This window comes from Ruditapes philippinarum, unplaced genomic scaffold (assembly GCF_026571515.1).
Source record: "Ruditapes philippinarum isolate M1 unplaced genomic scaffold, ASM2657151v2 ctg3742_1_1_1_1, whole genome shotgun sequence".
In the NCBI taxonomy this organism is placed as follows: Eukaryota; Metazoa; Mollusca; class Bivalvia; order Venerida; family Veneridae; genus Ruditapes; species Ruditapes philippinarum.
Window position 1 is genome coordinate 55,408 of NW_026860983.1, and position 129,593 is coordinate 185,000.

At 31.2% G+C, this 129,593-nt stretch overlaps 1 protein-coding gene and 1 long non-coding RNA gene across 18 annotated transcripts; one reads left to right on the top strand and one right to left on the bottom strand.

Annotated features, from left to right (window-relative positions):
* Positions 1 to 22,201: 22,201 nt before the first annotated feature.
* On the top strand, positions 22,202 to 121,102 carry LOC132714124 (protein couch potato-like). Of its 17 annotated transcripts, none has more exons than XM_060696892.1 (15): positions 44,935 to 45,020; positions 45,324 to 45,434; positions 96,606 to 96,683; positions 97,931 to 97,987; positions 100,317 to 100,379; positions 102,772 to 102,907; positions 105,426 to 105,574; positions 106,336 to 106,422; positions 109,826 to 109,879; positions 110,903 to 111,010; positions 111,982 to 112,002; positions 114,809 to 114,948; positions 115,657 to 115,726; positions 116,079 to 116,219; positions 120,135 to 121,102. In XM_060696892.1, the coding sequence occupies exons 3-14, from the start codon at positions 96,636 to 96,638 to the stop codon at positions 116,199 to 116,201; spliced, it is 1,056 nt and encodes a 351-aa protein (XP_060552875.1). In that variant the 5' UTR covers positions 44,935 to 45,020; positions 45,324 to 45,434; positions 96,606 to 96,635; the 3' UTR covers positions 116,202 to 116,219; positions 120,135 to 121,102. The 17 variants fall into 17 exon arrangements, with proteins under 17 accessions (XP_060552859.1, XP_060552860.1, XP_060552861.1 ...); XM_060696893.1 differs by lacking the exon at positions 97,931 to 97,987 and adding an exon at positions 98,866 to 98,919 and having other exon boundaries at positions 44,938 to 45,020; XM_060696876.1 differs by lacking the exons at positions 44,935 to 45,020; positions 45,324 to 45,434 and adding an exon at positions 22,202 to 23,759.
* Positions 64,015 to 66,240, bottom strand: LOC132714125 (uncharacterized). The gene is made up of 3 exons (XR_009623524.1): positions 65,561 to 66,240; positions 64,727 to 64,810; positions 64,015 to 64,433 (listed from the first exon to the last, which is right to left on the bottom strand). It is a non-coding gene; the product is annotated as an uncharacterized LOC132714125 (long non-coding RNA).
* Positions 121,103 to 129,593: the final 8,491 nt, after the last annotated feature.

Below are 129,593 nucleotides of genomic sequence, written 5' to 3' on the forward strand. Positions count from 1 at the left end.
TGAATCAATAAGTCGATATGTAACACTGAATCAATAAGCCTATATGTAACACTGAATCAATAAGCCGATATGTAACACTGAATCAATAAGTCGATAGGTAACACTGAATTAATAAGTCGATATGTAACACTGAATCAATAAGCCGATATGTAACACTGAATCAATAAGTCGATATGTAACACTGAATCAATAAGTCGATAGGTATCACTGAATTAATAAGTCGATATGTAACACTGAATCAATAAGTCGATATGTAACACTGAATCAATAAGTCGATATGTAACACTGAATCAATAAGTCGATATGTAACACTGAATTAATAAGTCGATATGTAACACTGAATCAATAAGTCGATAGGTATCACTGAATTAATAAGTCGATATGTAACACTGAATCAATAAGTCGATATGTAACACTGAATCAATAAGTCGATATGTAACACTGAATCAATAAGTCGATATGTAACACTGAATTAATAAGTCGATATGTAACACTGAATTAATAAGTCGATATGTATCACTGAATTAATAAGTCGATATGTAACACTGAATCAATAAGTCGATATGTAACACTGAATCAATTAGTCGATATGTAACACTGAATCAATAAGTCGATATGTAACACTGAATCAATAAGTCGATATGTAACACTGAATCAATTAGTCGATATGTAACACTGAATCAATAGGTCGATATGTAACACTGAATCAATAAGCCTATAGGTACCACTGAATCAAATAGCCGATAGGTACCACTGAATCAATTAGTAGATAGGTACCACTAAATTAATAAGTCGATAGGTATAGGTAACACTGAATCAATTAGCCGATAGATAACACTGAATCAATAAGCCAATTGATATCAGTGAATCAATTAGCCGATAGGTATCAATTTATCAATTAGCCGATAGGTACCACTGAATCAATTAGCCGATAGGTACCACTGAATCAATTAGCCGATAGGTACCACTGAATCAATTAGCCGATAGGTACCACTGAATCAATTAGCCGATAGGTACCACTGAATCAATTAGCCGATATGTACCACTGAATAAATAAGCCGACAATAAAGATCAAAAAGACAAAGCAACGTTCACAGAATGCAGCCCCCCCCCCACAAACTCCTCCGACAGAAGTCCAGTCACACAAGTAGGGCACCTAGAAGTTACAGAACCAAAATTGGAAGAAGACACAAGGTCGGCGAAAGGAGGAGGATATGTAATAAGTAAAAAGATAAGGACTAAATATGGCAAATACGGTTATATAATAGGGGCACATGGTGTAAGGAGAAAATGAGGGGTGGGGGAGGGGCACAAAACATGATAAGAGGGGTAATATGAAGAATATACTTACCTATAACGACAATATAGGAGATCACAAAACATGCAAACATTCGAAACATTTAACAATACACAAAACATGCATGTGAAAGAACACAGAGGGGCACCGCTATGGAACGGTCAGTGGTAATAACACCACTGGGGAGTGTGGATTTGGTTAGGGATGGGGACATTAAATACATATATATAGTATAGGCAAATTTGAGAGCAAAGTGTTCGAAACAATAATGACTACACGATGGTTTAACTTATAATTACAATTTGATTTTTCGCCCATTCTCAATAAAATAAAGCATTTGAGGTTGAAAAATATTAAAAAAAAATTTATCGCTGAAGTAAAAGTTAAGGGTATTTTGCAAGTTTGCCAGAAATATTTTGAACAAGAAACTACAGTCAAACGTGTATTAAGCGACCGGGCAAGGGAAACACCCAAAACGGTCGCTTAATGAAACGGTCTCTTAAGACAGTCAGCGTGATATAAAAGTCAAAATTTATAAATGACATCTTTTTTTTAATCGGTGGGATTGTTTTTCAACTTCATTTTTATATAAATGTTGAAACAAGTACGCTCCGATAATCTAAATGGATGCAAATGTAAAAAATAACTTTCTGATATTTATTGACAAAACAGTTTCAAGATCCATTACGTACATGTTTGACATTTTTTCCAGAATTTTTTAACTTCTCCGTTGTTTTTCCTTGTCTCCAACACGAAAACCCTATTAGTGAAGACGTTTTCTGTTGTGCATTTTTTTTTCATTTGAAATAAACAAACTACATCTATTTGTTACGATTAATTTAATGGCTGATCAAGTTCAAGGTCAATTCAATGCAGTTTAAATGTCAACAAGCGAAGCGTATACACCATCTCAGTATGGGCGGAGCGTTGCATTGTTTATCCGATATTATTGGATAATACACGTCACGCGTATACTTAACTTCATTTGCATACGCTTAAACGGTATGGGAAATACCAAAGTTTTTCACACGTTTATTGTTGTGTTTTGTTTGTTGACACTTGTGACTTAACGAGGTGGCGTTCTCTAAAAACACAATTACTTGACAGGTAAAAGTGGTCGTTTAATGAAAAGATTGATGTCAATTAGGTGACTAATTAGCGGTCGCTGGTCGCGTTGAGCAAAAGTCGCTTAATACATTAAAGATATAGAGAAAAATGATCGGGGGGAATTTAAAGTGGTCGTTTAAGACAAAAGTCGCTTAATACACGTGGTCGCATGGGCAAGTTAGACTTGTATGATATTACAGGATGGCATTTATTTCGGTAATGACACTGTATTTCTTCGGTAACGTAGATTTCAGATCTAATAATGTAACATATTGGCTGCATATTAATAACAAATGTCTGTAAAATAGATCAAAATCTGTAAATTCTCTATCTAGAGGGACTTTCTAACCCAGGAAAATTCAAGGAAGTTGGGTACCTTGCTAATTTTCAGTCAAATTCTTCAAAGTTAAATATTCGTAGAAAGCAAAAATAGTCAATTTTGGAAATGATTATTTGATGTCTTCATTCAAAGGATATATATCATATATAATATATGAGAGGTTGAATGCATACACAAATGTTGTATTAGCAATTTTTTTTCAAAACATTCAACTTTCCACTTTCTTAATATTTGGAAAAAATATTGCTAAGCAGTTCTATATTTATCCCAATATAGGATGTCACGTATGTTGGAGGAGTTGGGTTTTTTATCAGAGATGCTTTGTTATTAGAATTTGATATTTCTATTGTTGATAATTCTACAGAAGGAATACTTTTACTTAAACTTTCAAATAAGTCATGTAATTTTTCATTATTGCCTTGTGTGTGTTATCTTTAGTGATGGAAATCGGTTGAAATTTGTCCCAATCGATCATCGGTTCAGTTGGATGGGACATAATCGATAATTTTTCGAATAAAGTCGCTTTAAAAGGAAATAGGGAAGTAACATTTCTTACCGAGGTACTTGATTATATTCAGTAACATGAACTTCATTTTCCACTTTTCAACACAGTTTTAACCTTATATAGTCATAATTTTACGAAATAGGTTTTATTTTTCAATGGATGTCAAATAATAACATTCAAATCACATTATATTACTATTGTTTACATCACTTATTGACCCTGTTCAACTCCAAATTGTCTCTGAGATGATTTTTTGCGATCAGCTAGTTGTTCCTTAAAGAAAATTAACGTCAGAATAAATTCCCCTTGTTACCTTAAACATTTTCGACGATGTCGCGGAACAAATTTTTGTGAATCGATTATTGTCGCTTAACATAACAGTAACTGATTATCGGCGATTTGCGACAATCGGAACATCACTAGTTATCTTCCACCTGAAAATTCTTCGAGGTCATTTGATGTTAATAATTTTTATGAATCATTATTGTCATTGATCTATCAGTATAAAAATGATGGTAATATGTATATATGTGGAGATTTTAATAGTAGATGTGGCGATGGAGAGGATTTCATTATAGGTGTTGATAATGTAATAGAGCGTGAAGTTATTGATTTTACTTGTAATGCCTATGGAGAATTATTACTGGACTTTTTGATCAATGTTAATATGTGTATGTTGAATGGTAGAAATAATGTATGTAATGATTTTACTTCTGTTTCTACGAATGGTAAATCTGTGGTAGACTACTGCTTTGTAAATCATTGTATGTTACATAATTTTGTCGATTTTGAAGTTATCAAAGTTTCTACTCTAGTTAATAACAGTAGAGCTATTGGTGAAATTGTTCCTACTGCTATGCCAGATCATTCACTACTAAAATGGTCTTTAATTGTTCAATGTGACATGAAAATTTACTCTGAGGGTGATGGTTCTAATTCATCGTCTACTAAATTTGATGTTAAGAATATACCAGATGATTTTATGTTGAACCAAGACACTATAAACGATATAAATATCACTATATCTAAACTTGAAAGTAGTTTTAGAAACCAAGCTGATATTGATAACGTATATGATGATTGGTGTGATATTGTTCAAAAGTCTATGTATAACCATTTGACTTTTAAACACGTTTCCTCTGGTAACCACAATAAAAGACGACGCCCAGGTAAACCATGGTGGTCAGAAAAGTTAACTGATTTATGGAATCGAGTATGTTCTGCTGAAATATCCTGGTTGTCTTGTAACATAAGGAGCTCTAAAATTACATTGAAATCTGAGTTTGTAAGCATCCGTAAAGTGTTTGACCGAGAGGTTCAGAGAGCTAAACGTCTTTACTGGTATTCTCTGCAGGATCAGTTGTTAGATGAATGTCGCGTCGATACAACTAAATTTTGGAAATCCATCGGAAAAATCGGAGTAAATTGCTCTAAAAGTAACACTATCCCAATGGAAGTTCTTCTAAATGATGGTTCGATTTCGTCTAGGGTTGATGATGTATTGGCTAGATGGAAGACAGATTTTAGCTCTCTGTTCCATTCTGTCACTCATACGGATAGTGAATTATATACTTTTGTTGACACTTCACACTCAGAAAATATTTCCTTTAATGATCATATTTCCGTCATAGAGGTTCATAAAGCATTGGCTAATGCCAAGAAAGGTAAATCTTGTGGAATTGATAACATTCCAGTTGAGGTGCTTACCAATGATTCTGCTCTTTCTTTTTTGCATGTTTTATTTAACATTTGCTTTGATAAAGGTATAGTTCCTACTTTATGGAGTAAATCTGTAATTTGCCCGATACCAAAATCATCTACCTTAGATAAACGAGACCCTTTATCATATAGAGGCATATCACTTGCACCTTCAATGTATAAACTGTATTGTTATATTTTAAATAATCGATTGAATCTTTGGACGGAATCAAATGTAAAATTGTCAGATGAACAGAATGGATTCAGAAAAGGTCGTAGTACCATAGATCATATTTTGTCTCTTAATAACATTATTGATACAAGAAAGAAAAATAAATTGTCAACATTTTGTGCCTTCATCGATTTTAAGAAAGCTTATGATACTATAAATAGAAATATACTTTGGAAAAGATTGTATGATATTGGTGTATGTGGTAAGATGTTATCTGCTGTTCAATCTTTGTATGTATCTGTGATGTCATGTGTTCGAGTTAATTCATTTAAAACAGAGTGGTTTGACGTGAAATGTGGTTTACGTCAAGGATGCATTTTATCTCCCTTGCTTTTTAATTTATTCATCAATGATTTAACATTATTTATTAAATCTTTTGATCTGGGTATAAATATTGGTAATGAAAAACTTTGTATCATGTTATACGCTTATGATATCGTTATACTAGCTGATAATGCTCAAGATCTACAGATATTGTTAAATGCCTTAAATGACTGGTGTTCGTTGAATGATATGACCGTTAACCCTATAAAAAGTAATGTAATTCACTTCCGCCCGAAAGCTGTTCAACGTACGAGTGTTGCCTTTAATTGTGGTAATAATGTATTGAACATAGTTGATAGATATACTTATTTAGGTGTCATATTACACGAGCATCTCGATTATTCAGTAACTGTTAAAGCTGTTGCTCAGAGTGCTAGTCGCGCATTGGGTCTTTTAATTGCAAAATGCAAATGCTTAGGTGGTGTTCCATTTGAAGTTTATTCTAAATTGTATGACTCTGTTGTTTGGCCTGTAATAAGTTATAGTGCACCTCTATGGGGTTCTCGGTCTTATTCGTGTATTAATGCGGTTCACAACAGAGCTCAACGCTTTTTTCTAGGTGTAGGAAAGTACACTCCTAACGATGGTGTTTCAGGTGACATGGGTTGGATTCCTCCGTCAGTTAGGCAGTGGAAATCAGTTTCTCTGTATTGGTCACGCTTATCTCATATGAACACAGAGAGAGTCAATAAACGAATAGCACTCTGGGTAGCGTCAAAGCCCAATCGTTTGTGAAGAAATTGGCCATTTTTGATTAAGCAATTTTTCGATGACAATCATTTGAACACGTATGATAATATCTTACAGCCCTTGCCAACATCTTTTGTACAGAGAGTCAGTAGTATTGTCTATAATAAGTACATTACCAACTGGAAAGACAGAATTAATAGAAATACGGGTCCTTCTAGACGAGGCGGTAATAAACTCCGGTTGTATAAATGCGTTAAATATGAATATGTCACTGAGCAATATTGCAAATTGATTCTTCCGCCAAGACACAGGTCCGCATTTTGTAAGTTCCGGTGTGGGGTTGCTCCCATTAGAATTGAAACTGGCAGATACGAAGGTTTGCCAATTAATGAAAGAATTTGTCCATTTTGTGAAACTACAGAAAATGAATATCATGTATTGTTTCACTGTCCAGTGTACTGTGATATAAGAGAAAAATTGTTTAATCGTGCAATAGATCATAATGACTTATTTTTAACACTATCTGATGCCAATAAATTTGATTTTTTGTTTTCCAACCCAGATATGATAAGAATCTGTGCCAAAACCTGCTATCTTATATTACAAAGACGGGTAGTTTTAATTTGTAAATAATCTTTCTTAATTAGATTGTATGTATAATTGCATATACTTTTCCTACTTAAACTGATTCTAATGTGTCTTCGCTTATGCGTTTATTTTTTATTTATTTATTTATTTTAATTATTATTATTAATTTTTATAAATTCATTTAGCCTAGTCCTTTAGTTCATTTAGTTTTTATAATTTATTGTTGTGTTCCTTTCAAATGATTTCATATAATGTGTATATGATGTTTGTACAGTCTCTTATAACTCCACTATGGAGTGGCAATATACTTTTTATTATGACTGTATATATATATATTGATTGTAACTTGTATGAATGTATATTGATGAGACTTTAATAAATAATAATAACTATGTTTCATTTTATTCAAATGCAAGTAAAGGTTGAGAAAGCAATTTTATTTTTTTGTAAAATAATTTATATTTATGGATATTATTTTAACATTATTATATATAGAATGAAATACAGCCAGTAAGCTCTTTGCGGAAACGAATTAGTTGTTGCTGAGAACATCGATATCTTGTAATATATTTTTAACATTTCTGCTGGTACATCAACATATTATTAACATATCCTTCCTTTGTAAAAACAATTTTGTATCTTCTTACATCTAATACAAGGCAACCGTTACTAATAGGCATGCTAATCCCAACTGTATCTTTAATTTTCAAAAATTGTTGAATTGTAAGTTGGAGTAACGTATATTTCACACCCGCTTATTTATGAACTTTATCACGGAATTGAAACTTACATGTAAAATCGACCTTTTTTATTTAGGAATCAAATGTACATCATTTTATTGTCAAAAAAAATGCGATTTTTTGTTTTTATATATGCATGTGTAAACAATATAAAGTCTTTTTGATAAAAGTAACGTTTGTTTCACTGTTGTTACTTAAACAAGTTAAAACTCAACCAAAGTTAACAAAATTTACTTATTTGAAAACAATCATGTCCGCTTTCTGGCAAAAACTGGTTATTGAGTTATGTTAGTGTGACCACAGTGTGGTTCGGATCAACGACCCCGGACTTGAAAAGCAGAAACCTTAACCACTAGGCCACTTAATAAAGGCTTTTCCAACCTTCCTGGTGTGTGATGAAATAGAGGAGTACACTAATTAAGAGTAAATGTTAAAGTGCAAAGTAAATAAAAATAAATAAAATTTGGATACTTTTCGAGATAAATATACAATGATAGAAAAATGTAAAATTATCTCCTCTATGAAATGCTAAATATATATATATCTTGATTTGATATTTCTGTGTGATGAAATACATGTTCATAAATAAAGATTTATACACAATTTAAGAGAAAATGTTAATCATCTTTCCTTTTAAAGGCAAAGTATAAATTTTTTTAATAAATGTGAATGATTTTTATAGAATAAGGTAATAAAATAGGTTCAAACTTTATGATTGTTGGCCAATGGCAATAATATCTTCGCTAATATCTTAATCGATGCTTTTAAAAATATTGACGCTAAATAGCTGTAAATGAAGGAAAGAACTGCTTTTTCTGTAAAACTTTCTTTACATAACCTTTGTTACACACAAGTGAAAATATTTAATAATTCTTAATAAATTACATTGGGAAACAAAGCAAGTGTTATAAAAATCACATAAGATAACTAAGGCGACCAACAGGTCCCTTTGTATTCTCTATGTCAGTAAATGAAATTAAGCAACCTCCTTAGAAGCATTCAAATATATGAAAGTCCAAAGTCTGTCAGTTATCTAAATACTCTAGCAACACGGCGGCCATTGTGTGCGAAATGAAAAAAACAACATCACTTGTATAAAGATATTTGGAATTATTCTTAAAATCATTTACGAAAGAAATGCTCACTCAAGTTTAATGAGTACGGTAACGTATTATTTTGAAAATGAATGCAGTCATAATAATTACACGGGAAACGTTTGTGTGATAAAAAGGTAAGAAAACAAGTCAAGTCCAGTGATAAATGCTAGGTCTGCATGAGACTACAAATCAAAGATTTTCTAAATTATTTTAAAGGTTCCTATTTGATTCTACACTTGCTTGTTCAACTTTTAAGATATGGGTTATACATGTTTTATTTTAGCGATTCATATTTAGCGTGAAATGTGCTATTACATTTATACAGGGGAGGTAATAAGTACTGGTAAAATAAATTCGTTTTTGTAAGAGTTTCCTCCCTTCAAGTAATAAAATTCGGGCAATTTCTAAGGAAATTTATTTTAAATAATCAAAGTTTTCAAAATAGTGATGTAAAGATGATTTCACATTTTGAAGGATAACTTATTTATTGAAGTTACATAATGCTAATTTATTTACTGTCAAGCTGAGATAAATTAGTTGTATGTTAAAAATTGACTGTTAAAGCAGCATGCCTCCAGATTCATGATATTTTCTTGAAAATTTTGAAAACGTACTTAAAACATAATATTGTGAAGTAACTAAAATGAATCAATTAACTCATTTTCAATGGCACTTGCAACCAATGTAAATTACCAAAAAGAGGTTACAATAGGCACAAGTATTGTTATAAATACTGAATAATTAGTCATTAATCGCACAAAACATGTAAATTATTACTTGAATCTTGAATCGTTTTACTTTTTCTAACATATTAGTACATTTTTCTCAACTTTGATTTTATTGACATACTTTGGCTCATCTGGAGGCATGCTGCTTTATGGCGATTGAACAATAATCAATAAACACATACATTTAGGAAAATAGAAAAACTGCCTAATATATATATAAGACTTCCCCTCTCTTTTTTATAATATTTTTCCTTAAAGGGGAAAAAGATCTGATTAAGCTTTGATATGGTGGCTGATTTGGTACACTGCGCGTTGCGTTGTTGATAGCCACAACACAACCTGTATCGTTATCGCCATTTCGTCTTGTCGCTAGCGAAATGCGCCAAACGGCGTGTTGTCGTGCGACGCGTTGTTGCGATGTCGCCTTGTGGCTTGGCACATAAGCCAATCCTTCGATTTGAGCCGAGCGACAATATGACATCGCGACAACACGCCGCGCGACAATGCGCCGTTTTGCGTGCATCGTTTGCGACATGACGGCAAGACGAAAGTCCGAAAACGCGCCGTTTGGCGGTTTGTCGTCCTGTCGCTAGCGACAACAAGACGCACAAAAGCGTTCTAAATCAGTCACCATACCTTGAACCACTGACGTTTTACCAGCTAGTTGGATAGCTTCCTCACATGAAAGAATCCAATGGCCATAGCGGGAATCCAACCCCAAAGCGGTGAGGGGCATGTTGTTTGAAGACAACGACCAAAACCACTCCACCGCGGACTCCCCAGTCAATGTGGTCACACCTAAGACTATATTGTCATTGTAGTCACACCTACACTGTAAGGTCACTTGGTGACTTTCAGTTATCACACTGGTACTACCACTCACGGTTATGTCACGTATAATATACTGTATTGACCATATGGGGAAATTTTATATATTGTCCAACAATAGTGACCAGGCACTTCATTAACATTCGTAAAGGTCACTGAATAAACATTTACATCTAACGAATATATCGATGCATTTGTTAACTTCACACGTGTATTGGTATAGATGCCGGGATAATTCTTGTAAATTATACAAGGGAGGCTATACGTACTGAGAAAACCGAATCGTTTTGTAAGAGTTTTTTCCCCTTATCATAAACTGGCCGATTTCCGGGGGCATTTTAAATAGGATATATAGAGTATGTTCATAAATGAATTTATATTTTGTTGTTGTTGTTGTTGTTGTTGTTGATGATGATGTTGTTTTTGTTATTTTATCTAGTGGAAGGTATAGTGTGACGTAAATTCTTTTCGAGTGTAATCATAAATGTGATGATGATGACTTTGATGATGATGATGATTATTGTCATAGTGATGACGATAATGATTATGATGATGATGATGATGACGATGACGACAACGATTATAGTGATCATGGTGATGATGATGATTATTAACGACGATTATGATGATAATGGTTGTGGTGATGATGATAATTATGTTGATGATGACAACGATGATGGCGGCGGCTATAATGGTGACGAGGAAGAAGACAATCATTGATTCCACATTTACAGGTGGAGTGCCCATCCGTGGCATTCAATGTCTCTTGTTAGATTCGATCCCACAATAGTCAGGGGGAGGTTATTCTAGAAAAACTCTTGTCTGGTTTGTATATCATCCCGTACCATGTATATATAATGTATAACTGTATCTGGAACAATACGAACGCACAGAAACGTATACATATATGGTGATTAAGCACGTCCTGTTCATTTCTATAGTCCCGCTGCGACTGGTGTAGACAATAAGATCTGCCAGGCAAAACAATCCCACCATAAGTAAAAATATAAATGTACTCACGATTCTCATGAAAAAGTCACATTACAGCAAACAGATCACATGCGCGTGCATATGGGACTCCTTACAATGTCACATGATCGCATGATCTAATTAACTTTTCGTTAATTGATTTCTTTCACACAATAATTAAGTTGGCCCTGGCTGTTCAATAATTGATGAGCGTTCAGGCGATCTTGACGATGTCTCTCATTGCGAAATGCGAAACGAGAAATACATAGTTCAATAGAAGAATGGAACTATTGTCATGTTTTTTCTTTGAGCTTTGTTTACTGTTAAGCGTCGTATATTAGTACATAATGTATAATTTCTCCGTATGTTTTATTCTGTTTTCTCTGCAGCAGAACAAATAAAGATCATATTTATGTTTAAAATTATTAAAGACAACGGCTATTTAGATGATGATTTATGTGAAACAAATCGTGCTTCAAACGTGAATACACATTAAAATGAAAATTGTATCGGCATAAAATACTTCTATAGTACATGCATGTACACTAATGTCCCGAACTACCAGTTCTTCGTTTACCTGACGTTGTTAACGTCAGATCAGAACCCATTGACCAGGTCACATTATCATGATTATTGGGTAACAACTATTGGCACTTGAACACAAGCCAGGCATGCAGTGCCGATAGTTTTGCAAATTGTTGTATTATAATTATTTTGTGAACAAAAACAATCGTTACAAATTCTTGTTTCATGACAGAAAATGCTATTGTCCAATCTAAAACATATACATGTATAATTATACATGTAGTCACAACTATAAGGTCATAGATCACACCGTCCCAACAAAATACAGATATGATTTTCCAGTAGCATGTGTTTAGTAACAGGTCATCTTCAGGCAGACAAATCTTAGAGTATTTTTATAGACTTTTTAAAGCTACATGCCTTTGGATGAGCAAAAATATTTCAAGAAAATCAAACATGAGAAAAATGTACCAAGACTTTAAGAAAAGTAAAAAATTCCAAGATTCAAGTAATAATTTACATGTTATGTGAATAATGACTGATTTGCAGTATTTATCGCCATATTTCTAATGCGTGACTAACGTAGTAAGGGCTATATTTTGCATATTTTGACCTCTTTGGTAATTTGCATTGAATATTAACGCAATTTGAAATGTGTAAATTACTTTCTTTGTTTACTTCATAATATTTAATTTACTTTTAAACGAAAATAAGCGTGCATTCTTTTGTGTTTGTATAATAATGCAACAAATTTAAAAGTTGATATTTCCTTGCAACACTTCCACCATAACACTATTATTTGTTAGTCAAAACTAAAGGAAAAGTGATAGAATGTCTGTTTTGTCCAAGTTTGATGAGATCCGATATGTACGATAAGGTAGTCTTACTGTAATGATTTCCCGCAAAAAAATTCTAACATCGGCAGATGTCGTAGCAAATCAGTTATTTCCGGAACGTTATTTTTTTCAAAAACTTTATTTTGATACGATTATTTACTGTCACTCATCCTTTATTGCAATATACTTAATTCCGGTTATAAACTAGTAAAAAAACTGAATACCGGAGATTGTGAAAAATAACGTTAAAGAGTTATTATGGAAGCACAAATTAGTGACCATTTAACTCCTAGCAATATCAACTAAGTATTTTATAGCCAAAAATAAGAATTTTGAGCCATAATAGGTCACTCAGCCGCAATGAGCACCTAAACATACAGTCACCTTGGACAATAACGAAAGAGGTAATCCTGATAAAGGCTGTTGATGCCAAACAAAGGGCGTCAATAAGAACTAGGGGCTCCCCAACCTAAGAACTTTTCCTCATCGTCCCTGCCAACTCTGTAGGGTCGAACCCCTCGTCATCAGCAACTGGTTCACCTAAATATGAAATACAAATTGTGAAGTCAATAGGTTGTCCTTCATAGAATACCCAATGACAAAAAGAGAAAAGATTTCAATTAATATGTATACTAGATCCAAATGTATCCTGTCGGCGGAGCTTTTTTTCAAATATTCCGCCTCACAACGACGTGCACGTACGAGACAAAAAAAGTGCTAGAATAAAAAAGAAATATCATTTTTGCGAATCATTGAGACGTTGTTTTCTACACGCTCGTTCGTTATCGTAAAGATGTATGTTGTTATTATGTCAACACAGGGGCTTATAAGCCGTATATGAGCCTGTCTTTATCACATTTAACAATTTTTCACTTTCTTTGATTCATTCTATAATCTTATTAGGAATTAATCGAGTATTTTTCAAGCTCGTATTCTGTATAATCTATACGGAAGAGTCTAGCATGAGATGCGATGATCAATTTTTGCGTAGACTTCACTCGATAAACTTGATTACAATGCTTTATCAGTTTAATTACCCTACAATTTTGTGCGGAATTCTTGAATTATGTATGTTGTTTTAAGAAAACGTTACTCCTAATGATTTCCCAGGAGACTAACGGAAATAAAAGACTTAAACATGAACACTGACTCTGCCCATTGTCGTAGAAAATCATCGTCGTTTTATCTTAACTGTATTTTAACTCGAGATGTTAAAAGACTGAGGAAAATGGATTTTTATGTCTTGGGGTTTAAGTCACACCGACACTGCCGTCGTTATATGGCGACTTTCCAGCTTTTTGAACCTGCGTTTTTAGTCACGAGCGGGAACCTGCGTTTTGAGTCACGAGCGGGCACCTGCGTTTTGAGTCACGAGCGGGAGTTTGGTAAGCTAGTTGGACAGTTTTCTCAAATTCAAGAAATGTATGGCCCAAAACAAATCGCGTTAGAAAATCAGGCCAAAGTTGAAGTCAGTGTATATTTATATGAATTCATCACCGGCTGCATAAAGAAATCCTTCAATATACAGATCATGACTCACTAGTTTTATATGTTTATTTCTGTTAGATATTTTCTTAATGTTTGAAGAGCTCAATACGTCCCTGTACTTCATACATCTTAAACTATTCAGGTTTCACAAAAGAGGGGAAAATTAAATTTTCAATCTATTTGAATGATGTACACTAAAGGAAATAAAGGGCAATACAAAATTATTTATATCAATTACTTTACATTAAAAATAATGTCTTTATATTGGATTTTGACTCAAAAGGTGTTAAATTTATTTACTTAATATATTTTCTAAGGGCTTTTATAACAAACATTAAAAATGGCCATCAATTTTATATAGAACAACTGTGTGATTTCTTTTTTCAACCGTTATAATTAAGCATACTATTATATAGAACTTATACTAGCTTAAACAAGCTTTTTGACCTAGCCTCGCAAATTGTCGGATTCTACATGTGAGAAAGGGAAGACGGACAAAACCCCACCAGTTAAAACCCCACCACTCAAAATTTTATAGAGTGGACAAAACCCCACCACTAAATTTTATAGAGTGGACAAAACCCCACCACTAAATTTCACAGAGTGGACAAAACCCCACCACTTCTTGGGCAAGATATGATGAATTATAATATATATAATATACACATTTTTTTTTTACATTTTATTTTTTAATTTCAATATAACATTTGTGAAATATAAGAATGAACAATTCTATTAACAATGCATGTACATCTTGCATGTGCAATATGCAAAAAAGGTGTTACAAACTGTTCACAAAAAAACTTAATCCTAATCCCTGAAGAACAAAACAGATTATTTACTGATGTTTTGATTGCAAAAAGGTGTTACAAACTGTAACTCCTTATTGATGAGTTGTTCACACATTATTTTGAGTTTCTGCTGATGCACAATTGTTTGTTTTTTAACATGTTTACAAGAAAGTTTTGTCCACTCTATAAAACTGAAGTGGTGGGGTTTTGTCCACTCTGTAAAATTTAGTGGTGGGGTTTTATCCACTCTATGAAATGTAGTGGTGGGGTTTTGTCCACTCTGTAAAATTTTGAGTGATTGGGTTTTAACTGGTGGGGTTTTGTCCTACATTCGTGAGAAAGCTATCCGGCTTGCTTACGGAACGTCGGCGGTTATACTCAGGTGCCTGTTTGTGCCCGAAATAATGTAGAGAAAGGCAACTGAGGTCTTCCTCCACCAGTTAAGCTGGAAAAGTCGCCAGATGACCTATACTGTGTTGGCGCGACGTATAACCCAACAAACAAAACAACAGACAAGCTTTTGATTTCGGCGGCTTACAGTCTAGCCATACTCTCTCTCACTCTCCCGAGATGAACAAAGCGGAAATAAGATTTACTTGTACAATACTTGTAGTCATCTAGGTTCTATGTAGTACAAGACCCGGATATTGGATAAATGCGCCGGTCTCGAGTTTGCAAGTTCGAGTCTCGTTTTGCAACACGGTCTTACATGATCTTACATCACGCATGCCAGGCGCCTCCACTCGTATGTAAAATAATATATAGAGAAGAAGTTGTCAGAAAATCACGTTGATATTGCAGTAGAACCGTGCAGCATTGGCCACGTGCACCTGTAATAGAATGTGGTATATTGGTATTATTATAATACAAGTATTATCTCACTTTTGTTAAAGACAATGTTTATAGTGAGTTGGGTCCTTATATGCATGGTGTGCTTTATCTAACTTCACACATATAATTTAATGTAACAATTGTGATAACCGGTCAAGACCTTACAATAACAAACAGGTGGTCATACCGGGCTGTTATATACAGGACACGTATCAACATTATCAAATTATATATTATAATTATTGTTTACACATTTCTTTGATTTCATTAATAGGTGATAATTAAATAAGATTGACAGACCCCGAGTTTACGAGTTCGAGTGGTGTTGATACGAATTAGCCATGTGTTGACGTTGTTGAAATTATATGAGCATGGATCCTGATCAGACTGCGCGGATGCGCAGGCTGGTCTGGATCCATGCTGGTCGCAATCCCACTATGTTGGTTTTGTCGTGACGCGGCTCATATAATTTTTATATGTATTTACTTCTTAAATAATGAAACTGACGTTAATTATACATGTAAATAAAAGCACGATTAAATCGTCTGTCGTAATGGTGTAAAAAAAACAGTCAGGAAAATTACACCATCTTTGCCCTAAGATTTAAAACTTTTCTCAGTAGAAGTGTGTGTCACCTCGCTTCACAAATACAAGTTGCCTTACCCAATGTCCAATGTCCAAAACCACGTGAAACGCGTACCTTATGTTAGGAGAAAATTGTCACAACTTTGTAACTATAAATATATAAATAACTTTTTCCACCATCTTTTTTTGTATTATTTACCACTGGTAGATACAATTGATGACAGACTAGTGCTATGGTAGTGTTGGCATGTTTTATTTATGACGTCATTCAAAATGGCGAACCTGGTTTTATTGTTGTATGACACTTAATTGATCAAACTAGTCGGAAATAAAATAATGCACATTTAAAATGTAACACTGTGCAGATTTTCAAATAAACAAATCTATTTTCTTATGGAATTAATTTATAACAATATAAATGGCAATGAAAACTGAGCCAAACGGTGCACACGAAATTATGACCACTATTAGTCGACTAGTGTGCCATTGGTGCTATTTGCTCACCTCTGACGCCATTTTACATTACATTACATTGCCAATGACACAAACATGATCAAATTCGATCAGAGAAAATTGTCAAGCAGGTGCAAAACAATGGTACTAGTGGTATTTTAGTATTGGTACCACCCACCGGGAATAATCTTACCCCCCCCCCATGTGTGGTTGGTGCCGAAGGACACTTTACTATCTTACCAATTGTAACAACTCGGCAATCTCCATCAAGTTCTTGAAGTCGCCCGAGGTGTTCCGATTGCTATCTTACGTTTACAGACTTGTCGTTCGCTGATTTGATTCTGGAAGAAAACAACAATTTTTTCACCATTCTGCATGGAGACAAATCAAGACATTGATGTAATGCATGTATCTATATATATGCACATCAGCAGACTATCCCACTGAAATAAACGTCATCGTGTAACCATCTTGGAAAAGGAAGAGCTAAATCCTCGTGACAGGTATGGGGAATGCGAAGTTACACACACTACTGTGACGGACTTTAATACAGCTTGGTAAGATAAAAAACGTCTAAGATGGTCTATTCCGGGCAAAACCTGACCAAAAAAAGTCTGTAGAAGTCTCTGAAGATATCAACCTTTGCATACATTAGATATATGTGTGACTTAGATAATATGTCAAATCAAAGAACCGGAGAAAAGCTGGTAGAACTGGTCTGGGGGCTTTGGTAATGTCATGACCGAGGGCTACGTGAATTCTTCTCTAAAGATATATAAAGAAAGATTAATATCTCTAAATCTCATTGCTGTTGTTTTTTAATCCTCAAGATGAGAGAAGCCGTGAGACAATAAATGCAGACATTAAAGACACACGTTATATGTCACGTGTACTTTAACGCGTATTGATATCATTACAGACCGAGCGTTGTGTTTTGTCATTAAAAATAATCTACGCCATCGTTTACTTGGGACGTCACATATGGTAGAAAATTCTCACTTATAGATAAATATGTAGAAACGTAATTATTTACCCACAGCTATAATATTGAGGGACCTATTTTTTCTGGCGTAGACTAATCTATCTGGATGTAAAGAGGTGTTTGACGTCACGAAAGATCCCCCCCCCTCCCCCTTTCCCCTCTACATTAACTTGAAGGCAATCACTGCCCATTGCGGGAAAGGGCTTTTTATTTAGACTTTGTTTATGTCTACCTTAATGTCATTTTTCACTAGAAATACAAATTGATATTTATATAATTTCTTGAACGTTTTGAATTAATTATGGTACTCTGAAAGTTTAAAAAAATACATGTATTAAAAATATATGAAAGTAATGAAATTTTACCAAACATCTTTTTAGAATTACATAAAGTTTTAGCAGCAGTCTAAATACGGAAAACTGCCATAGAGTAATGAAGAATGCCGAGGAAAGCCGAAAAGAGCGCAAAATACCGAAATCTATCGGAACATAACGTTTTTAATGCCGAAAATACAGTAAAGTAACGAAGAACCGAGGAAAAAAATAACAAAGCGGCTTAATTTGCTCATAAATTACAGAAATTAAACACATCATTACGTTTTTAAATGCGATGTTTACCTACATTGCATAATTACTGCGTTTACTAGTATATTTTTGCTATTCCGTATGTCGTCAGATGTTCTAGTTTACTTTGAAGAAAAATAATTACACAAGCGAAAAGTCTGAGCAATTGTTGTTTAATTTACTTTCTCCAAATCGTGCCATTTGTCTTCTGTAACCTTCTCAAGACTCGGGGCTGTCTGTCTGTTATTGAACGTCAGGCGCCCTTACTAAGGTAAGAACCGTATGTATCAACTTTATTCTAGTGTTGCGCAGTAAAATTCCGACTAATCTTATTAGGACGTCTTTTCGGTTAACAATTACATTATTTCAGCGTGCATTCCGTGTTAGGAATTCATCTATAATTCACAGACTCCGAAATGAAATTTTCTTTTTACCGCGTTTTCATACAGTGAGGCTATGAATAATTTATTGACGAACGTCCGTGCTGATATCGTTATAGTCTATGTTAAAAGTTGTATGTTAGATAATTTATTCTTTCAGTTGTTTGAACTTAAGTTAAACAAAATAAAACCTTCATCACGATCCGAACATCAGTTTTATTGATAAACAGAAAGAAAACAGTAAGATTTCCTTGCTGAATATTTCATGTAATTCTTTATAATGCCTCTATGACGTGAGATAAGAATCAAAGACGATCAGACATTGACATAAACTTTGAGCAAAGTAACAGATTTATTTCCATGCCACTTGAATATTTACGCTCACTTCTGATTTAACATATGGGTGAATTTAATTTTTTGTTCCTCACTCACCGAAAATATGTCAATATTATTTTTTTTAGAATCAGATAAAACACAGAGGCTCTTAAAGATAATAAGTTATTTTGTTTTTTTTTTCACTTTCACGTTTTTAAGAAATTTATCGTCAGGTTTTCGAGCTTTCTGCTTTCTTAACACTTCAACATCTGTCTTGTGTCGTGTATATATAAAGACCAATTAAGTCTAATTTCCACAATCAATTGTTATATAATTATCGACGCTCTGTCAAGAAAGTCATCTTTGTTTATATAAAAGAGTGCGGCAAGCTTTGATGATAACTTTGTTAAATTTTGAATGTATTTAGCCATACGTATGATTAAATTAGTGTAAATAATTAATGAAAATAAAAGCTATGATTTAGCAACGGTATGACACCTCGTGGTTTAAATTAATAACATGAAAGCTATTGAATTATCTCCCTTCCGATGACGGCGGTTACAACATTATTAAAGATCCTTTAACACATTTTTTTATGGTTTTATATCATAAATATGATACTCATATTAAGATTTATCTATTTTGTAAGTTCGAAAAAGCATAATTTATAAAGATATTACCGAAATGGATTCTGCGCCATTCTCTAATTATCTAAAATGCGCTATATATTCTTACTTTTCTAGTATTTTTTTTATGAAAATATAAAAGTCGAGGTAACGTGGAATGGTGACGAACTTGTTGTTTATTCATTAAAATAGTATTTTTTTCTCTTGGAATGAAATATATTTTTTTATTCATTTCATTTAAAATTATATACATGTATACGAAAAGTATATGACCAAAAAAAGAGAAAAATTTCGTTGGTATGATGGTATGATTAGATCTTATTGTATGTGATAAAATATCCCATTCATTTATTTATTGACAGAATAGCGTATAGAAGAATTAATCACCGTAGGTATAAACATTTCATTTCACATTGAAGACTACCCCGGTGCACAAAACAGTTAACAAAATGCTCCATTCAACTAACATTGTGTATGTGGCTCTTACATTTATCTCATTGTCCACCATTGTGTTATACGAAATGTAGGGCCAATAAATTTCAATGAAATTCAATTGTCGATAATAAATAGTCTCTCTTTTTATAAACATCTTTTTTTCGCATCTCATTTTTTTTCTTTGATACCCGCTTTATTTATTCTTTCAAATATATTTTTTGTATTGAACGTATGATAAAAAGAACTTGTCACGACACGTTTGCTATATTTCCATGGGTAAAAGTTTTTTTCAACAAATGAAGGCTAGATTAAAGTGATGATGTGTGAATTCGTGTTTTATATTATAACCAAACGACATCTTTTAAAAAAATGTATTTTAATATTTTCTTCATTTTACCAATTATCAATTTGTTTCTATTTAATTCTTAATTGGCCAAAATGCAGTGTATCAGTGAATGTTATGTCATTTCCGGTTCTCGTGCATGGAACAGTGAATTTTATGTCATTTCCGGTTGCTGTTCAGGCTATAGTGAGTTTTATGTCATTTCCGGTTCCTTTGCAGGAAATACAATCTCCAACGCAGTGATCTCCCCTTAATCAGTACATAGATCTCTGCCACCAGACACATTTTTAACAATATTTTGGAGTAGTCGACATTTCTAAATATTGTGTCATTCTTTGTTGTTGCTGATGTTTTTGCTGTTGTTGTTTTATTCCATAATGTTGTCAAAACATGTATTGTTTCTAATTTTACCAACTATATGTATACTTTGAGGACAAATGAAGAGTCATGGCCATTAGATTAACCCTTACAATAAAGTTGTTGTAAAGTGCAGTATTGCATATCCTGAATAATGTTCAGAATGTTCAAAATAAAATAAGGTAGTTTAATTGTATTTAAATGTGTCATCAAAAATCTAATACTAGTATCGGTAGTACTATCTATACTTAAGTTAAACAAAGTTAAAATGTCTCGAATTTACATAATATACGTTAATGATGTGGTTGGCATGTAAAAACTCGTGCTTGATATTATAATAAATACATAAACATAAAATAAGTGTAAAAAGATTTAATTAAGTATGTAATGATGTTCATCATCTCAACCTAATCATGTGACCAATCTTTCACCCTCCCTCCCACGTCATGTGACCTTACTCATTATAATTCATTATAAACATTCAATATATAGAAATTTATACATCTTATGGAGATATTATATATTCTAAAATGCTCCAAACTACCAATCGCAACTTTTCGGCCCTTTCCGACAGTCTCCGGATGAGGTTATTATGAATAATAGTCGAGTTGTTTCTACTGCCAAACTACTGGTGGGTTTGGGTGCCAAGGGAGACAACTTTGTTAGTTATGTGAAAGGTTATACCATCGGATATTACAACATTGCCAAATGAAACATTGGTATTTTAATATCATACCAAGATTGTCAACGACATTTAACTTTATTCGATATGTCACCATCAACCCTGCATTTCTTATATAAAAAGAATTTTCTAATAAAATTTAAATCAGTTTTAATCGGAATTATCTCCTCTTTTTTCATTAAAAAAAAGCAGAATATGCACTGCAAGCATGTTGTCAAATATTCGGGTGGATCGGCATTAAAGAGAGATAACAAAAAATATGTGTCAGTTTTCGAACACTTACGAAACACTATGTTTGCTATACTATAATTAAATTTGTGTAAAACATATCTTAATTAGATTTATTTTAGAAGTTTTTTTTCTGTTTGTTTTAATATTGATTTAATACCTGTTGATCATTATTTCAGTTGTCTTTTAGTGGACTGTACCTAACAAGTGTTTCTCCACTAATATCTTCCAACTTCTTCTAACACATAGTTTAAGTTTAACGACAAATTATCAAAAAGATAATTGCCGTTTACTAAACTGTCATGAAAACAACTTAAGCACGAGGTCACAAGAGCTTTGACTTCGTACCAATTTGCCGTCAATTCCAATTTATATTTTCCGTTTTTTAGACCGGAGAAACTCGTATATTTATTTGTCCGGCCTTTTACATGAGGTACGTCAAACGTAAAAGATAGATATATACATTGAACACGATGATTTAAACTACCGTTAGAAGGCGACAAAGAAAAGTGTAAAACAGTTTTTATTGCTTTCAAACTTGACGTTCCGCATTATTGAATATTTTATTTAGTTTTCCCCCATTTACTTTACACATAAAACGGTAAATATATACACTACAGTCATTCAAATTCACTCGATCAAAAACAGATATAAAAGAAATTTTAGTGTAGATGATGATTTTTTTATGTAACGGTAGCCGTAAGCTCTCTTTTATACCAAAAACCCACAATAATCCGTTAAATTCTAAAGATTTAAATTTAATTCTGTACTGCACTATATAAATATTGACCTGTTGTATTTAAGTTAGAGTATTTCGTTATTAAGCCGTAGAGGAAAAGCGGTTTTTGTATAGGACGCGAACTTTTCTTTTCTATATCACATACAAGAACACATACGGTAAATTAAAAAAATAACGCTACTTTGGAAAAATAGACTGGAATACATATGGGAGGAGCAATCGAGCGTGAGAACCAATCAGATTTCGTGATTCATTAATTCATGGCATATGTCAATGGGGGAAAATGGACTAATTTGAATAACATAACGAAAGAATCGAGAGAGTTTCGGTATTATCGAAAAAGCTTACAGTGAACCACTTGGAAAATATTCACTATCTCTGTAAAGCATGGGACTTAAAGGAACTTTGTGACTTAGTGTTTTCCTTTTCTGAAACAACCCAACGTCTTTCAATCACACGCGCACGCACGCACGAACGGAAATATATACACTTCTGTATTATTCGTTTATTAAACAGCACGTGTATTTTACGACACTTTGGATATATTTATTCATATTTTACTTAAGATATGATATAATATTTTATCTGGGACGTCTATGAAGTAGTATCGATAAAGTTATAAGGTTTTTGTTGAAATATTTGAATATTTTTCCCATTCCACCGAGATAAACAAAGCTTTGAAATCAATTAAGTGAAATAAACATTGATCGGTGTCAGAAGGCTCTGTGGTTCTGACGAATAAAAATAAGACATTTCGACAGCTGAAATAGACATCGTTTTGTGTATATTTCATATACATGTACATCGTTGAATTCAGTGTATAAATACGAAAAGAAAAAGAAGCAAAAAAAACTAGAAATTTTCCGAGCAGTGTGCACTTGATCTTGGGATGGTTCGTGAAGATTAATTTTTATCAAAAGCGTATCAGATAAGTTTATACATATACACAAGGAGAGTTGATTGAAGATACTATACTATAGTGAACGATAAAGTTTTACCAAAAGGATGTTAAAATAGTGATTACCCGATATTTTTGAGGATACATTTTTGAAGAAGAACTGTATAAGATCATAGCGATCTGTGATTGTTTTAACTCCATCATTTCTTTGATAAGATAGCTTCAATTTCTAGGAAATTTTCTATTGCATGCAAGGATCGCATTCTATCAGATCGATTTTCCCTGTACGTTTATAAAGTGTGTAATTTGGAAAAGAAGAAGAGACGAAATAGTCGAGGTTTTTTTTATATTTATAAAAAAAAAAAAAACCTTTCTTGTATATTACACGAGATAAAAATTTTCGATGAATACTTCGGAACAGTACACCATCGACCCAATCATGTATAACGGCGATATTAAATCGCCGCCAGCCAGCAGCGAAGGTTCGAGTCTCAACAGTGAGACCACGATTGCCCTTAGCCAGAGCATGGATTCCGTGAACACCACACCTGAGGATGAGGTAAGCAAATATGACAGATAAATGCTTTTATTCCTCCAAATTTGAAGAGTACAATGTTTATAATAAATAATGACGTATATACAAAATAAATCTACTAAAAAAAGGTCAAAGACCTGTGTAATGTGTATGTTATATATTACGTTATTAATACGTTGTACGTTATTGATACGTTATTACGTTACTACATGAGGTGTGTGTTTAACCCATTGAAGTAGAGGCGTTACTTTATTTTTAATTTACATTGTCATCGAACCTTACTTCATTTACACATTGTGGCTTTCTTTCTTTTTACTATTTTATGTTGTACATTGTCAAAGCACGTCAGATTATTTTTGAGCTATGCTTTTATATTGGTCAGTAACTATACCAAAGAGCTTTGAACATTACATCGGGACAGTACTACACATTCGTTTCTATACTATGTTTTGTGTTTTTGGGAGAGTTAAGACGAAAAAGGGAAATTATATATCATATAAATGACAAAAACTGGTTTAAATAATGCACAAATTCATCCCCTGATTTTAAAACCCAACATCAATTTAAAATCATAACAAGTCAAAATAGATATGTGTGGTTAACCAGATTATTATACATGTATATATAGTATACATGAGACTGTTGTAGAATTTACAAATCGGTCGTAATGGTTGTGTTTAGATATTTCAAGTTCATAAAAATGATAAATTGATTTCTATAGCGCTCAATCGACATTCATAATCTAGTGAGTGTTATCTGCCGTATTTAGTTAAACATTTAAAGCTGTACTTCACAGAGTATGATATCCAAATTGTCATTATAAATACCCAGATTTACCTTATATAACTATACATGCGGAGAAATTAAACACCGTCTTCTTATATATAATACCGACATGAAAATGGTATGAAATAGGCATAAAGTGTTAATTAAAGAATTAATTTATACAAATTGATATCGGTCTATTTGGTCATGTATGTAATAAGAGTGACTTTTTAAACAAGTATAATACGTTTGTAAATTGATACTTTAAGTTAAAGGTGAGAATGTCTATAAGCTAGACAATTCAATAAGTTTAAAAAATGGGGGGAAGAAATGAAAATTTTAAGCAGTCAACATAATATTGTATGCAAATTGCGGTGGTTTTAAGGTACAGAAATAAAAGGAATGAAATTATCACAATAAAAAATGTACCAGTGGTAAAAGTTGGTGTTTAATATTGATGGTGAATGCTGTTTTAATGAGACATTGTTTAAAAACCATTTTGTATGAAAGTGGAAAATGATTGATCTATTCAACCCATTGACAGATGTATATATATATATATATAAAACACGTGCGTAAAATCGTATATATATACATGTATATATACACACACACAGAACGTTTAATTTCCATATTAAACGTGCTGGGGGTGTTATAAACTTTTAACTTGTTAAAACACTTTAAATATAAAAAAAAATGAAAATCAATATTAATGTCTACAAGAATGGGCCAATATTTAGTCGATATTACAAATTCTTCAGGAGGGGGTAAAATATTGAATATCTCTTCAATAATGCTCGCCGTGCTCCGTTTTTTTTTCTTTCTTTATGAAAAGTAAAATTGACATGAACATTGTGTTTTTTTGTGTTTTATTTAGAGATTATTGACTCGAGATTTTATCTCGTAATACTCCGCTATATATTAAAATATAGTTTGTAACGTAGCGAGAAGAAATTCCCCCTCCTCCCCCCCCCCCAAAAAAAAAAGGGTCTGTGCTGTATTTATAAATTGGTTATATAAACATTTCTGGCAGGTTATATAATCGTGATGGTCGTGTTTAAATTGTTACTTGCAATATAATCCTCGTCCATCAACTCAGGTTATATAACCTTACATTTGTCTATTCGAATCCATATAACATGTCGAAACCAATATAACCTTTCAAAACCCATATAACCTGTCAAAACCCATATAACCAGTCAAAACCACTATAGCCTGTCAAAAAATCTTCCAAAGTAATTACATATACTATAAAATTATCTTAACTGTTAAATAAATGTTTTAATTACATGGAATAATTTGCGATATGAATAATTCGCTACAGTTCTCATCTCTCGTCTGTTAATTACCTATATTTACATTAAATGCAAGGATTTGAATTTATTGTCATTAAAATCGCTAAGCGTGCTATTTAAATGCTGTCAAATTGTGCATGTTTTATGTCAATAAATCTACATACTTAGGACTTTAAAAGAATAATATGTTAAATGTTTTTTGTTTCATACATCACATAATTATGATAGTTGAAGAACTATAGCCATATCCCCTGGAAGAAAACTCTTTAAAATATGCGTCACTTTATGTATGTCGAACAAAAAGTAGAACACGTTTGTTTAAAAGCAAGACCCACTCCCTTTTAAAAAAAATCTTCAATTATTGATAGGGCCCTTATTAATAAATATCATGAAGTTGACTTGGAAAAACTGGACCATTTATTCTGTGTGTATAGGGCTCCGTTTTCAAGGGTGATAGCACGTCATTCTTCGTCATTTTCCGTATATATATAAAGATATGTTATAGAATAATTTTGCTGACACTGAAAAGATTCTTCGTTGCTAAAAGCGTTTTCATCGTTGTTCATTGTCACAGCGACGCTTATTCCTTTTCGTGATACACGAAAAATATCGAAATTGGCCGAGTTTTAACGAAGCAGATATTTTATCGGAATACCCAATATTAAAATATTTCTTGTACGGAATTTAGTTATTTATTTGATTTAACCTTGAAATAAGAAAACAATTTACCCTACAAAATACCAAAAACATTGTTTTTACATTAAAATGTCTGTACTGTATAGTAAATCATGAAAATTAAGGCCATTGTATTATACTTGTATATTTATTAAGATTTCAATTGATCTAATTGGTTAGATTTTTATCGACAATATGATAAAAGTTTGGTGCAATTTTCTTTCAATTACAAACCTTTTGTTGGGAAACCATTACTAAAATTTAGAGGAATAATTTTCCTCTAAACTTACGCGAGTTTTTGCGACTCTACACTTGTTACTTTAACCCCGGGTCCACGTTTTTCTTCATTGAAACGTGATAATGGTTGTAGCACTGATTCAATAAAAGCGGTATAATTGAACTGTCCCACATATGGTGTTCGTATTGTGAATACTGAAATTATTTGACTAGAAGCAATTTTTTAACATAATGCCAATTTGCACCTTTTTTTAAAAAAATTGAAAATATTTTCATCGGTTGAATTAGTTCAGAAGTTACGTTATAAATTATTTGAAAACTGACCGAAAAAAACTGGAAAAGAAAAAATCTAGGATTAAGGTGATTTATAAACGATTTCTCTGTCAGTGTTAAAGGCCTATGAATATCAGACATGAGTGCTATCCTTTACGGACAGTTTGAGAGAGAAATCAGAAAATATGTCATTTTATCTGTACTGTATGACTTTGTTTTTGTAGGCTTCAACTCCTCCAGTCCGATTCACTTGTTCTAATATAAGACTAGCTGTATTCGTAAACCGACAGACCACTCGAGTGTTTTTAATTGTTGCTTCCTTTATAGATATTTAGTGAACGCATGTTGCATGTTGCGTTCGCAAGTTCGAGTCTCACACATTGCACGTGCATTTCCATGACTACATACATGACGTGATTATACATGACATCATTTGTTCTTTAATCATTAATTTATTTTACATACAAGAAACTTTGCACGAAGAAGTTTGCAACATAGCAAATTTGGTTCTTAAGTGAGCTAAGATGCAATAAGGGCCATTTCTTGTATTTTATAAAGGTCTCAAGTAGTGCGGCCATTCCACTGTTTATTAACTTGGTTTAATTCACTTTTGAAAAAAAACATGCACTCTTTTGTCTTCCATAATTTCACGAACGCTTCTGAAGCTCTTTGTTTACCTGGTTTTTATTAATTTACCGGATAAAAGACATGAAAATAAATATTTATGGTATGTACTTGGATATACTGATAAGCCATATTCTGGCTGGGCGAATTATTGAATGTGTTAATGATATTGTTTGATTGAAGAACGTGTAGTAAGGAACGAACAAAATGTGGCCAGCTGACAGAACCTATCAGTAAATGCCTGATTATAGAATTCTAGCGAATGAGTACAATTATACTATTGTCAGAACCCCCCCCCCCCCCTCTCTCCCCCCCACCCACTCCCCCACTTAACTTTTTCTGATAGTATTGTGTTCCAAAAAGTAGTTCGTAGTTCGGATCCCTTTTTATGTCTCAATTGCCGACAAGTTAACTTTTAAATGTAACATATACCTGGAATTTCAAAAGCATTTTGGTTCAGTTAAGTTCAAATCCTATATACCTGAAACTCACCAGAGTTGTTGAGATACAAAATCTTGATAAAGATGTAATAACAATAAACATATGATAGAAAACTTGATAAAAAAATCAGATGTTCCAAGAATACATATAATGATGGTATCTTTCCGGGATGACACTGTCGCAGAAAATATCAGAAACGTGTAAATTAGAGATTTTGCTGTTTATTCTATCAAAAAGCAGAGATACTTCGTCAATTTTGCCATTAATTGTTACGAAGTACGGTTATCCGGGCGGGCAGAACCGTTCTGTTTCCGGAATTGTTTCAAAGCGTTCAGTTGATCAAGATCAACTATCTTATCATAGGGGGGATATATATATAGATTATAATGTCTTTTACTGCTTACTGATCGTTTATATTTTGAATGTTGCTAGGTTTTTGAACCCTTGAATATATAAAAATACGCTTTGTATAAATGTATAGGTATTTCCTATAGTAAATGGTCGTTATACCATGTTGAATACTTCCTCTATATAAAAATTATTGAAGACATTTTTGTATAAAAATTGTTTTGTATTAAAAATGCACATATGCAATTTTTAGTCTGAAAATAAAAAGGAAAAATAGGCAAGAATCAACAGTACATAGCCACTCCGTAACCGTAAAGATGTAACTCTTATATTTTTGATTGACAGTTGCGCGTGCCAGCACAGCGAGATTGCGCGATATTAAACAGTATTGCTCGAACGGCATATATTTCTGATCTGTTGATTATATTTACATAAAAAAACTAGTTTTACTTTACGATTTTTTTGTCTCAATGTCATCTCGTATAACATGTATCACGTGTAAAGATCACCATTTGACGACATACCATTTGTTTTAAATTAAAGGTGCGATAAAAACCTCTTTTGTTGTGTAGATTTTATGATAAACTAATTACCTAACTGTGTTTATATTGACATACATGCTATTAAAATCTGTAATTTTTTCCCACTTTTATGATCTTAAAATAATCCCAGCATGCTGTTAATTGGAAACCGGAAGTTGCTGAGGCACGAGTTGCTGTACGTATATGTTTTACCCGTGCCGTCTAAAAATCAGCAAAGTGTTTCGTCTAAATTTGAAACCAAGAAAAAAAATAAATTAAAAAGCATTACTTATGTTAAGGCGTGTTAGAAATATATGCAGATATAAATGATACTGCAAACGCTCAAGAGACGCTGATTATGTTTCCGTTACTTCCGGCACGTGCGCTAACGATGCATATTTTCTATGTTTGGTGTCTTCAATTTTTCAAATTTTCTTTTTTTATTCTTGCGATGGTAGGAGGGGTGAAAGAGAAAGAGAAATTCTCATTTATAATAACCATATTTATTGATGAACAAAAGGACGTGCTTTTTTAGATTTTATTTTGATATTTTTTCATTGTAACAGAAGTCGCAGAAGAACGCTATGGGTAGCAGACGAACTTTTTCTACCTGCCAAAATATCAAGATTAATTATATTGATTTATTTGTAAAAATGTTCGAATCACACTTGACAATCGGTTTTAAACATATAATTATAACTATAAAACCTCTTTGTATAACTGATTCCATTAATAAGCAATTAATGTACGGGTAATAAAAGGAGGGGGGCACTTTGTCGGCATATCAAACAGAAATTAAAGCAATCAAGCATTTCAAGTTTTATTTTCTATACACGTTTGCAGTTCTTTAAAATTTAAATAAAAATGATAATGGGCTCTTGGTGTATTTTTATGTTATTTCATGTTGTTGTTGTTAGTGATTTTTCTGTATGCTTTAACTGGTGTTGTTGTTTGTGTTGTTGTTTGTGTTGCTGCTGCTGTTATGTTGTTCTAAACAACAACAACAACACCAACAACAACACCAACAACACCACCACCACCAACAACAACAACAACAGCAACATTTTCTTAACATAAAATGTTACAACAACATTAAAGCCATATAGTATACATAAAATAATGTAAAATAAACAACATATAAATGAAAATATAATGTTTTTACCAGTGAGTTAAAAGCGATTAACATTTTTTTTTCGTGTTTTAAGCGACCATATTCAAAGATTTTCATTTTAACTATAACTATATTGTACTATGAAATTTCTGTCTACCTATTTAACAAACGGTTGCGAGGAAAACGAGGGAAAACTTTTCTTTGGTTACCTTCACAACGGTCTATGATATCTTACTTTGTAGGTAACCGTCTTCAAACGAAAAATTAATTATGCATTTTTATTCCTTTAAGTGATCTACTCAGTGTACTAGTAGATAAGATATTTTGAAGTACGGTATATAAATTAAGACAACATCAGTGTAGAAGCACCGCATGAAACGGTCGGTTGACCCTGGCAGGAATTTTATCACGTTTCTCATTGAAATTAAAGATTTCTGGATCTGATATTTTAATCAAGCATGCTAGATAAACTTTGCTACCGTACGTCTGTTTTTCTCGGGGATAAATTCACTGGTGCCTGGTGAACAGAAAAAATATCGGATAGATTATTGTATGTAATTACATTGTGCAGTGGGTTATTTTTGGTACATCTAAATTGAAGGGCCAGACAATACTGCCAGATGCCTCCCCGTCACTCCGTGTTCCGTGTACCCTTCTTGGCATTACTCCGTGTTTAAGGAGGACATGATAATAATATATGGTTTGAGGGATTGGTGTTTAATTTTATTGTCAAGTTAGACTCTGAATTATAAAAACCTGACCATATTCTGATCTATTTTGTTTTACAATTTTCTTACATGGATTTTTTTCTAATTGAACGCGGAGTGATTTGGTCTTGTTGGAGAGAGTTACCCTGTGCTAGTATTAACCCAATTATCCCAGTAATAAACGTAAAGTTATGAATAATTTAATGTGACCACCTGTCTAGAAGAAAGTAAAAGATCTCAGATCAAACACACTTTACATGTCTTTATTTCACGTCAGGCCGCGCCATATGGACGATTCCTCCGTAATTGTAACATTAATTGATCAATTAGTTAATTACAGACATATGTTTGATTCTCGGCCCCTGGCCAAAACATTTTGACAAAAGTCTGTTATATTCTTCCAGTAAAAAGAAAACAATTATTCTCCTAATAAAATATTAAACATTAAGATGCAATTAATTAATTTGTAGAAATTTAATAATTCGAGTATTCAAGTACGAAGTGTGAACAGTATTAAATATACGTACATGTAAATAAACCGGAACAAGTAAAATTAGTTTGGTTCCTGTATTTTTTTCATAAGTTATGTTAAAGTTATAAGGTATAATAATATTTGGGGAAAAAATCAAGCATATTCTCATAGTCCTACGTATATATATATATATCTTTTAATCCACCAATTCTGATGAGCATAATAAATGCGGCATCATTAATCAACGAGGTCCTACAGAAAGATAAGTTTGTAACTTAAATAAAAGTTTCATCTTACTAACGTTTTAGGAGTTCTTTTGTACACGTGACATCATGTCAATTTGAATTTTCCAGGAAAAGAAGTATGAACTTGTACATTTACATTAAATGTTTCATGTAACTCAAAGATTCAAGTAATCTTCATGTATTTTTATACATCTAGATCAGTTCATACAGTAAATATCCCAGCATGCATTTCAGTGATTGATGAAATCTACAATAATAATCTAACTATATCAAACACATGTCAAGATAGCAGACTATATATCTCGTGCCTACCTGTTTCACGTGTAAAATGTTCCATACTGGAAACTTTTACAATGATTGTAGAAACACCCGTGTCTTGGTTGCAGCAGTGAAAATTTCCTGTTTATATTTTGGATAATTTTAGCGTCTTCGTGGTTTATTTTTAACTAACTAAAACATCAAAACGTATTTTCCTCCCCCATCCCCCAAACAAATCCCCAAACCATTTTTTCAGTCCAAACTACCTATTTCCCCCTCTCCAACTCATTTCCCTGTCCCCCACCTATCCTTTCAGTTATAGTAAAACCATATGTATTTGGTTAAGCAGCAAAAGTGAATCGATTTAATTAATAGCAATAAAGACAGAGAAAGAAAAGCTTAAACTGTATAAAATGTGGCAAAAGTATAAACAAAAACTTGTCCGCAGTTTTATTTACGAATATATCTTAAATGTAATATATAGTTCCAAAACGGGACCTTGTCATTGGCATTGCCCTGCCGTATATGTCCGTCTTGAAATGTATTAATCATCAGTTAACATTACCTTTCTTTAAATCTTTTTTTACCTTAATAAAAATCTTTCCTTAAAAAAAATGTCGATTTATATAAAAAAGAGACCCCCACTTCTTACACAAAAGAAATACAGGAAAATTTAAGGACTTGGAAAGTTGTTTTTCTTCCAGACATTCCAACTATTACGAATTACTTATAAGATACTTCTAAAAAATTTTCAGTGACCAATAACATTTTCTCGGAAATGACCGAACATTTCCGAATAAACCCGATGATTTCATTTTAAATAAAGAGAGAATGCTGTATTCACATCTCATCATTGATTTCCAGGAACTTCTCTCTTTTATTCTGCTTGCCTTATAAAATATTTAAAGACAAATGTCTGCAACCCTTCACCAGAAGAATCCCCCCACGTGACCACGTGACCTCCTATGACGTTAAACAATATAGGTTTTAGAAGCATGTTCCCCGTTAATCTGTTTGTATTCAGCCTTTCTGGACGAAGTTTAATAGTATTTTAACGTATTGATATTTACGTTTTTGATGAAGTTTATATGTTTCAATAAAGACCAGTACTTATTCAGCCTTTCTGGACGAAGTTTACTTAACGTTTTTGATGAAGTTTATATATTTCAATAAAGACCAGTACTTATTCAGCCTCTCTGGACGAAGTTTACTTTACGTTTTTGATGAAGTTTATATATTTCAATAAAGAGTTCAATTTACTAGTTATATAACGGTTACTGTTAAAACAGCGACGTTTATAACTTTAATAATACTCGCAGATTTTATATCTAAAATAACATTAACACATATCTGAATTTCTTGAAGGCTGTTAAACTTTATGAAGGTGTCTTAAAAGCAGTTTTCTTGTCAATTAAAATGTAGTTTATTATTTCAAAGTTCGCTGTTACATTTTGATTTTTTTTACAATTATAAATGGTATTAGTCGGTCTTTGTAATTTCGAGGGTAGTTTTTTCACCAGACAGTGTTGTTATTATGCAGTGTTCATTCCAAGTACAAAGTTCGTTCAAAGTTTTTAAAGGCACATAATGTCACATAAACGCTATTAATTTTACTTCCCAAAAACTTTTTTTTATTCTTAGTATCTTGTTACAGTTTGCAAAATTATACTAATTTTACATATACATGAACAACTCACTATCTTTTGCTTTTTGCTCTGTCAGGAATTGTTATAATTATGTATAGTAAATTAGTATTTTGTATGTAAGTCAAATACTACTTTTGTTTACATTTTATTACCTCTGACATATTACTGTACCTTTAGCGCTCTTCCTTCAGTACTTAAACATGTTACACACACTCTTAATTAATTATAGAAACATTATTACAATACATGTTTAACATTTCTAAAGAATTACAAAAAAAAAAATATAAATTTCTGAGGCATAATGTACCTTTAATGGTAAATAAAAATTTTGAAATCTTGAGGAATTATGGGACATAATAAAGACAAGGTTTATAATATGTCCAGTATCAATATTTTAGTAATTTTTACACAAGCAATACGGTATTATCTAAGTTTATGTACTAATCTGTTTATATCCGGATTTAGGGAACTATCGTGCTAATACGACGGTTTAAACATTTGAACTTTTGGATACACTAAACCGGATTGTCACAAAAGGCTGGCCAATTTGTGGCATGTATACAATGCCCTAGACATTTTATGTGGTGTTAACTGATTGTAAGATTAAATATTTTACCTATTTTATAAATACAATACTTTATATATTGTATATTGACCACTGGTCATTTTATTAAAACTTTCGTAGACAGTCTACAAGAGTGTATGCCAGACAGACGTGTAAATGCATTAACAAATTTATATCTGTGAACTCTTGTATTTTTATATGATTATAAACTCTTGTGTTTGTCATAAGTTAAGGCTATGGGTGTACTGAACGATGTTGCTGATACTTTAATAAAATAGACATTTCCACATGGATGCATGTTGCGTTTTAATGAACAAATGCATAGTATATTACATGTTTGAAACATCACCCACCTTTGCCCATATCACCGTCCCACTCGTGAAATCGCACCGACCGTCGCCCATATCTTAACCCTACTCATGTTTACCCGACCTTTGCCCATATCTTCGTGCCGCTCGTGAAACTTCTCCGGCCTTTTCCCATTCGTGATGCCTGAATTTTGCCCATATCTGCATCCCCTCCTTTTTGCCTATCCCACTAAATAAAGACATGTACGTAGAGGTAAGTTTCCTACAGCACTATTTTTAGTGTTATAGCACAAGCAGAAACGTACAGAACAGAATTGAACCGTGAATGCATTTAAGACTTTACCAAATAGGCACTTAAGTTGTTTTTATGTATTTAGCTATTCATTTATAAACATATATTGAAATTTAATGATAGGTTGATGATCAGATGATAGATACATTGTATTGGAAGGGTATGACGATTTATATAAACAAAATGTCAGGAATTATTGCAGCTTCCCTAATTGTCTTGCATTCTATCCAAAAAAACATTAAAGTAAATTTATGTGCAATGAAATAGTTAATATATGTTTAATTGATTCAGGTTAAACGTATTTGAAATGTGTTTTATTTTTGCCCTAGGTCGTAATATAAAATAAATGTATGGAAAAAAAGAGAGTTCAAAACTGAATTAATAATCAATGTGTCGTCGTTGCTATGTAAATATGATACAGTTATTATGCACGCGCCAACTTAACGCACACCCATAAGCGCAATGGTGTTTGACTTCAAATCAGGTGTGCCATTTCCGGTGCTCTTAATGTGCATGCAAATTTTGAAACATGCTATTTTATAGTAATTTCTATAATTAATGTAGATCAGTTCCCAAAATGAAAGTCAATGTTTGACCTGGCAACTATTATATTGTGTATATTTTATTTTCTCGCATTCTCAACTCAATCGAATATACTTTGAGAAAGTATTATTATAGCAAAACTCTTCGACTTGTTTCGTTGACAACAGCAAAGAGCTTGAGTGTAAATATAAGTAATTTGACCTATCAAATCCGATGAAGCTAAACATTTTTTGCTAATATCTTCTGGTGTAATATCAGCTTGACATTGCAACCATTTCTTTGACGTACCAAATGATAAGGCGCATACCTGTAACACCGTGCGGACACCTGTTGCACCAAGCGCACACCCCCTGCACCGTATAAATTTAACTGTATTTACTCTCTGACACCGATATTTTACTAGAAACTGTCATTTGTCAATACAAGTTTAGTTTTTTAGGTGAAATCACTTTGATACATAAAATGAAACATTTTTTTATCGGGGTGCACGCTGTTTGAATGAAACGGGTCGTAAAATTGTGCACTTTAATATCTTTTATATACTGAGAAGATAAATACTCACGTGATAATGGTATAAATGTCGTATAACCGTTTTTATTTTGAACAATATTTTATAAAAATAACCAAATCAATGGATGATATAGAACTACCAACCCCGGACTTTCTAAGATATTGCACCGGAAATCGCTCACATCTTTCGAAGCAAAGTACAAAATGTATCAATTGTGCTTAATCTTTTTTATACCAGTAATGAACCGGGAAAATAGCCATATTATTGTTAGAATTATTTAAATTTAACCCCCCAAAAAGCTATGAGTTCAAAACTAGACGCATACGTTGGAATAGATAGATAAGATTATGACGTTATTTTCGCATGACGTTTTGAATTACGGTATTTTAAATGAAGTACATGTAAGAATTATCAAATGACGTTTGAATAATAATGTTTTGAATAATGACGTTTATAAAATGACGTTTTGCATACTTTTTCGAATAATGATGTTTAAATGACGGGGAATGATTAACGGCGATATTTGAATGAGTGTTGTTTATGGTGAAATGATTGCGTAGAATGGAATGATGTTTGAACTACTTTTGAGTTACTAACTTTTATTGTTGATTTGATGTCAAAATATTTTCTAATATTTAAATTGAATTGAATATGTTTATGTTCATTGGACAGCTTTAAATTTTCATTGAAGTCCCATCACAAAGTAACTTTTATCAACGGTCAATGTTAAATAAGTTATACACCAAATATACATTCATACTTGTTGAATCTACATGTATATAACAAATCTGTAAAACTGTCTTTGAGGTACAGATATTACTAATGAGAGGTTGATTGGATGCTAAAACTAACCACATAAAATAACGTAAGAGTATGGCAAAATTTCGCACGCTGGTCTGGATCCATGCTGGTCGCAAACCCGTTATGTTGGTTTTGTCGTGATACGACTCATTTATATTCAGCCACTGTTTTATTTATGAATGATGTTTTCTTTATTAACTTTTTCGTGATTTATTGTTAATTAATCATCTGTCAATCACCAATAGAATTTAACATCACATGATAATAAGTCTTGTACATTTCAACTTTGATCTACCGAAATATGACAACAGTTTATCTTTCACACAAATGGTGAGTATTAATTTGTATATGATGCATTATGTATGATTCGGGCTGATAAGCAAAGTTGCTGGTTGTGCACTCGAGATCTATTATTAAATGAAATAGTTTTCATTTGGAAATAAAAAACGTGCATAAGATGTTTGTAATTGGTCTTTAACAAGTGCCACAATGTAGGTCTAAACCAAACTCTTTCAGAAATCTCGTGTTAACTTCTAAACAATTAACACTACATGCTACTGTTATATTTCTCAGTTAAATCTCGTGTTAACTTTTAAACAACTAACACTACATTCTAATGATACGTTTCCAAGTTGATACGTCAAATTATTTTCAAAACTCATACGTTCATATCTTATAAATCAAGTGTGTACATGTATAGTTGATCTTAAACTTGAATTTATAATAAAACACAACAAATATAAAATTACCACGTGGTGATCGTGACTAGACTTGTCCCCTTTCCCGACTACCAACCGCGCCCCACCTTCGAACCCATCCCACCCTCAAGAACCCCCCCCCCCCCGCCCCTACTCCCTTACTTTGTATCTCAGTTGTTTTAGATATACCTCTCATTTGTACCTCATATTCTTTTATCTAATGACAACTAAAGGTGTACAATTACCATATCTTGATTAACGCGATTTTTTTAAAATCTTCTATGTAATAAACGGCACCAAGCTACATGTACATGTATGCCAATCTTTGTAAACTGTTTTTAAAATTCAAACTTAATGAGTTGCACAAGGAAATACATTCGGCACAGTTTATTTTAATTATATATGCTAAAGATAAAACGTTGCAGATACGTAACCTTTGATTTAATTTATCAATCATACAAGTTTGTAGACATGAATATGTAAACTAAACCATTCGTAATTTAGAATATATCTGTACGTTAAATGTCTACCATTACAATACATTTTTCATTATAGCCCGGATGCATGCAAAAACTGTACACATGCGCAAACTGTACACATGCGCCGACTGTACACATGCGCAAACTGTACACATGCGCTGACTGTACACATGCGCAAACTGTACATATGTGCAATTTGTACACTATGCAAACTGTACACATGCGCAAACTGTACATATGCGCCTACTGTACACATGGGAAAGATGTAAACATGCGCAAATTGTACACATGCGCCGACTGTACACATGGGAAAGATGTAAACATGCACAAACTGTAAACATGCGCAAACTCTACACATGTTTCGACTGTGCACATGCGCCGACTTTAGACATAGGGAAAATGTAAACATGCGCAAACTGTACATGCGCAAACTGTATACATTGCAAACTGTACACATGGGAAAAATGTACACAAGGGCTAAATGTACATGCTTAAACTCTACACTAAACATACACATGCGCAGACCTTATACATGTTTATAGACATTGTGCTTGATTAATTAAATGCTTAGTTACACTTAATAAGATACGAAAAATTACAAAATTAGCCGAATTTCCGCTGACATATATTGAGGGTATCAAGTTGATCTTTATAAACACTTGCCTACCATTCATGCAGTGTCAAGTGTTTTCAGTCTTACCAGAAGTCCCTGCCAGTTAAAAGTTACGTAGTTAGTACTACTTTTTCACGTAGATACGTTTTGAAATAGAGTTAAAGAAGAATCGTCTCTTTAAAATAGAAATCACGCAGTCGACGGTCGTTACTTAACATACTGTGAAATAACGTTATCTTGAAATGAAATAACTAGAAACAAAAAGCTGGAAATAAAGTACTGGAACCAAAGTAGATGGAAACAAAGAAGAAAATCTCGCTGCATAATGAATAGACAGCAATGTTCAAAAGTGGGCCTACTTATTTTCTAAAACCATTCATATTAAAACTTCATGTATTGTCGCTGGCATTTACAGAGATAAAATTGAAACTTCCTGTATCCAGAAGAATGGCTTGTTAAGATTTATACGAACGTTGTCTTGTAGACTATTTTATTTGATTAAAAATGTTTTACCAGACCTAGTTTCGGATACGCAGTTTTAAATTTCTATCGAAGCATATCACATAGCTTGGGAGATTTTACAAGTTTATCTTTACGAAATCAAAACTTGACGGTGAATCTCCAGGAACTGTGTATAATTCTAAAATCACGGTAATATTAAATACTTACCTACTTGATGGAATACAGTCTAGCTATGTTTTTATGGTTTCAGTTTTAGAGTCGATGTTATAAATTGGTTAAACGTTTCAAAACAGGTCCCCCGGAAGTGTGGTAGCACTGTGAGACGTGGTCTTACTATGATGGTTATTTTGTCAAGAAGGGATGTGGTGACTTAATAAGCGCTGAGGGTGTCTGCCTCTCAATCCAGAGCTTCTAGGGTTCGAGCTCTATGGATATCAGGACCATGTTTCCTTTATGAAACTAGTACTGCGGTTAGTTCCTTGAAACCATGCAGTCTCTAGAGTGATTCTAATAAGCCTCAAACTTTCACCCACAGTTGAACTTAAATAAATAATTTTAAACATCGTTAAGCAAAACCACGAGGGGCCCAAACGAAGCCATGAGGGACCAAAACAAACCATGAGGGACCCAAACGCAGACACGAGGGACCCAAAAAAAGCCATGATGGACCCAAAACCATGTTTCATTTGAAAAAGAAGCCGGTCAAAATAAGGCTTGAATGTCGTCATTACACCTACAAACAAATGTTTATTTGGTGATATTTCCACAAAGTTTGTACAACGTTATTTAAAGCATGTATTGTATTTATAAAGACAGCGTTATTAAACATAACATGGAGAAAGATCTAGGCATGTTATTGTACTGCAGTATTTTGTGCTCGTCATTTTGCTAGAGAGAGAGAGAAAGAGAGGAGAATTTTATGAACATAATTCGGTAAGGCAGTATGGGAGTAATAAAGAATTAATGGCCCCTGTCTGATACATATATACAGTATCTTTTCCATCATCGATCTATTCATTGAACCACTTTCTCTACGACTGTTTTCAGAGTTGAAATTTTCTTTACTTTTCCGAGTGGCGTAACTGTTAAATGCCAGAAACAATTGTGCAATTTCTTGGGTGTTTTTGTTTAAGAAATTTGCCAAATTCTGTCCTGGGTCGATATATTTGTCCCAACTGTATTCAGTTATTTACGGAAATGAACGGAAATGACCGAATTCGTCTAACAGCTGTATTTCTTGTATTTGGGTGTGGTGTGTAAAAACTGTATAACCTATATATAAACAATTACGCTCAACTCTTTGATGTTTTAAATAAAAATACAAAACAAAAGTGCTGAAATCTACCTGATTTTGTAAATATATTAAACTATATTAGATATATAGTTTGTACAAATATTGTAGACCTAGAAAATTCAAGCGACCGGAAGTGGTTGTAATGAGCATGAGCGACCGGAAATGATTGTAATGAGCATAAAACATTTTATGATGATGTCACAGCTATAAGAATTGAAACTGTCGTAAAAAAGTCAAAACTTTTGTTAAATGAAATAAAATATACACTTAATAAAATAGGACAAACCATTGTTTAAATACAGCTCGTGTGAATTAGTAAATAGTTTTCTGTCATGTAGTTGAGTCTGGTAAAACGTATACAGCGTTCCGTTGAAAATGCTCAAATTTCATTTTCTTTTTTTTTATATTAAATAACCGTAATACGTTAAATCAATAAACAACGATTTTCTTTTACTTAAATTCAACAAGTAAGTTCTATAAAAAAAAGAAAGTAAATATACATGTGTGTTTAAAGCAATGTTGCGAGATTCACAGAATCAATTAATGAATCTTTGAATTTAGGGGTTTACGAAAGTTTGGACAAAAAATTTGAATTTGGAATTTTTTACGTTTAGGAACTAATATGGTAACTCTGTTATGCCATAACGCTTTGAAAATGCGAACTTTGGACGCCGCTGCCTAATTTGGGCTAACTTGGTATCGAACAAAACATATTTCTTTACGAACGCTATATTTATTAACGATGGTGACGAATATTTTATATATACTGATTTTTTTTACTCACTTAGAATTTGAATATAGGGTTACCTTGGTTTCGTAAAGATATTAAAGGGGTGGGTCAGGCCTGGGGTGGGTTGGCGGGCCGGTTGCTGAATATATATCTTCAATATTGACCAAGTAAGTAGATACGGTAGTAAGTAAATTACTTAATGTAGACTTTGATAAGTTTGTTTTAATACTTAATGATAATGTAAAGTTCAAAGTCTAACAAGGATATGAGAAGATTATGTAATATCTGCTCCGTGATAAGATAACAATCGTAACTTTCCGGTAATTTCCGTCATAACCCGGTAAAACAGGAGATCCTACTTGACCTTTACTATCCCCTTTCGGTATATGTATAGTTGTATAGTTACGTCCGTTTTAAGGGATGATTTCAAACAGGATGTGAAAATTGGTCAGTTTGTAAATCTGCTGCGATCTGAAGGGCTTGGGACAAAACGAAAATGTTCCAGATTTTCAGTACATGTATATATACATGGGTCCGGTCTTAAGACAAGTTTAATTACGAATCGGCAATGTGAAATTCGGTGAATTTCTTATACTATGAAGATATGAAACAAAAAGGTCAAGACTACGAAATATTTCAAATTTTTTACCTAATTTAACAGCAGATTTGTGACTAAGGTTTCAGTCGTGTAAAAAAATACATGTAATTTTACATGTATACATAAATTCCGTTTAACATCTATTAGAATATTCTTCTGGGAGCGGTAGCCTAGTGGTAAAGGTCTCTGGGACCGTAGCATTAGGCGTAACTAGGGATACGACCGTTTTCCCCCGAATATGACAAAAGAACTGGTTATAGTTGCAGGAAGTGGGCTCGGTAGCGGTTCACTTTACAATCGTGCGAAAATGAAATATAAAATAAGATCTAAAAATAATGAAAAATGACTCAGTCATCTTTTCTGCTTTCTTAAGTTTTTTTTTTATCATTTTTTTAATGCATTCCTTTGAATGGTTCTGTGGTATATATGCTATTTTCTTGCACACGTACATTTTAGATCATGATCGTTTTTATTTAATTCCAAGCTTAGAAGGTATATTATTGTATCATTAAGTTATAAATGTGTATAACTCTAGAATAAACATTGTAGTGGTAATTTATCTTGTATACCGACTTACTGGTACAATATTTGAGCAAAATCTCGAACAAAATCTCTCGGATTTTCTTCTCGAGTGATATTATATCTAGTCGATAACGGGATACGACATCTATATTTAAAATACTAGATAATGCATTAGTGTTGTAAATGGCAATTACTATAGACGTATGATCAATCATTCTTCACGTGCGTCTACACTGCACGTGTCGTCTGCTAATAAACAAACAAAGTCTCACTTACTACATTAATAGATCGGCCATTCTATTACTGTTTAAACAGGCAAGCAATAGTTAGGCAAATATTAGCATATTTTATTTTCATTTTCTAGCATTGACCGCTGAGGATAATTCGAATATTATTGATGCGATTTTTACTGAGCTAGCGTTCTGTATCAATGTTCGATTACTTTTTTCTAGAGGCGGGAAAGTAAATAATAGTTTGGGGTTGAATATGAAATGTATTTCGTATATTTAGATCAATGTTTAATATATCAATTGTTTTGATGTGTATCTGCTAAACGGACGCTGTATAGAAAACACATATTTCCGACGTCATGCTGCAGACGATATATTTATTACACTGTTTCGTTGATTATCAATATAAAAGTTCATATATATATATAAGATATACGTTATGACAATAGAATATGACCGGATGCGAATAATGTTTGGTGTTTGAGTTGATATTGCTATATATTTTTGATTAAAATAAAAAAAAAACGAAAAAATAAAGATGAAAACAACCTGGAAGAAATTTTAATTCTTTTCCCAAAAATTTAAAACGTCGTTCCATACTTACAACGCCTTCAACAATACGTGTTTAACATTTCAAAGTAAAATTAGTCATAGTTTGAACATACGCAGTGTCGTGCTTGTCGTGCTATTCCATCGTGTATTTATATATGATGATTACAACTTGTGAAGTGCACGAGAATTCCGTGCACGGTGTTGTGTTTGACAGTTTTGACAGGTACTATTTAGCTGAAGGAAGATAAAGTATAGCTGAAATAAAACCCGTCATATCTCGCGAACAAATAACCCAGTATTGAATATAGGAAAATATAGGAGAATATTAGCTAATAAATCAAAAACTACATAACAATTGCACGCATGGGGTTGAACTTAAAAACAATACACACACTTGAACACAAAAATATAAACCTAAAAGATAAAAGTTTTACGTAGTACAAAATGATGTAAGAGGGCATTGATGAATGAACAACAAAGTTCTTGTTTAAATATTTAGTTTCCAAGCTTCCCCCTTTTTTTTCTTTTTACATTTGTAAAAGCCGATAAAGGCAGAACCCCTGGGAAATATTCCGTCCGATTATAACAGTGCCTTTCTTCTTGTGGTGATCGGAGGCTGTTTAGTGAAAAGAGAATCGATTTGTGACCTGAACTAATATTTGAGGCATTAAAACATAGATACATTATATTACTCAATATACTAACGTATAATTATAGTTGCTGCTAATATTACAAATATTGACACAGGAATGGCTGCATTTAAAAACGTGAAAAACAAAACAAACGAATATGTAAAACAGCACAGATAGTGGAAAACTCCTAGACAAAGAAATCTCGCAAAATCTCGCGATGGGTAAATGAGATCTTGTCATCCAGTGTGAAATTTGTTTCATTTTAAGTTTAAATTTAAATTCATTTAAAAAGGTCGGGTATAATCTTGAACGAAAACGGAGACTTGCAGAATAAAATAGTCTAGAAACTTAAATTTTTTTTTTAACTTTCATACTGTCATCTAAATGTTTTGCGGTCCATATTATCTTCATAACATATTGTTCTTATAGAAATTTGAAATTTTGGATTACGTACATCCTACTATTGTTTTTTCTCTCAACAAACTGGGTGTCTGATCATAGACTATTAACAGAATTGACTTAACTTAATTAAAATCGAGTCACATCAAGACGACTGCCCGGCATTTTAGGGAAAATGTCACGTGATCAACTGTGACGTTTATTTCAGAAATTTAGTAGTTTTTTCATACATGTGTGAAACTTTAACACATTTTTGATATTTGAATGATGCAGAAATTAACAGGGTATACATTTGAAAAAATAATGACAAAGTGAATTCATAGATACAGGTAAAACTGCACTCTAATTCCCCCCTAAGATGTAATTTCGTGTATATTCATGCCCACGACATGCACACTGAATCTTTTATATCAAATCATTGAAAATTTACAGAGCATTAACGGTTTAAAACCTTTGAAATATGAAAAGAAGTTTAAAAGTTTAATAAAAACGAATCTCTGGCTCTTTCATATAGTTCATAATTGGTTTTATAAAGTATACACAAAATAGTAAAAAATGGAAGTAGATTACCTATTCAACATGATTGAATATAAATAATGTTAAATAGCGTCCAAGCTTTAAAAAAATGCTGGGAAGATTTGATGTTCGATCAAAACATTCTTTATCTGCACGTGAACAAAGAAATAAACATCTATAAGATTGTATAGTGTATTCAAAGTAGAAATGAATTCTAAACATCTGAAAATTGAGATTTACAAAAAGCTTTTAACAATAAATTGAAAAAAATGTAGGCCTTGTAAACTTTTTATTATTTACTGGATATGAAAATAGAATTTTTTCTTTACATCTTTGATTACGTAAGCGTTGAAAATACGACGTATTTACCTTTGCCGACAAAGTCGGTAATTCTTTTACTGTCTGGTGTATCCGTAGTCGGCTAGCTGACTATATGGTTGCAAAATTCAAGCTTTTTTGATATTGAAATGTCCTATGATAACGCTTGACAGTGGTAAATTCAAAGCATTGCAAAACCATCTTAAGAGGAACTGATTCTGCGCATTATACTCTTGATAGGAATAACAAAGTTATCCCCCTTTATAGTAAAAATGCCATTTGTAATACTAAGAAATTTGGAGTAAGTAAAGTTTAGCGCATATTTCCACTGTGTAATATGGATACTTTCTCAATTTTCTTGTTTTTTTTTATATATATATATTTAATGAAATTACTCATGATATAACTTGACAATGGTAAAACCAGAACTAGTTTCTTTGCATTATACACGTCAGCGTTCTGTGCATTATACACAGGATAGAAGTTACAAAATTATCTCCCTTTGTTTTAAAATCGCCATTTGCAGCATTCAGAAATTTAGAGCAAGTAACATTTCGACAATGAAAATGCGATATTTGGCCTTATTAAACTGTTGTATCTTGAAGTAAGTTTTGCCGACGACAGATATGGCCCGCTCCCCCCCCCCCACCTCCAAGCTCCATCTTGATCTACCTGTCTTATATCATTAGACGTTTTGTAACAACCCATTGACTTCAATTAAAGCTGTGGTTTTTAGGGGTCCTGTTATAACTTAGATTTTTTCATGAACATGTTCTATAACTCTGACACTTTAATAATGAATAAATCATCTGTCTTTGATTTTGTAATCTTAAAAATGATACAAAATTGATGTTTCAGTTTGAAATGTAACATATCTAATTGCTTGTTTTCTTTTTTCTCGTTTCAGGTAAGAATTAACATGTTAATATCAGTTTTGTGTGAAAAAGAAATGAAATGAAAGGGAGAATGTGTGCAATCTTAAAAAACAAAACAAGCGGCTGGTTGAACAGAACTTCAGGTTGGTGATTTAAGAGTAAAAAATAAATAAAAACATTACTTGAATTATCCTTTACACTCGCTAACACTGTGGAAATTACAAACTTGTTGTCACCTGATGTGACTGCAATTTTGAAAAATTAAAAATTGAAGAAATCAGGAAAAAACAAACTACAATTTGATCATTACTTGGTGGTGCTGTAATGTGTGAAAAGGCACCACTGCCAATTAAGAAATTTTTTGATAGCTTTGTATTTTTTTGCTTACTCAACTTCATAATATTATACTGGATTTCAATCTATTTTTTTCCTCTCTGTTAAAGAAATGAACATTTAAAAAATATTTATAATTTTTCACAATTCTTTATCTACTGTAGTATTGCCTGTTTTTCCTTACTTGAAGTACATAGACAGGGTTGTCATTAACATTTTTTGCAGCAGGTTTGTTTTGAACTTGAGGCGGTCATTTCTGTCTTTATAATGCATAACAAAGAGTGTTTTCTTAATTTTGAGGCGGCCCATAATGCATTTGAGACAGGCATTTTGGCCTCCTGCCGCCTCTTAATGACAACCCTGCATAGAATCAAATTCTATAGTTGGAGTGGCTTTAGACTTGCCCATCTCTTAAACTAACTGACCACCAAATTAGAAAAGATTTAATAAATTGTAATTGTAATAAGGGTTGTTACTGGAACAAAAGGTGGCTAGAATGACTGAACCAAGAATAATGTATAATGTTTTATATTATATATATTTCTTTATGTATAATTAAAACATTTGATGTGTTGTGCCCTAAGAATATTTCAGCTTTATTGGATTTTTATATTTTGTTTGAATTCTTTTTTTGTTGGACTAAACTTTTAAGTTTTACATCACTTGAACAAAGCATTTTTACAATTTAAAGTAATGCAGGTTTAAATTGCATTGTATAATTGAGTTGAAGAATTTATATTTTTAGCTTTCATTGACAAGTTTTTCTTTCATTTAAAAGAATATCAATTTTCATACAGAGTAATTCTACACGCAATTTCATGTTTGTACGCTATAAAGTAGTATTGTAGTACATAACAATGCATTATGGGAGAAAGTAGCGGAGCATGTTACGTTCCTTTGTAAACAGACAGTGGGGATCAATGTCCAATTACAAGATTAATTCAAGTTTGTCGATAATTGGGCCTGCTCATATTGTAGACGATGAAGGGAGATAACTCATGCTGAAAAAAGCAGATATATTGAATTAGGTAGAGTTAATTAAACAAAGCTTGTCCCAGATTGTATGAAATGTCAAATATGTTAGAAAGGAAGCTTATTTATTATGTTGGGGTATAAAAAAAATGAAGTCATTTATAGACTGTAAATCATTATAGTAAAATGGGGGTGGGGGGGTCAGAACAGGGTGTGAAAGGAGATTTTATCCAAAGTTGTTGGTTTTTTTGTATGAAGTAATCACTGTATAAATAAGGGCTATAAACTTTGACACATAATTACTCCAGGAAAAGAACACTTTTCAAAATGCATTTCTCCTGAAAAAAAAGCAAGTTCTTAGAACAAAAATTTCATTTTTTTGTGGCATCATTTTACATTCTAAGCAATTCTTTAATGTTTTTTGTTGTTTTTTAGCTCGACTTTTCTATGAAAAGGGGAGCTATCCTACTCGCCCCGGCGTCGGCGTCGGCGTTAGCGTTAGCGTTAGCGTTAGCGTTAGCGTTGGCGTCACACCTTGGTTAAGTTTTTCGTACCACCCCACTTTATTTCAGAAGTATTACAAGTATGGCTTTGAAACTTACCATACTTGTTCACCATCATAACCTCCATCTACAGACAAGAGTACATAACTCTGTCAAGGTTTTTGACAGAATTATGGCCCTTTTTTGACTTAGAAAGTGTATTGAGCTTGGTTAAGTTTTTTGTACCACCTCACTTTATTTCAAAACCATTGGAGGTATTGCTTTGAAACTGACCATACTTGTTTACCATCACGACCTTCATCAACAGACAAGAGGACATAACTCTGTCAAGGTTTTTGACAGAATTATGCCCCTTTTTGACTTAGAAAATACATTGAATATGGGTAAAATCCACTTATTGCCTTAACCCTTTGAGATATTGCTTTTGAAACTTTTAATGCTATTTCACATCATTACCCCCATCTGTACGCAAGAGAAGGTAACTCTGTCAAGGATTTGTTTTAAAAATTAAGGCCTTTTATCGACTTAGAATCTTGGTTAAGTTTTTTGTACCACCTCACTTTATTTCAAAACCATTGGAGGTATTGCTTTGAAACTGACCATACTTGTTTACCATCACGACCTTCATCAACAGACAAGAGACATAACTCTGTCAAGGTTTTTTGACAGAATTATGCCCCTTTTTGACTTAGAAAATACATTGAATATGGGTAAAATCCACTTATTGCCTTAACCCTTTGAGATATTGCTTTGAAACTTTTAATGCTATTTCACATCATTACCCCCATCTGTACGCAAGAGAAGGTAACTCTGTCAAGGATTTGTTTTAAAAATTAAGGCCTTTTATCGACTTAGAATCTTGGTTAAGTTTTTAGTACCAGTCCACTTTTTGACTGAACTGTTTGAGATATTAATTTGAAAGTTGGAATACTTGTTTACAATCATGATTCCCAAACATGTCCAGGAGAAGGTAATTCTGTCAAAGATTTTATTTGAATTATGGCCCTTAACTGTCGATGTTTTGTATTATAGGCAAGCACTAAAAAAGTCGAGCGCGCTGTCTTACGGACAGCTCTTGTTAATTTCCATTTTCATTTATACTTGTAGTTATAATTTCACACTGCTGAGGTATTTATTTAGGGAAAGTGAAGAAAAAAAAAGTATAAAAACATTAAAAAGTTTGAGTTTTTAAGTTAAACCTTGGTTGAATTACAACTTTTATGTTGTTTTTTTTTTCTTTAAAGAAAGCACACTAATTTTGGATTGATATTTTTTTCTTTTGTAATTAAGGCATGGTGTTAGAGATTTAACATTTTAAGGTTTAGAGAGTTTTTTTTTCCAGCACAAGTATCGGTTTAGAGATTATGTTCAGCTAGGCCGTCCTTAAAAAAATGTTTGTTTGCAGTAACCTGACCCAGAATTTTCAAGGTGGGTTGGTTTTTTTTTTTATTGAACTGTACTTCAAAATAAACATGGAATTTCAAAATGCTGGATAATATATGCTTTGTTTATCTGGTAACAATTAATAAATTGATAACTGAATTCTAATTTAATAAGACCTACATTTTATTTCTTCTATTAACCTTTAAAAGAACGAAAACAAAGCACAAGGCATAATTTTCTGATTAAAAAAAAATTTTTTTTATCCCGACTATGAAAAAAAAATTTGAGTAGGGGCAAATTTTGTGAGTCGGTCGCGTTACTGCAAACGAACATTTTTTTTAAGGATGGCCCTAGTTGTGTGATGATAATTTAAGATGATTTGATATTCACGAATAACAGTTATACCGTATTTTTACATTATTTTTAGGGAAATATTTCCTAATTCAGTTGAGCAGAGCTCATAAAATATTCAAAGTCTCGTTGTTCAAAATCTCATCTTTTGATAGAATTTTAAAAGTCATTTAGGCCTAGTAAATGGATGTGGTTATTCTGGTATTTTTGTAAAGTTCACTGTTGTTTCTGTCTGAAAGTTCTCTACTAGTTCGTTTTAGGGGTTTTCTTTATAATAGCCAGGTTCTAACTTGATTCTTTTGAATGAAAAATAATTGTCTGTATCAGTAAACTAAAGGAATTCATTTCCAAGTTTGTTACATTAAATAAGTTCAGAATATAAAGAATTTATTAATCATTGTTTTTTTCATGTATTTGTATATATCAGTATTTCATTTATGAAAACTCTTTTATAATAGTATTTCTGGAAATAAAACATACAGAAAGATTTTAATGTGGTTATATTTAAACATAACAATACATGTAGAAGATATTAGCCAATTATACTGATTATTGTATTATTATATGGTAAATCCAATTAGTATCCAATTAGTGAGAAAAGAAGTACATGTTCTAGTAAATTAAAAAAAAAACAAACATGATTTAAATATGATTATTTTGTAGATGCTTAAAATGCTCTTGCTCCGGATGGTTTGATTATATAAAAAAAATTGTTCTAAGAATATGTTCTCTTGGTATACAGTGCTGGAATTTTGTCTGTGCTTGATTCTATTCTTTAAAGTAACACTTAGAATGGTGGGCTAAATCAATTAACTCCAACCAGATAATCACAAAAGAACAAAGACTCATCAATAATTAAAATAACGTTGGCATGGTAACCATAAAATTACAGCAATTTTCTCCACTAGGAGACAGAGTAAGTATTGGTTAGTGGATGTGTTAGGACGGGTCTCTCGTTCCTCATGTTTGGGGGGAAAATGTGTGGGATATACCGTCACCATATCGGACATCACTGTACACTTCAATTATTCCTATAGTAACTGTACTCTTTTTGAGGTTTTTTTTTTGTCATAGACCTATGGTTCTGTATTTAAAGATAGTTGTCAATCTTAAATTTTGATATTTCTTAAGTGATTTATTGGATGATGTTTTGACTTATACACCTATGACAGAGTCGTTTTGTGTAAATAAAGTTAATAAACACAGATCATTATTATGTAAAGATCAAGATTTGGAATGGCCTTAGCTTGAGCATTCGAAACTTTTGATATCACTTGAGTTGATAAAAGTTGATATAACATTGATATAAGTTTATATCACATTAATATAAGTTGATATGACATTGATATAAGTTGATGTCACATTAATATAAGTTGATATCCCATTGATTTAAGTTGATATCACATTGATATAAGTTGTTATGACATTGATATAAGTTGATGTCACATTGATAAAAGTTGATGTCACATTGATTTAAGTTGATATCCCATTGATTTAAGTTGATATCCCATTGATATAAGTTGATATAAAAATTTGATATAACATTGATATAATTTGAGATCACATCATATAAGTTGATATCACCGTGAATGATTAATATAAGTTGATATCACATTGATTTAAGTTGATATCACATTGATATAAGTTCATATCACATTGATAAAATTGATATGACATGATCCTTTGATGATAAACATTGTTGTTGTTTTTCTGACATCATATTGTGACATGTTTCAAGCCTAATGCCATTATTCCGTCACTGTATGGCCAACATCACCATTATCCACTAGATTGTGTCTTGTGTATTAGGATCGAAATAAAAGACTTTCTGCAAGTAACTTTTTAAGATTGCAATATCTCTTCCGGGATAGATGTAGTAATATAATGATGTAAAAGTTAAAACGTAAGATTTTGTGACACGAAACCAAAAATTATTTCAGTTTGTGTGTAAAAGTAGTAATGATGTCTACGGACTGTATTTTGCTGTACTGTTTATACACCATTAATTGATCATTGCCTTGTAAATTGATCTTCTCGGAACTTTTCCTTATAACTTAATTAATCGACATTTCTATAAAACAACAGATAATCTATTTAAGTGTATATTTCACCATGACATGATCCATGAGTTTGTCTTTTTTCTAAAACTGATTTGTTAGATGGTAAATTGTAAAACTAGGGAAATAAGGATATGTGGGTATATTATATAAAATGATATACTTTACATACAGTTGACCATCAATTATTAAGGTATGCCTTTATATGGGGGTAAAAGTATATAAAAAAAGAGGAATAGTTCTTAAGGCCTGATAATTAGTTGCCCATATGGGCAAGTCCTCCAGAAGAGTATTAGTCATTTTAGATTTTTGGGAGGAAAGTGCAATTACAGATACAGCAAGAAGCTTCTCCTGGTTCTTTAGCGTGCCAAGTGTTTAAGCAACCATACACGGGACCTCGATTTAAAGTCTCATCCGAAAGACTAATTTGTAATGTTAGTTGGCCAGCCCGGGAATCAAACCCACAATGTTGAGATTACAAGTCTCGCGCTCTAACCGATTGAGCTAATTGCGGGCTGGCTACTCAGTTACATAGTGGTATATGCAAGTTTATATACATGACTGCAAGCACTGGGGTTGTATAAAAACCAATCAGAAGACTCCAAATATTAAAGATCCTGTATGTTTTGTGATTGATATTGTTACTGTATGTATCATACACTTGCAAAATATTATATATGTATATAATTATGCAAATAAAACAATTTTCAAATATCCAAGATTATGTAAAATGTGTGCTGCAAATATTTGTGCACATTATATTTAATCAATAAGTTACATGCATATATTTCTTATTGGAAAATTTGACTTGGGATTTATAGAAAATAAATTTCTAATTACATCCCTTTATTTACGCAAAATGTTAAATTGGGTAATATCTTTATAAATAATGCTTATTTGAACTTACAAGATTGACAAATCTTAATTTGAGCATCATATTTATGAAATAAAACCATGAAAAAAATGTGTTACAGGATCTTTAAACTCCTCTATCATTGGTCAGTTTTCAAAAATTGAGGTTATAAAAACCAATCAGAATTAAGCTTTTAATACTTGACTTTAAGGTTTCCATTTTAAGAATTTATAAATTTATTATGAGATATGGTGGAATATTACCTGTGAAGTTACGTCTGATGATAAACTATAGTCTGACATCGGTTTGATACAGTATGTAGGCATGTAGATAGGAAGTATGTTGTAGATTTATGTAGATAAATTTACACCTGTTCTAGCAGGTCTGGTGCTAATTATCTGTCAATCATGTATATAATGATAACATACATATAATCATTTCCCTCTGTCAACAAACTTCTTCTTATACATTTACTGCTATATATCATATACCTTTACCGCCTCCGTGGTCGAGGGGTTAGAGTCGATGACTTCCAATCCAGTTACCTCTCTGGCGTGGGTTTGATCCCTTGGAGATGCTTTGGTAGTTTAGCGCAGAGGAAGGTAGTCTAGTACTGGTGTAACACTCCAGGGACGATAGTTAGGAAACTACCTGCCTATATGACTGAAATACTGTTGGGAAAAGGCGTAAAATGAAACAAACAAACAAACAAATCATATACCTTCATATGTATGGGCATGTTGAGTGTTTAACGCATTGGACTAGTAATCTAATGATCGCTAGCTGCATGAGTTCAAACCCTGTCAGGGGCAAGTCATTGTTAATCCTTGAGCAAGAAACTTTACAATTATTGCTTAGTACTGGTTGGTTCCAGGAACGGATTCAAAGTGTGTCTATAAGCTTTATAATAAGCTTCCTAAACAATCAAACTAAAATAAATTCTGTATACCTTGAACCGACTATATATAAGTAAACTTATAGTCATTCTTCATGGAAGTTCCTTATATGGCTTTTATTTCATTTAAAGGCCCATTATGTCCCCAAAAATGCTTTAATTCTTATTTCTCAAAAGCTTTTTATTTCTGGTGCCCCTGTTATATTTAAAAAAAAAAGTTACTCATTGGCCATTTACCTGAACTATCTTTTGCTCAATCTATTGCCTAAATTTGATAAATAAGTACAGTTACAATCATATAGTATTTTTTGTGGAAGACTGAAGTCAAAATACTACAATGTTTACATTTTGCTACTTTTATATCAAATAGTTTCACATTTAAAGCTACTTTCTTCACGTGACATATAAGCATCTAACATGCTCTAAAACCACAGTTCAACATTATATTATACTCATGTTTCATTTTCTACAGAATGAAATAGATGTTTGTTTCTGAGGCATAATGTGCCTTTAAAAAAAATGTTTATTTTTTCTGAGTAGTTGAATTTGGTCAATAAATTGCAGGATATAATGAAAGCATAACTTCCATAGTTAATTGAGAGGCTAATTGGTGTTATTATTAAGGTATTTAACACTTTTAACATCAACAATCGATAATAAATAGATAACGGTGATATTAAATCATTGTTTAATATACTTTTGTTATCTTCTGATAAAATAAATCGTGATATATACTTTTTCTATGTATTGTACTATGTATGTTTTTACTTTGTAATCTGTATGTGATATTGTATACACACTTTTATATATGAATTTCAACAATTTTTCGCCTTTTTACTAAATGTACTACTTACCGGTATATTCAATTTTGATGATACGTAATTATCAGTAATTTACTATATGATGCTATTAATTGAGGATATACAGAAAATTTCCTAGAAATAAAATCTGTAGACATTATTGTGGAATGTACTGACTGCAAGAATTGTTTGACTTATATATTTCACTGATATTTTTCACTGATATTTTTCACTGATATTTTCACTGATATTAAGTTCAGGATTATGGATTTAGAGGATCTTCAGGTAAAGTAAAATATGTCACTGAGTCATAAGTTTGTTTAATAGAATATAAATTTATATAATTATGTTTTATCATTTATATATTTAACTAATTTCTTGAAGTTAAAGGTGCATTTTGAATTTTTTATCTTTCTGTAGCGTTTATTAAATTAAGTTTTGCATAGAGATAAGGATTAGATTAATATCTTTCTGCGTATTTTATGAATTAGAATCAGTTACATTAATTGAGAAAGTGTGTATTTAAGATTGAGTTATAATTTTATTATATGTTCAAGAGCATTTTTTTTGCTTGATATATAATTTTTATCAAATTCATAAATAAGGTTTAAAAGTCCAACTACATGTACTGCAGTTTCATCAAAATTTCCATTACACTAATGAAATAATTTATTCAATTGAGAAATTAAACTAGATACATGTATTACCTTATACCGTAAATTCTTTTATAAACACCCCTCCCATGATGAACAACCCCCTTCCTTAATACACACTTCGTTTGATGTAGGAAAAGAAAAGAAAACTGAGTTACTCATGAGGCCCCTTTACTGTGACACTACACGCAGGGTTGAATATTAGAAAATTCATTATATAATATTTAGATATAAATATTCCAAAATACAATGATATGTAAAAAAAATAAGAATATTTGATATATTAATATGGATAAAATCTCTTAATTTGCCGCATTTTATTAAAAACGCTAGTTAGAAATTGCCTTAGCAAGGGGATTTAGTCACTTGTTTTGTCTCAATATATGTGTATGTATAATAAATACAGCTGAAGAAAGTCAAACGGCCAGAAGCTACAGCAAATTTAAATTAGCGTTTTGAATATAGATATGTATATATAAATATATTATATATGTAAGAATATGTCTTTAATGAACTATTAGAATATTAATTGATCACCTGTCTAATTATGATAATTATAATTGAAATATTAGTAATGTTCATTTAGTTGACAGTAACAACAAAAAAATAAAGTTGATATCTAAATAAAAGTTGACTTATAAATGATTCACACTTACAGTTTTTCTTTGTCTGTTGAAAAATCGAGTGCATGAAGAATTAATGGTAAAATATAAATGACTGTAATACTTGATGTGTGATAGATTACTTCATTATTCAACATATACCGTAAAATTCCTATTAAGCGCCCCCGGGGGCTAAACATTTTCCAAAAGGGGGGCTATTATTACAACACAGTTTTTCCTAAATCCAATAAACACTGTATACATTTAGTGTCGGCAAGTGTTGGTAATAACACGAAAAAGTGTTAAGGTTTTAAAGTTCATATTATATATATTAGTGTTTACTATAAAATACTATGGATTCTAAATGATTTGAATAAAATTATGGCTTTAATTATGAGTTCAGCACTGTTAAGTAGATCAAAAGGCCTAGGAGGGCCTTTTCTAGGGGAGGGGCACTTATTAGGAATTTTACGGTAACTTGTGGTTTTGACTGGTAAAAAAGCAGCTATTTCATGTAAATATTTTACATTTATATAAATCTTTGTGTCCCCTGCTGCAGGGAAGCAACAACATGGTGAGATCACTTCTCTACTGTCTGTCTATCCGTCCGTCTGTACATCCATCACAAAACTTCAGTACTACTCCTTACTGATCATGCATTTTCATCCAAACTTTACACCAAGTCTTAGGTTGTGCTTGGCAACAGCATTTTCCAGGGGTCAGCATTTAACAATTCAATGATTTTTGTCAGAAGAATGGCCATTTAATAATTTTTATTTTAAGCAATTTGATACCCAAGTTTTGATCTGTCATGAAATTATTATAACAAATTTATATTTTTAATATTCAGTAGAGGACAACTGCATAATTAACAAATTTAGAAATGTAATTGTTAATATATTAGGATATAACCCATTGCAAAAAAAATATTACAAAATATTGTTAATAACTTCTCTGAAAACATTTTGTACTGTATTATGAACAATTTATTGTAAAAATTATGTAATAATGGCAATAATCATGCTATATGTAGTTTAATGCCAAATAAAATATTGAATTGAATTGAATTGCAAAAAAAATATTACAATTACAAAAAAAAATAAAAATTTAGCTTGAAGCTGTTAGAGAAGTGGACAGATAAAATAAATGTATATATTAACATCTATATGAGAAAATAGAAATTCAATTAATATCAATATGTAAAAATGTAATATTTATGTAAATACTATTATATTCATGTTTAAATATGATCTACCGATTATTACGAGAAGACGTGTCGAATTTAACCCCTATTATCTGCCTATAATAGCTGAATGATTGAAATCGGTGTTTATTTTTGTCATTGCCGTAAAGTGTCTGCAAATATTGTTATCTACTTTCGTAAAATATTTTCGTTGACTTTACAGCGTTCAATACACACAATTGGCTAATATTGCCTTAAGATAAAATTGATGTTTGCTTTAAGGAAAGGGAGACAATTCAATCAGTCTTGTTAAACATTAATGTGTGAAGACAGTTTTATAACACGGCCTTAATTGGAAGAAAAATAATAAAAATTGTGGGAAAAATTATCACTTTTTGAACTTTTTTTATTTTATATCATTGTTTATTATTATGATATTAAGAATTTTGTGTTGTAGTTAAAAAATGTGCTTATTTGTTTATTTCATGTATTATGGGTTCCTATTTTGGTATAAAACTGTATTAAGTTTAAGGAAATAGTTGTTGCCAATGTCTCACTACTGAAAGAAAGATATGATTAATCATATGGTAAAGCAAGAGAATTAAACAGTATGGTGGTGGATTTACCCTGGCAGTGCTAACTGTCAGTTACCAAGCTGCCATATCCAGGTATAAATCGATGTCTGTTTGCATGATCATCACCATAGCGACAGAAATCAGCATTTATGAAATGACCTCCAAAAAATTAAAGGCATATTATATGCTTTACATTAAGGGACATCCGTGGCCGTGTGGTTAAGGTCGTTGACTTCAAACCACCTGCCCCTCACCGCTGTGGGTTCGAATCCTGACAGGGACATTGGATTCTTTCATGTGAGTAAGCTATCCAGCTAGCTTACAGAACGTCGGTGATTCTACTCAGAAGGGCACCTGAGGTCTTCCTCCACCAGTAAAGCTGGGAAAGTTGGCCCAATTTTGACTTTAACCTGGGCGGTTTTACGTAAAATCCAAATTTAAAACCCAAAAATAAAATTCTTTTTGAAATGAATAAAATTTTTATTCTTAAAAAGTCAGCATGAATTTTTTTTAATTTTTTAAAAATTGTTTTAAAAGGCCCTTTAGTGCTTGTTACCTTTAATTTCCAGAAACATTTGTAATTTATTTGTTATATTAATAATTCACTGTGATATGTTATATATAAATTATAGACTTTTAATGCAGGGTGGGCAAAATCTGATTTTTACATAAAACGTGTCTATTTTAGCTGACAGAAGTGTTTCTTTACTTGTCTGCTTATTTATTTTTATTTATAAAGTTAATTCTGAAGAAAAATTCACTTGTTGGTCCTCAACTGTGGGACAACCTTGGCAAATACAGATAATTGCCCTTATTATTCCTGCTTTTAGAATAATTACTAAAGATTATTATTTCATTGAAACGTTTATTTTTTTAGTCTTTCTGTAAATTTTATCTTATCATTATGATTCCTACAATTCAAGTCAGTTCTATTCTGTTCTGTGCATTCAATTTTAAAAGTTTAATTAGTGCAGATATCACTTTCTTTGACTCGTCCTGAGCTGAATTATCACGTGTTTTTTTTTCTCTGTCGATATTGACTAGATCGTGAAATGTGCGGCGGTGCATGGCGTTACATTTTATGTTTGAATGTGGGAAGTCATTTTCAGTATTGATTCACAGTCACAGTGACACCCGTTATTGTTTTAGTCATGTTAGTAATCTACGATCAATGGTTAGTACTGTCGGATCAAAAAATAAAAGAACAAAAAAAAGAAGAAAAAAACCTGACATGAAACAAAGAGAAAATAGAAAGTTATTCACACTATAGTACTGTCAAAATTTCATTAAAATTGTTCACAATTTATGTTTTGCCCCTATAATTGAATTGTTTGGTACAGAACAGTTAGTTTAAACCTTTATCATGATATGTATGCTCGGCTGTATTAAGTATTTTAACATACCTTTGACTTTAAATTCAAGACCTTGCGTTGATTGTGATATTTTAAGTTTCAGAGAATTTCTAATTAATTTGAATCGAATAATGAAACAATAAAAAAATGCAATGAAAGCATAATAAGTTACAGTTCTTATAGTAATCAAATTTTTATAAGGAATTATTAAACAGGACCTAATGGCTTAATGTATGGAAGGGCCCAATGTTTTCATGTTGTCACTTGTCAATTAAACAGTTTTAGAGTGCTTGTTGGGTTGTAAAATACCCTGGTAGTCCATGTAAAATCAAAAATGAATTACCGTAAATAATTATGATAATAAGTCCTAATGTTTAAAAAAAAGACACATTGACCTAATACTATATCAATCTTTTTAAAATTCTTGAAAAAAAAAAAAAATTGTCTTAAAAATTGAAAATATAAATTTTCCTTTAAATTCTTAAAATAGATTAAATTTACATAAATAAAAATTTCAAGATCATAATTAATTAAGTCTTAAAGAATCAGTAATGTACAAAAATTGTTAAACAGCCAATAGCGCGTGGCTTTGTTTTTGGAAAGAGAAAAAAAAATTTTTGCGTAAAATTTCATTTCTGTATATCTTGAGTGTAATCTAAAGCGGGCGGCAGTGAATCGTTTACTGGTTTTTGTGTAGCCGTATTTAGCGAGGGTTATTTAGGGAGGTGTTTAGAAGATCGCTGGTTCGAATCACTGGTCACATGACTGTTGTATTTTCACTATGATTGTATCTCGCTGAACCAAAACCGTCGTGATCGTATCATTAAGAGATCTAAATGTCTATTAAGGCGCGGCAACGAGTGTGAAAATAGATCAGTAAATAAAATAAAATATCTTAATCATCGTTATAGTCCTTATTTCATAAAGTCTGATAAAACTGTGTTTTATTTATTTGTTTCAATGTACACTTTATATCTCAATCATTAATATTTATCAATAGTGGCTAAATTTTGTAAGAAAAAAAAAATGTCGCCACTTTTTGAGAGAGGGGGGGGGGGGTGTTACGACCATGCTTAATCAGGTATATATTATTTATGGACAGGGCCTCTAATTGTATACCTTTGTTTTTGAAAGTGTTGGACAAAAGAAACAATTAAGATCCTTTTGTACGAGAAATATTCTGCTGTTTTTGAGCTCCCTGTCTAAATTATAAAGGGGTTTTAGGGATATAGACTGCATGAATCAGTCAAGTAAAAGTATTTTGACCGTACTGACGTGAAAGAATTTATAACATAAAAGTTTTTGTTGTGAAATAATTGAACTTTGTTTATTGTTAAACACTTTTAAAACGGGAGGTTTATATATCACTTTATTTTTATATCTACCATTATAGCAGTGGAGGCTGACTGTTAGTGAAAATAATTTAAATAAAGGAAAGATTAAACCTTGATAGAAAGGGTCGATGGATTTTGTTACACAGTGAAAGAAAAATAATTTTTGTAGAAAAAAAGCCGTATTTTGAGACTATAATTACAGAAGAAAATAACTGGTTTTTCTGTCAACATTTTGAAAAAGAATATAACTGAGAAAAAAAAGACACGTTTAATTGTAACAGTTTGTGGGATAGGTTAGTGTGGAGACAGAAAGTTTTGAGATTTTTATAAGATATTTTCACCGGGATATATGCTTAATAATCTAGTGATGGATATAATAGATCAAACAATACAGGTTTGTTGTTTAGTTATTTCAAACACTTTTAATATCTTGATTAATACAACTCAAACTAAGGTTTGTTAAACATTATTGCATGGCCAGGGCTGCATTCCCTGAATCAGGCGCTCTAAATTATAGTGATCATTGTTTTCATATTTTTAAATAAGCTTTGAAATAATGTCTCTGAAGCATTATACAGACATTCTGTAGTGTGGAGAAGTTGGCAGTTACTTGTGGAGAAAAAAAAACTGAACCTCTGACTTACTATAAGATACTGTAATAATGTAAAGCTGTGTTAAATACTGTAAAACTGTAATACCTATAAATAATGTAATACTTGGGGCCTTAAAATCCAACACAAACTCAATAGTACAGGTTAAGTACTAAGCTATGGTCAGACATTACAATTATGATATCAAGTTTTCTGCTTAACTTTAACAGTAACTATATTACAGTGTATCATAAAAATAATTATAATACTATAATTTGATGAAAAAAGAAGAAAATAGAGTTACCATAGTAACCAAAGTTTTAAAAAGATTGTATTTACCACTGTGATGATATATAGAAGAACTTGTTGTTGTTGTTGTTTTTTTGTTTTTTTTACTTAAATAAAACTTTTGATAAAAAGAAGTGGAGATGAAGTACAGTGGCTCTGTGATGTTAAATAGAAGAACTTTTTGTTGTTGTTGTTGTTTTTTTGTTTTTTTTTCCTAAATAAAACTTTTGATGAATAGAAGTGGAATGTTATCTTAGAAGATGAAGTTCAGTGCCTGATAACATCAAAACGCTCTTTTATTTTATCTTCTGTACATGGTTCCTACGTTCTTTGTTATTTCCATAGTAACTTTAAACTTCATCTAGAATTTTATACTTATATACAATCTCCTTGGAAATAGTCATAGTTGGTGTGTATTTATGAAACAGACTGTACTTCTTTTATAATTGCTGACTACCCCCATCCCCCCATGTATTTTGATTAAAATATATAAGAACAAGTATTAGGTTATAATCAAGCAGTCACCACTGCTGCAAACGTTACTATTTAGTCACTCCTAAATTCTTTAAAAACTATATTTATATAGCCTGTGATTTAGTCAAAACTTCCTGTTGTTGTTATTTTTTACTTTTCAATTTACAATAAATAAAACACCTATTCATTGAGATTTATTTAGTATGAAATATTTTCACTGGCATTTAAGAATGACATGAATATGTTATAGTAAAGCAGGTGTACAGATTTTTATCAGATATCCACTAAACACTACCTCAGGTCTCTAGGCTATATCATAATATATGCATTTACACTCAAATTCACCAAATTTACAATATTTATCAAATTTACCCAATTTATGCATGAAATTGAGTTGAGAGTCTGTCCAGATAGTCGGGGGTACCTGAGTGTAAATTAAACTAATTATCTTACAGGGAAAACAAATAATAGTAACTTTGCATTGATATCAAACAAGTTGTTTTAAGCTGTAGTGTTTGATGAAGGAAAACTTGATTGTGCATTATATATGTATATCTAAGACTTATAGCATCAGTGAATCAATTTATGTGATATTATTTTACTAATGTGATATTTTAATATTCAAATTTTGATATTCAAATTTTGATAGTCAACAGTAAATGATTATAGAGCCTTGAGTCAGTGTGCATGACATTCTGTACTCAGAGTAAAAAAATGTGCCCTTTAATTAAGACTTCATTCAAAGATTGAGTAATTTCAACACCAAAATACAGGTACAGTTAAGCTGCCAAGAGTAAATAGCCGGGGTTGGGGGAGGAGGCGGGTTAGACTGTGTAGATGTGTAGAGCCGGGGTTCAGATTGTGTAGATGTGTAGAGAGCCAGTGTTCAGACTGGGTAGATGTGTAGAGCTGGGGTTCAGACTGTGTAGATGTGTAGAGCCGGGGTTCAGACTGTGTAGATGTGTAGAGAGCCGGGGTTCAAACTGGGTAGATGTGTAGAGCCGGGGTTCAGACTGTGTAGATGTGTAGAGAGCCGGGGTTCAGACTGGGTAGATGTGTAGAGCCGGGGTTCAGACTGTGTAGATGTGTAGAGAGCCGGGGTTCAGACTGGGTAGATGTGTAGAGCCGGGGTTCAGACTGCATAAATCTGTAGAGCTGGTGTTCATTTTGTGTAGATATGTAGAGCTGGGGTTCAGACTGGTAGATGGATTGAGCCAGGATTCAGACTGTGTAGATGGGCTGGGAATCAGACTGTGTACTGGTAGATATGCATAACTTTCCTGTCTCTATACCGGTGGCAAAGGTTTTGGTTCCGGCATGAAATGGGTTAAGCCTTATCTCTGCTTTCTGACTATAACCTGTGACCACAGGCGCCATTTAGACACACAGGTTGGCCTGTATATCTGTACAGTCCTAGCTGGCTGTGATACAGTTGAATCTTCATTATTATCCCCAAATCTTCATAATGGGAAGATCCAAAAATGGTAGCTGAACAATTTCATTATAATAAAATAAGGAATGTTTAAAACTACATTCCAGAACTTCATAGTGAATTATCAAACATGCCTTGCTGTAATATACTTGTATTAAACAGAATGTTATATAAGCTCCCTGTATTTATAAACAAATAACAATATTGTTATATTTTCAAGAATGCCAAAGTTAAACACAATGTATTCTGGTGTTATGTAATGTTGAATTTTTTGTTTAAAGATAATTCAATACAGGAATCAGGCACATTAGAATTACATCTACAGCAATATGTTTCATCTCTTTTAGAGTGTGCAGGGTATTTCAATAATGCAAACAGTTTATTGAAGCTCTGAATCCAATGAGTTTAGCTTTTGCATAGATATATATTATATACATAGCCCTATTAAACCCTCCATAAGAGATTAAAAGATGAAGAGATAATTAATTAAATTGACAACTAACCCCATGGTTCACATGGATGTGCAGGCTGGCCCAGCTTTTATCTTCAGTTGAGAGAAAGACGAAAATATTCAATGTCAAGGGGTCCATACTCTCAATGCCTGAAAGGGCAGATGGACCCTCATTTTGAAGCCTAGAATACATACATACATACATACATACATACATACATGCATAGGCACTGGATCATTTCTCTGTTCTATAAAATGATTTTTGACAGGGTTTATAGTTAATAGTTAGTAGTTGGTGCATAGTTTATAGGTAGTAGGTGCATAGTTTATAGGTAGTAGGTGCATAGATAGTTACTTATTGAAAGTTGAAGTACTTAGCAAAAACAACAACAACAGGAAGTTTTTGACTTCACAGGCAATAATTATAGACTATACATTATAGAAAAGTGATCAAAATATTTCAAACATAGTAATAAGTAAAAGATGAGTTAAAAACAGTCTACAATAGGCTATAGGCTATATTAGAGAACAGATTTTGTATATGATACTGATACATGTCGGACATTATATATAATGTTCATATAATTATAATTTTCTGATAAATTTTGCTCAAGGAAAATCAATAGTAAAAATTATAGATATTACAATATGAACAATTTTTTTATATCTGTCGCTTTTGTCTTGATTCATTTTAAAAGGGAGAAATGTTTAATTATAAATGTGGTACATCTGTTGTGATCAGGGGCACAGGTTGTAGTCTATCTTGTACATAGATCACTACATTATTATAGTTACAAAGATTTTATCTGTTTTAATAATAGTTTTAATGCGAAAAGTGTTTGTTTTATTGGGGGAGTTTTTGATGGCGGTTGGGTGGGGGGCTGGGGGGAGGATGAGAGCGTGTGTGCTTTGTGGGTGGATGGGTTGGGGGACAAGGGTTGGATAACTATATAGTTATAAAAATTTTATCTATTTTATGAAAGCTTTAATGTGGAAAGTATGTGTTATATTTCCCCTGTGAAATGAATGCTTACAGTTCATGAATAATTCATGAAGTATTCATTCTAGTTCATGACCTAGATTCATGAATAGTTCATGGGATGTACATGAAGACAAAATGGCACAAATTCTTGAAAAGTTCAGAGGACACCTAGTTCTTGAACTGTCCCATGTTCTTGATCAGTTCATGACTCAATAAAACATGAACATTTCATGAACTGTTCTTGAACAAAATGCAATGAAATGCTCATGAACTGTTCACTTACAGTAAATTATGAACTGTTCATGAATTTTACCTCTACATGAACTTTTCTGGCACTTTTTCCAGTGCAAATTCATTGTGCCATTTTATCTTCACGAAAAGTACAAGAACAGTTCAAGAACTACAGTTCATGAACAGTTCCTAAACTACATTTACATTATTTTACATTCATGAAAAATGCAAGAACAGAGCAGACAGATGATACCAATCAATTTGCGGACTAACAAGTCTAAACAATATGTACTCAACATAAGCTCTAAGTTATATTGTTCAAAAGTAAACCACAAACATGTAAAACTGCTTGTAAAATTTAAAAACTACACATCTTTGTTTAACAAGAGCTAAGAAATAGTTTCTTAAATACAGCTTGCTGATTTTCAAAAGTGCAAAAATCAAGAACTTGAAATTAGAACAGTTTCCAATGTTTCACTTATTTTGTGATTTATTTCCTTCTGATGACCTTTTGCAAAGTCTCTAGTTTTTTATTAAATACTTCTTTTGATACACCGGTTTTCCTCCTCACTAGTCTTTCAAGATTGCTCAGTTTCGAGGGTTCAAGTGGTGGTCTCGGGGAATCCTTACACTTATTGGTCATCTTTCCAGTCCTAGAGTGGGTTCTAAGTTCCTCCACAGTGAAGATAGTCTTTGCTATTGTAACCAAGACTTCTTGAGTATCACTAAGATGTTCCACAGCTTATAATTCGGGGTCCTCCACTTTTGTATTCTGACTCTCTAAAGCAGTAATTGGCTCCTCCATGCGTCGAATCTTTCTACGCAGGCTTCTGCACTCATCCTCCCATCTAGTTTGGAAATAACAACAAAAAAAAAACAATATAACGTCTTGTGTTTGAAATGACAGTTTTAAACATCACACAAATGTTACGAAAAAATGCGTTTCCATAGTACCCTTCAAACCTATTTTTATACCTTGATATCAGGGTATATAAGTTTTTCATTAATATTTAAGTAGAAAATGCTAATTATGCGAATTTTAATACTAGTGAAATTAGACTGAATTAAAATTCTAGGTTCTACTGTAGAACTGTAGACAATTGTAAAATTGGGTCCTTGTAACCTCAACTATATTGCTTACCCGTCAGATCTAGCCTCAACCACACAACCCCCAGCAGTTCCTGCATTTTCGATTCACTTTCACATTTGACACTGTCAGCAGGACCTATAATATTATATATATAGAGAGATTAAATCCAACACATCCAAAAAAAACAACAACAACAACAACAAAAAAAAAACAACAACAACAGAAAACGTGATTTCTGTTCCAATAAAAATTTTGGATGTATCTTATTTGCTTTAAAAATACAGTCAGTCATGTGTTATTTCCATTATAAAACTACATAAATAATGGTGATATAAAAATATTGTCTCTTTCTGAAAAACTTTTTTCTGATATAAAGGAAAATTGGCTAAGGTAGTCAACTGTCAGCATACCAGGGTGTTGAACTGTCTGGGGATAAAAAAGACTTGCTGCCATGCATTTTTTCAAAAAACTATTTTAAACTAGATTCTATATTTTAGAACTAGAAGGCATTAGCAAATAAGTTCCTGCAGGGAAGCAGAACCATGTTCAATCTTCAACTATGCTTTGTTTTTTATTCATTTTATATTGATCCTGTTCAACAATAAAGAAATAAATAAAAACGGGTCGCGAAAATATGTGACAAATGTCCGTTTACGCAATATTTCCAGTAAGGTTGAAGTATCTAAACTGTAACTAAGAATGAGCTGGAAATACAATTATTATTTCTATTGTTACAGTCGGCAAATTGTTACAAAATAATGCTTTTAGAAGTGAAGAAAGTTCATTAAAATAATTATAGACTCTTCATTTTTTTCTTGGAGGAGTCATAAACACGCCGGCTCTGTTTGAAAAAAAATCAACGGGTGCATTTATGATAATACTCACAGTGAATTTCACCGATTGCAGCTTTGAAGGTCTTCTTCTGATAATTTGCTTGAGCAATTTCACTTTTCTTGTTGTATGTCTTTATTGGGGAGATGATATTAGATATGAGACGAAGTTTTTGCCGTCTTTGAATATTGAATATTGCGCGCTTAATAGACCTGTGTACTACGTAATAAATCTGTGTACTACGCAATAAACCAGTGTACTACGTCAGCAACATGTGCTCGATTCTCATAATTTCGTGTAATTCCGTTGTTTTTGCCGTCAATACAATGACCATACATGCCATAATTTTTAGACTCATTTCCGAGACACTTTTCATTTGAAGGTGGGGCATTGATCAGCAAACGTATTTTTTTTTCAATTTACATAGTGGCATACAGCCTATAGGCCCTATTACCGGTAATTACAACTTGCAAATTTAATGACACCATAAACAAAGTCAGAATGTCAATAATTATTAACAGTTTTTCTATCTTTTAAAGTACTTAGGCATCGTTAATTCAATCAGACACAGAATAGAATGAAGATATGTTAAGTAATGACAATGAGCCATGTCCTTTACCTGAAACATTCACTGAATCTTGTAGATTTTATCACCTCATATTTAGCGCGTATTTTTCACGGTGTTTGACCACAAATAAAATTTAATTTATAATGGCCAGTTGGCCAGTGTATGACACCTTCACTGGGGTAATTAATCTTTTATTTGATCAAAATTATTGCCGATAATTGTTATTTGGAAGCGGCACGTTGATATACCAATCAAAGGATAAGTGTCACCATTGCAAAGCTGTTAGGCCACTTTGGGGATAATTGTTCCTTATTAGCGTTCTAGATAAGTTTACAAAAACTTGACAATAAAATTATATAAAAAAGTAAAATTTCTTGCTTCAATGTAGATTACTTTTAGATTTTTTACCGGGACATAAATCATCTCCGGGACAGACACCTTATTTCCGGGATTGTCCCAGACACGGGACGTTATGGCATGTATTACAATGACTGAATAATTTCAATTAAAACATTGAGGCCTACAAATTTTATTTCACAAACCTAATATGAAATTAGGCAAAGCCTATGAACGGGGAAGTCGTTAAAAATTCCTTTCATTCTTTCCATTTAAAGGTGTCATTTGGTATTACATGCACCGCTTCCGTTTTCACTCGGAATACTCGACGATTATCTTTTATCCGAAAAGTTGAGATTTGTTCCATTATCGGAATACCCCGCCTATTATCATTGAGTAACATTGTAAATGGCGGCGCCCGACTAGAACTGACACTGAAAATTTCATTGATAGGTATACAATTCTATACAGTATATTTTTTATGTTTTTTTATTCGATTTTCTTTTAAATATACACGTGTAGTCTATAGCCGGGCAAGCCAAAGCCTGGACCCGCTTCGCGGGCCCGGTCTTTGACTTTCCCGTATTATTTTAAGCCCAACAGGCACTTGAATTTCAAACAAAGCTACCATAGTTTCCAAAAAATTTGTGTTGCTACGTCAGTATAAGTATCCAATATATAGATAGAGGAGTTGGTTGAGTAAAAAATGGGGAATTTTATTAAAGAAGTGACTGATTGAATTTCCATGGTCAAGCAATAAAAAAAATACTGATGTCTTTATTTTATGCAAAAAAATGTTTTGGGCCTGTGCTAATCTACCCAGGTCTATATCTTTTCTTGACCAGTTATCATTCTATTTCTGTAGTTATTTAATAACAATTAAATCATGAACACATGGTCTTCATCAAAAGTTCTTCAGAAATTCATTAACCAATGTATTTAGGTCATCAAGTGTTCTTGAGCAGTAATCATTTCTATTTCAGCAATTATTAAAGGACAAATCATGAACTCATGGTTTTCATCAAAAGTTCTTCAATAGTTTGTGACATTATTAAAGGACAAATCATGAACCCATGGTTTTCATCAAAAGTTCTTCAATAATTCATGATCCTAAGTTCATGAACCTTTAAAGAATTCGGTTTTGTTCTTTTTATGTCAATGAACAGTTCATGAACAAGCTTGAAGAACTGTTCATGAACATAAGTTCTTGAACAATCATTATGAACTGTTTAGGACCAGTTCATGAACAGTTCTTAAATGTATTGAAAAGTTCATGATTTCAAGAACACTATTTCACAGGGGTGGGACAAGAGTGTATGTGGGAGCTTGGGCAGGGGAGTGGGCCCGGGCCGGAATGTCAGGGGTTGGGAAGGAAATTTGGGGTTGGTTACGGATGAGAGTCTGGTAGAAATCTGAAACATGTAAATCATAACTATCACACTTAAATTTGATCGCCTTTTATTTATTATTTTATTTATTTATTTTTTTTTTTTTGCTTGACAAGTTGATATTTTAGCTTCCATCAGGATGACATAATTATGCTGTCTGTCTACAGGGATTTGAACCAGCAACCTCCAGGCAGTCTACCATTCTCAGACTTAGTCAAGCTTTTACTTTCATATTTATTCCCTTGTTAAAAGGGTTTTGATATACTGAAAATATGTTTTAGTTTTGTTTTTTGTGATTTTGCTAAATTTATTTATTTCTTTATTTTTCAGGTAAGTGAAGAAAATTTGAAAGTTTCTTAAGTAAAATGGTGACATGGGTTTGTACATGAATGACTACAATGTAAAAGGTAAGTGAGTTAGTGACAGGAAACCAGAGGCTGACTTTGAGACTTAAACCAGGTAAAAACCATTCTTAATATGTGATTCTGAATCAAGGTTGCAAAGTCTGAGCTCAAGGTGTTGTCAGCTTTTCTTTATGGATTGAAAATATTTGAATCTGAACTCTTATTGATGTGAGCTTGTCTAAAATCTTTTGTCTAAATTTGAGTTCAAATAAGAGCTTTTCTTTATAGATTTGTATGAATCATCTTTGTCTGAAAAGATTTGAATCGGAGCTCAAGGTGCTGTGAGCTTTTTCTATAGATTTTGTAGACTTTTTTGTCCAAAACAATTTGAGCTCAAATTGATGGAGTTTTTTTTTTGTTTGAAAAGAACTGAATCTGAGGGCAAGATATTATGAGCTTTTCTCTATAAGTTTGTTGTTTTTTTTTTGTCTGAAAAGATTTGAATCTACTGGTAAGCTGAATTTGAAATGAAGAGTCTAAAAATGTACAAAATTTGAAGAGTCTAAAAATGTACATTTTGTCTTGATATTTTTTCGTCTGAATTTTTATCTCAATAAAGTGGCGCTTAACTAAATAAATCTCACAAAAACAAAGAAAAAATGAACTAAACGGTCTTGAAGTAGAAAATTAAGATGACAAAGAGGGGGGATGAATAATACGAGTCGGATTGTCTGTGCGGTAATGGACGGTGTAAAAGACGAACAAAAACATGTTTTATACCGAAAATTGTTGATCTTATTGTTTAAAACTAAAACAAAGATTATTTTCTTTGATAGACATTGAAACGTTCCGAACCTTTTGTATTCTTAACTTTTCCTAGATTGACATCAAAATTAGTGAACCTTTTATCTTTCTAATTCTTTCCCTCTACACAAATTAGTTATCTCTCTTGTCTCAATTTCAAAATAAAAGTATTTTCTTTTCATGCCGTTTTTCCTTTTCTTTTTCTTTCTTTTCTTCTTTTTTTTCTTTGAGATTTTACATTTAGTTATCAGCGAGTTTTTAAGATATGATAATGTTATCAGATTGAATTGTCTTGTTGCGTTTAAACGCGTCAATTAACTCTGCATTGTCTTCAGTTAACGCTATATAATATTGTATTCTATCATTGTAAAAATCTGGCTAGTTATGTATTGTATCTTTTGTTTTACATTTTTCACACTATTTTACTATGTATAACCGTACAAATATTTCAATGTGAAAGGTGACGATTTTCATTTATTTTCTCTTACAAAACTTGTCTTTTGTTCGTTCTTTTTTTAGGATTTCATGAAATTTTTGTGATTATTTATTAATCATAAAGATTATTTGAGCTGCTCTCCAGATTTTATGTCATGAACCTTTGATATGTTAGTTAAATTTTTGATATGTTAGTTAAATTTTTGATTTGTTAGTTAAATTTTTGATGTGTTAGTTAAATTTTTGATATGTTAGTTAAATTTTTGATGTGTTAGTTAAATTTTTGACATGTTAGTTAAATTTTTGACATGTTAGTTAAATTTTTGATTTGTTAGTTAAATTTTTGACATGTTAGTTAAATTTTTGACATGTTAGTTAAATTTTTGACAGGTTAGTTTAATTTCATACTTGTGTAGCTACAATAATTTTGCATCTAAGTTATAAATAAATTTTGTTTTTACATTTTAAAAAAAAATTCAAATTGTTTTTAAAAAAAAAATCTTTTGAAACATTTTTTAATGACTGTTTAAGCATTCAATTATTACTCTTTAAATTTTTTTCGTGTGACAAAGAAAATTAAACCATTCAATCTGATACAATCATATTAAAAGTTCAATTTATACCACAGGTATACTACACACAGTAACATACATGCAGGGCTGCCGTCTTGATATCAAATTTCTAATATAACCAATTTTCACCGATTTGCACAAGCTTTCCAGTTTTCTTAAGTAGTTTAAGTGATGTTTTAATAATCCCATACATATAGACTGGCAGATTGAAACATGCATATGGTTCACTGAGGGTAGATATGTCGCCCCGGTTACGAGGAGGTCAAGCGAACACAAGGACACAATAATAACAATTATGTTACCTTTTGAAGGGATGCCTGAAGTACATCGTACTGTACTAGTTTACCAAGAGTAACACTGAATATTTAAGTTATTTTAAACAAATTGACATAGTTTGATAGTTTGACAGGTGGCCAGTTGAACAAAAATAAAACTCAATTTTTACAAATGCTAAGATTTAGCAAGAAGTAAATGCACTCATAATCACAGATTGCTGAAAACATAAAAGTTTTAAAAAACTTTTCCCTAGCTGGGTTAATATGTTCATGTAATGGTCCCAGTAGTTTGTAAAATAGTTCCACAAATTGATAAAAGTGGTCCCAGGATTGGAGAAAGGGATCCTTAAAATTTATAAAGTTGTCCCAGAAATTGATAAAGTGGTCCCAGAAATTGATAGGTTCCTAGAAATTGATAAAGTTGTCCCAGGAGTTGATAAAATGGTCCTAAAAATTGTCAATGTGGTCCCAGAAATTGATAAAGTTGTCCTTAAAAATTGATAAAGTGGTCCCAGAAATTGATAAAGTGGTCCCAGTAGTTGATAAAATTACCATAAAGCAGATAACCTTGTCCTAAAAATTGATAAAGTGGTCCCTGAGGAGTTGCTCAGTGGTTTTATTTTAAGTGCAGACATTTTTATCTGTAATATTCTAGTGCAGCAGAATAAAAGATGTTACAGTAACCAGAATACACTGTAGGTAAAACTTTTAATATTTACATTACCAAAAAAACACACCCTAAATCAACCCGCAACAACATTTATGTTTTATGTTGGAACACTTCCACTATGATAATATTCAACAAGAAAAGTTTAACGCAAGGTGCCCCGAACTCGCCAGATATATCTGTTGATATCAAAGAACATTTCTTAGATAAACGTAATGATTAATTTAGAAATTCGTACAGCTGCCAAACTAAACACTCAGCTTGCAGATCTTCTGGTGTTTGATGTAATATAAAAGAGAGAAAATGAAACAACAGTATCTAATTTGTTGTTTCTTTTGTTGTTTTTTATATGTGTCTAAATCTTGTCAATGGAATAATTTGAGAATTAAAGGGACTCCACTGAGGTTTAAAAGCCTAAAAACATAACATTTGAATTTCTTACATAAATGAGCTGGGGCACTTTAAAACAGAAATATATGCAAAGATAATTAGGAAATATACTTTGAAATAAATTGAAAATCATATTTTTATGCTTTTCTTAGCTTGATTTGAGTGAAAAGCGTTTTAAACGCTTTTCATTTTTGGGTCATTTTTTACAATTTGAATAATTATTCTGGAAAAATGACATGCGCGAATGATCTGAAATTTGGCACAAAAATTAGAGGTCTAAACCTACATCAAATGGCACATTTATCTGGAAAAAATATTTTCAGTCCATTCATACCAAAAACCTCAGTGGAGTCCCTTTAAAGTAAAATCTATTTTTTATATTAAATTATTGGAATTTTTTTTTTTGGTAACAGACGTATTTATTTTATATGAAAGCATTTTATTATTAATTTAGCAATAATTATCATTATGCACAGGCAATCATAAAATAGCACATAATTTATGTTTGAAAATATAAGGTTTTTTTATGTAAACAAACAGTAACAGTAATTATAATTATGAGATTTCAGATGGGTAACAAACATTTTTTCTGGAGAAATGAAAATTTAAGGTATTTACTTAAAAAAATGAAGTAAATAAACTTTATGGAATATAATTATTAAAAACAAGTTTGGAAAAGAAAAAAAAGGGAAGGGAAAAAATTTAGGGTTAGGTTTAATTTTTAAGAATCATTGTAATAATTTTACCTTAAATGCAATCTTCATGTATATACAATATATATATGTATAAAATTAATATATAATGTGTTATTGAATTAACTTTGAAATGCTTACGTATGAATATTGAAGTATTAATCTTACGTAAACTTTAGATAATCCGGCTTACGTCTGAACATGGAATTATAATATTAATTAATCAATTTTGACAAATTTTGGTGCCAATTTCCTTTTGTTGAGTTGAACTTTAACGGTCAGTTAAAGAAGGGGATATTTAAGTGGTCAGGGAGAGTTTAGTAGGTAATAAAGTAAAAGTCTGTGATTAACATGTAAGGTACTTGACTGCCCTTGACACACACACACACACACATATATATATGTATAAATAATACTGCATGTTTGTAACGTCAGTTTTCATTGGATAAATCGTGATTTTTATATAGTCAAAATATATTGACGTGCCATTTTAAGCCAGATATTTTCGTTCTGGGTCAGAATTTCGCTTCTAGAGGCGAGATATTGCCCAGACACAAAGTAGCACAATATCTTGTCATGCAGTACAATATTAGTTGGACTAGAGGTTTATATAGTTTTATGTAAATCACTGCTTTCGGTTTGTGCAGAAATCGCATTTTTTTTTTATAAAAAAACAGGAAGTTTGCTGTATTATAAATTTTGTTATAAATAATTAAAGAAATATAATTATATACTTGTATTTTTGAATTCTCTCCCTTTATTTAAAAGAAAACAAAATCTCAATAATAATATACTTTCATAATGAGGCTGACATGTTGAGGGATAATTTAACTTTATCTGCTTAATTCAAACATTTTAAACTTTTTTAAATTGTAAGGCACATGTTCGTCTAAGGAACATTAAGAAAAAAAAAGAAGAAGACATTATCTGTCTAAAATTTTGCCAAGTTTAAAAAAACACTTGCCCGGAAAATGAGATCCCTCGTTATCCTGGTACTGGATATTTTGGCACACTTTTTTTGTTTCTGAGAACAACAATTACATAGGAAATATATATTAGAATTATTGTTTCAACTAATTGTTGATCTACATATGAAAATATTTAACTTGTAAGTGTGCCAGCATCTGTTCTCTGGTGTGTAGTTTTGTATATTTTATTAATTTAAGATAATTTATTGTTAGGGAAAATGTGTTCACAGGGACTTGTGATGATAAAGACATTTACAACTCCCTGTGGGAGACAACGAGTGAATAGGGTCAATATTTTCATTACTCAGGGGAGCTAACTCCATTTCTGGACTTTGTCTAACTCAATTACACATCTTTTGTTTCCAAGTATTTTTATTGCTTAGGTTTGGGGAAAATGAAATAAGATATTTGCCCTTTTGCAGATAGGAAAACATTTGAGCCGCGTCACGACAAAACCAACATAATGGGTTTGCGACCAGCATGGATCCAGACCAGCCTGCGCATCCGCGCAGTCTGATCAGGATCCATGCTGTTTGCTTACAAACCCTATAACAAGTATATAGAAACTGATTGCAACCAGCATGGATCCTGATCAGTCTGCAGGGATGCGCAGGCTGGTCTGGATCCATGCTGGTCGCAAACACACTATGTTGGTTTTGTCATGACGCGGCTCATTTGTTTTCATGGCATATTTGCATGTCAATTTTTTTTTTCATTGGGACATTAAGCAGTATTTACAGATATGTTAGGATATATATGTAGTTTACGGAATAAAGTTATTTAAGAACATTTTCAGGAAACATGGTACTAAAAACTGAAAATTATTCCATGCTTCTTCTGTAATTTATCTTATTTTATCCGTTATTATTGTGAGAGTGGTCTAAAATCAATGAAAACATTTTTTATGGTATGTTTTTATGATGAGGGGAGTACATAACTGTTGCATTTCCATAAAGTTTTTTTTTCTCTTTTTTATCTTAAAGATTATGTTTAAATAAGTTTTATAATGCGGGTCTTGTTTGAATAGATTATATATACATGTATATTATATACAATGTATTATTTCACATTCAGAACTGTTCCTTATTTAGGGGAGATGATGTGTAAATCTAGAGATGCGGAATGGTATTCCTAGGGTCCCGGGTTCGAGTCTCGGTCAGACTGCACATTTCTCTCACCCTGTGACATATATAATGTGATACTGTAATTTACAGATCGAGCAGCAACTTTGATCTCATTCAAATGTTCCATTTTAAAAGCTATGTATTGATCACAGTTTGTATATTTGTATATATATAATAAGGTGACTTATAGGTCCAATGGGCCGGGTGTCTTTGTATGTATTCTTATCATGTATGTGAAATTGATATATGCACAATGTCACTATAATAAAAATTTACTTACTTACTTACTTACTTACTTACTTATATATTAGATTTATAAAGGGACTGAAAACAAAAACAAAAATTCATCGACAGTGTTATATTTTGGCACTTGTTTCAGTATTATCACATATGTTTTGTCACCCAGCAAAATATTCTGCTTTTATCAGCCAATATGGTGTGGTGTTATGATATTTTATAGAAAACTGTTATTACTACCAGTTTGTATAGCGGAGAATTTGGAACTCTGGGATATAAATGGAACTCTGGGATATTATGAAGTTATCAACAAAGTATCGGGGGAAATGTTTGGGAGATGTTAACATCTTGTCAAACTGAAATAAATTACCACTAATTGACAATGACACTTTTTGTCCAATAACTCGGAGCTCTTCATATTGGAGGGAAGGAAATCTTCATATTGGAGGAAGGAAATTGGCAGGAATAATACTCCCTCCATATGAGAACTCTTCAATGATAAAGGTGTAGAAAGTGTCTCTTAAATGACAAGATGACTGGGGAAAACTGAAATCTGATTGAATTTAATTGAACTGATAGCTTGTAAAGTGTTTGATTGTAATTTTGTGTTGATATTAATGTTGATATGCCCCCACAAATGAAGTTAAGGGTGGGTATATTAGGAGCCAGGTAATGTTGGTCGGTCGGTTCATCGGTCGGTCCACATCATGGTTTCTGGACTATAACTAAAGTTTGGAACATGATATTTTAATCAGACTTGGTATATGGCAAGCTTATATGAAGAACCAGGTTGGTATTGTATTTGGACCCCCTGGGGTCAAGGTAAAGGTCATTATTACTAAAAATAGAAAAATGGTTAACCTTCTATGGCCTGATAATGTATGTCACAAATTTGACACCCATTTGCCAACTTGTGATTAAATTAATGTACACAGGGGCTTTTAAGTAAAGTAAGGCAAGATAAGGTAAGATAAAGTAAGGCAAGATAAGGTAAGATAAGGTGAGGTGAGTTAAGGTAGAGTGTTAAGTGTAAAGTAAGTAAGTAAAGAATATTTAAAGTAAAGTGACATTAGTGGCTATATATAAATGTATACAATGTATATATATATATATATATATATATATATATATATATATATATATATATATATATATATATATATATATATATATATATATATATATATATATATATATATATATATATATAATATATATATATAATTATATATATATATATATATATACAGTCACATTCCTCCATTTACGGGGCATCGGTCTATTTGAGACCATACTTGTGGGGTTTATATTTAATGTGGGGCATACATAAGGCCTCGCAACTCTGGCATGTTTAAAAACGATGTATGGGGGCGTAGGCTACCCTTCTAACATAGTGCCCGTAGGCCGGTTTTAGTAGTAAATGATATATGTCCCACAAATGTATATATTTTTAATGGGGTTTTATGTTATTGGTCAATATGTTTTCACCTATGGTAAAATTAAAATATATAGTTGATATATATAACTTAGTACCCCTTAGTTCTGTTGTTTGGAAATGTCATTATATGCCTACATAGTGACATATACAAAAAACTGACTGCATGAAATAATGCCACTTAACTCGGTCTTATAAATAGGCCCCGTAAGTGAAGATATGTGTGAATATATATATATATATATATATATATATATATATATATATATATATATATATATATATATATATATATAAATATTAGTAAAGGATGATATTGAATAAAGATGTTAGCAGGAAATGCTGTAAAAGATAAAGATGTTAATGCTCATATTTCATATATCTACCAGTAGAAAATATTTGACAGATTTTCTTCTATCAGATCTTGGTGTAATGAAAATTTGCAGCATTTAGCTGATAAGCCCAGAGATCATAGATTTATCTTATGGTGTTAAAACATATGTTCCTGATGGGTGATTGCTGAGAGCTGATACTAGAAGATTGGTTGTAGTTCACGGGGTATATGATAGTAGAGATTTTTCAGGCTACTAGAAGATATAGCATAATCTTATATTTAAATTATCTTCACAGGTTATTTTGTTTATTTAAAACCATTTCTTGCTTTCTTGTTTATATTTTATTAGCATTTATTTTATCTTTGATGATTTTTCTTTAAAATGATTCATAAAGTGTCCATTTCTATATTTTATCTCGTAAAAAAATCAACAAAATTGCTAGCTAACTGTTAAAATTATCAGTATGTTAGTCAAAAATGTATGTTTATGATATTATGTATTTCTGACAGACGGTTTTTATGATATTATGTATTTCTGACAGACGGTTTTTATGATATTATGTATTTCTGATTGACTGTTTTTATGATATTATGTATTTCTGATTGACTGTTTTTATGATATTATGTATTTCTGATTGACTGTTTTTATGATATTATGTATTTCTGATTGACTGGTTTTATGATATTATGTATTTCTGATTGACTGGTTTTATGATATTATGTATTTCTGATAGACTGGTTTTATGATATTATGTATTTCTGATGACTGGTTTTATGATATTATGTATTTCTGATAGTCTGGTTTTATGATATTATGTATTTCTGATAGACTGGTTTTATGATATTATGTATTTCTGATAGACTGGTTTTATGATATTATGTATTTCTGATAGTCTGGTTTTATGATATTATGTATTTCTGATAGACTGGTTTTATGATATTATGTATTTCTGACAGACTGGTTTTATATGATATTTATAATGTATTTCTGATCGACTGTTTTAAGGATTATCGTGGTGTATTTCTGATTTTTAGATTAGTTGTCTGACATTCTGGCGTTTTTTTATTTAAATCTTTACAATGAGCACACTGCTATAGTTGGAATGAATTATTTGTCTGGCTGTATGGAGTTTAATTAGATTTGAAATTGTAATAATTTATCTTTTTTTCCCCAATAAATCTTTATCCTCTGTGATATGTTAAAATAGAAGGTGTGTATGGATTTAGGTAGAAATGTCCTTTATCTGCAGCAGAGAGACATTTCTATTGCTTTTACTTTCTGCGTTTTATTCACCATATTACAGTAATACCCTATAGGGAAAAGTTACACGTAGCTTACAGTGATGTATTAATGACTGAAGTTTAGTCTGTGTCTCTGCATTGAAATTATCCAGAAATTTTAGTTTAGTTCATAAACTGTGACTGTCCCATGCTCTTCCTTGCGCCCTGTCCTGTTTTTGTTTGGGGTCCTCCTGGGCTCCTTGCCGCTGGTTTGTTGTTGCTGGTCTTGTGGAGGTTGCGTTCATTGATTGAACGCCACCTTTACTTGTTGATCTTGTTTGTCAGGTTTTCTTTATTGTGTACTAAATTATACACACACACAAAATAATGATCTGATGTGTTATAGATAATTTATAATGTTTTCTGTAGGTAGCTTTTGGCGACTTGAAACACTGTATTTTAGGTCATTTATCATTTACTAACCCCTTAACATTATGAATGTTATAAATTAAAAATTAGTCAGACAACCAAAAAAAACCCCAAATACATGTATATGAAAAAACCATGTCTCTAAAATACCAAGATCCCTTAAATACCCAGACTGTAACAGTGTGAAATATTTAGGTCTCTTACTTTTGAGCAAGTCTTTACCATAACCAGGTTTCTACCATATGTTCTCCCTAGTGAATGATCATCAAAAGACAGTTCAATACTTAATGCAATGTTTAATCAAGCGTCTAATTAATCATGATGATCCTTCTTAGAACAATCAAGCTTCTGGTTAAATAGAGTTCCAATTTTGGATTATTTTTCCCAAAATAGTCATAAATTCAATTTTAGAAGACTGAAAGCTTGGTAGGGTGGTTTGAGCTTGTTCTAATTCACTTTATTTATTGCACAAACGTCACCGTAGAGCATTTTGCTTGGGAGTTTTAAAAAGTGTGTGGGTTTGGTTCCTGGCTTCATAGTTTATAAAACTTGTTTCTGGCTCAATTTGACTTCAGTAACGAGTTAAGGAAACTAAAAATTTTACAAGAAGATAACGTCAAGAAATTGTAGCAAGGTTATTGGAAAGAGATATTTGTTCTATATATAAACAAGTTTGAAACCAAAGTCTTTTCCCGAAATAAACTTAAGTGTTTACAGTCATGCTTTGTTTTGTTGCCTTCTGTTAAAATTTGAAGTCTATGCGGAGATGACTGTAAGTTGTCTAACGTTGTAAGGGGATAAATGCAGTTCAAATAAGTATATAATAGTAATAATTTAATCATATAATCCTTCCATGATTTTACTGACCTGGTGAAGAATAAGGTTAACTTTTTAACTTTGGACATTTTCATAATTGTAAAAATAAAATGTCTTCTGTACCCAACATAAATTTTTATTGGCATTGTAATACTAATGCCAATGGCTTAAATAAGCTGTTAAACAATGCCGTCATACATGTGTGAAATAATGTCTGCCTAGACGTGATGTATTGAACAAAAATAATTATTTTCTATGAAATTCTAAATATCCCAAATCCCTCGTACTATACTGTACCATATACATTTTTCTTGAAGTGTTGGCTACGTAATGTAATTATTTTGTCCTACGGATAATCTATGGGTATTTCAGTATCAGCAGACAACCAATAAGCTGCGCAGTGTAAGAATGACTGTATCGTGAAAAATCAATATTGGCATTAATGGTTCGGGCTGCTAATTGTTAGGACATGGCAGATGATTGTGTTTTGTGCTGTAGGAATCTTTGTAATCTCTGTGATTGTAAAGATAAGTGAAGTAAATGCACTTGATTATTGCAAATTGTTTCAATTGTTCAAATGAAAGCTGTTAACACTATATCTATACCACCACTGATTTAAATGTTAAGATTTTTATTCTAACTTCACCATTTCCACCAAGTTGGTCTGCTTGCAGCTACAGAATCTTATCATATTACCAGTGCAGACCAGGATAAGCTTGTCACATTAGTGCAATAACTGATTTAAACTCCTATCAAGGGGAGCAGTGGCCTAGTGGTTAAGGTGTCTGTCTCTCAACCCAGAGATCATGGGTTCGAGCCCTTAGACTCGCGTCATAATCATTATTCTACATATGACACATGTACTGGTTGGTTCAAGGAAGCGGACTCGAAAGTTATTAATATAAGTTGCAAGAACTTGTTTCTCAATCGAGCTTAAAATAGATATGTTTAAACCAACTCCTATTAAATTTAGGGCAAATTCCGTTACTGCACTAAGGGTGCCGACTGCTGACATAATCATGCTATATGATCATGGTCGGCACTGTTCACTATTTCCCCTTTTCAATGATAAATGGTTTTGTCCAGACTGGATGATTTTCAATTGGCGCGATAGCTCAGAGGTGGCGCGATAGCTCAGTTGGTTAGACCACTGACTGTCACTCCTGAGGTTCCGGGTTCGATCCTGGGTAACACCCTTGGGATTTTTCAGAAACACTTTCAGTGTGTCCCACCTAACTAGAGGTTTACTGGTACGAAACCCAGGTAATCCTCGCATGTATCAGTGCTATACACTGGGCATGTAAAAGAACCAAGGAATCTATTCAATAAGAGCTAGGGACTGGTTCCCGGATTTCCTTGTATCTCATAGCTGTCTCTAGTGTCTGCTGAGGTAAGGACCCTACTGGAAATAAGTGCTTGCACTTTCGTAGGTTATCCTTGACCGCCCGGTCTAAAGAAAATAAAAAAAAATTACTTTTTAAAATAAATTGGTCTGGTGGTGAAATAAACTGGTACCAGTTTAAAAGTGTCACGGTTCCAAATTGATTATTTTAAGAAAATTTAGAAAGTTTTCCAAAGAATCAAAATAAAGTCTTGTGTACCAGTTAGATTGTTTAGCACTTTGAAGTGTTCACAGAAATTTCTGAGTCAAGATATGTTGATATTTTGTCACTGTGGTAAGCTTAATTACCTCCCTTGTTCAATGGAAAAAGTTTGATTACCTCCCTTGATGACATTTTTGATTCAGTGGTAAAGGTTAATTATCTTCCTTGTTGACATTTTTTGTTTCTGCAGTACAGTTTAATTACCTCCCTTGCCACAGATAATAAATTGAATTTTAATGTATTCTGGAAGCTGTATTTTTACTTTGCTATACCATGTTAAGTTTATTATTTTACTCCATTATTAAATTCTTTCATCTATTAGTCTGATTATAATAATTGGTTAACGTTAAATGATTACTCACCTTTTACTTGTTTCCACGGAGTATGGTTTTCCTAATTGGTGATGTTGCAAATGGCTAATTTGTATGTATGAAAATTTATTAATATTTGATTAAACACAGCTAGAATTTATAGCCTGTTATAGTTTATAATCTACTAGACACAAGCCTTAGATTATAATTGAGACAGAAATGTTTTTGATGACAGTAAAAAGTTTCCTTTGTAATATAAGAGTTGGTATTTGATAGAATTTGATGTCGACAGTCTCTGTAGAATCGTTTGTAATTAACGGGGCTCGTAATTTACGTTATCCAATAACTATAGTGATGGAAAACGTTGGTGCATGCCCGATTTATACTCGTAATGTACGTTATATTATACAGTATAACGACAAGGATGTATTTTGTCCGGATCTGCGGGTAGTTCGTATGATCGGTGAAACGCAAAATCAATCAACTAACATAGCGAGACTTTTGTCACTTTGAAAATCGTACCGGAGAAATTTGTTTTGTATATTTTATGAAGTTGAGGCGTGAAACATAAAGATACTTTAAAATTGATGTAGTAAGTGTTGAAGTGAGATAATATCGGGGAAAACTTGGATGATTTTTCACTTTTGAAAACTAATGTAATTATGAAAGTTTTCGTTTGAGAATATAAATCAGTGAAGGAACGATGCGGAAATGCATAATTTTATTGTCGGACACGGTTGATATAACGTCATAATAAAGTGATTTTATATTTAGAATGTTCTTTTTTTTCTTTACTCTCTTCAAAGATTATTATATGATTGTAAAATAAAAAGTGAAAACCTTTTAAGTTTATTGAAGGTATGTAGATTTGATGATCGAAATAATTGAGAAAATTGAGATATTATTCCCAAAAGCTTTCGACAACCGGTGAACTGTGACGAGAAAATGAACTTTATGTATATTTCATTATAAAAAAATGAGGGAATAGAACGCAATAGAACGCGACAATGGTTTTCAGAATCAGCGGGCCATGATGTGAGAATAATAAAATACAAGTAAAGTGAAAGTGTATCAACGTAGATGTCAATGTGGAAATTGGAGTCAACTTTATATGTATATGTGTGTTAGTGTTATATAAGATATATATGTGTTAGTGATAATATAATAGTGTATGGATTATTTTGGTTCAGTGATATAAGATTTAAATTTTTTTGTTGGTTCAGATATTGTCTTCTAATTTAAAGTTATAATATTATATATAAAATATATAATTAATGATCATACTTATAGTAAATTTCTTTTGATAATATATGAGCAACTTTAAGATTGAAAAATATATGTTAAAATAGATGTTGAAGACGGGTAAATGAAACTTAAATTATAATATGATAATGCTTTAAGATATATCAAACATTCTGGCATAATTTCATTTCTTTGAACTTTATATGTACATGTAAGTGGAAAGTATAAATTTAATTATAAATTTCTAAGGGAGTTAACTGTAACTGTACTCATATGCAGGGGAATTAACTCAATGATGCTACTACAGCAATGTAAATGTTATTTATTTCTATGGGAGATAATTCTTAATATTTTAAGATTTTCTAAGGGAGATAAACATGATTCATCGCATTTTGTAAGCCTTGAATATAAAGTATTTAAAGTCAGTTTTAAAAGGTGATAAAAAGTAAAACTTAAAGTGTATTTTGCAGTGTAAAGTTGAAATGCAATAAAATGTTCAAAAGTTTTATTTTATAAAGAGAAAAGTGGTTTAAACATTTCATCAAATAAAAGTTTAACATTAAAATAGTTCTAAATATATTTAAATTGTGTTCAAATAAAAGGTTTGAGAGTCATTGATTATTTATAATACAAATAAAACTTTGTGCTTAAGAAGTGACATTAATAGGAAAAGTTTTAAGTTATTACATATCATCTAGAAATTGATTAAATAATAATTGATTATAGCATGGTATAACAGGGTTGAGAAAAATGTGCAGCTTGATCTGGACTCAAACATGGGGACCTGCTGGAAAACAGTTGTGCAGTTCTACAAACTGAGAAGCCTAGTTGCTTACTGACATTTTTTCTTCCCAATGGTTGTTTCACAGCATTGTCTGAATTTTCTATGACTTTATTTTGTAAATGACTAAGAAAGTTGTTTTTGTTAATATTTGGAACAGTAACCACAGAATATTTTCATCTTGGCTACTCCACTCTTAATTATTCTTTGACTTTATTAATTTAGGACAGTATTTTTTGACCCCCTGGTGTTGCTTTAAGTTTGTGTTAACAACCCAAGTCAGCTGAAATCATCTTTCCTTGTTTCAGGGCCAATAATATGACCTAATAAAATTTTGTTAGGTGCGCTGTTAATTAAAACAAAACAAAACAAAATTTAGGACAGTGTGTTATATACTATACACAATGCTTTTAAACAAGAGCTCAAAACTCATTGTTATAATATGAACTATTATTTAGTTTTTCAATTTACATTGGACGACTAACACAATGTGTAATGATAGAATGAGACAGGGATATTTATCAGACAAGCGTCCCAGTTGTTGTTTCCTTGAAAGACAAATGGCAGAGAAATTCCCTCGAGAGATTTTCCAAGCCTTCTCAATAGTTTAATATCAATTGGCAGTGTTATAATTGTCCAATCAATAGCTTATCTCTCATATATACTTGATGTCTTTAATTTATAATGCTAAATGTGTCTTCCTTTACCAGTTCTATATACCCCACCTTACTCTAGGATCTAATTGACTCATTTTTATTGTCATTTACAAAACATTACATAACATTTTAAGCCTGTTATAGCATTCGGCACGTTATATGGCCAGTTATGTGTTGACGGGCCGTAAAAATCCAAACAAAACTAAAAAAAATATACCCCACCTCACATACACTCCACCCTGACACCTCTGCCATTTTTATATTCTCCACCTCATAACCTCTAGAATTTCTCTACACCCCACCCTCTTGTATTATTTCCATATACCCCATCCAAATCTAGAATTTCTCTACATCTTGTGCTATTTCCATACACACCACCTGCCTCTAGAATTTTTCTAGATCCCACCCTCTTGTGCTATTTCCAAACACCCCTTCGAAATATAGAATTTCTCTACCCCCCCCCCTTCTTGTACTATTTCTATACACCCCCCACCTCAATTACCCCCCCTTCCCCCCCTTCTTTCCCCCAAACGAAAAAATGGGATAGAATTTTTTTTAAAAAACTTATACAGACAAATTTCACAAATTAAAATCAATCACATTTTATGGTGTTTTTAAATTAAGTTACTGAAATTTGGGGAAAACAGGGGAAATTTTCTATATTTTTTTCTCATTCCCCGTCTTATAGTTATACTTAAAAAATAAAAAAAGAATTTTGTTTTTTTTTAAAATGATATTTTTAAAGGGTTTAAAAAAGACTTATGGGGGTTTGGTTTTATAGGCCATTATCACCCGGAGGGGGCTTTTTAAATTTTTTTCGCAGTTACTGATGATAATTTTTAACTGGGAAATTTAAAAAATTTAATACAAAAAATTTTACCCCTTTTCTTCCCTTTTCCCCTTTTTTCAATGTATATTAACATGACAAAAGTTGGTCCCATTTTTTTTAAAGCATCATTTGAAAAAAAATTTTAAAAATCATAAAATTTAAAAATGTTAAAAATACATGATTTAAAATTTCGAATTTTTTAAAAATTTTTGGGCCCGTTGAAAAAATTTTGGAGAATTTCCCGGGCCCCCAGTGGTAGAAAAGCTGCTGATTTTTAAAAGTACCTCCCTTTGTGAAGAGTGAAAATCATTCAGGAAATGTCCTGGAATTATATATCTATATTTATATGTGTGATATTAGATTTTGGAGTATAAAAATATGGGATATAATGTTATTGTTGTTGTTGTTTTGATAGTGTTTGATTGGAATAGGATGAAAGGAAATTAGTGGACTTATTGTAAAGGATAGTGAATTCTGTTGGAGTTATAGTTGATATAGTAACAATATATAATAGCTAGAACAGTGCTAATGTTTGATATAGTCATCATAAATGGTAATATCTCAATAAAAAACATGATGAAATACATGTAAATGTCTGTTCAATATAATATATATAATTTATAGTAACGCATTGATCAAATCGCCTTCATATTATATTTTTATGTATTTTATAAATGTTACCATGGTGCAAATAACATTTAATAATAAAATAATTGAAAGCTTGGTGTGAAAGGGTCGTAACTCCTTCTTTATTTGATATGAGTTACAACAATTTCGCACCAAGCCCTTGAATATTCTCATAATAGATAACTTAAATTATCTTGTGTATTTTCTGTAATATAACTACTCAATGTTTTAAATGTGACATTGTCGCCACCTAATCGTTCGATTTGCGTTGACTATTCTAAGTTTATTATTTTAAATATAAACATGTACCGTCACGTTAAGAAATTTTAAGAGACTAACGGAGAAACTTTAAAGAGAATAATTGATAAGCTCCCAAGCGTCACAGTTGAGTAATTTCCTATTCTTGATCGTGGATTCTATAGTGCTTATTTATTTGTTAATATACCTGAAATTTTCCTCGGGTCTCTCTCGGAGCTTTAAGCTCGACAATACCGTGAATTATTAATGCTGCAACTGTTTGAAAAACGGAAAATTTATCTCCCATTTTAAATATCCATGGTCCAATAGCATTTGTAAACTATAATTTCTATTGAATACCAATTTTCAGACGTCTGAATTATTTATACGTTTTCTAACAATAATCAATATAATTTTCCCTATATCACCCAGCTGCCTGAAGTTTACATTATTTCAAATTTTCTCAAATGGGACACGAAAAAAAAATTTTCTTCTTCATAAAAAAAAAAAGTTTCTTCACTCTCAGAGAGACGAAAATGGGATAATGATTATGAAAAAAATTTTTTTTTAGTAGAAATATATTGAATGGTGAATTTTGTGTAGGATATTGTTTACATTATATTTATATCGAAATAAAAGTTTAATGACATTAGAAAAGTCTTATAAATAATTATTGTTGAAATTGGAAATAAATTTAAGTTATACAGTGAAAATTTGAATGGTTTGTAAGGTTTAAAGACTTTCTTTAAAAGAGAAAGGAATGGTGTTAAATTATTCTTGTTTCAAGAGAGATTATCTGCTACAGTGAAAATAATCTAAAATATAAAGTTTTGATAGTAAAAAAAATTAAAATTATTGTTAATAGAGGAATTATAATTTGTTTACATAAATGAGGTTTAATTCTCTATTTATTTATACTCGCTTTGAAAACAGTTTGTCTCTTACAAAAATAAAAAGAAAGAATAAAAAGTTATTTATAAAAAAAACTCAACTTCTAAGAAAAGTCTCTTTAAGTTATTTATACTCCTAGATTAAAAATGAATTGAAAATAAAGTTAAGAAGTGTACATCAAATTAACTTATATCTATAATATTATATCTATTATTATGTACATGTCAGTAGTTCTATTCTTAGCTTTTTTTTCCCGGAGTTTGAAAACCAATTAGACAATGATTATGAATTTAAATTGGTGATTTGCACAATCAATAAATAACATTGTATTAAAAGTCTGTAAGGAAAATTAATGTTTAAATAAATATTTAATAAAATAAACAAAGATAGAAATATAATATTAGTAAATTTGAATACAAACAAAAAGTTTATAATCTTATATCCTCTGAACCATTATATCAGAAATTTTATCATGTTTTTATTTATTTCTAATACAGAGAAGGTGAATTTTTTATGAGAAACAAAGGCTAAACAATTAAGTATATCACGAATTGGTTATAATGATTTAATTAGATTTTATGTGAAATTTATGGAACAACAAGAGTGAAGGAGTTAGTGATAAAGTCTACAGTAGTTTCTGTGAAAACTGAAGTGTGTTATTTGGTGATAAGATAATTGGATAATAGTGATATTTTATGATGGTGATAATTTATAATGGTGATAATTTAGCAATCAGGAGCTCCTGTTATTAGATATTGTGGAAGTTAATTAATTAGTTAATTATTCCATAAAACTACTTGAAGAGAAATTAATTAATTACCTCGACACAGGAGAGAGCAAATCCAGATCTTGAGAAGAAGAAAAAAAAGTGATTAAAAGACGGTTGTTTGGTGGTGGCTTTTTTTTTTGAAAGTGAAAACGTTTTTATGTAAATAACTGACACAGTTTATATCTGGTGTGTGACAAAGCCTGGTTTATATCTTGTGTGTGACAAAGCCTGGTTTATATCTTGTGTGTGACAAAGCCTGGTTTATATCTTGTGTGTGACAAAGCCTGGTTTATATCTTGTGTGTGACAAAGCCTGGTTTTTGAGGTTAGGATGGACTCAGACTCCCTTGCTAACTCTGTTGTTTATAGTCTACAGGTAGGGATATTATCATTACAATTAACATCATTTGAAATATATATGAGGTATATGATTGTGTCACAATAGAAATATATATATATATATACCCCTCTTCCTTTCCTTGATCAATATAACTTCTAATCAAAGAGTCAAACCTTATGACATATAGCCCATAGATATTTCAACATTGGACATAGAAATTAATGAAAATATAAAATTGTACCATAATATCATATCAACATCATTATTTATGAAAGCATGGGATGGTTCTTGTTCAATTGTGGCACAGCTCATATTATAAAATTATTTAGAAATCAATTAATTATTAATTAAGGAAGTGTTTTGAACTTGGAGTCACTGATTAATTGGTAAGTATTAATTAAAGGAAATAAGTATAATGTACATAATGATGATTTTCTTGATGTAACAGGTAGGTAGCTGCTTTTCATTTTAAATTGTTATAGGAAATTTGAATTTGATTTGGTTAATAGCTATCGGGTGAAATTTTTTATTTAAATAAGTTAATTGATTTAATTTTTAACATTAGACTGTGTACTTGTATTTATATTTCAATAAGTCTATGAAATACTTAAAGTATTGAATTTGTAAACCAGTCTGTAAAATAATGAGTTTCTCATTGGTTAGTTAAATTTAAAAATTGACCAATCGCAGACATTTGTCTAAAGCAATAAACATCATTTGTTACTTTGTCAAAATAGATAAAATTAAATATTAAAAAATGTCCTGATTTTAAATATTAACAATTTGTAAATATTTTCTATTTTCAGGTAAGCTTACAGTTTTATGTTTTGTGACAGAAGTAAAGATGTTGGTAATGTATGAAACTGTTAAATAACCAGCATTATATGTTGAGGTGAATGCAGTAAGTTTAGTTATGACATTTCTTGCAGTTAGACATTAGTGTCCAATTAAGGAAATCTTAAGGTGCAGTAATTAAAAGGTGACCTTACCTTTTGTAAATTGAACACTTGGAGTTTATTACATTGAGAAAAGTTAGACTTACTTTGGATTTGATTCCAACCTGCCAGAGATGACTATTATATGAGAAAATTGCATGTTGTCATCAAATGGTGGCAGTGTCGTCATGACAACAGCGCTTTATTTTGAGCACTAGAGCAGAAAATGAAAAAGTTTATAAAACATGCAAACATTGTCATTCTTATTATTGTCATCATTGCAGACTTCACAAGTACATCATTCATTCATTCATAGATCTCCCTCGTTCACTTTACAGGAAATGATGACATTGAACTAAATAATAGAGAAGTTGGTGTATTATAAAGTTTGAAGTAAATGAAATCTTGTTAAAATTTATTTCTTGAGAGAGTCACAGATGTGTGTCCAATTAAAGTTTAGTTTTCATTAGTTTAGCTGTTGATTTGATATTCAGTCACTTCATTACTGTGATGAATCTTTGCCTATTCAGACCTGACTCTATACTGTAATTGTTAGTTATGCTCGATGTCTTGTATTATTACATCATTGAAGTCCCTTAATTCTTTAATGGACTGTCCCAAATTCTAAACAGGAACATTATATTTTAAATAATTCAGGGGTGTAAATGGTAAATCCTCTATAATGACTGGTGTAGGTCACATGAGTGCTCTAATCCAACCTGTAAATGCCTGAAAAACACTCTTTTAAGTTTGACCAAGGCCTTATTAAGGTGTATGATGAAACATGAAAATTGACTAATTGTTTATAATGGACTGTTTTGTTTTTAAAGCAGGACAGAGTCTATTATATGAATTTAGCAGGATTTGAATGTTAAATGATGACTCAGTTAGTGTCTAAGGCTGTGTGGTTAAGGTCTTTAACTTCAAACCAAACTTTGACTCTCACTGCTGTAGGTTTGAGCCTAGTGCCTAACTAGCCTCTTAAGACCTATATTGGTGAGAAACTCGACCAGAAAAAAAAGACACCCACTGCATGCACACACCACATACACACACCACATACACACATCACATACACCACATACACACTACCCGATACAAACACCACATACAAACACCACATACACCACATACAAACACACCACCACATACACACACCACATACACCACAACAAACACCACATACACCACAAAAACACACCACATACACACATTCCTATACTCCCCCCCTCTTATGCCATAATACACATACACTCTACACAGGCAATCAATAGACATTACATAATTAATTAATATATTGATAACTGGTTTAGAAAAATCATAAAAAATGTCAACTCGACATCCAAACTTGACTTGCTTGTTTGTTTTATTAAACCTTGAACATCTCCCACCTGACTGGATGTTCATAAAATATATAAATGCAGTATAATGGTGTACTAACATTTTTTTCACATGATAAACACCTATATGTATTTGTTAGATCAGTGAATTGTGAAAGGAAAATGGCTTGTGTCTAGATAGAACTGGATGATAAGTCGGGTATACACCAATATATGTTATAATCTACAACATCATCAGGTTCTCTCTATATAAAATCAAATCAAATCTTTAGGTTTTCAGTCAGCAATCTAAATCTGTCTGTTTGTGTCTCTCCATGTGTATGTTTGTTTGTCTGTCCATGTGTATGTTTGTTTGTTCATCAGTATGTTTGTTTGTCCATGTGTATGTTTGTCTGGCCATCAGCCTGTTTGTATGTCCATGTGTCTGTCTGTTTGTTTGCCCATGTGTCCGTTTGTATGTTTGTTCATGTGTCTGTCTGTCCCTATGTTAGGCTGTTTGTTTGTCTGTCCATGTGTTTTATTCTGACTAATGTAAGCCTTGACCACACTTTTTTTTAGTTGTCTAAGAATTTTCTTTACTACTCATTACCTGTTATAACTTAAATTGATTAACCTCTAGTCACCTGTCTGTGTCACCTGAAGTTTTAAATGCTGTTTCATACTTTCAATTTTCATCATGATACCAAAAATTTGATAATGGACAATGGACATGAGTCTGTCAAAAGACATTCAGCCGGTAAAGGGTTAAAAATTATTTTGCAAAGTTTATTATAAAAGAAACCATGAAAGTGTAATGTTTGGCCTTAAAGCCAGCTTTTCATGACTAATTGTACATGCTTCATATAACATGGGAATTTAAACATACAATTTAAAGGTTTTAAATGACTTGCAATATAAGACGGGGTGTTAATTGAGGTAGATCATAGAAAGTTATATTTGAAAGAAAAATCATTTTGTAATTTTGAATAGAGAGTTTTGTATTAGGTCATAAAATATACTAGCAATTAAATAAGCAAAATATATATATATATATATAATATAGGTGATTTGCTTGATTTATTGTACAGAGTGAGTGTAAATAAGTGATGCTAATTTATTTCATTTGAAGGCAGGGAAAACTATATTTTAAAAGTATGACATTTTAATTGATTTCATATTTCTAGTTGTTTTTTTCCCCTGCCAATTCATGTCTTTACTAACCAATTTATGTCCTTGTTTTCTCATTTATGTCTATGCTTACAAATTTCTGTCTTTACTTACCAATTTATGTCCTTGTTTTCTCATTTATGTCTATGCTTACACATTTCTGTCTTTACTTACCAATTTATGTCTTTACTTACCAATTTATATCATTGCTTACCAATATCTGTCTTTACTTATCAATTTATGGCTTTACTTACTAGTTCATGTCTTTACTTACCAATTTTTGTCTTTGTTTCTCAAGTTATATCTTTACCTACTAATCATTTTATGCCTTTGTTTACCAATTTGTGTCTTTACTTACCAGTTTATGTCTTTACTTACCAATTTCTGTCTTTATTTCTCAATTTATGTCTTTACCTACTTACCAATTTATGTCTTTGTTTACCAAATATGTTCACCAATTTATGTTTTTACTTACCAGATTTTGTCTTTACCAGTTCATGTCTTTTTCTCCAAGTGTCTCTTTCTCCTTCTCAACAAATTTATGTCTTTGCTAACCAGTTTATATCTTTCCTTTCTGGTTTATGTCTTTGGTTACCAATTTATGTCTTTCCCTTCTGATTTATGTCTTTGCTTGCCAATTCATATTTTCCTCTACCATAGTTCATACCTTCCCTATCAATATATGATTTTTCACAACCAATATATCAAATTATCTATTTTTACTACATCACTCCTTATGCAGCAGAATTTACTGTCATGTTGTAATTCTTCATCCCTTCAAATTCACAATTTTGTCTTTCCCTAGCAATATATATTTTCCCCTAATAATTTATCTTCCTTAGTGCTAAATTATGATATAAATCAAACAAGTCTCACAAGATAAACAATTTTAATGAATTTATCTCCCTTAGTTCTGAATTATAAATCAAACAAGCATTGCATGATTGATAGTCTGGTTCAAGAAATTCACTGTAAACACAAAAACATATAGTGTAAGAGCAGGTAATCCAGACTATGCATGAAGTATAATTTACCTCCCTTAGTTATAAATGCAAAATACATGATTTACCTTCCTTGGTTACAGATAAACATGTTTCACAAGATGCATAATTTATCTCCCTTAGTTAAAAATGATGAATTATTTATAAATAAATAAACATATTTCACAAGATGCATTATTTACCTTCCTAAGTTAAAAAGTAAAACATGATTAACCTCCATTAGTTATAGAAAAACATGTCTTACAAGATGCATTATTTATCTGCCTTATAAGTTAGAAATGACACATGATTTACCTCCCTAAGTTCAAATGATGATGAATTATTTATCTCCCTTAGTTAAAAATGATGCCTTATTTATAAATAAATAAACATGTTTCACAAGATACATTATTTACCTCCCTTTAAAAGTGATGATGGATTATTTACCTCCCTTAGTTATAAATAAATAAACATTTCTCACAATATACATTATATACCTCCCTTGGCACTATCATGCTGTTCATAATTTGCTAGTACCGAGAGGACAATTTATAATGAAAGGGAGATAAATCTAATAAGGCCTTTGATTTTAATTTTTGTCAATTGGCAAAAAAAAAACAAAAACAAAAAACACACAAAAACGGGAGAGAGAAAATTATTGAAATTCATCAATAAGAAATATAGAACATCAGTTAAGACATTTTTCTGTTGATAAGACTCACTGATAGCACAATTAATTATATGAAATATATTAGTTGTGTGGGGAAAAATTTAATTGGATTTTTTATGTTATATGATAATTATCAATGCATTGTCTGATGGGTAGATATGGCATGCCTGCAGTGTGTTCACACATCAATGCTAGTCATAAAACTTTCAACTGAGACCTATTTATCATATTGTTTTTTGTTGCATTGTGGGTATGTATTGTTTACACTGGGATTACCATCTTTGGGAAGAAAAAATTAGGTAGTAATTTTTGTGTGTGGCATTTCATAATAAAGTACAATTAAAAGTGTTATAATTAAAGATTACATATTGAATTATGGATAAAAAAAAACTACCAGAGAATGCTATATAAATCAATGTTACACAAGAACGAATGACTTTACAGTAAAAATATTATTGAACGTTCCTGATCTCAAACAGCTGCCCTGAGAATGAAACACTCCATGGTGAAACACTGGCAGAAAACGCATCAATTATTAAAATTCAATCAAAGGAAACCTTCCTTGATATTTTCCTACATGCTAACTTCTTGTCATCCTGACAACCAGCTCTCATTTACTGGTTCCACACCATTGTCAGTTATTTACTGGTTCCCAGCTAGGCACATTGTCAGTTATATAACTTGTTCCCAGCTAGAAATATTGTCATGAAATTATTGGTTCCCAACTAGAAATATTGTGATAGAACTACTGGTTCCCAGTACTGGTTTCAAACTAGACATATTGTCTGGAATTTACTGGTTCCCACTTAGAAACATTGTCAGAAAATTACTGGTTTCCAATTAATATTGTCAGGAATTTACTGGTTCCCACTTAGAATCATTGTCAGGAATTTACTGGTTCCCACTTGGAAACATTGTCAGAAAATTACTGGTTTCCAGCTAGAAATATTGCCAGTAATTTACTGGTTTCCAGCTAAAAAAATGAAAAATACAGTTTTTTCCCTTTCTGATAATTGTTGTCAATTTTTACTGTGGTAGCCCCTGTTAATAAAGTTGCAGAGCCTTTTATGAAGCTACTGTCAAGAAATATTGTTACACAACTAAAGGATACTTTTCTTATCAACAGTGTTAAAACAATACTAAATCTTCTTGAAAAGACTTTGTAATAAACCCAGACTTTGTAATAAACCACTAGTTTGGAATAAACAAGGAGTTTGTAATAAACAAGGAGTTTGTAATAAACCACTAGATTGTAATAAACCAGGAGTTTGTATCATGTTATAAACGAGAAGTAGTATTGGCCACAGTTTTGTCCAGTATTTCTGTTGGTCTATAATTGAATATTGAACACAATGCATTGACCAATATCAACTTTATTCACCAGGGAGATCTTTTACATGCCTTTACAGGAGAAGTTATTGTTCTTGTATGTAAGGGATATGAAATTTGTCTTTATTATAAGATAATTATTTTAGCTCATTGCATTATTAGATTTCCATCAAATGAAGAAAACTTGCTTAATTTAGTGTGAACTTTGCCTTAATATGAACAATTTCTATGAACAGTTTTATGGATTTCTAATAATAACTGGCCATTTTGGATATTTCATTTTGTCTGATGATTGTTGGTTGTTTCTATGGTCAAACAAGAATGTTGAGCTGTTAGTTTCCATGGTCAAAACAGAAAGTTTTACTGTTAGTTTGCATTGTCAAAATATCAAAATATGAAGTTTTACTGTTGGTGTCCATGGTCAAACAAGAAAATTTTACTGTTGATTTCCATGGTCAAAAAAAGAAAGTTTAACTGTTAGTTTCCATGGTTTAAAAAAGAAAGTTTTACTATTAGTTTGCATGGTCAAAAAAGAAAGTTTTACTGATAGTTTCCATGGTAAAAAATGTAGTTTTACTGTTGGTGTCCATAGTCAAAAAAGAAAGTTTAACTGTTGGGTTCCATGGTCAAACAAGAAAATAGTTGTTGTCAGATATTAAAGTTTGGCATTTTATGTTCGTGGGAGTTGGGATATGGGGGTATTTGTGAGTGACCTTAGTTAAATGGGGGGGGGGGGGTATATTTTTTTGTTGAATTGAAGAAAAAAACAACATAAGATGTAGTAAATGACAGAAACTCCTTAAAGATGTGTGATTAAGCATTGTTAAAAATCATTATTTTAAAGAGAGATAACTTTTAGACTATAAGAGTATGAAGAATTTCAGTGAAGATGTCAGATAAAAATTATAATGTTGATTATAAATGTCAGTGGACAATCCATGACACGTAAAGATGGTGTAATAAATGTCTGATATATAGGTGACTCACTTTCTACTTTGTGACACTCTCGCATTGTCCTAATTGCATCGTAAGCTACTGTCGACTTTACTGCATAATGTTGATGTTTTATCTGCCGCGCCATTTCACGATGTTCTATAAATATTTCACGATGTTCTATAAATATTTCACCATGTTCTATAAATATTTCACGATGTTCTATGAATATTTCCCGATGTTCTATAAATATTTCCCGATGTTCTATAAATATTTCACGATGTTCTATAAATTTTTCACGATGTTCTATAAATATTTCACGATGTTCTATAAATATTTCCGGCAGTAAAACAGAACGAGGATGACATATTTTCTGACGAGTGACATATTTTTGAGAGTGGTGTTATAAATGTTCTTAAATAATAAAAATAAGTCTGGAATGGGAATTGTTTGGAACAAATTTCTAAGAATGAAAAAATATCAACAAAAAAATGGGGCTCTGGAATGCATGTCAATCAAATTTAATGAAATTACTGTTAACTAAAGTATCCCTTACATTCAATTAATTCTAAATTCATCAATTAAATACAATTAAAATCTTAATTGAGATTTAATTGAGGCATAAATGAGTTTCATTTGACATATAATTATGACATGAATCAGGTTAATGAAATCAAATGTTAGAAATATGTATTGATATTATTCTACATTTATATAAATCAGTGCAGTGAAGGTAACTTAAGAGTTACTGTGAAAAACTTTAGGGACTCACTGCTAGCAATGTTATATTATGAATCTTGTGGTATGAGAGTTTACTGTTGAAGAACTTAAATATATCATTATATCATTATATTTTCTTAAATGAAATAAGTTGTGGGTGCTATTGTTGTGTTTCAAAACCTGAGTTTTTATTTGGGAGGTGATCGGGGGGGGGGACTAACATGGACAATTGTACAGAACAAGATGACCTTCCGTAAAATAGCTGAATAGATTCTCCACATTTAAGACTCCAAAATTCTGAAGGAATTCCAATTAAAGCCTGGAAGTTGATGAAATGTTGTATTTTATATTTATATGTATAACTTGGGGAAATATTTTAATTGATTTTGGTTTTTATTTATAGTATATGTATATAAACTGATAAAGGAAAAGGATAGAAACAATAAGCCATATTAAATAACACTCTCAATTTTAAATGCATGTCTATAATTCTATATTCAATAACACACTGCTTGAAATTGTAGAAATTATCTCGGAATTGTTATATACCAATAAATACAATATAGGATGATGATGAAATAGAGAATATTGGTCTAGTATCCCTGGTATCCCGACGACAACGATGATAAAAAACAATTTCCCCGATCATAATCTCCAGTAAATTAGACTCTACGTTTAAATAATATCAATGATGGGTAATTCCTAGCCGTGTATCATTATTAGTAATTTCCGTTCGTATGCACGATCTCACGAGATTTCCCGTCATAGATGACAACCCTCGAATCAATTTCCCGTATTCTTTCCTTATTCTAATCAAGTTCTAATTAACTGCTTACTGTACGACTTGGATACTGCGACCACTTGTGTGCCGACTGATTGAGACATCAGAATACTTTAAAACTTAGATACACCGGCCACTTGTGTGTCCACTAATTGAGATATCAGAATACTGTAAAACTTAGATAGAGCGACCACTTGTGTGTTGACTGATTTAGGTATCAGAATACTGTACGACTTGGATACACGACCACTTGTGTGTCAACTAATTAAGATATCAGAATACTGTACGACTTTGATACAGCGGCCATTTGTGTGCCAACTAATAGAGATATCAGAATATGTTCCTGTGTTTCCATTAAATATAAGCGGCCGTTATTTTGTGTTAAATCACTTAGACACAAAACTTAAATGTTGTTTTAGATATAATTATAACATTCACTATAAGAAGTCATTCAGTTCGCGTAGAGTCTCCTGTTATAACATGAAGAGAGTGTTTAACAGCTTGGTAATTTATTATCTCATTTTGTCACATGAGATGTCGACACTGTGAATTAATTCTAAAATAAGTGGGGTACAGTCTCCACACAGCTTTCTGTAATTGAAAAAAAGTCTCCTTTAAAATATTTTCATTAGTTTTGGGGGAAATCGTTAGAGCTGTGTAAGAATTAGAAAGTTTCTAGAAGATTTTAGTCTGTATATAGGGTGTGATATGTGTGTTTATTGTAAAAATAAACATATACATACATGTAATATGATATACACAGTTAATTTTTACCATGCTGGAACCTAAATTGATTAACCTTTGTCACCAGTATAGAGCCAGGCCAGCGTGCAAAACTCACTGGTTTATGTGATTAAGTGTAATAATTTATTAAGATTTGTGATACAGTTCTTTGTAATGACAATTTTGGAACACATGTTAATTGTTATATATTAATTTTTCAGGTTCGAACATTGTTCGTGAGTGGACTGCCCATGGATGCCAAACCCAGGGAACTTTATTTACTGTTCAGATCTTATAAGGTAAGGACAGATAACTTTGTCAAATGTTTGTGTGTATTTGAATTATTACAATGATTAATGAATGCATTTACAATAAATTTTTAGTTTTCTTCAAAATTGAATAAGTTAGGTAACTCTGTTAATACTTTTCTAACAGTCATGATAATAATGTAAAGTTAGACAACTCTGTTAATAAATACTGTAGTGATAAAAGTTAAATTATTTCAAGTTTTGCCCCCAAAAAAAAAAAATGTTACACAAGAGTTTTTCCCCTTGCTGGACAGTTCTGATCCAAGCCAATATTCCTTCAAGGTCATTGAATATTGGTAATTGGTTATTGATTATTGATTTATTATTTAATACCATTATCCTGTTTCTTGACAGATGTTATGTTCCCATCTTATAAAACTACTATGTTGATATTCTCATCAGTTCTTGGGGTAACAAAACAAAACTTGAACAGTTTAGAAGGCGGTGTTAAATCTTTTTTTTAATGACCTTATAGACTATTAGAAAATTTGAAATATATAACCAGTGTTATATTGTAGTGTATGGTTATATAACACAATTCCTGTCAGATATTTGGAGTGACATAAAACGCCTGTTATACAGCAAATTAATACAATAATATATCCCATATTACAGCCATTGATACTAAACTGCACAAAGTCCGATATTATTGTTACAATAATTTTTTTGCAGACTTTGTTATTGTATTGATAAGAAAAAATTTCAGAGATGTCTTAATATAAAGTGATCTTTGCTGTTTCTACTGAACGAGATATATACAATCTGATTCCATTTTCTTTGCATGTTTTTGTAGGTTTTTTTTTAACGTTTTTTATATCTCTCTCCATAATACATCTTTAACAACTGTTACAATTTGGTTTTATTTGTACTACAGTAAGAAATACATAATAAAATCTTTGCCTCCTTCCTAATAAAAAAAAAAAATAGTTCTTTACTAACTTGGAATTTCTTGCCTCTAAGAATGCATTTTCTTTTTGATCTTATGTTTTTTATTATATCAAAATAAAAGAAAAATTATTGCAATAGAGATAGATTAACATGAAAGTTTTATAGCTTGTAACTTTCAATTAGGAAATATATCTTTTATATTGTAACAATTAAGAAAAGTAGTCTTTTTATAGTAACAATTAAGGAATGCTTTCTATTTTTAGTAACAATTTAGGAAAGCTTTCTATTTATAGTAACAATTTAGGAAAGTTTTCTATTTATAGTAACATTTACTGTGTTATATTGTTCAGGGGTATGAGAATGCCCTATTAAAGATGATGGGCAAAGCTATTGGTAAAAATAATAATGTAAGTAACAAAAAAAAGGGACATCCTTGGAATTCCCAATTTTATGATATATACTTGGGTTTTCCCGTGTCTAAAATTAGAATCAAATTGTTGTTTACTCATCCATATCATCTCATCATTTTATTGGTTGACCAAAAAAAGTAAATCTGATGTCTATTACATTTGATTCTATATTTAGGCATGATCTGAGAGTTGATGTGTCCCATAGTAACGCTGTTTCTATAGTAACATCACAACTTCCTGTTTCATCACTTGTTGCCATGGAAACATCACATAAATTATGAATGATGATGTTTCACTTTATCATTAACATATATGTGTGCTTCGTCCTGAAAATGCTTTCTATATTAATACAAACATTCTCTATTTTAACAACATCTTGTGTATAGATTCTTTACATATATATCTATATCTCTGAAACAAATTTTGGGCTGAAAAAAGTGACCTTGAAATAAATTTAAGTATACTATACTGCATTTTCAGGATTATTATTTTCAAATATTGTGTGTTTATAAAACATAAAAACTGTTGTATGCTGATGTTCTCCATTCTCATGCAGAATGTTATCACTTCCTGTTGTTGTCAATAGCAACAGGCAAAGTTCAAGGTCATTTGATGTAATAATTTCAAGGTTATTGACCTTTGACCTTTTTCTGGGAGTGATAAGTTTCTGTAATGATGACGAGAACAATATGCTGTATTTTATAATAACTGTTTATGTTCATTTTACATTATAAACAATATTAAAAACTGTTTTCCATTTTTAACCAGTCATATTTTTCTATTAACAGTTGTCGTAGTAACCAGGCATGTTCACTTATCACGCTCACTGTTTGTGTTTCTATATTTAGTATCACCTATGACCTTTGACCTTGCAGGGGTACGAAGGTTCACTATTAAAAGTTACAAATAAAAACGGCAAAAACACGTCGGTGAGTATACAGGGCACGATTTGAAAACTTCCTATACTAACAAGATTAGATTCTTATTATTACTGCTTTATAATGATGTGTGGGGTCTTTGTTTCACTTCCAAAAGCAAAAAATATTTACCATAAATAATGCTTGAGTACTCATTTGTTTTTTTTAAAAAAATCCAATCTTTACTGGAAATTTATATATATCAATGCCAAGGGAGACTAATGTGTTACTTGTATTTTGCTTTGTGAAACACAGTTGCCCCCCTTTCATATGAAAGCAGTTTCCATTATATTATTTCTGAACCTGACATTAGCTATTATTAGTTTAGGTACTGTAAAATAGGTTTAAAAGAATTGGTAATTGTAGTTTAAATTTATTTTAGTCATTTTAATTTTTGTAACAAATTGTTTATGGGATTCTTTCTCCATTTTTCAATTCTGATAATTTGGTTATGGCCTGATGCATTATTCTTGATAACAAATTTCTTTATTTCTCCTCTCTATGCATGGAACATATTTTTAATTATCAAAACTCTTCAATATCAAATCTATATGATATATAAAGTTCACACCTCAATATTTTAGTATGGCTGGCACAGTAAATTCCTGTTGGCACCAGCTGAAACCAGCAAATACCTCCAGCATGATGAACCTGTTTTTATCTACCTGTATTTGGGCATTTTGGATACTAAAACCCTGCTATTCTCTATTTTATTTCAAACTCTTTTCCAAAAAAAAAATCTTTAATTTTCTGTTAATCTTTCCATATTTCCAACACAATACTTTTTATTTGGGTTTGGTTTTTTGTTTTATTTTCTTCTTTGCAATCAAATGGTTTTAAGTTTATTTAATATTAGGTGCAAAAATTTATACAAAGCAATTTTTTTTGTGAGAATGGAGATTTTAGGTTTGTAGGATTAATGACTTGAATTAGTTTTTTTTGTTACAGTTACTTAGCAACAGTTAGAATTCTAAATTGTATATTATAGTATGAATATATATTTATAAACATTGTTATAGCTATTTTGTGTTGTCAATTTGCTTTAAATTTTACTTTTATGAATGAAATTTTCTATTTTTCATATAAGAATTTCATAAAATTAATAAAAACTTACCAATGATAATGACAGAAAAACTTGTAAGTTTAAAAGTTTTGATGTAAAAGAATTTCATAAAGTTAAAAAAATCTAGAAAGAATTCTTAATTTCTTTATCGCAGAAATTTCGATTATTGTAAAATTTAATGACATGTTAACTGTTTTAAAAACATATTTGATACTAAGAGCGTATGTACATAATCATACAAACATCACATATACAAATGTCACATAATGACTGGTATTTTGAAGTATTATGGAAGTACTAATGTTATATAAAAATATGTTAAATTGTTATAATATTGCCATTACAGCCAGTTGGGTTTGTGACATTTAGCTCAAGGGTGGCAGCTGAGGCAGCTAAACAAGATTTACAGGTAACCAGTCATTTATCATAGACTTACTGTGTTGCTAGGGGTAACCAGTCATTTATCATAGACTTCTTTATATTGCTAGGGGTAACCAGTCATTTATCATAGACTTCTTTATGTTGCTAGGGGTAACCAGTCATTTATCATAGACTTCTTTATGTTGCTAGGGGTAACCAGTCATTTATCATAGACTTCTTTATATTGCTAGGGGTAACCAGTCATTTTTCATAGACTTCTTTATGTTGCTAGGGGTAACCAGTCATTTATCATAGACTTCTTTGTGGTCATTTATCATAGACTTCTTTGTGTTACTAGGGGCAACCAGTCATTTATCATAGACTTCTTTGTGTTACTAGGGGTAACCAGTCATTTTATCATAGACTTCTTTATGTTGCTAGGGGTAACCAGTCATTTATTATAGACTTTTTTATGTTACTAGGGGTAATAAGTCATTTATCATAGACTTCTTTATGTTGCTAGGGGTAACCAGTCATTTATCATAGACTTCTTTATGTTGCTAGGGGTAACCAGTCATTTATCATAGACTTTTTTATGTTGCTAGGGTAACTAGTCATTTATCTAAGACTTTTTTATGTTACTAGGGTAACCAGTCATTTATCATAGACTTCTTTATGTTGCTAGAGGTAACCAGTCATTTATCATAGACTTCTTTATGTTGCCAGGGGTAACCAGTCATTTATCATAGACTTCTTTATGTTGCTAGGGGTAACTAGTCATTTATCATAGACTTCTTTATGTTGCTAGGGGTAACCAGTCATTTATCATAGAATTCTTTATGTTGCTAGGGGTAACCAGTCATTTATCATAGACTTCTTTATGTTGCTAAGGGAAACCAGTCATTTATCATAGACTTCTTTATGTTGCTAAGGGAAACCAGTCATTTATCATAGACTTCTTTATGTTGCTAAGAATAACCAGTCATTTATATTAGACTTATTGTGTTGCTATGGGTAACCAGTCATTTATCATAGACTTCTTTATGTTGCTAGGGGTAACCAGTCATTTATCTTAGACTTCTTTATGTTGCTAGGGGTAACCAGTCATTTATCATAGACTTCTTTATGTTGCTAGGGGTAACCAGTCATTTATCATAGACTTCTTTATGTTGCTAAGGGCAACCAGTCATTTATCATAGAATTATTATGTTGCTAGGGGTAACCAGTCATTTATCTTAGACTTCTTTAAGTTACTAGGGGCAACCAGTCATTTATCATAGAATTATTATGTTGCTATGGGTAACCAGTCATTTATCATAGACTTCTTTATGTTTCTAGGGGTGAGATAAGAAGAAGTTTATTATATATAAAATGTATTTATTGAATATCAGTGGCAAAGTAACCCTGTTAGATTATGCAGTTACATCACTGGACAGTAAACATACTTACTAACCAGTACTTGTGTAATATGTGATAACCAAAGTAGGGTTGTCATAACAAAAGAAGGGCTTGAACCCACAAACCATGGGTTGAGAAGCAATCACCATGGTGACACTGTTATTGAAGTCACATGCATAATTTGTCTACACTTTATAAACCATAGATTATAGATATCAGAAATATACAATGTTTGAAACCTTTGTTTATGATGTAATGATTATGTATATTTCCTTTTCTTTCTTTTAGAAATTCTATATTATCCTATGAAATTGGGCGTTAAAGTTTACGATTGATTTTATTACAAATTTGGCTTGTTTATGTAAAATATACAGTGTTAAACTTGGGCGTGGGGAAAGTGTAGTGTGCTTTATGTGCTAATTTAAACTGAATATGAATAAGAAATTTATGATACTGTTAATTGTTATATAATGTAACTAGACTTGAGAATATTAACTGATGGAAATTGCATTTGTAAATTGAAGTCAATAATTTTTTAATTTTTTTTACGTTTTCTTAATTGATTTTGATATGACGTGACATGTTACCATGGTAGTGTGAGAAAATCAGTTTTTGTTAAACCATTGCATTTATCACTAGTTAGTAATATAGAGTAAACATAATTAGCCAGCCAGGTATGTGAAGTCTTGCCTAGGTTCATTGTCCCTTGCCACTAGGATTAAGTCAGGCCATCAAGTACACAATGTGGCTAGGGTCCTTAATTGTCCTTTGTCACCAGGATGAAGTCAGGCCATCAGGTACACTAAGTCTGGCTAGGTCTCTCGTTCTTTGCCACAAGAATGGAGCCAGATCAGTCTGCATATGCATGAAGTCAAACATAAGGTTCTACCTGTTGGCTGACTTACTTTAAACTTTCATCTTGATATCATAAACTTTTGTAATCAGCAATGCCAAAAATTGGAAGCTGGACATGTCGGTTTCAAAAACTTCAGATGCTTTTGGGTTAAAGATTAAGAATGATGAATATACATGTTTAATTTCAGGGCGTGAGATTTGACCCAGATTTACCCCAGACATTGAGATTAGAGTTTGCAAAGAGTAACACAAAGGTAACCAAACCTAAACAACAGAGCCCACAGCCAGCCACACATCCAACTCTGATACACCCTCTGACTGGGCGTAAGTCTTATTGTTTACTTTTACACTCCCTCCTCTTTTTGAAGGGATTATTTATTTCAACACACCTCCTCTATTTGAAGGGAAATAAATGTAATTTCTGGACACAATCAGTATATATAGAGATTAGTCAATACAAGTCTAACATGAATCTAAGCTGAAAGATGCTTATAAAAAATTATTTTCATATTAAAAACCTATCATAAGTAACAATATACTACCGGACTTATTTGACGCACCTATAGTGTAATGCTAACATTAGCGCGCTTTAACGCTATGTTTATAGCGCAAATGGCGTTATAACGTCAAAGTGGTATTACACTAGTGTAATATCGTCTAGTGTAATATCGTTTTTATTAAACGGCTTTATTACACTCCTGTGTCGCGGTTTATGTGATAAAACAATATACTACAGCACTTAAGTGTTATATACATGTAGGTAAGGGTAAGGGTATATATATATATTTTGTACAAGTTTTTCACTCCAAAGATATAACAAGCACCCACATTTCTTCTATGCTAATGTAGAATGCTTGTATAAAAATACATTTTTTTCTGAATATAACAATCCGAAATTATAATAGGGTAAGGTTATTTGATAAAATCGTAACATAATTTTAAAATGAGACTTTTTTTGCAAATTTTTATTTCACCATTTGTAATTAAATTTCTTGATAAGGCATATATTGAGAAGCCTGTCAATTTTTAATGAATTCTTTTGTTGCTATAGTAAGTACAATATTGACATATTTGACATATCTTATCAATAAACTATCATATTAGAATCTTATCAATAAAACTATCATTTTAGAATATTAGTTTATCACTTTTCATCTAAGTTTTCTAGTTTAGTCTAAAATTAAAGTGTTAAAATTTTTCAGACGATTGCACAAGATATTTTAATATTTATGTTTTAATCAATGCTTAGTTGAAGTTTTTCTTCAAAATACTGTATTTATTCTGTTACAGCCTCTTTCATGATAATTGCTTTTCAATTGATTAATTTGACTTTATGTTGAAATCTTAGTTACATGTTACATGTAGCACCTGTTTAAATTTTAGAGCAAAAATAAAAACTTGGTGTATTGTATAATTTTTTATAACTTTTATTATATTTTATTATGAGTACCTAATCTTATACTGATTTTTGTAGAATATGTATATCAATGTACCAAAATATTGCATACATGTATATACTTATACATCAAATTGTAAGGGAAATGTTACTATCTTAAATGTGTGAAAAAGATACAGTAAGCCAAGTTAATAATTAAAATTGATAAAAAAGATGTTATAAAAAATTCATTGTTCTAAGTCAGTCACCTTTAAACTCAATTTGATTAGTTTATCAGATTTAAAAAAGGGAAACAACTCATAATTGTTTGTAAATAACAAGAGTTGTAGCCCTTTGAATTCATTAAACATGTTTCTGTAAACAAATAACATGGCTTTTAGTAATGCTTTTCAAGTATCAAGCCAAGTTTTACCTTTTTTCTTCAAATGTTTTATATATATTTACTGTACTATTTGAGCGATTTATACACATTTATAATGCAATCTTTAATGCACCAGTACTTTACCTTTATCACTTTATTAAATCACTGGGAACCAAAAAAATGTGCCCTTTACAGAGCAATGGCCTATGAAGGCTACAAACATTCATAATATTTTTTTCATATGACATTATTCAATAATTGGTTATTTTTATCTGCCTCTGGGTCTGTGCAAGACATTTACATGTAGATTTTAGGCGGAGGGGGTGGGGGGGGGGTTATAAAACTAAGCAGAAAAACATCCCTGTAATTATAAAGGATATTGATATATTGTGACTGCAGGTGTTAACCTGTGTATGTTCATGGTTGACTTTATAGAGAAAATCGGGGCGTCCATGGCGGAGTGGTTAAGGTCGTTGACTTCAAATCACTTGCCCCTCACCGCTGTGGGTTCGAATCGCGATAGGGACTATGGATTCTTTCATGTGAGGAAGCTAGCTTACGGAACGTCGGTGGTTCTACTTGGGTGCCCGTTCGTGCCTTAAATAATGCACGGAAGGGCACCTGAGGTCTTTCTCCACCAGTAAAGCTGGAACGTCGCAATATGACCTATACTGTGTCGATGTGACGTAAAACCCAAAACAAACAAACAATTTATAGAGAAAATCAACTGCACATTAATTAATGGTGTTCATGGCTAATGTTATAGAGAAAAATCATCTTGAATCATTAAACCACTCTTTTTTGCATGAAGTTTCATGAAAACTGACTAGAAACATAGTACATGTATACTGAGTGAATTGTACAACAGCTTGATGATTCTACAGCTTGTTTATCATATTACTCAGAATACTATTAGTCTACGTACACTATTTACTAGCATGTAACAGTAGGTTTTAATGAATAAACCTAATTCTTTCACCTATGACAGCAACTGTACATTTAGTACAAATCTTTTACGCATCTTTTATATATCAAAATACCTCACTCACGTGTGTGCGTTTTTTTATCTTCTTTCATTTTCACAGAGGATTTGGGGGCGGCATTTTTCCCAGCTGCCGGACCTGAAGCCTGGGCTCCACCCCACGCCCTTGCCTACCCGGAACTTGCCCCCACGGCTCTACACCACACAGCCACACTTATGCAGCACCCAGCCCTCACACAACTTCCTGTTCGGGTTAGTTATATATTTACTTTTTAATATATAATATTTATTATGTATATTATCTAATGTATAACAATTTACACTGTACAACTGTTTTTGTCACTTTTTTCGTCTTTTGGTTTATAAATCAAAAGTTTGAAAACCAGTCGTAACATTATTTACATGTCATTGGTCAGTTTGTAATACTAGATTTAAATCAGCCAATCAGATTCTTGTATTCCAAGACTGGTTTAGAAACTATTGTTTTATGGTCAGAGACTAAGATATACTATAAATACTCACAGGGGTATGATTTCACCACTCCCTTGTTGTCAAGTGTGTGCAGGCATATATTATACTATACCGTTTTTAATTGTCAACCATTTTTTCCAATTTGAGAGGACGGAGTTAAATTCTAGAAAGCGTAAATGTGAAACTTTCTAATATTATAAAGTCCACAATTCAGGATTTTTTAAAAAGAAAGTATGCAAGTGTATGCAATGGATTGTTAACTTGATTATTAATTTTCATAAAGTATTTTTGTCATTAGGAAATGTTTAATTTTAATACTATTAGGAGGAGGAGAGGAATAGAATTTCGTAAATATTTTTTCCTTTGTTTTAAAATAAAGAAGTTAAAAAATGATAATTGTGTCAAATTATTTCAACATTTGTTCAGCTCTGTGGGTATTTATAGTAGAAAAAAAAAGATAATTGATTTGTAAATTGATATTTTTAAATGCTTGTGTGTAAATGTCAGTGATAATTTGACCTTTATGACCTTTCTAACACTAGGTATCTAACCAACAGCTACATAGATTTCATGACCAGCAATCGTTGACTGCTCAACAATATCTGCAACACTCATTCTACAGTCAAGATGTAAATAGAATGTTCTTATTTTTCTCTTTGCTGGTTTTTTTTTTGTTGTTTTTTTTTTGGCTGGCAATCTTTAGATCGCCTGACCACAGAGTTTTAACCATACTTTTCAAATCATGCAGTCAACTTTTGGTTGATTTTTTTTAGAATGGATTTTTTTTTCTTTTTTAAGTTGGTAATGCCCTATTTTATGTATATACTGGGTAAATTCTATTTTGTTTACATTGAAATACAGCCTTGACACCTAAAAGACGTTGACCATGAAGACCAAATTTTCAAAATTCAGGAAATTCTAAATTATTTTCTGTAACTTTGTTACATTGGAACAGATTTCGATATTATGAACATATTTGTTTACTTAAAGACCAGTTTCTGAATAATGAAAGGTCAAAGGTCAAGTTTGAACTGACTTTAAGATACAGTGCTCCTTGTTGGCAATGATAACTGCCATCAATTTGTTCAGCAAGTTTCACTGTGACTTAATTGTTTGTGTATGGTCTAAAAATATCTCACAAATTCAATCACTTTGAAATGGTTTATTCTAATGTATGGTAAAAATACAGTTCACCTTGACCTGTGATGGTAAAGGTCGTATGCATAAAAAATAATATTGTGTGACAGTTTAATTGAAGAAAGTAATAGGCTGGAGAATGCTTGAACCAGTTCTAAACAAAGTAGATAATCTTTATTTGATAACTTGTTATTGATATATATATATAAGAACATTGTCGAATGTAAGCCTAACTAGACACTAGGTCACAGTGTTTGAATAGTTACAAAACTGATGTAAAATAACAATATTATACTCTACAATATAAAAATGTATATTGTTGTATAGATTGTTGTTGTATAGACATGATGTCTATTAGGCTTACACTACTCCACACCAAGACAATACCCAGGTTAAGGGAGGACTTTTTTTTGCTGTGTTTTGATGTGAATTATGGCTGGGAATGGCAAACTTTCTTATATTCAGTGGCTGGTAACATGTTCTAGTGATTTTGAGATAAACTTCGGACTTAAGTTCTTGAATCAAAAAGACCCCAAAGTACTGTTTAAAACAGTGATTTTTCTTTTACTTTTTCTTTCATATATTTTCATTTTATGTTTTTAATGTTTATTATTGATTATTAAATGATAATGCCCTGTTTTAAATGCTGCATGATTTATTTGTCTTATTTTTTTATACTTTAATGATTCTTGTATAAATGTGAATTTAATTTTAATCACTTTATGAAAAAAAAAACACTAAATTATCAAACACTAATCAATATTTCCACAGTTCAAATGGTTTTAAATGAGACAAAGCAAGTATTGGATCCACTTTACTATTTACTGTGCACATTAGCAATTATTTTAGCACTTTTTAAACTATTTTTATATATATGATTAAATTAGGCTCCGCCCACTGAATTCACTTTATTGCAACTAAAACTCTGCCCACTGAAGTCACTATATTGCAACTAGGCTCCGCCCACTGAAGTCACCATCTTGCAACTAGGCTACACCACTGGGTATCACAATATTGCAACTTAAGCTCCGCCCACTCAACTCACATAAGATGCATTTGACTCTGTCCTATAGTTCACTATTTGCATATTATGCTCCGCAAACTTGAGTCACTTTCAGTTTGGCTCCACCTATTATGTATGTATCGTTAACATTTATACAAAGCAAAGATGTACTTAATTGATAACAATTGTTTTGCACATGCAATTATATAGTCAAAACAAAAGCAGTATGTAACAGTACATGTATGTTGAATATTATAATGATTACTGGATAATAAATGTACACTATTTTACTCCAATTTAACACAGTATATCACTTTGACCTTCCAAATACATGGTCGAGTCATCATTATTAATGTTCGTCTAAAAATCTTAATTACTTTCCTGAAATTGTTTTTCTTACACTTTCCTTCATATAGAATTTTACTTATGTAGTTGTAAGCTTATTTTTGTAACATTAAAGTATATTTTGTAATTAGATGTTTATTTTCAATATTTTTTTTTCAATTAAAAATCTTCAATTAAAGAAACTTACCACTAGATTAAATAAACTTCTTATTAAGCTTTCAGTAAATTAAAGCATGCAGTTGTTTTGAAAAGTAACAAAAAGCCCGAACTTTTTGTGCGTGTGTGTGTGATATCAAAAGTTTATAGTAATGTGGCAATATTTGTTATTGATACCTGTCACAGATTTCACAGCTCCCATCATTTCTTGTTTCTTACGTCACATCTGTTTCCTAAGTTTATGTTGGTGATGGTTTCCTTTTTTCAATTTTACACTCGCCTGTATTTTTAGCTCACCTGATGTAAAGGTTCATTTAAAATAAAAAACTTAAATTTCATAGAAAAAGATTACTGGACTGCCTTTCTTACTCTTGCTACACCATTCTGCCCAAGTTTTACTCAAAGTTTCTGGAAGAAATATTTTTTAAAACAAATGGTATAACAAAGAAATTGTTACAAATTTACTGTTTTTAACATCAAAATTTATATAATTATAATTATATCAATATTCAGGTGAGCAGTTCCTGTCCATTCTGGCTTTCTTATTTGTTTTTGATCTATTTTAGTTGGGCATTTCATTTGTATAATTTGTTTTGTAAACCCCTCATGTGTCATAAAGCCTGAAAGCTTCTGAGACGAAATGCTGCCTCTAAACAACAACTAAGCTCCTGATTGGATGAAACCATTTGAATTTAACCAATCATGTTCTTTTATACATAGGCAAGCTCCTGATTGGATGATACCATTTGAATTTAACCAATCATGTTCCTTTATACATAGACTGATTCTGAATTTATTGATTCTTGTAGAAGCATTTTTTGGTGACTGCTTCTGAAGTTATTAATTTTTGTAGAAAGATATTTTGGAGACTGGTTCTGAAGTTATTAATTCTTGTTGGTAGGTATTTGGGATCCATCTATTTAAAAGGTTTAGGCCTGATTAGTGTGAAACTCGAGGGATTTGAATACTTTAAAAAGAGTCAAGTAATTGTACCAGTTAAAACTATGAAATTAGCAAAGTTGCTCACATTACAGAAGTTCGTACTCTGTAGGACTTTTTATCATGTTTAGATAACACACGATATGCTTACAAGCTGTTGAGGGTTTATTTTTAAGTTAAGTCTGGGGTAGAAACAAGGTTTAAAGCATAACACTGTTCCATTGGTTAAAATCTTTTGATATTATAATCATCCAATCAGAGGCTACAGTTTTAGACTGGTCAAAGATGTGCTTAGGGTCCAACCTTTTTTACTGGTCCAAAGTGTACTTTAGGTCAAACATTTTTGCCTTGTTGGGTTCGATATATAATCATTATAATTTAATAGTTAAATTTGGCATAATATTTTAACTTATGGCTTCCATGTTTTACTCTTATGATTATATTATTTCTAGGCTGTAGATATGAATGCATTAGCTCTACAAGCTGGTAATCCAATAGGTTATGAGGTAAGGGAGACAACTCTTGAATTATTTATCAGAAAAAGAAACTATTTAAAATTAAACAAATAATAAAAAAAGTCAGTTAAAGTGATGTTTGAGCTATTACATTAATGCATGTTTTCAAATATAAAGGGCATGTACATTTTGAAGTATCAGAAATGTTCACAAAGTGTAAATTTATAGACGTTCACCATTGGGAAGCTGACGGCTCAAAAAATGTCCTATCTCTCTGCAGACAGTTTGATGCCTAAAAATGGTCATATGTTTATCATACTCGCAATCTAAATAAACCATAATAGTCAAAAAGGTCTTGTTGTGAGCTAGATCTCCGTTACCTGTCAAAGTATTCCAATTATTTAAGGCCAATAGTAAAATAAAAGAACATAACGTAATATACAAATGTATATTGTGGCATCATTTTGTTTGTAGAAATTCTTGACTTCCTGTCACTGATTCACTATTGTGACTATTAACAACAGCACATGGCCTTTATGCACTTTGTAGCTTAAGTGAGTTGGGAGCACTTGTAGTCTCTGTAATGATTGATGATGATGCTATTTATAGGCTGTTGCTAAATGTAACATCACTTGTTGCATCATCTCTAAAAATAACTATAAAATGTTGCTTATTATAGCAATACTGATTACATCATTTCTAAATATGGAATGGTGATTTTACATTATTACATAATATAGCAAAACTTATTACATCATTGCTGAAAATAGCAATATATTGTTTCAAAATAATGGCAATATCTTATTTTATTATCTCCAAATAATAGAGACAAATTGTTTTATTTTTTTTGCTTTTTTTTAAACTCATATTGATTTTAAATATAGGAAAATGGTCTCTTAGTGAAAAAAGGCTGTATTGATTTGGAACGATATTTTTTTTTAAACTTGGAAAATTGTCCTTTTATTTTCATGAGTACTCCAGTTAGTGACATTGTTTAGTCATTTATGTTATGTAAAATCAATGTTATCCGTTCCTCTATTAAACCTAAATGCCTTTTTGAATTTATTTATATAGATACACCCTGCAATGATGCACGGAGCAGGCTCAGTTTCCGCCACCTTGCCACACCCATCATTGGGTGCCACACCTATCTTCACTAGCCCAATATGCGGGCTACCACAGGTAGGTGTTATTAAACAGTATTACTAACCAATAAAAAACTATAGCATACTCCATGCTGCAAGTAGATGAAACCAAATTCTTTATATCTCAATCCACATTTTTGAGATTTCAGATTTTATGTTAGCAAAAATGTTTTGATTTATAACTCAAGTTTGTGATTCTTTATTTACTAGGACCTGAAATTGTGACTCATGACCAACAAAGTTGATTAATTAAGATTAATCACAAAGTGTTTGATATTCTGTAGGCAATGTTTATATTTATATATATATACAGTTGCTGTACAGAAGTAGTTTAAATGCATATTTTAGCATCCATGTTTGAAATGCAGGAATGTTGAATTTATGTTTATTGTTTCTTGTTAGTGTTTCAATTTATTTACCTGTACTATTTACCTGTATGATTTATTTTGCTTCTGTAATAAGATTATTAGAAAGTTGTATGATTTTTGTATGATTTACCATACAAGTGTTACCCTCTATTTAAGCAATGTTACATCCTTATAATTATATTCTGATGTTTTAGACACACATAATATCCTTTTAACATGTAAAGTTTCACACTTATAACTTTCTATGGACTTTTTTTTCGTTTTTTAAACTATTCTATATTCATAATTTCAAGTGTAGACACAATTTATTATTTTGATATAATTATGATAACACTAGCTTATTATTTTTTATACATATTAATAACACTAGACTGATATTTATAGGCCAGCTCAAACTTGTAAAAAATTGTAACAAAATGACTAATTACTTTTAGAAGAAGGTCTAATTGTACTAACAAAACAAATGTTTTATTCTAATGATACGATAATGTCTTAAAGTATTATAAGAAAACATGAACATTAGTTTAATACTAAACTATATAACTCTTTCTGATGTTTGACATTGATGAATTCAGAATGTTCTAGGCCAAAACTTGATATGGTTGTACTATTTTAATGTTTAATTTCGTGTTTCTCTCAGATGCAAGTTGCTATGGGAAAGGTAAGCCTAGTTGAAAACACAATTTTGCAAAAATAAAACATTCATACATGCACAATGAAGAACTGTCCCCTATTTGATGTTAAAATCTAACATGGACTCAGTCATGAATTGTGTACAATTTTGATATACTTATCTCAGTCACAAATTATGTACATTTTAAATATAACTTGACTCATTCACAAAATTATGTACATTTTAAATATACTTGACTCATTCATAAATTATGTACAATTTAAATATAATTGAATCAGTCATAAATTATATATATATTTTGACTATGCTTGAATCAGTCTCAAATTGTGTACATTTTGAATATTTTTGACTTAGTCAAGTTGTGAACATCATAGATACAAGCCATTTGAAGCATATCAAGTTAATTTACAGACATGCCTTAATTTGACTATTTGAGAAAAAAGTTCTGAATCGTCATCATATTGGTTATTTAAGATATTGCTAAAAATAAAATTCTGATTTCTTAAATTCTGATGAAGTATTTTATCATAATTATTGTTTGGTCATTGTACATAAACAGTGTAACAATCAGGTGATATCCAATGATTAAAGTTTTTGCATACAGCGATATTTTAATTTTCATTATTTGACCATTGCTTAACATTAACTGTTTGTTGGTCAACTTCACACCATAAATAGAGGATATTGAATGAGTGTAAGTTCAATACTGAATTTATTGCACGAGTTGAATAAAATTATATTATGCGAGCCTCTGGCGAGCATAATATTATTTTATTCAACGAGTTCAATAACTTCAGTTATGAAGCTACACGAATTTAATATTCTATTTATCACATACCAAAAATAAAGAGACCGTTTTAGGTAAAATAAGAGTCATTTTTCATTGACGCGCCTATAGTATAACGCTAACATTTAGCGCGTCTTTACACTATGTTTGAATAACGCTAATGACGTCACGTCAAAATATATGCACGGCCGTGCAATACCATATTTACGGAGTCGCAAAATCGGCACGGGTGTGTGATAAATTATAATAGTGAGCAACTATTGTGATGTTACATTCATATGGTGCTGGATCTTTGTTTCTCTCAAAGTTTTTTTATATGAAAAAAATTAGCCTTTCATAGATTTTTTTCGAGTTTTTAAACATTCTTTTGTTTGGAAGAACATTTTATTGTTTAGACTAAAATCTCATAAGACAAACCTTCAGGTTCAGTGAACTATTAAGGTCACCCCTTACATAAATGTCCAAGTATGACTACATTTTACCTTAATGTAAAAGTTGGGGCATCCGTGGCTGAGTGGTTAAGGTCGTTGACTGCAAACCACTTTCCCCTCAGTGGGTTCAAATCCCGACTTGGACTTTGGATTCTTTCATGTGAGGAAACTAACAGCTAGCTAACGGAACGTCTGTAGTTCTACACAGATGCGTGTTCGTGCCTGAAATAATGCACGGAAAGGCATCTGAGGTCTTCCTCTACCAGTAAAGCTTGAACGTAGCCATATGACCTATACTGTGTCGGTGTGACGAAAAACCAAATAAATCAACCAATCAATCAATGTACAAGTTAACGTATTCACCACCTTAATGTACAAATAAAGTCAGCAGTTACCTGCAGCGTAAAACTTAGCGAAGCCGTCACCTCATATTTTTGGTTTTTTCTATCCCTGAAATTTTTTATGGACAATTTCGGGTTAAAAACAAACTGATAGATTGAAACAGAGTGAACCGAAAATTGATTGATATGTTCTATATTTTGTGATATTGTCAGATTGTTACACTGATTTCATGAACGTTTTGTAAAGTGTTCATCTTTAAGTCACAAGATGTTTGAGCCTGGCCCATCGTACATATGTTTTGTATAAACCACAGTTATTTTTGTTATTTTTAGCACATTTTTATCATATATTAAAGTACTGTACGCACTATTTTTTAAAACTACAATTTCATAGCTTATTTTCCCATTAGTAGAGGACTTTTTGTATAAACATTGGCATGATAGATTAAAAGAGAAGTTTGTAAACTGGTAGAATATGTTATTAACAAAACTGTTAACTAAAGTCGATCTTCAAAAGCACTTTTAGCCATTTCATTTACTTATTTTAATAGTAGTGTACAGTAGATTTACAAAAAGAAAAATACTTTTAGTTTAAGCTCCTTTCTCTTTACCAAATATATTTACACAATTCCTTGAGCTGTTTCCAAAATATATTTCATGTCAAACTTAGAAAAAAGTAGTTCTGAAGGCACTATTTTATGTAGCTCATGATCAGAATCTTGCACTATTTTACCACCCCTCATATTCATACGCACCAATCCGCTTGCTTTGAATCAATGCATGCTTCTTGTTATAATAATGTAACTGTAACTATGTCATATCAGATTTTTTATGGTTAACTTTTTAAGGAAAATCATTTCTGTTTGTTTTCAATGTTTGAAGTTTTTGAACGTAAAATGATTCAACAAATTACATAACATACATGTATATATTGTTGACAAAAAAAGAAAAAGAAAAAAAGAAATTCTGGTATGGCATGTCTTTGAAAGCTTATATAAGACATTATTGTATTTTTTACTAAAAAAATAGTAACAAAATTGTGGTAATAAACTGTGGATATCTTACCAGATTTTATAAAATGGTTGACTTTGAAATTTCCTTAATTATCCCTATGGTCCATTATTTGTACAATATTGTTACTATTCATAGATTAAGGAATACAATAAGTATTATATTATCATGCACATATCACATGTCATCACGCTGTGTATGATTTGTATGTAATCAATCAAACAACCATCAACGTGACCCTCACATTATCTCTGTTCTCTTAGGCGGTGAATGGTGCAGCCTCGAGCCCTGGCCTCCCAGCAGGCCTTCCCGGTACAACTACTAATTCACCTTGTTCTACTCTATTTGTTGCAAACCTAGGCCAGTTCTCTTCAGAACAAGAGTTAAAAGATTTATTCAGCAGGTAGGTGTTGACTCCCTTTAAATTATTTCCAAATCCCCAGACTTCGCAGTCAGAAAACAAATTTACTTTATTATTTGGTACCGGATACATAGGAATTATTTGCATCGGTTTATTGTTTCTCCCTTAATATGTAAATTCTTCTAAAATCTTTGTCACTGGAACCATGAGAACCATACAATATATACTTATCTAAACATGTAGTAAAAGTAGATCTTTTATTATTATCTATAAACATTGGTTATTTCTGTATTTTTGTAGATTTATTTTGTCCCTAGTATTGCTTAACAAATCCTATGTATCTAGTATTTTTGGTTTCTCAGATGACACAGTTTAGTTTTAAAATCTTCGAACACATCTTTCTGCCGTCTGTCCGTCTGTTCTGTTGAGACATATGCCATTTATAAAGACTTATAAACTTATTATAAAATATTTATCACTGATCACAGTTTGCTTTACAACACTTTTGTTTACAATTCATGTTTTAAAAACAACAGAGACATATTTATATTTGCACCAAGTTATGTTTCAAAAGTTTAAAGGCATGGCGCACACCGTGTTTCTTTTGCATTGTGGGATATAATATGCCCGGTGCATTATGGGATTTAATTATATTACTTCCAATGCTCATAACAACTTGACAGCCATGCATCGTGGGATACACATGCATATGAAATGTTATAATGTTAAATAAGGAACTTTTTATTACAGTTTCCAGGGATTCTCCAGATTAAAAATGTACAATAAAGGGGGTTCACCTGTATGTTTTGTAGAATATCAGGTAAAAACTTCTAGAAGATAGCCAATTTTTTTATAAAGAAAAGAAGTATATTTTATCAAATAAAAACAAAAAACAAAAACAAATTGATATTAGAAATTAGAATTTGGCAAAATAAAAAAAAGAAAAAGGAAAATTGTCATGTTAACAGTTTTGCAGTCAAGATTAATTTTTACTGTAACCTTTATATAAATTTTTTTTTCTGTTTATTTTAGTCATGATAATTATAATTAAACGATTAAATTTTTTTTTCTCCTGCAAAAAAAAATCAAAATTTATTTAAATTTAAAATCACATATTTTTTTCTCTTATCTCTTTTGATTATTTCATTAAAAGTTTTATATTTTACAATCAGGAAGTAAAGCATGCATCTGAGGCCATGAGTAGACTACAGGGTTTTGTGCTTTTATCCTCTGACCGCGGAGGAATACGTATAGAATATGCTAAGCATAAAATGGGAGAGGTCGTTACTGCATAATCAGGTTTTTAAAAAATGGTACGAAAGTCACATAACTCTTCTGAAGTCAGGGAATTTTTAATTTGAAGTGGGGGAATTGGTCTCGTGTGATTTTATTCTAATATACATCTATTCTGGGAGGGCATACTTTTTGTTCGGGGAAAATGTGTGAAATTTGTGATACATAAATTGACAGGGTGTGTCTCACTATGCTTTGTGTGAACTCTTGTTTTGTAGTGTTTCTTATTTCAACACTTTGATTTTAGGCACTTTTTCACTACACATTGCATGTGGAAAACAATCCCAATTTCTTATTGGTGGATGGTATAGCACTTGATGCCTAAATATAGTAACATAGTCACATGACCTGTACTCTTGTTTACACATTAGCATTTTGAATATGAACTCTTTCCGCTTTATAATTTCTATGTATTTTTGTCCTGATTTTCTGTGAAAAGTTAGCCTTTAGTTCTTGCAGCACAATTGCACTCTCTACTGTCACTTTCCTTTTTTCTCTTTATATAATTAGAGCATTGCATATTAACAATGATGTGTACTTAATATCAAATCCACTCTATATATTATTGTGTGTTACATTTATCCAAATAATATCTATAAATAAACATTATGCCATTGGTTTATTTTATTGTGCTATTTTTATCGTACAATTCTATATATAGATATAATGTGATTGGCCTGTTAACACAGTATTCTATATTTAAACATTATGCAATAGTTCATTATGACACAATATTAAGCATTTTAAATCATTTTAAAAATGGAGCTTTATAAATTCAATAAATGCAGTATTTAAATTATTTATATTCTTAATTTAAATTCACTTTTTCTGGTTTATCCACAAATAAAGATTTTATTTTCTCATAGTAGAAATTTTAAAAAATGCTGCGTATAAGCAGTTTTATTATTCATTTTAGGTTCATATGCAGTTAGTTTCGTTGTGAATAAATTTATTTATTTTTAATACGTTTTAACATTAAAAATAACTAAATTATAACTAAATTATTATCATTCATTTTCCCGTCGTTTACTATGAATGATTTATTAACATAATCTGATAGCTGAAACTTTTTGATGAAAATGAAACGTGACACATTTTGAAGTTTTCTGCAAAAATATGCCTTGTTTATACAATTTAACACTTTTAATTCAATTCAGGATTCAAAATTATACGAATGAAAGAGAAATTTGAAAATATTATCAACACAGAATTTTAATTAAAATCATTTTGACGTAGTACATAACTGACATGTTCAGCAATGAAATTGAATGATACTAGTTGAAAATGGTGATGATACTAATGATCGTGATAGGGTTAAAATGGGAGGAGCGTGATAGGGTGAAAATGGGAGGAGCGTGATAGGGTGAAAATGGGAGGAGCGTGATAGGGTAAAAATGGGAGGAGCGTGATAGGGTGAAAATGGGAGGAGCGTGATAGGGTGAAAATGGGAGGAGCGTGATAGGGTGAAAATGGGAGGAGCGTGATACTGTCATGACAAATGCATAAGATTTCACCTACATTCTAACGAGTTCGTTGCCTTAAAATGTAGGTTATGTAAAATTGTTGAAACTAAGTAATAGTCTTTTCAAAATAATTGATTACAGATCTTTTATTGAAGAACTCTGTTTCTATGTTTGATTGAGTTTGTTCAATGAATAAAACATACATACTTTTATAAACCTAATAAGCCTATATCTTGGTAGATAATTAAAGTAATTTTATGGACAAAGATACTGACAAAATGTTATTCCTGTCTTAATTGATAGGGTCACAATATGAGTGTTTTCATAACACAGGATCAGCTAGATTTATAATATAACGTTCTTTTTTTCTTTTATTTATTTTCATCAATTTAGATTTAACTTGTTATAAAATATGTTTTTATTATAACATTTCTTAATCATCCAGAAAACAATTTCAAATAAGATTCTAAATATGTAAGTAAATAAAAAAAATTGATTGTATGTATACCAATTACTACTAATTTGCAGGCGTGAAAATATGCTAACCCTGCTGAATTTCATACAATGCCTGTTGGCTTTCGTTGTTTTTTTTTAAGTGTTCGTTATCAAATAAAGAGATGTCATGTTTAAAATTTTACATAAATTAACCCAACAGGATAGAGTTTCGTCAAACGTAACAAATGTGGATCCGTGCTGGTTGTCAATCATTTCTAGTCACCCTATCTCTATTATAGCCCAGATATAATGGGTCCTGAGTATGAACAGTAAGAAAGTCATTTGCGATGTAAAAGTAGTGGCAAACTTTTATGATGAACAATCAGGGTAAATGTGGGTTCAAGCCTTACCTGGGTCACTTCTATAGGTTTCTTCACATGTTCACATGACACCAGTTGTAATTCGTAAAAACAAACAAAAAACAAAACAGACCATCAAAATTGATTTATTTATGGTATAAACATAAGATAAAATATAACTTTAATTGAAATTGTATTGTCAGTTATGATTGGCAAAGTAAGGAAAAATCAAATCATTAATTTATAGGCCAAATAAAAAAATCAAACATAAATGCTGTAAAAAAAACAGATTGAAACTAAAATGTGATTTTAAGCCACATTATGGCTATTTTTAGTTATGATATTTAATTGCCATTTATTATGATATTTATTTGTCATTTATTTTGGGACCATATTAGAAGGTGTTAATTAAACTTTAAAATTGTAGTTTATATTTAGGTAAATTATAGGTATTTTAATAAAAACTGAACTGATGTTTATTTATTACTGGGTTGATGAAATCAAGAAATATTTAAACATGACAAGTTATAATCTGGTGAAATTAGGAAAAACATTCTAGAGCGGAAATTTATTTATGAAATGGGCAAAAATGATTTAAATGAATTTGAGAAAATTTGTATTCAATCCTTACTGTCATTTATTTTAGGGCAAGTTTAGGAAAATTTCAATAAAAACTGAAGTGCTATTTAAAGGCAAATTTAGGAAAACTTCAATATAGGCCTAACAGATCTTTTATTTTCTTGAAATTAGGTTTCAAGGGTTGTCATATAAACACTCTTTGCAATATGTGATAAAAACTCTGATACAAGACATACCTGACTATCGTTCAGTTTTTAGGCCAAATGAAAAAAAATGTCAATCAAAACTTGATTGTTATTATATAAGTGTGTTTGGCCAAATAAGGAAAAGTTCAGGTAACCGTTGGATTTATAAGATTGAGTTGATTATGATAATGTATAAACAAGATACCTTGTGACTATGATAACACTTCAATATTTATTTCTTTATATTCCTATATCATTTTGTAATGCATATATTTTACACCAGGGTGACAAAATCAAATGGAAAAATACCAAAACAACAACATCAGATAATTAAAAGTGTGTAAAAAGAAGCAAGCAAAGCTGACATTATAAGAGTTCACAAAACAAGTTTAAAGTTGATTTCTTTCAAATTTGAGTTATCAGTTCAGTTTCCTTGAGTTTAAAGTTGAATATTCCCTTGCTTTTGTTTAGATTATGTCTTCATCAATTTCTATTATATTAACATGTAATACTATTTAAGTTTATTGCTTCAGTCTTTCTAAAATAATCTTTAAATTAAAAAAGATATAGTAACTTTATTCAGTTTCTGTCTTTGATTAATATTTCTGATAATGACAAGTAGATATCGGATTTGGCATAATATTTATTATATTCCAATTGGCTTTATTATTAATACTAATTCTGATTACTGTAAAATCATTTTAATTTGTGTGTCATTTAATATCATATCATATCAATTTTGTTTTCTTGACCTTCAAATTAAACTATTAAAATATGCAAGTCAATATGTGACAGAAATTTTAGAATTGTACACACAAATTTAAATGACTTTACAGTATGCTCCAAATTCAAAACATTTTTTTTTTAATTTTTAGACATAGTTGTGATGTTATGTGATTTTTTTATTCATATAGGCAAAGAGAGAAGAAATGATGAGTCCCGCGCAGTCGCCTCCCTTGTCCGTGATGACGTCATAGTTACCAGATGTCTTTGAACTCATCCATGACCTTTGACCTTGCGATGAGTAATATGTCAGGCATTCCTGTAAAAGGGGAAAAAGATAATTTATTGAACAATCATATTTGGTAGCAAAACAACAATGTTTGTTATATGTGTTATATAACTTGACCTTTACTCTTACGTTTGTGATGATATTATTACATCATTTTGGTGTAAAATGATTGGTTATTCAGATCATGTGATCAAAATATATTGCCTGTTATATAATATGTAACATTATTTATATAAAATATTAAGAGAGGTTGCTATTTCATATTTTATAGGGTATATTTATGTTTTAGACATTTAGGTAAAATTACAATTCTCCATTTTATAAGGCCAGTTGCTTTTAAATTTTGGATTTATTCTTCTTCTTTTTTGTATAGAATAAGAATACTTTTGTAATTATATTGAGGAAATACTGGAATTCACATAGAACTAAAAATTTATAGATATTTTTAATTTCAAGGTACATATAACATATGAAATGGCAGTCACTCTTGTCTATATACTTGTGGTTGGTGAACAAATATTTGATGGTGACAGGTTGAGTGCTGTATGTTTTTGTGTTTGTTGTTGATGATAAATAATTTCTTATATACATTTATTATAGTAATGCATAGCATTTTATATCTTGTTTTTTTTTCTTTATTAAACAAGCATTGGGCTCTATCTATATTTGGGTTACATAACCAGGGTTTTTATTTTACTTTCAAAGTATATTGCATGAAATAAATATCTTTACAGGATATATGAACTTTACAGGGTTAAGATATTTAAATAATCATTACATACCTTGTTTAGGACATGTGATATTTTTTTGAACTTCGTGTTTTAGAAACAAAAATATAGAAAAAAAATAGAATCAAAATGTTTAAGAAAATTTTCAGAAACCATAAGTGTATTATTATATTAAAATTACATAATAAATAATTAATGAATTTAGGATATATAATAAAACACGGGCATTAAGCCAGGAGGTGCGATAATCACGTTTAAGACCTTGTTACAAAAATGTTTTTTCAAAATTTTCTAAATAAGTCAATTTATTCGTTATAAACGAAGAGTCCGTCATAACGGTAAAACATATCTTATTAAAGGTCACAATCATCCTCATCTCTGCAGAAACAAAACAATCACTGTTAAAAACCACTGACCTTCTTCCAAAAACAAGTATCAAATAAAATTATTAAAGGACCAAGAAAAGTTTTGTTTTATGTTTGGCTTAGAAAAGTAGGTTTTAATGGACACTTCAGTCCAATCAATCAGCTTTTTACACATGTAGCGGCATAGTTGTAACTTTGTTGTAATATGTCAGCCTATTTACACCATGTTAGCGCATATGGTGTAATATTAAAAATTAAAGTGTGCATTTTGTATATAATAATTATATATTTGTTCTAAAGAATTTCCTGTAGGCATGTACACTTAAACAATGACATAAATATTGTGTATACACGGATGAGAAGGTTCATAATAAAACGGAAAACATATTACCATAAAAACAGAAACTTGGTAGGGTAAAATGGCAGGAGCTGGAAACGAAACAATAGATTGTCAGAATCGCTGCTTGGAGAAGTAACAATTTATAAAAAATACAGAAGGTGTTACAAATGCAGTCATGTTTACATGAAATGACCACGTATGCAATGTTTGATATAACAAGCGGAATATAAAGCAAAAATTTTACGGTGAGCATGTTGACATTCCAAAAGTAGTATTTGATTACGGGAACCTCTCCTCTTCTATGTTATATCAATATCTTGCAACAAAGGTAAATGCCTAAAGAATGAAGCACTTTGTAACAACAATCTGTAAAATACAACTTCAGTGTGAGACGAAATATCACCGAACGTGTAGATTTTTTATAAGTTCCTTTCATTGTCAGAAAAAATAACCATAGAAGCTATATTAACATGGTGATCTTCTCGAAATAAAAAAACAAATCATTGACACAAAAAGCCAACCGTCAGCCGTAAGAATTAGTAAAATAAAAAAAAGAATCGTCTAAATAAATTGTTAAAGAAATAAAGTCTTAAAATTAGAAATAAGAACTGTTCCAAAGCTCGTGACAAAAAAAAATTATAAGAGAACATATCATTGTTTCTATCCTACCCAGGTTTTATGCATCGCAAACCACATAATTGTTTTAAAATAATTCATATGAAAGCTTTATTGTAGAAAATGTTTTTTCCAAGGACATGTATACATATATGATTTAATTTGAAGATTATAGTGAAAAATGGGATTTTTTATCGAAAGCTATATCAAAAGTAGTTGGCATGTTTTAAATGCCATTTTCGTCAAATTTTGTAATACAGAATAATGAATATTTCATTTTGTTGCAAAAACAGCTTTATAGGACTAGTAGCTGGCCAGGGATTTCTGTATGAGACTGTCAAAATGACTGCGGGCAACTTGATAATTACTTCAGCTTACATTATTTATGGTATGGTCAAACTGAACTTGCTGTCACGTAATTTCAACATTGTAATTAGGAAGTACACGCTGAATTACATGACAATAAAATAAAGATGTTAGCGAGATTTCATTTTCTAAGAAAACGATTGAGTATGAAGTTTGGTACCAATAGTATATTATAAATGATAATATTATATAATCAGTAAGGTAATCGTAAACTGAAAGACCATTGTTATATTGCATGTGGGAACAATTTCAAAATCAACCAAATGTTGGTTTTAGCACGACCAAGGATAAGCAGGTATAAAAAATATACGTCTCCAACTTTGTCTTAACTAGTATTATAACGAAAACTCACACATGTTTGAAGTCACTTTCAAATTATGTAGTCACCACGAAATATTGTAACTATGCAATTCTAATATCTAGCACCGATGTTAATTCTTATAGTGATGAAAAAGTTCTTATAGTGGACTATGAAATTTTGTCCTTAAAAACGTGAAACCTGAAATGGTGAATTTAAGAATACATAAATAATTCTATGGTATTCAGAAACCAACTGTGACAAGAAATAAAATGGATTTTAAGGTAATGGACTAACTGTGGTTACCAGAAATAGAAACCTATACACTTACTATGACCAGTTACTATTGGAGAATTAAATGATTTTCTTGTATGATGTAATGTGGCCTTTTAAATTGATAATCCAAAAATAAACAACAATCCTGGTTGATTTACGGAATATGCAATAACAAATATAAACTATAAACAATATACTGTGTTGTGTAATTGAATGTATTAAATACACAATATAATATGTTGTGTAATTGAATGCGTTAAATACACAACGTAGTGTGTTGTGTAATTGAATACGTCAAATACACAATATAATATGTTGTGTAATTGAATGTATTAAATACACAATATACTGTGTTGTGTAATTGAATTGTTTTTCTTGTCAATTTGGTCCATTGCCTTACAGGAATACAAATGTTAAGAGTTTGTAACAATATAAGAAAAGAGCTTTTTAACCGAATTTAGTAAATATTCATGTGTAACCATGTTCGTGTTCAAAGGGCCAACGAAGTGTATAATAGTGAAACAATATTGTGCATCTACTTTAATGTCTAATGCCCACTTAATTGACAACGTACATTAGTGCTGGCTTCGCATAGTTTTCTACATTGAAAAAGTTTGATAAACCAAACTAATGATGGGACCTCTTAAGTTGAATCTGTTCGAACTTTTGGAAATAGATAGTAACTGTAATGAGTTTAAAGTCAAAGTATATTGTATAAAAAGAATAATGGAACATTTTAATTTTCACAACAGGTGCAGTAACATTGACCTGTCTGTAAACGAAAATACTGATTAAAAAACAACAACAAAAAAAAAACTTTAAAAAATATAATTTGATGACAACTTTACGTTGGCTTAGCTTTATAGACATTGGCTGCATGATATTACATAATTGTTTCACAGCGTTGTTACTGACTACAGTTATAATATAAAATTGCAGAAATTGATACAACAATGTCCCCATATCCCCATATTTTACACACATTTAGTATCGCGTATTTTTCAGACAAACGTACCCCGTAGTTTACAGACAAACTTGTCATCCTTGTCAGTTATATAGTTCTATATGTAAAAAAATGAGTGTTATTAACAGACATATATGCTATCAGATCATTAAATAAATGTCCTAGAGTAATAATATATGTTGCGGTCAGGATTGGAATATCCGTTCCGAGGGGACCCCCATAGGACGGATACGTACCGCAAACATATCAGATATTTTTCTTGCATATTCTACCATATTCTTTTATATTTTAAACTCTCTACCTTTGAGTTTTCCACGGAAATATGTGTTGTAACATCCGTAACTATTATCTTAAAAACAGCGTATGAAATAACAACTTCCATTCATAATGCAATTAAATCACCCATAGCATTGTACACGATTAATGGGGCTGTATTTGTTCAATTAGCATTTATTTCCTAATTGGATCAGAAATTGCCAGATACCAGAAAAATGTCTGCACGAATTCCAATATTATTAGCTTCACTACCATACAATGTCAAATGTAAAATCATTTTCTGGTTTTTATTTGGCATGATTTATTTCCGTTTTATTTATTTGTTAAGACTCACACAGTCTCATGCTTATATAAAGTGATTAAATTTTTGCCTGTTACGTTCAGGTTCACTGAGGTTGAATTTGGACCACAACGTTTAAAAGACTCGGATGTACATATTTGTTAAATTATTTTTTGGGTTTTCATTCAGTTTATAAAGTTACCATTGAAGTTAGTTACAGACTGATGTAAATATTTTACAGACAGTTGATATAATACAAGAACAAAGAATCGAAACATAACAAATGATGTACATAGTTTAAAATTAAATATTAATTATTATTATTATTATTATTATTATATCTTTTTTGTGTAAAGTATACATTTTGTGATTTAGTGTGAAGTTTTTCTTTGCTCAAAGCAGTTTATATCAAAAATGTTATATTTGTGCATTTTGCGTGTTATTTTATTATGATACATGTGTTATGGTATATTATATATATTTCTTAAATATGCAAAACAAAATGTGTTGTGAATCTTGACTGAAGCGTGATTTTTGTACAGGGAGCCTTCATTATACAGCAAATCTAACAGCGAGTACCTTAATCACAGTGAAATAAAAGCAATTTTTTACTATTTATTGTTAGTTTATATATGTAGTTAAAGTAAAACTAGGAGTTTTTTTTATAAGTAATTTAGTTTTTTTCCCACGAGGTTGTGAATAGAATAAGTCGACTTATATAGTACTTTTGCAAAAGAGGGACAAAGTTTACAGTGAATCTGGAAAAGTAAGAATTGAGCTAAACAACAATTTACAGGTACCAGAAGTTGTCTTTTAAGAGAAAAAGTTGACTTATCTAGTCGTCCTGCATAAAAAAATTCTCATAAAATACGACATTAATTAATGTATAAGCAGTAATGTTATTTTGTGATTTCCCATTAGAATTTTTATATCAGAATGGTGACGAAATTATTATGATGTAACTACAAAATGTGAAATTGTAATTCTTAGCACAAAACGGATTAGATTTGTTGCTTGATCATCTAAAAGTTGAACAGTTTTATTGTTCTGAAATATGGGACCGTGTCTTAACAGTTGTTGCGATTTATGAATGAGTATATAAGAGTGGTATTTCAGGGAGTGTAAAATTCTGGTACCTGTAAAATGTGAAATGTTTTCTCGTTTTATACTAACCTATTTACACCTTGTGTTTTTATATAAAAATGCTCATTGAAAGCCGTTTAATACGGTTTCTTCTGTTTTGAGGTCTCATTTTATTTGGTTTTGTTTTGTACATAAATATTTATTAAATATAGTTAGTTAGTCTTTTTCAATAAAATGATCATTATAATTTTGGGAAATCATTTTATATTCTACTTAAAACTTTTTTGATCTCTTTTTTTCCATTTTCAATGTTTTAAGCAATAACCTGTCAGTATATAAATATGAGGCATTTACAAAATACGACAGAATATATATCATTATATTGAGACAACGCAGGCGTAATTTTAATTGAATTTATGCTGGTGAATTGATAGGTTAAACTTTATATGCATGATATTCTTTAAAAAAGATCTTAAATATAGTATTGAAAAGTAAAAAAATAATTACAGGGTTTTTAATATTTAATAGTATCAAAAGTTGCATCTGAATTCTAAATGTTGAAAGTTTACTGAAAAGCAGAAGACTAAAACTATATAATAATCTTACAATGTTTTTATTTCGATTACTAGGATGCAACTGTGTATAGTCAAATTGATTCTGACAGCAATAATATATAAGAAGTGCTACATATTGAGTTAAGTCGGTTATTCTGTCTCATATATTGGGTATGTATCATACATAAGTTGTACAAGTGTATTTTAGTAGGCATGTTGATGTACTGTAAAATCTGATAATTTAGTGGGGTGACAATTTCACGGAAGCAACATTTAGAATTTATTTGGTGAGATCAAATATTTGTGAATTTCTACTAAATAATGTATTGTTAAACTTATATGGTAGATACTTAGCAAATATTTATTTTCATGAAAATCTTCAAATTGCATAAATTTATGATTTTACAGTGTGATGTATTTGGATAGGAAGAGAGTAAAAATGTGGAGATGTTGTTTGATGTGTGTACATACCCACTATATGGCAGAGATTATAATATCTAAATAGCAATATAATTGTATTAACAATATAATATTCTACAGAATGGTGTTCTTTATGTCTTAATAAATGATTTAATTGTGAGAAAAAACTTGTTTTTATTTTTGTTTGTCCAGTTCTTGAGGTTCTCACAGAGATACATAAGATATATCTTTGTTACTTTTATCACAGATGCCCTCACTGCTGCGGGTGCGATTCCCGACAGGAACTTTGAATTTTTTCAATTGAGGAAACTATGCAGCTAGCTTATGGAACGTCGATGGTTCTACTTGGATGCCCGTTCGTGTCTGAAATATGCACGGAAGGGCACCTGAGGTTTTCTTCCACAAGTAAACCTGGAATGTCGCCCAGAAACCAAAACTGTGTCGGTGTGTGTGTGTGCGTGTGTGTGATGTGAAACGCGATAAAACAAACAAATTAATCATACATCGTACATTAGATACATCTTTGTTACTTTAATTACAAATTTTACTGATTTATATCAGGAGAGGTAATCAAAATTACTGATTTGTATAAGGGGTTGAAATTCAAATTACTGATTAATATCAGGGGAGGTAATTCAAATAACTGGTTTATATAAGGGAATGTAATTCAAATTACTGATTAATATCAGGGAGGTAATTCAAATTACTGACTCATATCAGGGAATGTAATTTAAATTACTAATTAATATCATGGGATGTAATTCAAATTACTGATTTTAATCCGGGGTTGTATTTCTAATTACTGATTTATAACGGGTGGGGGGGGGTAGGTAATTCGAATTACTGGTTTATATCAGGGGTTGTAATTCAAATATCTGATTTATATCAGGGGTGATAATTCGAATTTCTGATTTATATCAGGGGAGGTAATTCAAATGACTGGTTTATATCAGGGGATTTAATTCAAATTACTGATTTATATCAGGGGATTTAATTAAAATTACTAATTTATATCAGGGGATGTAATTTAAATTAATGATTTATATCAGGGGATGTAATTTAAATTACATATTTATATCAAAGGAGGTAATTTAAATTACAGATTTATATCAGGGGAGGTAATTCAAATTACTGATTAATATCAGGGGATGTAATTCAAATTACTGATTTATATCAGGGGAGGTTATTTAAATTACTGATTTATATCAGGGGAGGTAATTCAAATTACTGATTAATATCAGGGGATGTAATTCAAATTACTGATTTATATCAGGGGATTTAATTAAAATTACTGATTTTTATCAGGGGATGTAATTTAAATTACATATTTATATCAAAGGAGGTAATTTAAATTACTGATTTATATCAGGGGAGGTAATTCAAATTACTGATTAATATCAGGGGATTTAATTAAAATTACTGATTTTTATCAGGGGATGTAATTTAAATTACATATTTATATCAAAGGAGGTAATTTAAATTACTGATTTATATCAGGGGAGGTTATTCAAATTACTGATTAATATCAGGGGAGGGAATTAAAAAAATAGAATTACTGATGTTTATCAGGGGTTGTAATTTAAATTACAGATTTATATCAAGGGAGGTAATTAAAATTACAGATTTATGTCAAAGGAGGTAATTTGAGTTACTGATTTATATCAGGGGAGGTAATTCAAATTACTGATTTATATCAGAGGAGGTAATAAAAAAATTAAAATTACTGATTTTTATCAGGGGGGGGGGTAATTCAAATTACTGATTTATGTCAGGGGATGTAATTCAAATTAGGGGGAGGGGGGGGTGCCGAAGACTTGACTGTGCAGCTGTTTAAAGCATTTATTAATCAAAAAACATTTTCCATTCATACATAGATATAGAAAGGGAGTTCATTTTATCAGTTTTAGATGCATTTGCCGGAGAAGGTTGCATTATTTGCCAATATCCAGGACTTATATAATGTACCCGGAGGTATCTGATATCACACCTTTAATGTTTTTTAATCATAATGAGATCACGTGGTTGCCATTTCTAAAAATGAAGGTTAAGGACCCAAGCCAGCAGTTAGTTTGTAATAAAGGTAGCCTGACTTTATAGGTATTTCACAAGCCTCATTGTGGATCAGATCAGTGCGAATTACCGTAGAAAGGATTTCATGATCAATCACGACAATGTAGATCAGATTATGTACAAATCGTCTTATTTTCTCATCCTAATAATCTGATAGTGAAACAAATAAACCTCCACGATAATTTTAAAGATATCATGGTTTTCGTGATTATATTCTTGCGTACTTAAACTCAAAACACATTTTTCCACAACAATGCACTCAGAATGGATATTTTTTCCCCTTAATATATCACGCATCTGGCATTTTGGTTTATATAAGAGAAATCTCTGATAGTGTTTTAATAAATGGTAAATGTTCATCTTCAGAAGATGCATTTCTTCACTAAAGAAAACTGCTCTGAACTTAACCATGAACAACACAAACTATGAAATTTTAGAAAATGATTTAATACAAAAATAGAAAATAGATTTAATACAAAAAATTTTTTTTTTTTTTAAAAAAAATTTTTTAAAAAAAAAAAAATTTGGGAAAAAAAAATATAAAATTTTTTTTTAAAAAAAAAAAAATTTTTTTTTTAAAAATTTTAAAAAATTTTTTTTAAAAAAAAAAAAATTCCCCCGGGGCCCCCCCCCCCCCCCCAAAAAAACCCCCCCCCAAAAATAAAAATTTTTTTAAAAAATTTTTTTTTTAAAAAAAAAACCCCCTTTTTTAAAAAAAAATTTTAA

Bases quoted from the DNA above. Each gene is read 5' to 3' on its own strand.
- LOC132714124 (XM_060696876.1), top strand. From the start codon at position 23,604: ATGAATACTTCGGAACAGTACACCATCGACCCAATCATGTATAACGGC. The intron at 97,988-100,316 runs GTAAGTAACAAA...TTGCCATTACAG, and splicing joins CTATTGGTAAAAATAATAAT to CCAGTTGGGTTTGTGACATT. The intron at 109,880-110,902 runs GTAAGGGAGACA...TTATTTATATAG, and splicing joins GTAATCCAATAGGTTATGAG to ATACACCCTGCAATGATGCA.